The sequence below is a fragment of the Macaca fascicularis genome, chromosome 20, assembly GCF_037993035.2.
Source record: "Macaca fascicularis isolate 582-1 chromosome 20, T2T-MFA8v1.1".
In the NCBI taxonomy this organism is placed as follows: domain Eukaryota; kingdom Metazoa; phylum Chordata; class Mammalia; order Primates; family Cercopithecidae; genus Macaca; species Macaca fascicularis.
Genome location: NC_088394.1, coordinates 80,427,501 through 80,549,212, shown reverse-complemented (window position 1 = coordinate 80,549,212; position 121,712 = coordinate 80,427,501). Strand labels below are relative to the sequence as shown.

At 49.7% G+C, this 121,712-nt stretch overlaps 2 protein-coding genes and 1 long non-coding RNA gene across 6 annotated transcripts; 1 reads left to right on the top strand and 2 right to left on the bottom strand.

Moving 5' to 3' along the window:
* Nucleotides 1-8,087: 8,087 nt before the first annotated feature.
* On the bottom strand, nucleotides 8,088-27,868 carry KLHL36 (kelch like family member 36). 4 transcript variants are annotated; one of them, XR_012429190.1, is made up of 5 exons: nucleotides 27,338-27,467; nucleotides 25,016-25,094; nucleotides 17,690-18,732; nucleotides 15,687-15,844; nucleotides 8,088-14,028 (listed from the first exon to the last, which is right to left on the bottom strand). XR_012429190.1 is itself a non-coding variant. In XM_045382946.3 (5 exons), exons 2-5 carry the CDS (start codon nucleotides 25,076-25,078, stop codon nucleotides 13,473-13,475), a joined length of 1,851 nt encoding a protein of 616 aa, XP_045238881.1. In that variant the 5' UTR covers nucleotides 25,079-25,094; nucleotides 27,717-27,868; the 3' UTR covers nucleotides 8,088-13,472. The 4 variants fall into 4 exon arrangements, 3 of the variants coding, with proteins under 3 accessions (XP_045238881.1, XP_045238879.1, XP_045238880.1); XM_045382946.3 differs by lacking the exon at nucleotides 27,338-27,467 and adding an exon at nucleotides 27,717-27,868 and having other exon boundaries at nucleotides 17,659-18,732; XM_045382944.3 differs by having other exon boundaries at nucleotides 17,659-18,732.
* A 25,359-nt stretch (nucleotides 27,869-53,227) lies between these two features.
* On the bottom strand, nucleotides 53,228-58,526 carry LOC135968845 (uncharacterized). The gene is made up of 3 exons (XR_010583832.2): nucleotides 57,147-58,526; nucleotides 54,234-54,351; nucleotides 53,228-53,903 (listed from the first exon to the last, which is right to left on the bottom strand). It is a non-coding gene; the product is annotated as an uncharacterized lncRNA (long non-coding RNA).
* On the top strand, nucleotides 57,946-110,666 carry COTL1 (coactosin like F-actin binding protein 1). Its single transcript, XM_005592679.4, has 4 exons — nucleotides 57,946-58,186; nucleotides 58,444-58,526; nucleotides 85,320-85,477; nucleotides 109,308-110,666. The coding sequence occupies exons 1-4, from the start codon at nucleotides 58,110-58,112 to the stop codon at nucleotides 109,416-109,418; spliced, it is 429 nt and encodes a 142-aa protein (XP_005592736.1). The 5' UTR covers nucleotides 57,946-58,109; the 3' UTR covers nucleotides 109,419-110,666.
* The last annotated feature ends 11,046 nt before the right edge of the window (nucleotides 110,667-121,712 follow it).

Below are 121,712 nucleotides of genomic sequence, written 5' to 3'. Positions count from 1 at the left end.
AATGGTGCCGTATGGGCAGCTCAGCATTGCTGTGTTGTGGGTGGGAGCAGTTAGGTGAGCTGTGGTGTGTGTGTGCTGCTGAGCCCGGGCATAGCCCCCATCCCTGCCACCTCGGCTATTCTGTTCATGTGCCCACTGTACCAGCGGCAGGGTGGTAATTTCAGAGGCTGGCTGACATCTGTGGGCAGTCATTCTGCTTGCTTAGCCGCTGAGTGCCTCCTGCGTGGTGACTGCTCTCTAGCGAACATTAACATGGATTGAAAGACCTTCACACTCCGGGCCGTGTGAGTGAGCCCATCCACGTGTCTCTTCCCCAGTCCTCCCTGTCCTGGACACCGTTTGTCTTCCAGTTTCTTACCAAGCAGACAAGCCACTGGCCCTGCCCAAGGATCTATGTACGTATATATGTGTATCTATATGCATATGTGTATGTGTGCATGGATTTATGTATATGTGCATGCATATGTGTATGTGTATGGATATGTGTGTAGATATGGATATGTGTATGTGTGCATGTATTTATATATGTGCATGCATATGTGTATGTATATGCATATATGCATGTATATATACATCTGTATGCATATGTATATATGTATATGTGTGTATGTATGTGTGTATGCATATGCATGTGCATATGTATATGTACATGTAAATGTATGTTCTAATCTCAACCCACTTGTCTCTCCATGTAACGTGGGTGAGCAGGTGCGTGAGGCAAAGCCCTGCCTCTTGGGAGGAGCTGCCCTCACTGCTGTCTTCTAGGGTTTGGTCCAGTTCCTGGGGGGCATTCCATGAGTCTGTTCTGTGGAAGTTTGTACTAGTCAGATTTCTCCAGAGAAACAGACCAGTAGAATGTGTGTGCATGTGTGTGTGCACGTGTGTGCATGTGTGCGCATGTGTGTGCATGTATGTGTGCATGTGTGCATGTGCGTGCATGTGTGGGTGTGTGTGCATGTGTGTGTGCGTGTGTGTGCATGTGTGTATGTGTGCATGTATGTGTGCATGCGTGTTTGTGTGTGCATGCGTGTGCATGTGGACAGTTAACTCTTGAACGATGCAGGGGTTGGGCGTTGACCCCCCACACCGTCAAAAATTTTAGTATAACTTTTGGCTCCCCCAAAACTTAACTACTGATAGCCTACTGTTGACCGGAAGTCTTACCAATAACATCAACAGTTGATTAACACATGTTTTGTATGTAACATGTATTATATACTGTATTCTTACAATAATGTGACCCAAAGAAAAGAAATGTTATTAAGAAAATCATAACGCATGATGGTGGCTCATGCCTGTAATCCCAATGCTTTGGAAGGCCAGGGTGGGAGGATCGCTTGAGTCCAGGAGTCTGAGACCAGTCTGGGCAACATAGTGAGACCCCATCTCTACAAAATTTTTTTAAAAATTATCCAGGTGTGATGTTGTGTGCCTGTAGTCCCAGGTACTTGGGAGGCTGAGGTAGGAGGATCACTTAAGCCTAGGAGTTTGCAGCTACAGTGAGCTGTGATTACACCACTGCACTCCAGCCTGACTCTATCTCTTAAAAAAAAAGAAAGAGAAAATATATTTATTATTCATTAAGTAGAAATGGATCATCATAAAGGTCTTCGTCTTGGTTGCCTTCATGTTGCATAGACTGAGGAGAAGAATGAAGAGGAGAGGTTGGTTTTGCTGTCTCAGGGGCGACAGAAACAAAAGAAAATTCATGTAAAAGTGGACCACGCAGTTCATACCCATATTGTTCAAGGATCAATTGTGTGTGTGTTTATATACAGATAGATAGATAGTTGAGAGATGGAAACTTGCTCTGTTGTACAAGCTGGAGTGCAGTGACTCAATCAAAGCTCACTATAGACTTTAACTCCTGGGCTCAAGCGAACCTTCCACCTCAGCCTCCGGAGTAGCTAGGATTATAGGCATTGACCATCATGGCCAGATGCACACACACACACACACACACACACAGTGAGAGGGAGAGATAGAGAGACTGACTTTAAGTCAGCTGGCAGGCTAGAGACCCAGGGAAGAGCTGATGCTGCAGTTGATGTCTGAAGGCTGTCTGCTGCTCCCTCTTGCTCAGGAAGCTCAGACTTTTTTCTCTTACTGCCTACAACCGATTGGAAAAGGCCCACCCACATACTGGAGGGCAATCTCAAAATCCATCTATTTAAATGTTAATCACATCCAAAAACACTTTCACAGAAACATCTACAATAACGTCCAAACACAGAGCTGTGTGCCATGGCCCAGCCAAGTTACACGCAACTTAATCACTACAGATGCATGAACCAAATCGAGACTTTAGATCTGCAAAATCAAAAGCCAGGCCTTGGGCTAGGCGCTGTGGTTCATGCCTGTAATCTCAGCACTTTGGGAGCTGAGGTGGGAAGATCACCTGAGGTCAGAAGTTCGAGACCAGCCTGGCCAACATAGTGTTGGCTGTCTCCACTAAAAATACAAAATTTAGCTGGGTGTGGTGGCACGTGCCTGGAATCCCAGCCACTCGGGAGACTGAGGCAGGAGAATCGCTTGAACCCGGGAGGTGTAGGTTGCAGTGAGCAGAGATCACGCCACTGAACTCCAGCCTGGGCAGCAAAGCAAGACTCTGTCTCAAAAGAAAAAAAAAAAGTCAGGCCTTGAAACATAGCAAGCATATCATGCCACTGTCCTCCAGGGGGAATGGACACCGAAAAGTCAGCTGGCCATGCTCTTTGATACGTTCATGGCATCTTTCAGTGGCGGGACAATCACTGAATCTTTGGTGGTCAGTGTTGGTGGGACACAGAAACCTTTTAGCTTCTGATTTCCCAGAGGTTTTTTTTTTCTTTCTTTTTTCTTGAGACAGAGTCTTGCTCTGTCGCCCAGGCTGGAGTGCAGTGGCACGATCTTGGCTCACTGCAACCTCTGCCTCCGGTTCAAGTGACTGTCCTGCCCCAGCCTCCAGAGTAGCTGGGACTATAGGTGCGCACCACCATGCCTGGCTAATTTTTTTGTACCTTTAGTAGAGACGGGGTTTCGCCACGTTGGCCAGGCTGTTCTCAAACTCCTAACCTCAGGTAATCTGCCCACCTTGGCCTCCCAAAGTGCTGGGATTACAGGCGTGAGCCACCGCGCCTGGCTGATTTCCTAGAGTTTTATGTACATAGATACACAATCTCTGTATTCATTGACAGAGGAAAACATGGGCAGGGAGCCAGGGCCAAACAAGCTTGAGAAATCCTGGTTTAAGAAAAGTGAAATAGGTGTCTTTGATGGGGCATTTAGAGGCTGTGAAATACAAATGTGTTGGTCGGGGCGCGATGGCTCACACCTGTAATCCCAGCACTTTGGGAGGCCGAGGAGGGCTGATCACTTGAGGTCAGGAATTTGAGACCAGCCTGGCCAACATGGTGAAATCTCGTCTTTACTAAAAATACAAAAATAAGCCTGGCATGGTGGCAGGCACCTATAGTCCCAGCTACTTGGGAGGCTGAGGCAGGAGAATCACTTGAACCCAGGAGGCGGAGGTTGCAGTGCACTCTAGCCTGAGTGACAGAGCAGGACTCCATCTCAAAACAAAACAAAACAAAACAAAACAAAAAAACAAAAAAGAAATACGAATGTGTTCTCTAATGTGAGTCTCCCAGAGGGGGAAAGTATCTCCAGAGCTCCCCAAATGTTGCCTTACCACAAACTCCTTCAGGCAGCTGCTTGGTGGACCAGGGCTCTGCAGATCACACCCAGAGGAGCACTAATCTCCAACCATCTTATCCCGTAGTGTGAGGAACTGAAATTGAACGAGATGAAGCCCTGGCCCAGGTGCATGTGACAGAGCCAAGGCTACAACTCACACTCCCTGACTCACAGCCCTGTGCTCGGTCCACATCACAGAGACTTGATTTAGGCCTCATCTAAATACAGGAGATGCTGAGTGAGGCCTTGCTGGAGGCCCATTAATCATGGGCCTTATATTGGAATCCAGGCCTCTTGAATTTCAGCTTGGAGGATAAAAAGGCCCACAACACTGGTACAGTCAGAAATACAGAACCACATTTAGGAGTTACATATTTTTAGCACCTTTGGATGCCTGCAAGAGTGGGGCCGGGGCCCCTGGGGCATGAATCACACTATTGCAGCATGCCTGGTAAAAGGATCCCATCTGAATAGAGCATGAGGCCATGCTCAGAGCATGCTCTGAGCACACAGCCAGCGGATGCTAGAGACTAGTTAAAGAGTTGGGCCACACCCCAGGCTTCCTGCTGCCATCAACAGCAAGGGCACAGAGGAGGTGACTTTCTCAGGGAGCCAACAGGTGCATGCCCCTGCAGAGGCTGACTCCAAGGCCTTTCCCAGGCTTCCCAAGGCAGAAGATTCAGACCAGGCTGTGCTTAATCTGAAAGCAGCCCCATGGTTCAGGTTTCAGCCAGAGCAAGCCAGGCACAGCTGTTGGCTATGGGCAGGGACTCCTAGCTTAGGAAGGTCTGTGGGTAGAGAATGGAGACAGATACCTTTGGAGAACAGTGGTTCTCAGACTTGAGCAGCCATCAGAATCACCAGGAGACGACCAAGCAAGGTGGTTCACACCTGTAATCCCAGCACTTTGGGAGGCAAAGGTGGGTGGATCACTTGAGGTCAGGAGTTCAAGACCAGCCTGGCCAACTTGGTGAAATCCCCTGTCTCTACTAAAAATATAAAAATTGGCTGGGCGCGGTGGCGCACACCTGTAATCCCAGCTATTTGGAAGGCTGAAGCAGGAGAATCACTTGAACCTGGGAGGTGGAGGTTGCAGGGAGCAGAAGTCATGCCACTGCACTCCAGCCTGGGCAACAGGGCAAGACTCCATCTCAAAAAGAAAAAGAAAGAAAAAATCACCGGGAGGGCTTGTAAACACACACATTGCCAGGCCCCCACCCCAGGAGTGGCTGATTCGGCTGGTGTGGGGTGGACCTGACAGTTTGCATTGCTAAGTTCCCACCGGTACTTAGCTGCTGTTCTAGGGACCACATTTTCAGGACTGCTGCTCTAGGGCGCCCCCTAGAGGATGCCCTGAGCTCTGCTCTCACGCAGACCTGAGATGAAAGTTGCCTTCTAGTCTCATCTCACTGTTTTAATCCCAGTTTTAGAATCTAAGCAGGGAAGTTGAATTCCGCCTCTCACCCTGTAGCTATCTAGGAGACCAATACACAGAATTCCGAGAATGGAGGGAAATATTGCTTTTTAAACAACTTTATTGAGATATCATTCTCATACTATACATTTCACCCACAGTGTACGATTCAATTTTTTGTACAGTCACAGATGTGTGCAACCATCACCTAGTTTTAGAACATTTTCATCATCACAGAGATAAATACCGTGCCCTTGAGCTGTTGCTCCCCATCCATCCTCGTCCCCACGCCAGCCCTAAGCAACCACGAATCTACTTTGTCTCTGAATTTGCCTGTTCTGACAAATTCTGGACAGTTCACAGCAATGGAATCATACATCATGTGGCCTTTTGTGTCTGGCTTCTTTCACTCAGCATCACGTTTCCAAGGTTCATCTATGTTGTAGCGTGGATCAGAATTTAATTCTGTATTATGGACTGAATAATAGTCCGTTGCATGGACAGACCACATTGTGTTTATCCATGCATCCATTAATGGGCTTTGATTTCTGTGAATAATTGGTTATTTGTCAAAATTCATAGACGTGAACACACACACACGCACACCCAGCAGCTGCCAAAGCTCTCCTTTGAAAACGAATCAGATCACCTCCTTCCTGAGCTCACACACTTCTGTGATATGCCAGCTCCCATTTCTCACCACGTTCTCAGCACTTTGCTCCTCTAACTTGCTGCACATTCTTCCCCTGCAGAGCTTTTTTAAAAAGGTTGTATTTTGAGATATTTCACAAATGAATGTACTAAAACCCACTGACTTGTATACACTGAAAGTATACAACGTAGGTTGGGCACTGAGGCTCACACCTGTAATCCCAGCACTTTGGGAGGCTGAGGGGGGTGGATCACTTGAGGTCAGGAGTTTGACACCATCCTGGCCAACATGGTGAAACCCCGTTTCTACTAAAAATACAAAAATTAGCCAGGTGTGGTGTCGGCGCCTGTAATCCCAGCAACTCAGGAAGCTGAGGCACGAGAATCACCTGGGAGGTGGAGCTTGCAGTGAGCCAAGATCGCGCCACTGCACTCCAGCCTGGGCGACAGAGCTAGACTCCGTTTCAAAAAAAAAAAAAGGGCCAGGCGCGGTGGCTCATGCCTGTAATCTTAACACTTTGGGAGGCTGATATGGGCAGATCACCTGAGGTCAGGAGTTCAAGACCAGCCTGGCCAACATGGCGAAAACCCATCTCTACTAAGAAAATACAAAAATTAGCTGGGTGTGGTGGCACGTGCCTGTAATCTCAGCTGCTCAGGAGGCTGAGACAGGAGAATCGCTTGAACCCAGGAGGTGGAGGTTGTAGTGAACTGAGATCCTGCCACTGTATTCCAGCCTGGGTGACACAGCAAGACTGTCTCAAAAAATATATATATATATTTTTAATAGAGTCAGAGGTCTCCCTGTGTTACCCAGGCTGGTCTCAAACTCCTGGGCCCAAGTGATCCACCTACCTAGATCTCCACAAGTGCTGGAATTACAGGTGCGAGCCATTGCACCCAGCTCCTCCCGTGGTTTGCAGACAGGGTTCCAGGGTCAGGGAGGAGACACAGCTGACACCTCTCGCAGGGCCAGCAACCTGAACCTGGGGGAGTCTTTCTGATGGCCTCAAGGGGTGAAATGCAGCAAACCTGAGTCTCTGACTTCCCAGGAGATGCTGGAAGAAGCCACGTGGCCTCTGCTCATTACACCTGTCACGTTTGCTCTGGGAGCCTTTGGCTGCCATGTAAGAAATCTAGATGAGGTCAAGTGAAGAGACCAGAGAGAGCAAGACCAAAGTGAACAAGGAGAAAAAGAGAGAGAAAGAGATTGGGGGGCGGGGAAGAGAAGGGGAAGTGAGAAGGCAGGGAGAGAGGGAGAGAGAAGAAAGGGAGAGGGAGATGCTGGAGGAGCTGTGTGTTCTCACTCACGCCTTCAAGAGCCACTACCTGTCCATGACCATGTGACCGTGCAGGAGCCTCAGTGGAGAGCCTCTGAGTCAAGCCCAGTCAACCCGCAGAGTCATCCGCAGTGATAAATATCGTTGGGAGCTGTGGCTTGGGGTTTGTTACTTCGCAATAAAGCACCTTCTCGTGGGCCTTCTCTCCTTTCCCGTGGCATTCTGGCTTCCAGGGGACCACCTCTCCACCCTACCTGTGTCCAAGTCCTTGTCTAAGGTTCTGCATTGAAGAGAACCCAAACCAAGGCAACGACTGACTGGCTGCGGGGGGTGTTGGGGAAGACAATTCAGTTGGGGTAAGGTAATTAACCTGAGCTCAGGATTCTTCACCTGGAAAATCGGGAGACTATCAACCTAACCTGAGATGCTTCTGAAGCGGATGCGAAAGAATCCAGGTGAGGAAGTCAGCACCTGGCAGTGGGTCCTGTTTGGGGCTCACTGGCTCAGAGGCAAATTCTAACCGTTACCTTACCAGGCGTTATGGCTGCGTAGGTACCCCTCCTGCACCCTCCTGATGCTGACCTGCCAAAGGGACAAGGAAAGGGTGCACAGCCGTGCCTGGGCTTGTCTGCTGGTGGCCCTGCAAAACCCCAGCAAGACAGGGAAGCGCCCGAAGGAAAACAGAGCTGGTTCTTATAGTATAGTGATTGCATTTTTTTCTGATAAAGATAGCACACCTTTTGTCATAAGCTGTTTCCCTTGGTTTCTGTGTTTCTTTTCTAATCAAATTACCCCAGTTGACACACATTTAAGCAAATAGTTTCATTTCAGGTCACGGGGACTTAGCGCTGCAATCAAGGATCTGAATGAAATTCCTGGCAAAATACAGTAATTAGAAACACAATGAAAGCAGAATTGAAATGTCCCAGCCTCCCCACAACACTAAAAGGAAGTCTGGTTAATTTCCAAATTATATTTAGGATCAACATGCAAGGGGTTCTTTTTCATACGGGCAGAGAAATTAGGACCAGAGATCATTACAATAACCACACAAGACTAGGAATGTAATTATAAAATAAACCATACCCTAGCAAGCAAATTATTTTAATGTGTTTCAAGAATTGAATACTCTGTATGGAATTAAAAACAGAGAAAAAAGCAACGTGCAGAAAATTAATTAAAAAGAGTTAAGACACAGAAACTTCGAATGTCATAAAATTACAAATACAAAAGCAACAAATTAAAAAACATACACGATTGCAGATTTCAGTAACGTCAGTAGCCAGAACATACCCAATGAATCACTTAATCATCAAATGTCTCGCTGATTTTGAAAGGGGGCTAGTGGTTGATGACTTAACCTCCATCAATCCAAAGGACAGGACTCTTTCCTCACATTACAAGCAATCTGTAAAGATGGCTTTAAGTAACTGAGAAAAGGTGGAGCGTGTTTTCTCAAAGGAAACAGACAAGGAAGGGGTTATCCGCTCTGCCCTCCCCCCCAACTACCGAAATATGTACATTCATTCAACTCTGGTAACTAAGGCAACCAAAGGACAATTTCTTTTCTTTTCTTTTTTTGAGACAGAGTCTTACTCTGTCACCCAGGCTGGAGTGCAGTGGTGCAATCTGGGCTCACTGCAACCTCTGCCTCCTGGATTCAAGTGATTCTCCTGCCTCAGCCTCCTGAAGAGCTGAGATTACAGGCGACCACGACTGTCTAATTTTTGTATTTTAGGACAGACGGGGTTTCACGATGTTGGTCAGGATGGTCTCGAACTCTTGGCCTCAGGTGATCCGCCCCCCTCGGCCTCCCAAAGTGCTGGGATTACAGGTGTGAGCCACCGCGCCCAGCCCCAAAGGACAATTTCTTGAGACCCCCACACACCTTCAGAACCACACATTCTATTCATGTTAAAAACAACAAAAATTAACAACCTCTAAAGCTAAGGACAATGATTCTGTAAAGTGCAAGAATGGTTCATTGTTTCTGCTTTTGTGGATTTCATGTTAAGAATACTTTAAAAGAAAGGGTGGACGGGAGTAAACCAGGACCCCAGTCATATATTTGATCAAGAAATGACCCGTATGGCAAAGGTGAGACGTGGACCGGCCCTCAGGTGTCTCTCCAACTCTGTGCACACCACTGAGGTAGGAGCTCTGGAAGAAGCAGACCCTCTCAAGGGAATTAAGGTTTCCTCTTGGCAAATCAGCTGGGGGCCTGAGACAGTCATACCCATGGGCTGCGTGCAACTTTGCATGCAGCTTCACGAAATTCTAGAGCTGCATCGCATCAGTGACGGAGAAGGGCAAGATCCAAGACAAAGCCACACGAGGCGAGGTCCTGGTGCTGACCACTGGCCATCTGTTGTCCAGCACAAATCAAGGGGCCGGAGGAAGGGGATGAGGTGGAAAACCCCCGTCAGGCATTCTATAAAACAGTTATTAGCAAATTGTATCAAAAAGTATCAAAACATTTCAAAAAACTCTAAAAATTGCCAGGCTTGGCAGATGCGCAGGACAGGGTCTCCAAGTGCCCGTGGCGCCGCCGTATATTCCAGGCATTTATCCTGGAGGCCAGGATGCCACCTTCCCCCCTCCCCTCCCCTCCCGGGCACTCAGAATCCACAGAGACACCAGGGGATCCAAACCTTATCTGCAGCTGCCCCTCCAGGTTTGGGACAAGTGGACAGGGTTCCAACCACGAGCTCTGAGAGCCGCAAGGCCCATGAGATGCTGCTGCACCATGGAGGACCAGGGTGAGGGATGAAGGTCGGTGCTCTACAGCGGATGTTGGGGGGTATGGCAGGGGTCCCCTCACTTCCCACATTGCTGCAAGTCACTGAACGATCACTTGGCTTAGGGGTCGAGGTACACTGAACCACAGGTGAACACACCTGAGCTCACGAAGTAGGACCCTGGACCTCAGAGGATGGACCCCACTTCCCCTCAGCATTTGGGTGCCCATCTCAAAGCTGAATATCCCGTAGGTATAAATACACATGTGGTTCTGCTCAGAGCAAGGTCTGAAGTCCCACTTGATAGCCTCAATAAAATGGTAGAACAATGAAAATACCAATTGCGTGCTAAGTACAGTCAGTTGATAAAATAATCTCTGTGCATTTTAAACAGCAGGAAGTTTGCTATAAGCAACAAGGGTTCATCAGCTTTCTACTCCCTCCCTTCTATTATTATAATACAGTTATGTCTTAAGCAAACAGCTTTCCAACTTGGGTGACGACCAAACTCCAAACTTACAACTAACACGAAGTTACAACTCTAATTCTTTAGAAATGAGAAAAGTTCAAACCTCAATAGAAGCCTGCCATGCTTATTTTGAAATATTGAAAAAAAAAAAGATCCAGGTGTCTTCAAAATTCAAGCAGAACAGCTTGAAACACTTGTCAGTTTAACATGATGACACATATGGCCGTTTCCATCTCAACATGGCAGCCTGCAAGCACCTGTGCCTTTGTCACTAGTTTAAAACCCCACTGTTGTGAGGTTCAAATGGCCACCGCATAGGTACAGCCTAAACTCTGCCCATTTGAGTTAAAAACCATTTTTTTCTTTTGAGACAGGGTCTCACTCTGTCACCCAGGTTAGAGTGCAGTGGTGTGACCATAGCTCACTGCAGCCTCAACCTCCCAGGCTCAGGTGATTCTCCCACCTCAGCCTCCCAAGTAGCTGGGACCACTGCATGCCCCACCATCCCTGGCTAATCTTTTGTAGTTTTTTTGTAGAGATGGGTTTTTGCCATGTTGCCCAGGCGTGGTCTCTTTCATTTTCAGTTAGACTGCACAGAAGGGTGAATTTTCAACTTAAAAAGACAAGTAACAAAAACCTGGCCCAGGTACCGCCACTGGGCACTCTTGTGCCCATCCATTGACCCCAAACAAGCTCAAAACCTTTCTTGTCACAGTGTAGCCACCATCAAATATTAGAAATTGGCTCACAAGATGAAACTTGTTTATCCTCCCTTCAAAGGAGTGCTCCCAACCTTAGTAACATTAGATTTTAAGCCACGCAAATTACAAAACCACCTTAATAGTATCGGGAGACACATCACAAAATATTAGGCGCAGGATGTCGTATGTAACTCACGAGGCACAAGAAAATCAGAACTGAGGCCAGAAGCTCACACATTTCCAGGGACAAGTCCCAGAAGCAAAACGTAAAAGAGCCGGCTTACGCTAAAAACCAATGGCTCTCCTCTCCCCAAGGTCAAAGCTCTCCCACTCCCCAAATCACAGAGTCTATGTGCTCTCCCCAACCTGCCCCAAGATTCAGGCCAAACTGCCCGTTTGTTCATGACCCAGGCTGAGCTGGGGAAAACAGCCCACATACACCACACGCTAGCTTCTGAGGGGTCTGCAAGCAATAAAACCTTTCCCAGAATAGGAAGGGGGTAAGCTATCCCAAAGTTGGCAGAAGTTCTGCAAAACATGTTTTGTGGGGGTCTGGGACCAGGTATGAGAGAAAAGAGTTTTAGGCTCAAAGAAGTTTGGAAATGCTGGGTTGAGACTTCTCAGAGCCTTTCACACACCGGAATGCTGCAGAGCTCCAAGAACTTTCCAGCCTGTTGGTCTGTTTGTTTGCATGCCTTGCAGAACCTCTCAACAGTCTGTAAACCTCTGGGGACTTCACATGCAAATAACTAGCTAGCTAAATATGCAGACTACCCTCCTCACCAACCACGAGGGCAGGAACCAGTTCCTTGGCAGGAACTTGAAGCTTTCAGTCCCCAAAATGCTCTCCTCTCTCCTGGAAGGCTACAGAAACAGACCAGTGAGAACCACAGTAAACCCTGAAGGGAAGAGAAAGGAGGTGCAGCAAAGCAGCAGCAGAAATGAAAATAAAAGTTAACTAAGGTTTGTTTTCCTAGTCTAATATCAATCTTCACACACTGATCCTCACCCACTCGAGCAGCCGAGAGCCCTCTTAAAGGGCAAGCGACGTCGAGACCTGCTCTCGGAACTGTCTGCAGGAAGACTGGCGTTAGACTAGGGTTTGAGATGAAGCACATCGTGAAGTTTACTGATCTCTGCCGTCAGATCTTGGGTGAGGTACAGCTCATTCATGCCTTCCTTGGCTCATGCTTAAAGCCCATCACACTCCTATCCTCCCATAGTTCTGCGCATTTCTCATCCGCTCAAGCAGCTAGGAGCCCTCTTAAAGGGCAAGCGACCCTGATACCTGCTCTAGGAACTGTTTGCAGGAGTCAGTGCAGGCCAGCTCCGCATCCTGAAGGGGATGCCATCCAGGTATGAACAGCTCAGAGGCTGAATGGCCCTATCACCCGGGAGGAGCCTGGAGGGTATTCCATCTAACCCTGTGGCTAAAGCCGGGGGGAGGGGGGATGAGGGAACACATGGATTTGTTCGAGAATTTTCCCAGCAGCACAAAACTCCTTAGAAGCAGAAAACTGGGGCAGGACCTGGCGTGGGAGTCAGGGAGACCTCCACTGCCTTCTCAGGGATCCACACGTTGTCCTCTGAGCAGGAGCTTTCAACAGCTCCTCAAGATAGAGTCATAGAGAACAACGGCAAATTCCATAGCACTCGCTTTTTCTTTCCTGATAAATAAACAGATTTGGGAGCTCAGTACATCAGTAATATAAAAGACAGTGGGTTCAGAAAAGGAAAAAAAATGCACAAATTACAGAAAAATATTCATAATGAGCTTCACACCTTTTTTCGTTTTTGGTTACCTGTAACGTTTTACAATTCAAGGTGTCCAATGAGGAAAGATGGAATTATTCAGAAACAACGTTCACCGGATACGGAGATCAGCTCCCCAGTAGGAAGTCACCACGTCTCACCTGACAGTCCAGCGAGCTGCGTGGCCCCTGGTCACTGACTCATTCACCCTGGTGGGGGTCTCTGTGCAGTCATTTATAAAACAAACACATTCGACCTTGCCAGTCATTCCCAGATGTGGCTGAAGCCCAGAATTCCAAGAACCAGTTAAAATACAGTTTCTGGGCACCGCCTCATCCCCGTTCCTGGTGGTTTTGGATTCCATAATTCTGAGCAGGGCTCAGGAATCTGTATTCTTAAAAGCTCAGCCAGGTTTGGGGAGGCTTGGACTAGGTGATCTAAGAGATCCCTTTGAGGCCCCAAGCTTCACTACAGAAATTTCTGTGTAACCCCCATGCCAGCTACTCTCAGGGAGACGGTTAGCAAGGACCCATGAGGAATTGTAACATGGGGCAAAGACCTGCAAAGATACAAGGGGTTGCTCACTGCCTGGGTTAGTTATTCGAGCAAGATATGTAAAGTTACAGAGAGTATTTAATTGGTTACTGTGATATCATAGAAATACCAAGAATCATAAAAGTAAAAAAAGCTGCTAAGTTGTACATAATGTTTCCGGAATACTAAGAAGTTGCTGCTGGTCTACAGAGCCCTGGGATATGATGGTGAGGATGGTCCCAGGAGGCGCAGCTGGGGTCACTGGCCCCGGTCCTGGTGCCTCTTGCCTTTGCCTTTCTTCTTTTTGTCCTCTGGCCTCGGCTCCAGGGCGCAGACACAGGCGGACCCGCCAGCGATGGCCTTGGGCAGGTCGACGCCCCTGCTCCACTTGTCGGCCTCTCGGTCGTACACCTGCACGGTCTTGGAGAAGGCGGTGTTCTCCCAGCTGTAGCCGCCCAGGATGTAGATGCGGCCCTCCCACACCGCCACGCCCGACTCGCTGTTGGCGTGCAGCAGCGGCGCCACGCGGGTCCACTGGTTGCACTGAGGGCTGTAGGCCTCCACGCCCAGCACGTCGAAGCGCTCCATGGACTCAATGTTGTCGTCGCTGCCCCCGATGGAGTAGATGCTGTCGCCCAGGCTGCACATGCTGTGCCAGCCGCGCGCCGTGGTCATGGGCCGCCGCTCCTCCCACACATCTGTCCGGTGGTCGTAGCACAGCAGGTTCTTGCGGTAGGGGCCGATTTGGTAGTCGTGGCCCCCAGAGATGTACACGAAGTCTTTGTAGATGGTGCCCGCGTGGCCGTAGGTGAACCTGCAGGGTCGACGGGCGGAGACAGAGAGCGAGCTCAGGGCTGTGCCAGGCTTACCCTCCCCGAGCCAGGGAACAGCCTGCCGTCTTAGGGAGCCATGAGGATTTAAGAACACAGGCAGTGGGCACCCCACGAACACTCTATAGACAGCAGACGTCATTAGCAAAGAAATGGCGGGCAGGGCGGGGAAGCGGACAGCTTTGCAGTCAGGCCGCCTGGGCCAGAACCCAGCTCCACTCTCTCTGAATCTCCCTTGCCCCATCTGGGAAATGGAATAATCACAGGACCATCACCCCTTTCACAATGGCTGGAAATGACTAGAGCAATGAGCCAGCAGGCACACACGCACCCAATGAATCGCACATCAAAGAGGAATAACGACATACAGTCCAATTCTAACTGCGCTGGCACTCAGGAAAAGTTTTGCTTAAAACCATAGAGACAGCAAAATCAGTGGCTGCCAGGGGCTGTGGGGAGAGGGGAGGGACGGATGGACAGGGCGCGCACAGAGGGGGTTTAGGGCAGTGAAATGATTCTGCGTGAGGCTGTAATGGTGGATTCATGTTGCTTTGTGTTCCTCAAAATCCACAGAACTGTGCCAGGAAGTGGGAACCCTGATATAAACCAGGGCCTTTAGTGAATAAGAAAGGATCAATATGGCCAGGTGCAGTGGCTCACGCCTGCAATCCCAGCGCTTTGTGAGGCCTAGGCAGGTGGATCACTTGAGGCCAGGAGTTCGAGACCAGCCTGGCGAACATGGCGAAACCCTGTCTCTGCTAAAAATACAAAAATTAGCTCAGCGTGGTGGCGGGCGCCTGCAGTCCTAGCTACTCAGGAGGCTGAGGCAGGAGAATTGCTTGAGCTCAGGAGGCGGAGATTGCAGTGAGTCGAGACTGTGCCACTGCACTCCAGTCTGGGCGACAGAGAGAGACTCCGTCTTAGAAAAACAAAAACGCGAGCGCTTACCCCGCACACTTCTAACTCTTGGGGACACCTGGATGTATTCCACAGCAAAGACTGGTTCAGAAAGTGCACTGCTGGGGGTGGCAACAGGGAGCTGGTGGAAAAAATGGTGTGCACCTTCTGCTAATCCCCTGGAGATAATAAATGCTCGATACATGCACACCGGAAGGCAGGTGAGACTGAGGAGGGTGAGGCGGCCACCCTGGGGCACTCCCTGCATGCGGGTGCAGGTTTTCCGAGCAGCACCGCATCGGCTCTGCAAACAGTGCTGTGAGGTGGGTACGATTATCGTCTCCCTCTACAGATGAGGAACTAAAGGCTGAGCGGGGTGAAGACCCGTGCTTGCGGCTTAGATCTAGCAGATACCCCCATCTCTTCGAGCTCCTCTTGCCCAAGCTCAGGGAGATCCTCAGGTCAGGCCCTCACCCTCTGAAGCTCAGCGACTGCACAGACTCAGCCACGGAGGGATGTCCGTCGTGGCGGCAGAGCTGACCCTTGCCCTAAGTCTGGAACCGGAGCTCGGACTGTGTTCCACCACACCCTCTGCCCCTCACAGTGTACCCACTCTTCCTGACAAGCCAGAAGATTTCGCTCCTGGAATTGGAGGCCGACATGCCCAGAAAGTGAGGCACGTGGACTGAACTATGTCCCATAAAAACATCCCATTTGGAGAGCCTTCCACCAAGCCCCAGATCACCTTGGCAAGCCCGCCACATAGGACCAGGAGTCGGTCTTCGGACTGTACGTCTCTACCGAAGAGAGCGCTCCGTTCTCATTCCGGCCGCCGACGGCCACCAGCATGTCTTCGATGGAAGCAAGGTAGAAATCCACACGGCGCTGGTTCATGGAGGCCACCTGTGGAGGTGAGATACCTGTACCTTCCCTTCCCCCAACCCGGGACAGCATCAACATCTGGCGCTGCGTTTCCCAAATGTGTCTGCGGAACACACAGTCCCGGAGAATGTTTGGGAAAGGGAACTGCACTTGAACAAAGGGGGCTTCTTCAGGTGGGAGCTCTGAGCCCCTGAGGTTTCCCCAAGATGCTCTGAATCCCCAAAAGTGGGATGGAGACGCTCTGAACCCCCACACTTGTCTGGTCATATGGTCAGCCTCGTGGACGGGAACTCTGTGGGTCACGGGTCAGAATTGCTGATCTAGTGGCTTTCTGAAATAAAAATTCATCTTTCCCCTCCCGGCATCAGATCTGTAAAGTTAGTGCTGCTCTGCCACTCTGTGTTAACAGAGCAGGATGTGGCATTCCACAGGAAATTAAACAGAAGAGGCCAGGTGCAGTGGCTCACACCTGTAATTCCGGCACTTTGGGAGGCCGAGGTGGATGGATCACCTGAGGTCACAGAGTTCGAGACCAGCCTGGCCAACAGGGTGAAACCCTGTCTCTACTAAAAATATAAAAATTAGGCAGGCGTGGTGGTAGGTTGTAATTCCAGCTACTAGGTAGGTTGAAGCACCAGAATTGTTTGAACCTGGGAGGCGGAGGTTGCAATGAGCCGACTGTGCCACTGCACTCCAGCCTGGGCAACGGAACAACTCTGTCTCAAAAATAAATAAATAAATAAAAGTAGAAACTTTTTTTTTTTAAACGAATCCAAGCCAAACACACAGGGAGCAAGAACAAGTTCCCGCGGGAGGCGAGGTTCAGGCCGCCGCTGCTGCCAGGCCTCAGGGAGGAGGGTCCAAAGCCAGGGACCCTGTCCAGTGGTGAGACTTCGACCTTGGAGGGCGGTCTCAGATTTCTGAGAGTAAAATCAAAAGGTCAGCTGGAGTCCATTCTGACTGTGTTTTGAGCTAAGAACAGCACTGAGTTGGGCGCGACGCTGAGGTGTGAGAATAAAGGCTGACACGACTGTCCCGGGGGGAGCGGGTGGCTGGAGAGTGCTCCCAGCAGAAAGGAGACACCTTCCCTATGCCAGGGGCTTGCCAATCAACATGAGCTACTGCACTCCCTGTCCCCCATGTATTCCCAGAAGGGGAATCCAAAATGTGGAGAGGACAAGAATCTAAAATATCCTAGCTATGACTTAGCCAGGCTGGGATGAGACCTCAGGTCTGACGTCAAGGCCCACGCTCTTCCCAGAATCAGGCCACAATGCATGCCCAAGGGCCAGGTGTGAGCCCTGGTGGCCTCCTTAAACTATCTCCCAAAATGCTTCCAGAGGAGCCCCCCAGAGACTCCAGGACCCGGGGACCTTGAACCACGGATCAAACATCTAGACCCATGCTACTGTCCAACAGAGTAGCCACGCCTCGTGTGGCCACACACACTTGCACACCAATCAGGTAAAGTGAAATGAAATTGAAAATTGGCTTCTTCAGTCGCACTGGCCACATTTCAAGCGCTCAGTCGCCACATGTGGCTGTGGCTACCATATGGGGAAGTACAGACACAGACCCTTCCATCTGCACAGAAAGCCCCACCAGGCAGCGCAGCTCTGAACCACGACGGACCCCTCGAAGGGGGTGGGTCAGCTCTCCCTCTCCCTGTCCAGGGTGTAGGCCCACGGTATGCTGCTCGCCACTTTATAGTCACACCTCATTCAGAAGCAGGATAGTGACTGTCAAGGCCCCAGAGAGGTAAGGAAAGTCAAGGCTAGGTTAAGGAAACCGAGAGAGTCCTCAAGAGAAAAGAAATAATCCGGCTTTAATCTCACCTTGATCCACTGTTTACAGCGGGGGTCATACCTATAAAGAAGATTGGAGGCCGCGTCCCCTCCGTTGTCCCGTGAGAAGCTGCCGCCGGCGATGAAGATGAAGCCCCCCAGCACCGCCACACAGTGGTGGCTCCGCCGGGCGGGCAGCGGCGTCTCTTTGACCCACTGCTCGCTCTTGGCGTCCAGGTAGCAGGTGTCGTCACTGAGCTCCAGACACCGCTCGGAGACCTCGCCGCCCACGAACAGCAGGCGCTCCTGGTTGGTGCGCAGCGCCGTGCGCTTGGTCTGCATGACGGGCTGGGCCGCCAGGTTGTTGTGGTAGCGCACGGCCTCCTCGATGAAGCCCTCGCAGTTGGCCTCCTTGGGCAGCAGCGAGCACACGGCTGGCTTGACGCGGTGCAGCAGGTCGTTCTTGGGGATGAGCGGGAAGTGGATGTTCTCCAGCACCTGGCGGGCGTGGGCCTCGCGCTCGGGCTGCTGCGTCAGCCACTGCAGGGCGGCCTGCAGGAGGTCGTGCTCACACTCCCGCTGCACCTCGCTGCTGCTCAGGTAGACACACAGCTTCTGCATGGAGACGTTCTGCAGGAAGTCGGGCGTGAAGGACAGCGTGCCGAAGTGGTTCAGGATGAAGCCATCGATGAAGGCGTCAAGCCGCTTGAGGCTGTAGATGGAGGCCAGCTCCTGCAGGTACAGGTAGTTGTCCTCGCTCACCTCCTGCTCCAGGTACTCACAGCAGAAGTCTACCACCGTCCAGATCTGCAGAAGGTGGGCCGTCTCCAGGACGTAGTCAATGTTGCCGCCATCCAGCACCAGCTCCCCGCCGTACAGGAAGTCCACCACGGCCTTGAGCCCGATGTAGGAGGCGCCGATCAGCTCCACCTCCTTCTGGAAAGCTTCCCGCATGCCAATGGTGAACATGGAGTTGAAGTAGTCGCTGCACACGGCCAGCAGGTTGCGGTGGGCTGGCACACGCTGCTCATCGGCCACCAGGACAATGTCGCAGAAGAGGCCGCGGAGTCGCTGCTCGTTCAGCCGCTGCAGCACCGTGCTTGAGTGGTCGGCCCAGCGGTATACCTGGCCAGAGAAGACACATGAGAAACGGCACAGCAGCCTGCTCAGCCCTGGTCCAACCCAGTGGGTCCTGACCAGTATTTTCAACAAAATGAAATTGAAGAAAACAGGAAATAAAATGCTGCATCAGAGGGCACTGCAGGAAGTACAGGTGTTTCTTTCTTTCTTTTTCTTTCTTTTTTTTTTTTTTGAGACGGAGTCTCGCTCTGTCACCCAGGCTGCAGTGCAGTAGTGCAATTTCGGTTCACTGCAAGCTCACTCCGCCTCCTGGGTTCACGCCATTCTCCTGCCTCAGCCTCTTGAGTAGCTGGGACTACAGTCGCCCGCCACCACGCCCCGCTAATTTTTTTGTATTTTTAGTAGAGACGGGGTTTCACTGTGTTAGCCAGGATGGTCTCAATCTCCTGACCTCGTGATCCGCCCGCCTTGACCTCCCAAAGTGCTGGGATTACAGGCGTGAGCCACCGTGCCCGGCTCGGGGTTTGAGACCAGCCTGGCCAACATGGTGAAACCTCGTCCTACTAAAAATACAAAATTTAGCCAGGCATGGTGGCGTGTGCCTGTAATCCCGGCTACTCAGGAAGCTGAGGCAGGAGAATTGCTTGAACCCAGGAGGTGGAGGTTGCAGTGAGCAGAGATCACACCACTACACTCCAGCCTGGGAGACAGAGCAAGAACTCCATCTCAAAAACGAAAAACCAAAAACCAAAACAAACAAACAACAAACAAACCAAAAAACAAACAAACAAACAAACAAAAACCCAAAACCAAACAAGACAACAATTCAAGCCAGGCATGGTGGCTCCTGCCTGTGATCTCAACACTTTGTGAGGTTGAGATGGGAGAATCGCTTGAGGCCAGGAAGTTCAAGACCCACCTGGGCAACATAGCGAGATTCCTGTCTTTACAAAATATTTTAAAATGAGCCGGGCATGGTGGCATTTGTCTGTAGACCCAGCTACTCAGGAGGCTGAGGCAGAAGGATCGCTCAAGCCCAGGAGCTTGAGGCTGCAGTGAGTCATGATTGCACCACTGTACTCCAGCCTGGGCAACAAAAACAAATCCTGTCTCTAAATTAATTAATTAATTAATTAATTAATTCAACATAGGGAGAAACAGATAACTGAAAACTATCACATAGATAGATAGCCAGTCTATTCCAGGGTGACTGAGGTAAAGAACTGGCTGGGCACTAAGCCTGAAGACGGGAAATGTGGTGGGAGGAGGAAAATTGACCGAGGGCTATTAGGTATTAGTAACTATGTGGTTCAACTTATTTATTTATTTATTTATTTGAGATGGGGTCTCACTCTGTTGCCCAGGCTGGAGTGCAGTGGCACGATCACAGCTCACTGCACCCTGGACCCCCTGGGCTCAGGTGATTCCCCCACCTCAGCCTCCTGAATAGCTGGGACTACAGGTGTGTGCCACCACGCCTGGCTAATCAAAAAAATTTTTTGTAGAGACGAGGTCTCACTATGTTGCCCTTGACCTCCTGGGCTCAAGTGATTCTTCTGCCTTAGCCTCCTGAGTAACTAGGACTACAGGCACACACTACCACGCCCATCTGATTTTTATAATTTGGAGGTACAGGGTCTCCCTAAGCTGCCCAGGCTCTGAATTCTTAAAAGTTACTTCTTAGCATGTGTCCTACAGCAGTGGGTTTTATTTTTTTCTTCCCTTTTGAATCTTCTTTTTGTTGCCATGCATGCATTTGTCATTGAGACACTTTATTTCCCTGTGGTTATTTCCACGTCCAGTCAATTCAAACAGCAACGTCCCCGTCCATGTTACAGGAGCAGGCCACGTTCTCACAACCTGTGGAGGATGCCACACAGATACGACCTGGCATTTCCTTCCGAGTTCAGAGGGCCAGGCTGACCCGCTCTTCCACTCCAGGCTGGCTTTTTGGTTTATAGGTCACATGCATGGAGATCTCTATTTATCGTGGATACTCGCAGAGAGAGCCAGGCTGGCCTATACTGGGCTTTCAAAGTCTTTCTCATTTTTAGAAACAGGGTCTTGCTCTGTTGCCCAGGCTGGCATGCAACAGTAGATCAGAGATCACTGCATCCTAGGCTTGGCCGGGCATGGTGGTCATGCCTGGAATCCCAGCACTTTGGGAGGCTGGGATGGGCGGGTCACCTGAGGTTAGGAGTTCGAGACTAGCCTGACCAACATGGTGAAACCCCGTCTCTACCAAAAATACAAAATTAGCTGAGTGTGGTGGTGGGTGCCTGTCATTCCAGTTACTCGGGAGGCTGAGGCAGAAGAATCGCTTGAATTCCAGAGGCGGAGGTTGCAATGAGCCATTGCACTCCAGCCTGGGCAACAAGAGCAAAACGCTATCTCAAAAACAAAACAAAACAAAACAAAACAAAACAAAAAAACTCCTAGTCTCAAGCAATCCCTCCGCTTCAGCCTCCTTGGCAGCTGGGACTACAGGTGTGTGCCGCCACGTCCAGCTATTTTTTACTTTTATTTTTTGTAGAAATGGGATCTTACTACATTGCCCAGGCTGGTCTTGAGCTCCTGAGTTCAAACAATCCTCCTGCCTCAGGCTCCCAATGTGCTGGGATTCCAGGTATAAGCCAGCATGCCAGGTCTCAGCTTCTAATTATGCAGGAATGGTCTGTGCTTCTACAGACACTGACGGAGGCCCCTGTTGGGTACGAGCTGAAGGAAGGAAATTAAAAAGTACTACAGTGGCTGGTGATGAAGTCACAGTACAGGCTTAGTGGCCTGAGAGACGCAAGTGAGGGCATGAGGCGGCTATCTGCCACCCGGGACCCCTGGCTGTCTCCACGCTGGTGAGAGTGCTGACCTACCACGCTTAGATGGAGATACGCACAACCCCAGACTGCAGTGTAAAAAGGGAAAGAGCCCAGAGGGTAGGACTGGCGACAGCCCCAGTTAATGGCTGCGGCGGGGAGCCACCAGCTCCAGTTAGCTGGGGCAGGGGGCAAGAGCAGTGTTATTTCCAAAACTGGGTTTCTGTTCTAAGTGGGCTGGAATGATGCTGCACCCGGGTACAATCAGCTGCAATCTGCTTCTGGTGTTTTAGCACAGCTGCATAGATGACAACTTTCCAAAAACAAAGGCACATGATTTCCTTTATTTTTTTATTTTTATTTTTTTTGGGGGGGGGATACAGAGACTCCCTCTGTTTCCCAGGCTGGAGTGTAGTGGCTCGATCTCAGCTCACTGCAACCTCCACCTCCCGAGTTCAAACGATTCTCCTGCCTCAGCCTCTCAAGTAGCTAGTATTACAAGCACGTGACACACCCGGCTAATTTAAAATTTTTTTTTAGACAGAGTTTCACTCTTGTTGCCCAGGCTGGAGTGCAATGGTGTGATCTCGGCTCACTGCAACCTCCGCCTCCCAGGTTCAGGCGATTCTCCTGCCTCAGCCTCCTGAGTAGCTAGGACTACCGGCATATACCACCATGCCTGGCTAATTTTGTATTTTTAGCAGAGACAGGGTTTTGCCATTTTGGCCAGGCTGGTCTTTAACTCCTGACCTCAGGTGATCTGCCTGCCTCGGCCTCCCAAGGTGCTGGGATTACGGGCATGAGCCACTGCTCCCAGCATACATATATTTCTTTATTTCAGTAGAGACGGGGTTTCACCATGTTGGCCAGGTTGGTCTCGAACTCCTGACCTCAAGTGATCCACCCACCTCAGCCTCTCAAAGTTCTAGGATTCCAGGCATGAGCCACTGCGCCTGGCCAATGTATCAATTTTAAAGGGACATTGGTAACAAAGTTTCCCCATTTCAGGTAACTTAGAAGCTCCAACCTACAGCATTCTCTGATGATATGAGTCCTGTTCATTTCTCTATTTCCTATTTTAGTGCCTTAATCAAATGCAAGGCCGAGCAGAGGGAGAAACTCAGGTTGTCAGGGGCTTATACCTGGGAGGAGGCAGCAGGTATAGGGTATTAGATGTGGAAAAAGAATTTAGCATTAACATGGAACAACACTTTTTTTTTTTGAGACAGGGTCTTGCTCTGTCACTTAGGTTGGAGTACAGTGGTGCGATCATAGCTCACTGCAACCTCTACCTCCTGGGCTCAAGTGAGCCTCCCACCTCAGCCTCCTGAAGAGCTGGGACTACAGGTGTATGCCACCAGGCCCGACTAATTTTTGTATCTTTTGTAGAGATGGGGTTTAGCCATGTTGTCCAAGCTGGTCTCAAACTCCTGAGCTTATGAGATCCTCCTGCCTCGGCCTCCCAAGGTGCTGGGATTCCAGGCGTGAGCCACTATGCCTGGCTGAGCAACACGTCTTAGGGCAGACAGGTGAACAGTGTGGTCACACAGTGGGAAGACGCCAACATGCTGGAATACACAATCTACCACTATAAACTAAAGCAGCAACACGGGTGAGGCTCACAGGCACAATGTCGTGCAAAAGAAACCACACAGGAGTGTACCCAACCTCGGATCCCATTTAGATAAAGTTCTAAAGCAGACAGCGGTGGGGTTGCGACAGTGACTATCTTGAGTGTAACAACTGGGAGGGTTTGGTAGTATTGTTTCTTGCCCAACTGGGTGCTGGTGACATAGGTGTGTTTAATGTCTAGAAATTCATGGGTACACTTTTTAAAAATAAAAAGTTAGAAACAGGCCAGTCATGGTGGCTCACGCCTGTAATCCCAGCACTGCGGGAGGCCGAGGCGGGCAGGTCACGAGGTCAAGAGATCAAGATCATCCTGGCCAACATGGTGAAACCCCGTCTCTATTAAAAATACAAAAATTAGCTGGGCGTGGCGGCACGCACCTGTAGTCCCAGCTACTCGGGAAGCTGAGGCAGCAGAATCGCTTGAACCTGGGAGGCAGAGGTTGTAGCGAGCCAAGATCACACCACTGCACTCCAGCCTGGGCAACAGAGCAAGACTCTGTCTCAAAAAAAAAAAAAAGAAAAAGAAAAAGAAAAAAAAGAGTTAGAAACATAATCCAGTGATACAGAACCCTAGTCCTAAGAGATTCAGTTCAGAGAAAAACAAACTCAGGGTCCTGGCGTTAGGGGACAAAGATTTCCAGTGCTGTCAAACTTAGAAAGCAGCACTGTCTCCCAGGCCAAGCTCCAAAACAAAGCCCTTTTGAGCAAGCGGCGAGACCGCTCCGGGTTTTCACATTCGATAAAGCTGGGCTTGGCAGGAACCTTCTTGGGGAACTCACGTGAGAATAGGAGGTCATTTCTCAGGAGAACCAACCTCTATTGAAAATGACAGCCAGTTTTTCTTTTAGAATCTGTAGAATTTCTTTTCCCCCTTTGTCTCAACTCTGTAGGCTGCTCCCAGCTCCCTGCATCTAAAGAAGCGTTTCTGTGCCTTTTTCATTATTGCCCCCCAAGAAGGCTTTTAAGATTTTTTTCACTCATAGCCTCCCCAGCAAAATTTTAACATCACAGATGCACTGTATGTCTGCTCATGTACTGTATGTATAATTGTGTCTTACGCACAAAAGGAGTAAAATTCCTCCCACCCTCCCAAGAACCAATTTTCTGCCACTTCAGGGCAATATCATACTCAAGAGAATCCATGATCTGAGGTAACCATAAGATTCAACCTCCAAAAGGGACACCTCTAAAGAACTGAGGGCATTACGAATATCTATAACGAGGAGACAGGTTACCAGGAACCTCGAACCAATGGCTCCCCCCATCTTTATCAACAGCAGCTGTGGGGACAGGAGTTTGTGGAAAGTATAGCAGCAGGGTCTGGCTCTTGGATTTTAATGTGGCAGATGGGAACAGGCTACGTATTTCTAATTAGAACTCCCCCAGCAGCCTGGCTCTGGGGAACTCACCCTCACTTGCTCTTGGGTTCCAGGGAATCATGACCAGGGAAGGGGACTCCAGGCCCTTGGGGTACGGGTATACAATGTGTTGCCCTCACCCTAAGATAGAAGGCTGAGTTCTCAATGCACCTATCCTTGGAGTTTTTGAGCCCCAAAGCGGGCATGGGAACCCCAGTTTTCTTCCTGTCCCATCCACCTCCTTGGGTTGATGAATGGGTCAAGTTGTCACAAAGAGAAAGCTCTGGGATGTCACACTGAAAAACGAAGACGTCTGGCCATAGTGTCTCTAACATCCCTCACACTTCCCACTCTCTGATTTTATGACAATTTCCGCTCCTTGCCCATTTCCACCTTTACTTGTCATTAAGGAGATTGACAACACCAATGACAAAAAAATCAGTCTGTGATTAGAAATGAGTGAATCAGAAAAAGGATCACACTTCTTAGGCAATTTGCACAGGTGGTGAGTGAACATTCACAGACCTTGGATGATTCGCTGATCTTGTATGGCCGAGACACTCGCGTCTGCCTGCTTCCCTCCATCATTACAGAGATCTCAGCCCTAGGAGAAGAACAGGATTTCTGAGCATGCAGTCATAACTCTAGCTCATTCATTAATTTCAGGCTCTGCTAGCAGATACCAAGGACGACAGTGAAAACAGTCACACGGAGGAAGGAGGGAGGGAGGACTGTGCACTACAAAGAACTCTTTTACACTGAGTTGAGAGCTCATCGGGTTGTTAGAATTGGACAGAACATTTAACTTGCATTCCTTTATCATCTAAAATCTGACATCATGTCATTTAGTTCACTTCCTACAAATAATTACCTTTTGGCTACACCGAGGTTATAATGATAAGTTATAATTTCGGAGCCCAGACTACAGTCCTAGAACCAAACTAAGGGACTTACATGTGCCATCTCATTTAACCCCCACAAAGATTACACTTGGCCAGGCTGATATCGCTTATCCCATTTCACACATGAGGATACTGATCTCATGGTCACAAAGCTAGTAAGTGGCTGAGAATCACACCTGGGTCTGTCCAGCTTCAAAACCTGGATCCATCACCATGACACGATGCTGAATGAGGCCCGGGGTTCGAGAGCATCACACTTTGAAAATATGATACAGGTGAGGATGTGGTACAGTGATGACTACCATGTACACAGTACATTCTAGACACACTGTCCCCAAGTGCTTCTCTGTGGCTTCACTCACTTAGTCCCCATTGCAACCCCATGAGGCCAGCACTGTGACTGGAGGATGCTGACAGCAGTGAGGTGAAATAACCTGCCCCGTGTCACACAGCTGGGAACTGGCAGAATTGGGATTCCAGGTCAGGGAAAAGTCCATGCTCTTAACTCTTAGGCTGCACTGCCTGGTTCTTGGAGGGGGGATCACTACAGGCAGAGTTAGGCTTTGGTGTGGCGGGAGCGGGGGTGGGGGAGGGTGTGGGGGGGCGGTCAAGTGCTTCAAGGATGGAGGGGAACACAGAGAAGGGACTTGGCCAACTAATATTAGTACAAGTCACACACTGAGACTAAGGTTTTAAAGAGGATTTTCCCCCCTGCTATTTGAGTTCAGGAGAAGAGTTTGTTACCTATTGAACACACTGTCTTTACTAATAAAGAACAATGTGACAAGAAGTCAGCACTGTTCTTAGATAATTGGGGACACAGGGAGGCCACTCCAGTGTTCCCATGGAAGGAATGAATTCGGGCACAGTCCGTCCTGTGCAACTCCCCTAGGGAGAGAAGGGACAACGAGATTCCTCTTGACAAACTAGAAACTTTGTGACAACGACAAGCTGTTCCCATTCCCGGCCCTCCTGACTACCCCTAGGATGCTGGAGAGCACAGAGAGGGAAGAGAAGAAACCCAGCTTTCGGGCAGTGCCCACCGCGGACCCAACTTCATTCCACCTTCACCCTTTGAGACAGGTGCCACCGTCGTTCCCACAGTGAGACCCGGCGCTCGGGTGCCTCGGGGGGGGGGTTGCCCAAGGTCACAGAGCAGCAAGCAGCAGGTGCCTCTCTCTCCACCGCCCCAGGCAGCCTGCCCGGGCTCAGCCAGGCCCTCTAACGCTCAACGCTTTCTTTTCTAGGCCAAGATACCTAGAGAGTTCCCGGGGCCGGAGGCTCCCTGCTGTCTCCTGCAAGTGCGTGGGGGTGCGGGCTGACTTCCACGCGTGTTGGATGTCAGCGGCCTCCGACGCTTTTTGGAAGCAGGTGAAGGGTCAAGGCCACCCACACACACAGTGACAATCCCAAGTCACTGGAAAAGGTCTTCCAGTAAACATGGGAACGCAGGCCCCGTCCGGACGGGGGGGCTCCCAGGGAGCCTCCTTCCCAAGCTCCCTCCCGACCTCAGCGTTGGAGAAAGGGACGCTGCTGACACCGGCTCGCCCGCGGGGTCTCCGGGGACGCCGCTGTCGTTCACTCGGACCCCGCAGCCCAGGCGGAACTCAGCGCAACGGCCGCCCAGGCAGGCTCCAGCCGGAGGCGAGGAGGCGGAGGCGGAGTCGGGACCGCCCGGGGCGGGGGCCACTCACCTGCCACGCGCGGGGCGGAACGCACAGGCCGCACCTGTGTCACCTGCGGGGGCGGCGGCCCCTCCCCTGGCCTCTTCCCCCAGTCGCGGCGCCCCACTCGCCCACCCGCCCGCCCCGGGCACCAAGGGGCGCAGGGGGCTCGCGGCTCGCTGGGGCCGGGGACCCTTCCGATCTCCGCCCGCCCCCCGCCCCTGGCGGGCGCGGCTTCCCGGCGGTCCCGGGCTGAAGGGTGGGCGCGCGCGTAGGCCCACCTGGCAGGACGCGCTACGATCGCGGCGGGGACAGCCCCGGCGGCGGGGCCGGGCGGTCGGGGCTGCGGGGCCCGGGTTCAGGAGCCCCCAGGCCGGCCCGCTGCGCAGCCATGGCTCCGCCAGGAAGTGCGAGGCCGAGGGCGGAGGCGGCGCGCGTGGCCAATGGCGGCGGCCGCGGGGAGGCGGGGCCGGGCGGCGCGGGGCGGGGCCTGCGGCCGAGGGCGGGGCGCGGGGTCCGTGGGGTGAGCTCGCGGGGTGGACGCCCTCCTCGTCCGCGCTCCGGGGATCCCCGGTGTCTACCCCACCACGACGCCCGATTCCGTCCCTTCAAGGGCAGGCCGCAGCCCCGCCGCGCGAAATGCGCCCTGGTGCCACCCACCGTTACGGACGCAGGGCCACGGCGGGGACGGGACACGCAGGGTCCCGGGCCTCGAGGCACTGACGCGTGCGCTGGGACCTCCTTGCTGGTCCGGAGTCGCCGGGACGGGCACCGCGCCTCTCGCCTCCTTCCGGGCTGAGCTGGAGCGTCCCTGTGGCCACCCTGCGGGGAGGCCTTTGCTGACCACTCTGCTTAAAGTCACATCCCCCCTTTCTCTCCACCCCAACTTCCAACCCCACGCTTCACTTGAGCTCTTATCAGCGTCTAATATTCCAAAGAATGTACTGGTTTATTTGGTTTATTGTCTCTCCTTCCTACCAGAAACCCTCCAGGGCAGGGTTTACTGTCAGTTCTATTCCTGACTGGACCCCCCAGACTGGCACACAGTAGGTGCTCGGTAAATACGTGTGGAATGAATGAACGTAACCTTCATCGATCAATCTATCGTCACACTTCGCTCATGCTACAGCGAGATAACCCTTGAGGATGTAATACTTAGAGAAAGAAGCCCCGCACGAAAGACCACACATTGCATGATTCCGTGCATGTGAAATATCCAGAAGAAGCCAATCCATAGAGACAGAAAGTAGATGAGTGGTTGCCAGGGGCGGGGAGTTGCTGGAGTGGGAAATGGCTGCTGAAGGATCAGCAATTTCTTTTGTGTAGTACTCACTATAGCCTCCACCTCCCAGGCTCAAGTGATCCTCCTGCCTCAGTCTCTCATGCAGCTGGGATCACAGGTGCCGGCTGCCACAATCGGCTATTTTTTTTTCTTTGATTTTTATAGAGACAGGGTTTCAGTTTGTTGTCCGAGCTGGTCTTGAACCCCTAGGCGCAAGTGATCCTCCTCCCTCAGTCTCCCAAAGTGCTGGGATGACATGTGTGAGCCAGCACACCCAGCCCACTTACAGGATCTTTGTTTTTTAGTTATTGATTTTATTTATTTATTTTTTGAGACAGAGTCTCTCTATCACCCAGGCTGGAGTGCAATGGCTCAATCTCAGCTCACTGCAATCTCCACTTCCTGGGTTCAAGTGATTCTCCTGCCTCAGCCTCCTGAGTAGCTGGGGTTACAGGCACCCACCACACGCCTGGCTAATTTTTGTAGTTTTAGTAGAGATGGGGTTCATCATGTTGGCCAGGATGGTCTCAAACTCCTGACCTCAGGTGATCTGCCTGCCTCAGACTCCCAAAGTGCTGGGATTACAGGTGTGAGCCAAGGACCTTTAAATGATGTTCTCACTGGATTGCTGTCCCCCATCTCTCTCTCCCCCCTTTTCTTTAGGGACTGTACACATTCACCCTTCCAAGCCTTACTTGCCCATCTTTGACCCTTCCTGGACCTGTCCCCACCACAGACAAAGCTAATCCTCACGTTGTTCTATCTCTGTTCCCTGACATGTAGATCTCTGTTCTGACATGAATTCATGCACCTCCTCTCATTCATCCAACAGACTTCTCGGGAACACATGCTGTATGGCCGGCACTGTGGTAGGTGCAAGGGATACAAAGAAGAAACTTTCAGGGCTTTTAGGAAGAGAGGGAAACAAGTCAATCAGCGATGGTCCTATCGTGGTGAGTCCTGTGTTGGGGCGATACATGGAGCACCATGAGTTGTACACATTCGTTTTTACAGCTAGAGTTAAAGATTCTCTTGATAGATAGATACAGGTAGATAAACAGATACATGCCCCTGTATATATGGGTATCTATCATATCTCTTTATCTATCTAACAAGAGATTTAGCTGTATTTTAAGAGCCTGTAACTCTTACATAGATAAATAGATACATGCACCTCTATATATGGGTATCTATGTTATCTATCTAACAAGAGATTTCGCTGTAGATATTTTAAGAGCGTATAACTCAGCATTGACATCGGCCTTCCGGGTGTTGTGTGTATTATGAATGAGAAGACGTGCAACCTGGTGTATGGGGGCCACAGTAAGCGCCCAAGACAAGCTCATCCACACATGACCTTGACATGAAAAGGGTGTGGACTCGGCTAACTTGGCTTCACCCTGCGTTCCCCAACGGTACTTTGTGAATCACCCTCTCACTCTTTTTCTTTCAGTAACGTTTTTGTCCTCCCAAATTATAAAAGTAATGCATACTTTACTTAACTACTCTCAATACAGAGAAGTTCAAACAGCCGAGTGTAGTGGCTCATGCCGGTAATTCCAGTACTTTGGGAGGAAGAAGGATCACTTGAGTTCAGGAGTTCGAGACCATCCTGGGCAACATAGCAAGACCCTCGTCTGTACAAAAAAATTAAAAATTAGCCAGTTATGGCTGCATGCGTCTTTAGTCCCAGCTACTTGGGAGGCTAAGGTGGGAGGATTGCTTGAGCCCACGAGGTCAAGGCTGCAGTGAGCTGTGGTTGTGCCGCTGTACTCCAGCCTGGGTGACGGAGCAAGACCTTGTCTCAAAAACAAAACAAAACAAACACTCATTTCTACATCATTCAAAAAATTGGTTCATATTTTTCTCTTGATATTTTCCTCTTACATCATTTCTTTGCCATAATGAACTAGACAGTGCTCTAAGCCCTCTGCATGTATTAACTCATTTGATACTATCTCTGTACCCTGGGATGTGGATCTCCGTCCTTACATGCATTCATACATTCCCTCCTTCATTCATTCAGCAGACTTTTCAGGAACACCCGCTGTGTGCTCGGCACTGTGGTAGGTGCCAGGGATATTAAGAAGATACTTTTCAGGGTTTTTAGGAAGAGAGTCAAACAAGTCAATCAGCGATGACCTTATCGTGGTGAGTTAATACCTTGACCTTTAAGGAAGGTATCACTACCTTCCCTGTTTGCAGATGGGGAAGCTGAGTCCCGGAGAAGTTAAATCCCTTGCTCAAGGTCCCAGAACTCGTAAGGAGCAGAGCTAGGCTTTGAACCCAGGGAGTCTGCCTCCAGTGTCTGCAGCCCTAGCCTTGGCCACTGCCCCACAGTACCTCAGTGCACTGATGACAGTAATGTGTGCTCAGTGCAGACAGCTGGAAAACAGGCCCAGAAGAGGAAAGTATCACCCACCTGAGGAGAACAGCTGTTGGCATTTAAGGATAAACCAGCTCAATATTTTTCTCCTGCATGTATTCCCTGCATGTCTATGCAAATGAGATCCTGTGGTGCACACTCCTTTTTAGCTGACTTTTTCCCCATTTTGCAAATGTCATGAGTTTTTCACATGTCAGTAAGTCCTCATCTATGATACGATGTTTAATGGCTGTGCCTGATCCTTCAGCATGGATTGTGCCCTTGACCTCCCCGCATTGTTGGGCATCCATCTGGCGTCTCTATTATGAATCATGCCATGGTGAACATCCTTGCACACACATCCATGTGCACATCTCTGACAGTGAAGGGGAATTGCTGGCTCTGAAGGACTGCATATTTGTAAGACCCCAAACTATGCCTCTCCCCTGAAAGCCTGTCCTAACTGGTGCCCCCAACAGTGGCTCAACACTGTCACTTCTGAGATTCAGGCACCATCCAATGGAGCCAGCCAGCTATATGTTTTGCATGGCCCAGGGCAGAATGAAAATGTGGGCCACCTCTTGTCCCAAAAGCAGGAGAAAAGCTTGTTCGTTTCTTCTGCAGACTGTCTCCCCAACATGGTGCGTTTCTTTCTGTTCCCTCCCTCCTTGTCTCTCTCTCTCTCTCTCTTTCTTTCTTTCCTGGGCGGAACAATTGCCACTGTCACCAAAGACGATGACTGCAGGCTCAGGTTATCTTCATTCTCAATACCTCTGTCCAGAAACAAATGCCACAGAAGAGTACCCAGTGAAAGAGGCACGCCATCTGGAAGCCCAGAATGTCAAAAACACGGGGCAGGGCCTGGGCAAGTTAGGCCTAGTTTGATCGTAATTCACGTTCAGGCCCTGTGCTAACTGCTCTGCTCCCTCCCCTGTCTAATCCTCACAGTAACCTATGGTCAGTGCTATTGTTCTCCCCACTTTACAGATGAGGAAACTGAGGTTCTGAATGATTAGGTGACTCACCCAATATCACACAGCTGGTAAGCACGTGAACCAGGATGAGAAACTCAGGCTGTCTATGCCAGTGCCCAGTTAACCAGTTCACTAGCACACCGGAAGCCGCCCCCAGGGCGGCAAGCTGACCACGCCTGGGACACAGGAGGTTGCAGTGTTTACTAACAGGCGGGGCGAGGAGCATCTCTGTCTCCCTCTGAAGACCATTTGGAAGGAGGTGTGAGAGCTGTCTCCAGGCTTCCCCAGAGAACAGCTGGGCCTGGAAGGGGCAGTCCAGGTCCCATAATAACTGCTACCTGCTGCTGCAGCAATTTTCCCTGCGGGGGTTTCCATGTCCGAGTCTCCTGGGGAAGGAGGCTGGGAGGACGAGGAGGAGGAGGGCTGATTCTCTAAACGCCCCGTGCTTCTTACCAAAGGTCTGTCCTTGGCCCAGCTTCCCTTCCAAAGGTTGAGTAATCTCAAAAAATTGCAGCCTGGCATGAAAGAGCAGGCCTGCAGGCCAAGCCGGATCATGTCCACACGCGGGATGCTTGGCCCACACGCTCCTGTATGCTTCTGACTGTTAGACCAGAGGACAAGAAGCAACAGATGTCCTCAGATCATCAGACCAGCAAATGCACAGAGCCACGGCGGGCATCTGGGCCCAGTGCTTGGGTGGCCCCTAACATCAGATTAAGGAAAAAAGACCTCCCCTCAGTTGGAACATCCCACTTCCTCCTCCCTCCTCCTCACCAGTATTTTTCTCTTCTCTCTCCCTGGATTGGAGTCCTGACCTGCCTACTCCCCAGCCATGTGAACTGGGCCAGCAACTTAGCTCCTTTGTGCCTCAGTTTCTCCATCTCAAAATGAAGCACTATTCCTCTCTCATGGAGCTGCTGTGAGAATTACATGAATGAATACACGCTGACTACTTTGATCAGTGCCTGGTACGTAAAGCCCTGCACATTGTAGCTTGTGCTGATGGTGGTGGACACGCTGCTATTTAGAGAGGTGTTCTTTGTCTTGAGCCTTTGATTCCTGTTAAAATAGAAATCATTCAGAAATGAATAGCTTTTCCTAGTCACTTATACCATAGCGTCCATCAGGTTCAGGCACTTTTTAGAGATTGTGTTTTGATTGGAATGAAAGGAAGATAGTAGCCCCCTAGACAGAGTGCTGGAGAAGGAGGGAGGGAAACAGGTAGGAGGCTCCCTGTGCATCAGTTTCACCTGAGCTGACTCGTCGTGGGGTCTGTTGGGTCAGACAGAATGGCCACTGAGGTGTCCAGCCAGCTGGCATTGCCCACAGCCTGTTCCTCCGAGGCACGCTGGACCTGACTGCGTGTCTCTCTTTCTGTCAACTGTGGAAATGAAGTGGGCTCAGGGACTTCAAATTTCAAGGTTGCAAAGCTGGCTGGACTCCAGGCTCAGCAGGTAACCCTGTGTGAGCCACGTTTCCTTTGCACCCATCAGATCTCTCATATATAAAACAAGGCAACTCGGATCAAAGCCCTCCCAGCATTGTTGCAGCAGGAAGGGCACACACGCAGCTGCTTTCAGATTCATTCTGGTTACTTGCTGCCACTGTCAGCTACACACACGTCTCTGTATCCTGGAGACTTTTCTGTTTTGCTCTGAGATAGTAAGTTACTTACCACTCTGGGCCTCAGTTTCCTCATCTGCAAAATGAGAGTTAATCTACTTGCCAGCAAATACTGCCTGAGTGTCTGCCATGTGCTAGGAACTATTTTAGGTGCTGACACAGCATTCATCAGTGCAGATTAGAAAATTATGGCCCTGATGGTGCTGACCTTCTAAAGGAGGAATAACAATAGCATTTCTCTCCTAGGGTTAGTTTAAGGATTAAATGAGATAGAGCAGGAAAAGCATTTAACATGGTGCCTAGCATATTCTAAGTGCTTAATAAGCTGCTGATTGCTAGTAATTTGCCCAGCTCCCTTCTCCCACGGCTCTGCTACTCAGGACGGGGGACAGTTAACATGCATGCCTTCACTGTCCATCCCATGCCCATGGAAGCCATTGCTAGTTGATCACAGCAGCCCCCAAGCTCAGAGATCCCCAGGGGATTCTAGGAGCAGAGCAGCAGGCAGCACTAACAGACACATCCTCTCAGAACTCACAGTCACCCTCTTCACCGTCACCTCCTGTATCACCTTCCCTGACAAGCTGCCTGTCCCACACAACTCTGGAGGCTGGGACCCCTTAGGTCCTGTCTGCAGAGTTCAAGCTGGAAGTCCAGGCCAGGCCTACCTCTTCTTAGGGAAATAGCAAGGGCATGGTCAGTTCCTCATCAGCTGAGCAGATGCCCTCACGTTGACCTGGTGCCAGGAAGTGGCTTCTTGCTCGGCTGCCTCTGGAGTGGATCTGGCTGTGTTCTCACCAGAGCTCCTAAAATCTTGAATCCTGTTCTCTCCTTTATTTAAGAAAAATGGGGGCCAGGCACGGTGGCTCATGCCCATAATCCCAACACTTTGGGAGGCCGAGGTGGGCAGATCACAAGGCCAGGAGTTCAAGACCAGCCTGACTAACATGGTGAAACCCCATCTCTACTAAAAAAAAAAAAAAAAAAAAAATTAGCTGGGCATGGTGGTGCATGCCTGTAATCCCAGCTGCTCGGGAGGTGGAGGTTGCAGTGAGCCGAGATCATGCCACTGCACTCCAGCCTGGGCAACAGAGTGAGACTCTGTCTCAAAAAAAAAAAAAAAAAAAAAAAAGACACAAAAGAGAAATGGGGCCCAGCATGGTGTCTCATGCCTGTAATCCCACACTTTGGGAGGCCGCAGCAGGTGGATTGCCTGAGGTCAGGAGTTCGAGACCAGCCTGGCCAACATGGTGAAACTCCGTTTCTACTAAAAATACAAAAATTAGCTGGGCATGGTGGCAGGTGCCCATAATCCCAACTACTTGGGAGACTGAGGCAGTAGAATCGCTTGAGCCTGGGAGGTGGTCGTTGCAGTCAGCCGAGATCACACCATTGCTTTCCAGCCTGGATGACAAGAGCGAGACTCCATCAGAAAGAAGAAAGAGAGAAAGAGAGGAAGAGAGGAAGGAGGGAGGGAGGAAGAAAGAAAGATGGATTGTTTCTAGGCGCGGCACAGTCCCGGCTGAAAGGGTTAAGTGGAATCCTGGCCCTGTGTCTGAGGTGGGCGAGGCAGGCGCATGAACATGCAATTGCAGTATCGTGAGATACAGGAGGGCAGAGGCTGGCCCTTGGCCATGGGAACCCAAGGGAGGAAGAACTGCAGGGCCCTGGGAACCTGCTTCACACAGGGGGTGCCCACCCTGGACTGCCATCTCCATCTGCAGCCACACCCTTTAACTGCCCATCTGGGACCTTCTCTCCTGCTGCAGGAACTGGCTCAGTAGGGCTCTCTTCTCTCTAGATCTTGCATCATTTTGGCGTTTCTGGTTGCATTCATTCAGTCATTTGTTCAGTACAGCATGCTGGAATGACACACGGTGTAAAGACGGTCTGAGATCGACCCTTGCTTCTGCTGCTTGCCAGCTGTGTGACCTTGGGCAAGTTACAAAGCCTCTCTGTGTCTCCCTTTCCTCCTCTGTGAGGTGAGGGTTACAACAGAGCCCACCTTGAGGGTTGCAGGGAGGATTTAGCAAGTTATGACATAGACAGGTCTCAGCACGGTGACTGAGGTGCCATAAACAAGTGACGGATACAGGTTTGCTGCTGCTGTCAGTCACGCACACATCTCTGCCTCCTGGAGACTTTTCTGTTTTGCTCTGGGGATGGTAAATTCCACTCACTTAAAAAGAAACACTACACTTTCCTGGCATCCCTGGGATACGGTGAATTTGCTCATGATGTATAAATGTTGAGGAGAGACGTTTGAATGGTATTTGAAAGTGTAAGTGGGGGATCACCCTGCAGATGAAGGAGAGAAGGGATCCAGGTGAAGGGAAGAGCATGCGCAAAGGCCTGGAAGAACGAAGCAATATTCTGAGCCCACGAAGAGCCCAGACTGGCTGGACCACGATGTGCTTGCAGGGAACGGCGGGAAATGGGGTGGAAGCAGTAGACCTTGGATTCCATTAGAGCAGAAACCACTCAGCACTGAGTTGGGTGTCTGGATGGGCTGATTAAAGCAGCTATACTTTATTGTATTTTTGTACTAGTCTGCTTTCATGCTGCTGATAAAGACATACCTGAGACTGGGTAATTTATAAAGAAAATGAGGTTTCATAGACTCACAGTTCTCCGTGGCTGGGGAGGCCTCATGATCACAGTGGAAGGCAAGGAGGAGCAAAGGCACATCTTACATGGTGGCAGGTAAAGAGAGAATGACAGTCAAGCAAAAGGGATTTCCCCTTATAAAAACCATCAGATCTTGCGAGACTTATTCACTACCGTGAGAACAGTATGGGGGAAACTGCCCCCATGATTCAATTATCTCGCGCCCGCTCCCTCCCACAACATGTGGGAATTATGCGAGCTATGATTCAAGATTAGATTTGGGTGGGGACATGGCCAAACCATATTAATTTTTACTTTTCTTGAGACAGAGTTGCACTCCGTCCCCCAGGCTGGAGTGCAATGGTATGATCACAGCTCACTACAGTCTCGACCTCCCTGGCTCAAGCGATCCTCCCACCTCAGCCTCCCGAGTAGCTGGGACTACAGGTACAGACCACCACACCTGGCTAATTTTTAATTTTAATTTTATTTTTTAAATTTTTATTTTAGGTTTGGGGGTACATGTGAAGGTTTGTTACACAGGCAAACACATGCCACAGGGGTTTATTATACATGTTTCATCACCCAGGTATTAAGCCCAGTACCCAATAGTTATCTTTTCTGCTCTCTCCCTCCTCCCAACCTCCCCTAATTTTTAAATTTCTTTCAGAGAGAGGTCTCGCCATGTTGCCTAGGTTGGTCTCAAACTCCTGGGCTCAAGTGATCCTCCTGCCTTAGCCTCCCAGAGTGCTGGGATTACAGGTATGAGCCACTACACCCAGCCAGTAGCTGTATTTTAAATTGCACATGTAGATTGTAAACTTTGTAAAGATGAAACTCACATATTCTAACTCTTTGTCACATTCAATACACATTTGTTGTCTGCTTCAAAAGTCTCAGCAGCTGAGAGGCTCCTTTTTCTTATCACTTGCAATCCCCAAGCAGAGGATGCTGTCCAGGCCTCACCCACATCCCTAGTTCTGGGCCCCTGCACCCATCCCCTTCCTGCTAGGACTTTCAGTCCCTTGGGTAGGAGAATACTGAAAGTGCCTGAAAGATTCCAGCCTTGTTCCCTGGTTGCTGAGGGCAGCATGCAGCCGTGACTGGCCATCAAGAGGGTATAAAGGTCTGGCTCCTTTGCCTCAAGGTAGAGAGGTCAAGCGTGTGGCCCTAGCCACGCTCCAGAGCTCCCTGGGGATCAGGCCGAGGCCAGGCTCCTGCGGAGATGCCTCTGTGCCAGGCTTTCTCCCTGCCCTGTCATGTCCTGTTTCCCTCTTCTCCCTGTAGGCGTCTCCTGAGAGCCCCTCCTCAATAAACCACTGCACAAGAATCCATATCTCACATCCCGCTTCTTAGAAACCTGGCCTGGCTGGACATGGTGGCTCACGCTTGTAAGCCCAGCACTTTGGGAAGCCCTGGCAAGTGGATCACTTTGGCCTAGGAGTTGGAGAGCAGCCTGGGCAACATGGTGAAACCCCATCTCTACAAAAAATACAAAAATTAGCCTGGTGAGGTGGCATGTGCCTGTAGTCCCAGCTACTCAGGAGGCTGAGGTAGGAGGATCACTTGAGGTCAAGGCTGCAGTGAGCAGTGATTGCGTCACCGCACTATAGCTTGAGCCACAAAGTGAGAATCTGTCTCATAAAAGAAGAAAAGAGGAGAGGAGTGGGGAGGGGAGGAGGAGAGGAGAGGGGAGGAGAGGAGAGGAGAGGAGACGAGAGGAGAGGAGAGGAGAGGAGAGGAGAGGAGAGAAAAAGGAAAGGAAAAGGAAAGGGAAAAGAAAAAGGAAAGGAAAAGAAAGCTGACTTAGGATGCTACAAATGAGTGCGTGAATGAGTAGGCGGGGCCGGGGCTGACAGTGACTGGTTCTGTCCTCCTTCCCGCAGAGCAAAGGCCGCTGCTCCCACCAACCCAGTTTTCCTTAGTCTGGGCTCCCGCTAAAGCTACCCCTGAAGTTGGGCCTCAAGTTCGAGTAGTTAATTTGGAAAGTGCCGGAAGCATTGATTGGGAGGGGAAGTGAGTCAGGGAAGGGAAGGGATCCTATAGGCATGATAAAGCCTGTCATTGCTGAGGGTAACAGGGGCCTCACACCACAGAGAAGAGCCATCCTGCCCAGGGGTGGGGTGTCGGGGTCCTCACACATCCATCCTGGCAGTATTGGCTGACAGCTGCTCACAGGTGTTAATCAGCCCCCACGTCCAGCCTGCTGGGTAACTGGGAGAGCCATCTTCCCTGAATTTGGGGAAAAGCCCTCAGGCCCAGAGTCGCAGATACTGGCAGCCAAAGATTAAAGTCTAAGGGATATGGATCAACAGTTGCCCCTCCCTTTAGGGAGCTCTTTCTCCTCAATGCCTTTCCAGAAATTTCTGTTGCAGCTGCTAATCTCTGTTGAAGTTGTCCATCTGAGAACCCCTCATAACACACCCCCATGGGCACATGGCCAGGTCCAGCCAATCACAGGAGCCTATTCCTTGGCTACAGTGATTGGTCCAAAGAATGGACATGTTGTCCCAGCAGGGCCAATCAGAATCCTTCCCTAGGATTTTTATATAGTTGCTGGGAGACAGACCTCTTCTTCCCATCTGTCACTTACTGGGGGTGATGTAAGCTCAAAGTTCTGCATGGAAGAAAACTGTAGCTCATCTGTAGTAGAAGTGAATGTGAGCTCTGGTGCAGTCACTCATGCCTGTCATCCCAGGACTTTTGGGAGGCTGAGGGAGGTGGATCACCTGAGGTCAGGAGCTCAAGACCAGCCTGGCCAACATGGTGAAACCCCATCTATACTAAAAATACAAAAATTAGCCAGGCATGGTGGTGCATGCCTGTAATCCCAGTTACAAGGGAGGCTGAGGCAGGAGAATGGCTTGCACCTGGGAGGCGGAGTTTGCAGTGAGCCAAGATTGTGCCACTGCACTCCAGCCTGGGCAACAGAGTGAGACTCGGATTCAAAAAAAAAAAAAAGAAAAATGTGACCAACACAGAGAAATAGGACTGAGAGATGAACAAGACAGAGGGAGAGAGAGGGTGAAGATGATGATGCTCAAGTCCCCAGGTCTCTCTGTACCTCCCCTTTCTATGGGGTGTTTACATGTGCCAGTAAATCCCCCATCTTCCCCCGGCTCTCCAAAACTGTTGGCTTAAGCTGATGTAGCTTCTGTTTCTCTTAACTGTGACAAGAACGTCCTGACAAATGCAGGATCTAATGATACTTTAATCCCCCAAACTCAGAAGTGGCAGTATTTCAGGGATGAAGACATATTTGTCTGCTGAGAGCCCTGGGTTATGAATCTGTGTACTTGAGGCCAGGCCAGGCCATTCCCATGCTGTTGATTCCCGGAAGGCAACTGGCATGCTTCATATTTTTCTTTTCCAAGTTACATAACACGTGTAACTTGGAATGTGGGATGGGGGTGTGGAACAGGGTACTGGGGAAGCCAGTCTGGATGCACTGTCACACCATCCGGTGTTCGGGTGACAGAGTGGTCAATCCTGTGGGAGCTCCTGGTGAGTGAAATGCATCTCAGAACTGCCCACCCAGGAGTTGAACGGGGGACACATTCATGTTTTTTGTTCATTTGTTTTGTTTTGTTTTTGAGATGCAGTTTCACTCTGTCACCCAGGCTGGAGTGCAGTGGCACGATCTCTGCTCACTGCAACCTCCATCTCCCAGGTTCAAGCAATTCTCCAGCCTCAGCCTCCTGAGTAGCTGGGACTACAGGCACCTGCCACCACACCTGACCAATTTTTGTATTTTTAGTAGAGACAGGATTTCACCATATTGGCTAGGCTGGTCTGAACTGCTGACCTCAAGTGATCTGCCCACCTTGGCCTCCCAAAGAAAGGGGGACACATTTGATTAACAGCTTTCACACTCCCATTGGTTGAGGGTGGCCATGGGTGTTGAGTGCCCCCCAAGCCCTGTCATCCTCTGCTTGTGCATGTATGAGCCCCTAGAGGGCTCTTCACAGTTGCACCCCATGGGGTCTGGGAAGTCCTGGGACAGAAAACATGAGGTAGGTGTTCTTGGCTGGTGGTCCCTGCCACTTTGCTCTTGCACAAAATATCGAGGCCTGTGCAAGCAGCTAGCTGTGCGGCAACAGGAGGAAGATGTGGAGGATGTGCGTTTCACCAGGACACTGTGTCTCATCTAACAGACTGGCGATCACAGTCCCATGCTTACTGGGACTGCCCTGAAGCAGGTTGGGAACTGTAGGGTCATCTCTGCCATCCCCTCGTGTGCCTTCTTGACCTTCAATCCCTTTTCTGGTCTAGGTGTCACCATTAAGAACATTCCTGGTTTTGTGACTTAGTTCCCTGATGCTGCCCACTGCCACTGGCTGGCTAAGAGGACTGGCACCAATACTGGTACTGCCCTGGCTGGCATGTCCTCCTCCTGCCCCCACCATGTCTCTTGAGTCAGTCTCAGAAAATTCTTCACATTTAAAAAAAAAAAAAAAAAAAGGCTGGGAACGGTGGCTCACGCCTGAATCCTAGGACTCTGGGAGGCTGAGGCAGGCAGATCACCTGAGGTCAGGAGTTCGAGACCAGCCTGGCCAAAATGGTGAAACTCTGTCTCTACTAAAAGTACAAAAAATGAGCGGGGCGTGGTGGTGGGCGCCTGCAATCCCAGCTGCTCAGGATGCTGAGGCAGGAGAATTGCTTGAACCCGGGAGGTGGAGGTTGCAGTGAGCCCAGATCGTGCCACTGCACTCCAGCTTGGTCGGGGAAAAAAAAAAAAAAAAAAAGAAGAAGAAAGAAAGAAAGGAAGAAAGAAACCTGACTCTATTAATTAAGCAGCTTACACCACTCTTTGGCAAGCAGTGTGGGCTAGTTATTCCCTGTTCACTTCCCATTTTCCACTTTCTCTGACCTTGTCTGACCTTGAGGGATGGCATCACCTGGGCTCCTTCCCCTATGACTTCTGGTTGGGTTCAGCCACTGGGAGGCACCGGAAGGAGACTGGAGGCTGGGAGGAGAGAGGTTGGGGCATTTCTCCCCAGCACAGTCCCTGCTTCGGACTGAGGTCAGCCCGTGGCCACATCCTTCCATGACCACTGCTTCTGCTGGGCGATCTTGTAACAGAGAAATTATTCTGACGCTTTATTAAAAACTATTGCAATAGGGGAGAGAGGCTGAGCTCAACTACAAATGTAGCAAAGACAGCGGAGATTGGTAGCTGGTGAGCAGATGAGAAGTCACTAAGGGAAGACACCAGGGCGGAGGGAGTCCTGCTAAACTGACTTCACAGGATTCTTGCTACAGACAGACCAAGAACTTACATAGCAAGGCTGGGGAGGATGGGGAATGTGGTCAGATATCAAGGGTGGGGGTATTGTCCCTGAACTGACTTAGCAGGATTCTTTACTAAAACTGGACTCAGCAGACCAAAGACTGGATGGGTCCAAGGTCAAGGCTGAGTGGAGAGGCAGGCTCCGAGGAACCCGACTTTGGTCCAGGCAATCCCTCCCGCTCAACTCCGGCTCCCCGGGCTCCGGGCACAGGCTTTCCTCCTGCGCTCTCCTGCCGAGCGTGGGAACAGTGCCCGTTCTCGTTCCCCTGGGTGTCTTAATGGGTCTTGTTGGCTCTTCTAACTCAGTTCTCTAAACAGTCCCTTGTTTACAGTCCCTTCAGAATTCCACCTGATGTGCCTTCTGCTTGGTTTCAGCACCCTGACTCTCTACACTGGGACACTTTGACTTTCCATCCATTTATCTGTCATTCTCTGGAATGGCTCCTAGGATGGCCTGTTTTCTAGTGTCAACTTGGAGAACCTGAACTTCTGTTCTAATGGGAAGGTCAATCTGAACCCACAGCATTCCATAGAGAGCACATCAGGGTCTATAATCACAAGTCCTGGCTTCAGGGGATGGCACTTTTACTTAGTTTTTTTTTTTTTTTTGAGACAGAGTCTTGCTCTGTCACCCAGGTTGGAATGCAATGGCACGATCTCAACTCACTCCAACCTCTGTCTCCCCAGTTCAAGCGATTCTCCTGCTTCAGCCTCCCAAGTAGCTGGGATCACAGGCATGCACCACCACGTCTGGCTAATTTTTGTATTTTTAATATAGACAGGGTCTCACCAATGTTGGCTGGGCTGGTCTTGAACTCCTGACCTCAGGTGATCTGCCTGCCTCAGCCTCCCAAACTGCTGGGATTACAGGCGTGAGCCACCATGCCTGGCCTACTTTTACTTACCATATATGACAAAGAACAAATGGCCGAGCCTTAGTCTTACCACCAATAAAATGGACACAGCAACACTGACCCTGCCAGTCAGCCTGCAGCAAGCACTGTGTCTAGTGTTGTGAGGTTCCCAAGGGGATATCTGTTGAATGGAAAAAAATGAATGGATGGGACATGCACGGTGGTTCAGGCCCGTAATCTCAGCACTTTGGGAGGCTGAGGCAGGAGGATCACTTGAACCCAGGAATTTGAGACCAGTCTGGGCAATACAAGGTGATCCTGTCTCTACAAAAATACAAAAATTAGCTGGGCATGGTGGCATGCACCTGTTGTCCCAGAGACTTAGGAGGCTGAGGTGGGAGGATCACTTGAGCCTGGGAAGTTGAGGCTGCTGTGAGCCGTGATTGCACCACTGCACTCCAGCCTGGGTGACAGTGAGACTGTGTCTCAAAAACAAAAACAAGCATAAAGAATGAATAGATGATTGAATGAAATTAGCCAATGCATGAAAGACACCTCTAACTTCTAATGTCTAATCAAATTTTAATTATTAAGCCTTTATTTAATATGCTTTCTTAACCAACTTCTTCTGAATCGACTCACTAGATTAACAGACTTGTCCCATTTCTCCTGTGAAACATGCCGGCAGCCGGGCACAGGGTGCTGACGCCTCCTCCCTTACCACCCGGGCTCTGTGCTTATCTAGAACTGGCTGCATTTGCTCCCAAAACTGTTCATGGCAGTTGTGTTGATTATCGTCATTAATTGATTTAATTAAATGTTAGGTAAGTCGTGGGAACATGAGGGTAAACAGAAGGAATATCATCACTATAAAACTCAGATGAAACTTTGGATGATTTGAAGATGTAACTAAGACAATTTACACTGAATTAGTGGCAAAAACTGGGGAAGGTTGGGTGGAGGGAATTGTGAACCCTGGAATGATTCTACACATACATGATTTTGAAAGTGTCTTTGTGTAAAGAATAGGAAATGGGAAATTGTAGCAGATTATGGATGTGGTTTATGGGAGAAGAGAGACACAACGCCTATTTCAGCCAGCCCCGTCTGAAAGAAAGGATGCACTCATAAACACCAGGGCAAGTAAAAGATGTACGATACGAATGAATTTAAGAGGACTCCCTGAGTTAACTGACTTCTTAGATTCACCATTAGCTGACTGACCAAAGTCCTGATTTCACAGGACAAGAAGGCTTCCACATCTTTCTGTTTTGTTTTGTTTGGTTTTGTTTTGTTTTGAGACAGGGTCTCGCTTTGTCACCCAGACTGGTGTGCAGTGGTGCAATCTCAGCTTGCTGCAATCTCCACCTCTGGGGTTCAAGAGATCCTCCCACCTCAGACCCCTAAGTAGCTGGGACTACAGGCGGACACCACCACACCTGGCTAATTTTTGTATTTTTTGTAGAGATGGGATTTCGCCATGTTGACCAGCACGGTCTCAAGCTCCTGAGTTCAAGCAGTCTGCCTTTCTCGGCCTCCCATAGGGCTGGGATTACAGGTGGGAGCCACTGTGCCTGGCCCCACATCGTTCTGAAGGTCTGTCTTCTCTTTGCTCCTGTTCTTTCCATTTCTTTCTCTCTTTTCTCTGCTGTTTTCTTTACCTATTATGTGCCCAAATACGGAACTGAAGATCAGTAATTTATTATATTTACTGAATTAAATGGGGTATTCTGTGTTAACTAACTTAAACAGTATTTCTTTACCTACTGCACGCTGCTGTTATAGGCTGAAAGTCAAGGGCAGGCTTACTTTAGAGCCAAAGGCAGGCTCACTTTAGCAAATGCTGCAGATAATTGTGGCCTTTTATTTGCATGTTGTTCACATTAATTTCTTCCTCTCTGTGGGCCTCCCCAGTGTAATACTTTCTCCTTTCCAGCATGCAATAAATGTTTCAGAAATAAACATGTATGAACCTACAATTATATTTTTATTGTTCTAGGAAAAATTACTGTTTAAAGGATTTCCGTGGTACATTTGTGTGGTTTTGGTAAAACCAAAACCTCAGATTTTCTTTTTCTTTTTTCTTTTTTTTTTTTGCCGAAAGTCACACAGATAAACAAATCTGTCTGCTGGAAACTTATAGCCTGGTAGTGGGAAATAGAACAGATAGTTTTTACAAAGCAAGTGTAAAAACTCAACGAATGATACAAGATCCTCTGTGTCACCATAACTTCTCTGATGCAGTGAAAGGAGAGACCAGTTCAGAATGGCCACAGTCAGTAGGTCAAGAATTGACTCCTGGCTGGGTGCCATGGCTCACACCTGCAATCCCAGCATTCCCGGAGGCCAAGGTGGGTGGATTGCTTGAGCCCGGGAGTTTGAGACCAGCCTGGGCAATATGGTGAAACCTCATCTGTACAAAGAATACAAAAAATTAGCTGGGTGTGGTGGTGCACGCCTGTAGTTCTCCCAGCTACTTGGAAGGCTGAGGTGGCAGAATCACCTGAGCCTGGGAGTTGGAAGCTGCAGTGAGCCATGATGACACCACTGCACTCCAGCCTGGTCAACAGAGTGAGACCCTGTTTAAAAATATTCTCTCTAAAGTACTATTAGAGGCTGAGCGTGGTGGCTCACGCCTGTAATCCCAGCACTTTAGGAGGCCCAGGTGGGCAGATCACTTGAGGTAAGGAGTTTCAGACCAGCCCGGCCAACATGGCGACATGCTGAAACCCTGTCTCTACTGAAAATACAAAAATTAGCCGGGCGTGGTGGCACACGCCTGTAGTCCCAGCTACTTGGGAGACTGAGGTAGGGGAATCCCTTGAACCTGGGAGGTGGAGGTTGCAGTGAGCCCAGATCTCACCATTGCACTCCAGCCTGGGCAACAGAGTGAGACTCAGTCTCAAAAAAAAAAAAAAAAAAAAAGACAGAAAAGAAAAAAAAAAAAAAGCAAAGTACTATTAGAAGTAATAATAAATACATAAAATTCTGAGAGCCCTTTGCTGTCACGGGGAACTCGCTACCTCACAGAAAACAGTGTTTGGTCTCAAATGGAAAGAGCTTCTTTTTTTTTTTTTTTTTTTTTTTTTTTTTTTTTTTTTTGAGACGGAGTCTCGCTCTGTGGCCCAGGCTGGAGTGCAGTGGCCGGATCTCAGCTCACTGCAAGCTCCGCCTCCCGGTATGTCGACCCCAACACTGTCTCTCTGTAACTGGTTTTGTTCTGCTCTCCAGAGGTTCATGTAGGAAGATGACCGTCTGTGGCAAGAGAGCCCTCAGGAATGGGGAGACGGTTCTCAGGTCTCATGGACCACACTTTGGGAATTGTGTTCTGATGTGCTTAAGCAGGGACTTAGCTGACACAGAGCGGGCTTAGGAGGGGAGGAGAAGCTATGGGTGTGGGTTTATCGTGCAGAGGAGAGGCTTCCTGAGGCCCTAAGACCTGAGAACTGTCTCCCGTTCCTGAGGAGCTCTCTTGCTGCAAAGCAAAGTGTGGTCCAGTAGTTTATGGTAGAGCACCCTTGTTTGGGGTGTGAGCCCTGCTCTAGGACTTGTTAGACCTGCTCCTCCCCTTTGCCCGGCCTACTCTGCTGGGAATTTTGGGATGCTGGAGTCCAGTGGTAGGGAGGTGGAGGGGTGGGGAGGCGTCGCCCTTTCAGGCTGTGTTCACAAGTCCCTGGTCAGTGGCTCCCGGCTGGAGGGCAGGAGGAAAGAAAAGGCGGGGGTATTTCAACCTCTCTCTGGAGCAAATCTCCAGCAGCCGTAGCTCTGCACTCCAGCAATCCCTGGGTGATGCTAGGCCCTGGTCTCCAGGGTCCCCCTTCCTTCCCCTGTCCTTCTGGCTCAGGGTCATTAGCTAATCTCTATGCTGTGGCCAGTCTTGGGGGGCTTCACCAACCTGCTCAGCTTTCCAGCTTGCCCGTCCCTGATGTAGCCAACGTTAATACCTTGCATTCATTTTTTCCTAGTTTTTTTTTTTTTTTTTTTTTTTTTGAGACAGAGTCTTGTTCTGTTGCCTAGGCTGGAGTGCAGTGGTGCAATCTAGGCTCACTGCAACCTCTGCCTCCCAGGTTCAAATGATTCTCCTGCATCAGCCTCCCTAGTAGCTGGAATTACAGGTGACTGCCATCATGCCTGGCTAATTTTTGTATTTTTAGTAGAGATGGGGTTTCACCATGTTGACCAGGCTGGTCTTGAACTCCTGACCCCAAGAGATCTGCCTGCCTTGGCCTCCCAAAGTGTTGGGATTACAGGCGTGAGCCACCACGCCCGGCCTCCTACTTTCATATACTTGATAGTTTCTGTTTTCCAGGGTGAAGTCTAGCACTGCGTGCTACTTTTGGTAACGTAGTTAAAAATTGTATACAGATATACAGGTTTGGGAAGCTAGCACTTAAAATACTTGCTATCATTTCATATGTTTACATGAATTTTTCTTTTTTTTTTTTGAGACGGAGTCTCGCTCTGTCGCCCAGGCTGGAGTGCAGTGGCCTGATCTCAGCTCACTGCAAGCTCCGCCTCCCGGGTTCACGCCATTCTCCTGCCTCAGCCTCCTGAGTAGCTGGGACTACAGGCGCCCGCCACCTTGCCCGGCTAGTTTTTTGTATTTTTTTAGTAGAGAAGGGGTTTCACCGGGTTAGCCAGGATGGTCTCGATCTCCTGACCTCGTGATCCGCCCGTCTCGGCCTCCCAAAGTGCGGGGATTACAGGCTTGAGCCACCGCGCCCAGCCCCTTACATGAATTTTTCTACTGTGATCCGCAAAAAATAAAAACCCTCCATGAGAGATACTCCATTCACAGAAAAGAAAACTGGAGCTCAGGGGTGTGGCAGAGCCAGGGTTTGGGTGAGCAGCTGCCCAAGCTCCTAATCACTGGAGCACACTTCCTGGCTAAACGACCTGGGCTCCCTCTGCCACCTCTGCCCTTACTCACCGGAGGCTGAAGCCCCAGGTCGCGGGGCCTGGGGAGGACCACTCAAGAGTGCGGTTTGACACTCCCTCAGTCAGGGGCTCCACGTCTGCAACTTCCAATGTTCCTGCAAGCCTCTTTTCAGAGATTTGACAATCAGTGAGATCAGCACAGATTCCATAAATATCATTTTCTATAAATAGCCATCTCGTGTAAGGCACCTGCTTCAGAATGACAACTACCTTGCTGAGAAAAGCAAGGTTCAGGGTTATGTTTTATTCCCAGTCTCCAATTACAGCTGAGGTGGTTTTTTTTTTAATTATTTTTATTTTATTTTTAATCTGTAGCTGGAAGGAAAAACCAGGACACTGACCTTAAAGAGTCTGTGAGGTTTTTGCAATGAAAGAAATAAAGTCCATGCAAAAACCAGGTTCTTAAAAAGCTGGCACAGATTTTTCAGTTGCTTCAGGGCACGTGTAGTGAGCTACCCCGGTTCTATGTCAAGGTCCACCAAACTCTACTTCTTGGTGTAGAGGCCAAGACCCTGGGTTCAAATAGCGTCTCCACAATGTTCAGACACGAGGAGGTATACTTTCCCGTCTTGAGGCTTGAGTTCCTTCATCTGTATTGGGGGAACAGTTGCAGCGTCTCCTCGGGTTGATGTGAGAATTCACTGAGAAAATAGCCATCAAGCACTTAGCATGCAGCCTGGCACATAGCGCACAATATATAGGAAGACGTTGCGTTTTTTTCTTTCTTTCTTTTTCTTTTTTTTTTTTTTTTTGAGACAGTCTTGCATTGCTGTCTGGGCTGGAGAGAAATGGTGTGATCTCAGCTCACTACAGCCTCCGCCTCCTAGGTTCACGCGATTCTCCTGCCTCAGCCTCCTGAGTAGCTGGGATTACAGGCGCACACCACCACATCTGGCTAATGTTTTGTAATTTTAGTAGAGATGGGGTTTCACTATGTTGGCCAGACTGGTCTCGAACTCCTGACCTTGTGATCTGCATTCCTTGGCCTCCCAAAGTGCTGGGATGACAGGTGTGAGCCGCTGTGCCCTGCCAGGAAGACATTTCTAGTATTAGTTTTACATAATGTGGTTACTATATAACATATATGATATAGAATATGATTACTATTACTAATATATGTTATAATAATAGAATTTTTTTTTAAGATGAAGTTTTGCTCTTGTTACCCAGGGTGGAGTGCAATGGCGTGATCTTGGCTCACTGCAACCTTTGCCTCCTGAGTTCAAGCGATTCTCCCACCTCAGCCTCCCAAGTAGCTGAGATTACAGGTGTGCACCACCACGCCTGGCTAATTTTTGTATTTTAAGTAAAGACAGGGTTTTCTGGTCAGCTGGTCTCAAACTCCTGACCTCAAGTGATCCACCTGCCTCAGCCTCCCAAAGTGCTGGGATTACTGGTGTGAGCCACCGCGCCTGGATGACAGAGCGAGAATCTGTTTCAAAAAAAAACCAGAGTGAGAATCTGTTTAAAAAAAAAAACAACAAAAAACTCTTCCTCTCTCTCTCTGGACAATCCCGTCTTCTTTGCAAATTCCTTTTCCCATAAATGCTGGTGTTCCATGAAGCTCTGCCCCTGACCTTCTTCTTCCACCTAAGCATCCTCCACAGGCCAACTCAGACACCCTCGTGGCCTAATCACTACCCAAAGACCTGTGGCTCCCAGATCCGTATCTCCAAGCCAGGCTCTGTCCTGAGTCTCAGACCTGTCCAGCTGCTGGACGCCTCCACTGCCATGTCCTACCAGTAGCTCAAATGCAGCGACCCCAAGCATGATGCAGCACTGCCACCTCATCAACCACGCACCTGGGTGCTCAGCCCAAAACCTGGCAGCTTTCTGTGATTCTCTTTTTTTAGTTCAAAAATGTAATTTTGGGGCTAGTATTTTGCTGAGCTTAAAAAATATACAAGACTTTGGCCAGGTGTGGTGGCTCACCCCCGTAATCCCCACATTTTGGGAGGCCAAGGCGGGTGGATCACTTGAGGTCAGGAGTTTGAGACTAGCCTGGCCAACATGGCGAAACCCCGTTTCTACTAAAAGCACAAAAATTGGCTGGGCGTGGTGGCTCACGTGTATAATCCCAGGACCTTGGCAGGCCAAGGCAGGTGGATCACCAGAGGTCGGGAGTTCCTGACCAGCATGGCCAAGATGGCGAAACCCCGTCTCTACTAAAAATACAAAAATTAGCCAGGTGTGGTGGTGCACACCTGTAATCCCAGCTACTTGGGAAGGTGAGGTGGGATAATCACTTGAACTAGGGAAGTGGAGGTTTCGGTGAGCTGAGATTGTGCCACTGCACTCCAGCCTGGGTGACAGAGTGAGACTGTGTCTCAATAAATAAATAAATAGTAAAACATAAATAATAAACATACAAAGATTAACTGGGTGTGGTGACGCACATTTGTAATCCCAGCTACTTGGAAGGCTGAGGCAGGAGAATTGCTTGAGCCCAGGAGCGGAGATTGCAGTGAGCTAAGATCGTGCCACTGCATTCCGTCTCAAAATATATATGTATGTATGTGTGTGTGTGTATATATATATGACATATATATTACTTTTAAGTGTACAATTCAGTGATTTTTTAGTGCAACCAAATTCACAAAGTTGTACAGCCACCATCACTATTGAATTTGAAAACATTTCATCAACCCCTGAAGGAAACCCCATACTCACTAGCAGTCACTCCCCATTCTTCCTCCCCCTGCCCCTGCAGCCACCAATCGGCATTCTGTTTCTATAGATTTGCTTATTCTAGACTTTTCATATAAATGGAATCATGCAATGTGTGGTCTTTTGTGACTGGCTTCTTTGACTTGGCATAATGTTTTTGAGGTTCGTACATGTTGTAGAATGAATCAATACTTAACTCCTTTGTATGGCTGAATAATATCCTATTGTACAGATAAACCACTTTTGTCTATCCATTCATCAGCTGACAGATATTTAGGTTTCCACTTTCTGGCTATTATGAATAATGCTGCCGTGAACACGCACATCCAAGTTTTCACGTGGACATATGTTTTCAATTCTCTTGTGTATATTCCTGGGAGTGGAATTCTTGGGTCACATAATAACTCTGTTTCACATTTTGAGAAACTAACAAATTGTTTTCCAAAGCAGTTGCACCATTTTCCACTTCCACCAGCACTGTATGAGAGTCCCAGTGTCTTCACATCCTCACCAATGCTTGTTATTGTCTGTCTATCTTCTGGTGTGAAGTGGTATCTCTTGTGCTTTTTTTTTTTGAGATAGAGTCTTGCTCTGCTGCCCAGGCTGGAGTGCAGTGGCTCACTGCAGCCTCCGCCTTCTGGGTTCCAGTGATTTTCCTGCCTCAGCCTCCCAAGTAGCTGGGATTACAGGCACCCACCACCACGCCTGCTATTTTTTATTTTATTTTATTTTTTTTTTTTTAATAGAGACAAGGTTTCTCTACGTTGGTCAGGCTGGTCTAGAGCTCCTGACCTCAAGTGATCCACCCGCCTTGGCCTCCCAAAGTGCTGGGATTACAGGTGTGAGCCCCCACTCTCAGCCTCCTTGTGCTTTTGATTTGCATTTCCCTAATGACCAATGACACTGAACATCTTTCCATGTGCTTAGTGGCCATTTGTAAAACTTCTTTGGAGAAATCTCTCTTCAAATTCTTTGCCTACTTTTAAATTGGGTTACTTACCTTTTTATTGTTGAGTTGTAAAAGGTTTTTGTTTTTAATATTCTGAATACTAGACCCTTATCAGATATGATTTTGCCCATACTTTCTTCTCTTCTGTGTATTATCTTTTCACCTTCTTAATGGTGCTCTTTGAATCACAAAAAATTTTAGTTTGGGCTGGGCACAGTGGCTCACGTCTGTTATCCCAGGACTTTGGGAGGCCAAGGTGGGTAGATCACCTGAGGTCAGGAGTTCAAGACCAGCCTGACCAACATGGTAAAACCCCGTCTCTACTAGAACTACGAAAATGTAGCTGGGTGGTGAGTGCCTGTAATCCTAGCTACTCGAGAGGCTGAGATGGGAGAATCTCTTGAACCTGGGAGGCAGAGGTTGCAGTGAGCTGAGATCGAGCCACTGCACTCTAGCCTGGGTGACAAGAGCAAAAAACTCCATCTCAAAAAAAAAATTAATTTTGATGAAGTCCAATTTATCCAATTTTTAAAATCACTCCTGCTTTTTGTGCCACAGCTAAGAAATCTTTGCTTAATACAGGATGACAAAGATTTATGCCTATCTTTTCATCTAAGAGTAACTCTTATGTTTACGTCTGTGATCCACTTTGAGTTAATTTTTGTATATGGTGTGAGGTAAAGGTCCAACTCCATTCTTTTGCATGTGCTATCGAGTTGTCCCATCACCATTTGTTGAAAGACTGTTCTTTTTCCATTGGACTGGCTTGGTACCCTCGTCAAAAATCAATTGACCAGGCCAGGCACGGTGGCTCACGCTTACAGTCCCAATACTTTGGCAGGCTGAGATGGGCAGATCACCTGAGGTCAGGAGTTTGAGACCAGCCTGGCCAACATGGCGAAACCCCATCTCTACTAAAAATAAAAAAATTAGCCGGGCATAGTGGCGGCTACTCAGGAGGCTGAGGCACGAGAACTGCTTGAACCCAAGGGGAGGAGCTTGCAAAGCCGAGATTGAACTGCTTCACTCAAGCCTGGGAGAAAGAGCGAGACTCTTTCTCAAAAAAAAAAAAAAAAAAAAAAAAAGGGGGGGCCATAAATGTAAGAGTGTATTTCTGGACTCTCATTTCTATTTCATTGATTTCTATGTTTGTGCTTTTGTCCATACCACCTTCCTTGACTCTCCACTCCCTGTCGCCCTGCATCCTTCCATTCAACAACAAGTTGTGTGTCTGTCTGGGACTGGTGCTATGCCCAGAGCTGGCATTCAGTGGTGAGCAAGATAAACATTGTTCCTGCTCTCATAGACCTGATGTTCTAGGAGTTCATAGACAATATTCAAGTAAAGGGATAAATGAAAAAGGTAATTTCAGATAGTGATTAGTGAGTACTATGGAAAACAAAAAATGGTTATGTGATAGTGGCTGGTGGAGGGTTACAGAGGAGGACTTCTAAACTGGGATGCTGGGGAAAGCCCCTCTGAGGGAGGGGTAACATTTGAGGTCAGAATGAGAAGTTAGCCATTCAGATTTTGGGATGAGATGGGATGTGCCAGGCAGAGGGGTAGAATTTGCTTGAAGATGAAACTGATATACAAAGGAGGGCAAAGTAGAGACATGCAGAGCTACAGAGCCAGGATTAAGCCATGCCTGAATTCCACCTTCATCTGGACTCTTGTCAGCAGGTCTTTACTTTTTTTTCCCATTGTTCAAGCCCATTTGAATTGAGTTTTCTCTTGCTGACAACCAACAGTGTCCACACTGAAGTAAATGCTTGTCACCCATAATAGACTTTAAGCCCTGAGAGATATTTAGGAGATACTTGTCTAGTTCACATTTGTACACAAGTAGCTCCTGTATGTCACATTTTTATCACCAAAACGTAAAAATAAGAGATTTCACAGAGACATCCAGATTTTTTGCTTTGCTGAAACAACTGGAAGCTTGGCATGTGCAGAGCAACTATGGCGAAGCTGAGAACCAGTGACCCTCTTTGGATGAGGAAGCTGCTCTGAACATGAAACTTTCACCCGGAGGAAGACAGAACAGAGAGGATCACCCTTTCCAGAACAAATTTTCTTACATGAGCTGTGCTTGGTTCATTTACATTCCATGCCTGCCCCCTACAGGCAAGTAAGTTTGTGACCCCCTTGGACATGAAATAGGCTCAGTGCCAGGAAAGAATGAATGAATGGATGGATGAATTTATAGCACTTCCCAATTCCTTTTTTTTTTTTTTTTTGAGACAGGGTCTTGCTCTGTCACCCAGGATGGAGTGCAGTGGCCTGATCATAGCTCACTGAAGCCGTGATCTTTTTTGGTTCAAGCAATTTTCCCACCTCAGCCTCTCACGATCTGGGATTACAGGCACTTTCCATCATACCCTACTAGCTTTTATTTTTATTTTTATTTAGAGACAGAGTTTTGCCATGTTGATCAGCCTGGTCTCAAACTCTCAGGCTGAAGAAACCCTCCTGCTTTGGCTTCCCAAATTGTTGGGATTACTGTGCCTGTCCTACTTCCACAGTTCTTTTTTTTTTTTTTTTTTAATATAGCTTTATTTTATTTTATTTTTATTTTTATTTTATTTTATTTTGAGACAGAGTCTTGCTCTGTCGCCCAAGCTGGAGTACAGTGGCATGATCTCTGCTCACTGCAACCTCCGCTCCCAGGTTCAAGTGATTCTCCTGCATCAGCCTCCTGAGTAGCTGGGATTACAGGTGCCCACCACCACGTCCGGGTATTTTTTGTATTTTTTTTTTTTTTAATAGAGACAGGGTTTCACCATGTTGGTCAGGCTGGTCTCGAACCCCTGACCTCATGATCTGCCCGCCTCGGCTTCCCAAAGTGCTGGGATTACAGGCGTGAGCCACCGCGGCTGACTTCTGCAGTTCTTAACACAGTGCATAGCACATAGGTAAGTGTCAAATAGTTTGATTTCTCTTAAAGAAACATAAATTGAATTAGATTGTTTTCTATCACATGGTTTGCAATTTAAACAAATATTTACACAGAATGTTTATTTCTGATATGAGGTTTATTTTTCTCCTTTAGCTGGGCAAATGGACAGCAAGGAGCTCAAAATCAGGGTTCTCTTTCAAACCAATCCCTTACACTTTTAGTCCAGTAGAGGGCGATCGCAACAATGACTAGAAAGAGAACAGCAATGAAAGGCGGAATGAAGTGGGGCTTCCCAATTCCCAGCACATTCGTGGGATTCCTCCAGGAACACGCTGAACCAGGGAGACTGAGGATCGAATTCAGCATGGCAGCCACGTTTTTGGGTGGTAGTTTAGCATCCTGAACAGAAAATACATTCACATGGTTGAGAACTAAACTAAGAAAGAATATAGTAAAAGCCCCCTACCCCAATCCTTTTTGCCTGACTTTCTGCTTCATGTCCACCACAGGTACTGTTACTTTTCTCTTGTGTACTCTTACCAGAAGTTTTAATGCCAATATAAACAAATGCAGGCCGGGTGCGGTGGCTCAAGCCTGTAATCCCAGCACTTTGGGAGGCCGAGGTGGGTGGATCACTTGAAGTGAGGAGTTCGAGACCAGCCTGACCAACATGGTGAAAGCCCATCTCTACTAAAAATACAAAAATTAGCTGGGCATGGTGACGCGCACCTGTAGTCCCAGTTACTCAGGAGGCTGAAGCAGGAGAATCACTTGAACCTGGGAGGGAGAGGTTGCAGTGAGCCGAGATTGCGCCACTGCACTCCAGCCTGGGTGACAGAGTGAGACTCTGTGTGAAACAAAACAAAACAAAACAAATACAATATTAACACTCCACCCCATTTTACCCAAAAGGTAGTATTGTTCCAAACACTATTCAGTAGCTAGCTTTGCTTATTCATGATCTATCTTGTAGACTGTTCCATATCAGCATCTAGAGAGAGTCCTCATCCTGTTTTTCTTTTACAGCTTCATAGCCCTGCATAGTTCACCAGTATTATTACCTATTCGTCTAGCCCTTCATTAATGGGGACTCAGGTTAGCTCTCACCTTCTGCCTTAAAAATAAATCTCAATGAATAACCTGGATATATTTTGCACACATACAAGTGTATCTAGCAGTGACTTTCAGCCCCAGCTGAACATAAGCATCACCCAGGGGGCTTTACAAAAATCCCCATACGGGTGGCGCACACCTCTAATCCCAGCACTTTGGAAGGCTGAGGCGGGCGGATCACTTGAGCTCAGGAGTTCCAGACCAGCCTGGGCAACATGGCAAAAACCTGTCTCTACAAAAAAAATACAAAAATTAGCCAGGTGTGGTGGCACACGTGCCTGTAGTCTCAGCTACTTGAGTGGCTGAGGTGGGAGGATCGCTTGAGCCTGGGAGGTCAGGGCTGCAGTGGGCTGAGACTGCGCCACTGCACTCCAGCCTGGGTGACAGTTTTTTGAGGCAGGCAAGAACCAAAAAAAAAAAAAAAAAAAAAAAAGGCCGGGTGTGGTGGCTCACACCTGTAATCCCAGCACTTTGGGAGGCCGAGGTGGGCAGATCACGAGGTCAGGAGTTCAAGACCAGCCTAACCAACATGGTGAAACCCTGTTTCTACTAAAAATACAAACATTAGTCAGGCATGGTGGTATGCACCTGTAACCCCAGCTACTCAGGAGGCAGAGGTTGCAGTGAGCCGAGATCACGCCATTGCACTCCAGCCTGGGCAACAGAGTGAGACTCCGTCTCAAAAAAAAAAAAAAAAAAATCTCCATACCCAGGGCATATATCCCACCAATTATATCAGAATGTCTGGGTGTGGGATCAGAGGACCTTGGTGATTCCCATGTCCAGCCAGGGCCGGGCACCACTGACCCTATAGGGTAAATGGGTTGATCAAGGGCACACAGACTTGTAAATTTGCTAGACATTGCCCACTGACCTCCATGCTGCTCCATGGGGGTTTTGTCAATTCACACTCCCACCAGCAATGTACAAGACGGCCTGGGTCTTCACAGCCTCCCCAGCAAAGTAGGCTGGTCAGAGGTTTTTATTTTTGCCAACCTGCTTGTTTATTGATTTATTTTTAAAGGTATCTGTTTTGCTTGAATTTGCATTTCTCTTACTAGGAGTTGAGGTTGGGCATCTTTTCGCATGTTTAAGATCATCTAATCTGTCTGGTCATGTTCTGTGACCATTTTTCTTTTCATTTTCTTTTTTTTTTTAAGATTGACTTATCTATATTTTAGCAAGACTAATTCTTTACTTGAGTTGCAAATACTTTTTACTGCTGTGTCTTTTAATTTTTACTCTTTGCATCAGGTGGTATGGTATGGGTTTTTTTTTTTTTTCTTGGATCACTTTTTATGTTTGAATATATTCATCTTTTCAATGGCTTTTGGATTTGGATTTGGGTAACATGGTTTGTGGTTAGAAGGAAGCTCCCCATATTTTCTTCTGGCACTTTTGTGATTTCCTTTTTTTGAGACAGAGTCTCGCTTTATTGCTCAGGCTTGAGTGCAATGGTGCGATCTCAGATCACTGCAACCTCTGCCCCCCTGGGTTCAAGCGATTCTCTTGCCTCAGCCTCCCAAGTAGCTGGGATTACAGTCGTCCACCACCATGCCTGGCTAATTTTTGTATTTTTAGTAGTGATGGGCTTTTGCCATGTTATCCAGGCTGGTCTCGAACTCCTGAGTTTATGAGATCTTCCCACCTCAGCCTCCCAAAGCGCTGGGATTACAGGTGTGATCCACTGCAACTGGTCTGATTTCCTTTATTTGTGTTTACATTTTTGATCCTTTTGGAATTTTCCCTGATCAATGGATCCATCTTTGTTCTTCTTTCCAATGGCCAATTGTCCCATTACCCTTATCAAAGAGTTAAGTAAGAACCGCTTTGTGAGGAATGAAATGAGAATTTCTTTTTGTCTTATAACAGCATCTAGCCTCTACTCTTCTGAAACTGTGTTCCTGTCCATCCACCCATTCAACTACCCATTGATTGACTGGTTGATTCGTTCATTCAATTTCTTGTTTTTGTTTTTTTGCTTGTTGAGAATTCTAATATTAATTGGACATTGTCCCTGACCTTTTGGGTTTCTATTTAGGATTTGTTTTTATCACTTAATAACCAAAAATGATGACATTTTATCGGATGTCTAGTATATTTGTTCCATGTGTCATTTCAATTAAACTTAAAACAAAGCAGTGATATCAGTTACACTATTTTTCTCATTTGAGGAGTCATTTAAGAGAGGTTTTGAGGCTTTCCAATGGCCCTTTAGTTGGAAAGTGGCAGTACTGGATGCAATTTAAGAGCCCAGTCTTCAGGATCCTGCCTTTTTACCTGCCTGGACGCTGTAACTGGTCTTTGTGGAATGGCTGGATGAGGGAATGAATGAATGAGTCAGTGAAGGAATGAGGAAGACAGAATGAGTCAGCTCTTGCTTTCAGAGGAGCCCAAAGCAAGAGGTTAAGATAGGAATGCAAATGACCAGAATCTAGAGTAAACAGAGAGCCCACCAGCGTTTTGGAAGCAGTCCACTTTCTACTTCTTCCTGTTAAAAATGCTTCATTCTTTCCAATTCTTCCCCACCTAGAATCCACGGAACCAAACGCTGGGGTAGGTAGTGGCCAGCCTGTCTCCTTGGGTTTGATGCATTACGTCATCCACGTGGAGGTCCCCTGTGGAGCTCTGCAGCCCTGCAGCCTCGGGGCAGGGGCATGGGGAGAATGAGGAAAGGGGAGAGGGGGAATGGGAGGAGGGAGTAGGGGACAGGGAGGGCGGAGATGCCGGGAGGATAAGTGGAGAAGAGGGAGGGGAAGCCAGGGGGAAGCAGGGGAGGGGGTCAAGGAGGAGGAAGGAAGAGAGCTTGGGGAGAAAGAAATAGGGAGGACGAAGAAGTTTCGGGATGGGATAGGCAAGAAGAGGGAGGAGGAGAGAGGAAGAAGAATAAGGGGGAAGGGAGAAAGAGGGGGAGGGAAGGTAGGGAGAAGAGGTCAGGGAAGTGGGGGAAGCAAGGAGTGGGAGGAAGAAAAGGAAGGAGGAGGGAGAGGAGGAAGGTGGGGTGGGAAAGGGGGTTAGGATAGTGGGAATTTCCAGGGAGAGGTCGGGAGGGGAGGAGGGGAAGTGAGAATGAGGAGAGAGAAGAGGGATGTTGGGGGAGAAGAGAGCGGGAGGGAGGAGGGAGAGGGAGGAGGCAAAGCCCCTACTCCGGCCCCCATCCCCGAGTTGCGCAAGCCTTCTGGGCTGGGATTGGCCGCCGGAGAATCAAGACGCTCCGCCCCCGCAGCCCGGCGGCCAATGACCAGGCGGGCCGCGGCCTGGGCGGCCAATGGGCGCGGGGGGGCGGGGTGGGCCACGGCCTGGGGGTCCCCGCGCGCTCTCCGTCCGCAGTGGAAGCCGCCGCCGTGCTCGGAGCTCGCAGGCGCCGCGTCGCTGTAGCCACCGCCACCAGCCCGTGCGCCCTCGGCGCGTACCCGCCGCGCTCCCATTCCCGCCGCCGGCCAGGGGCGCGCTCGGCCGCCCCGGACAGTGTCCCGCTGAGGCCCCGCGGCGATGGCCACCAAGATCGACAAAGAGGCTTGCCGGGCGGCGTACAACCTGGTGCGCGACGACGGCTCAGCCGTCATCTGGTAGGAACTTTTCATTCCTCTCCACGCCCCGCTCCCCGGGCTCGCGCGGGGCCTCGTGCACCGAGCCGGCCTCCAGGCGGGACGGATTCGGGGCCTCCCGCGCTGTCTTCCTCGCCTTATTCCGGGACGGCGTGCCAGGCCCCCGCGGGCTTCTCCGTGGCCAGCGCGTCTGTTAGATTGTCCTCTGCAAGCGCCGCGCCGCGCAGCCACCAGCGCTGATGTGTGTGTGTGTGTTTTTTTCTTCTCCCAACCCAAAGGGTGACTTTTAAATATGACGGCTCCACCATCGTCCCCGGCGAGCAGGGAGCGGAGTACCAGCACTTCATCCAGCAGTGCACAGGTAGGGAGGCGCGCCTGCCGGGCGGATGCGCGGTCGTTGGGAGGTTGTCTGCACCCGGGGAGCCCCGGCCAGAGCCAACCTGGGAGGAACCGGTGGCCACATGGGGTGCTCCTAGCGCATGGCGTGGGAGGAACCCGATGTGAGCGTTTTAAGGCCTCATAAAACCTTCTCCCCTCTGGACAACCGAAGCAACAGAATTGACCCACCTGCCTCCGCCATCCCACAATGCCTTCTCCAGGCGGGGCATCCCTTTTGCCCCCTGCGGTTCACTGGTTTTCCAAGGTCAACTGCTGTGTTTCCAAACTCCAGTGTCCAGCTCTTCCCACTGTCCCTTTTGATCAGTCACTGAGCCCAAATACGAACAGGCTAGGGGGCTGCTTGGAAGGGAAAGAAACTCAGCCGCGCCCTCCTTTCTCCCACTATCATTGTCTAACCGTGTGCTAATTTTATGTGATTTTTAATTTGACGAGTAGAATCAGATGCAAAAGAGTACACACCATATGATTCCATTTATAAATCCTAGACAAGGCGAAACTAATCTATGGTGTGAATGTCAGAATCAGGTTAGCTTTTGGGGTAGATAGCCTCTGATTGGGAGGGGCACACCACCCGGACTGCTGGGAGCTGGAAATGTCTCTGTAGACATTTGTTGATCTGGGAGGGGGTTATGCAGGTGTGTACCCACGTAAAAAATCATCAGACTGTATACTTAAGATTTGTGTGCCTTAGGCACTTCCTGGTTGTGTATGAACCATGAAAAGAAAGACCACGTGGCAGGCATCGCCATAAACCCCTCAGTAGTGGCAGAGGCTCTGTGATGTTGGTAATGGGACCTTTTAAAGAGATTGGAGAATGCGACTCCCTCCCATCTCTGGTCTTTAGTTGGAAGCAAACTTTTGGACAAAGGCAGCACAGCCCGGAGGTTAGGGCGTGGACCCTGAGCCAGACGGTGTGGGTTTGTTATTTATTTATTTATTTATTTTGTCTTTTTGAGACAGAGTCTTGCTCTGTTGCCCAGGCTGGAGTACAGTGGCCAATCTCAGCTAACTGCAACCTCCCTTTCCTGGGTTCAAGAGAGTCTCCTGCTTCCTGAGTAGCTGGGATTACAGGCGCCCACCGCCACGCCCAGCTAATTTTTTGTAATTTTAGTGGAGATGGGGGTTTCACCATGTTGGCCAGGCTGGTCTCTAACTTCTGACCTTAGGTGATCTGCCCGCCTTGGCCTCTCAAAGTGCTGGGATTACAGGCGTGAGCCACCGAGCCCAGCCGACGGTGTGGGTTTGAATCCCTCAATGGCTGCGTCCTGGCTGTGTGGCTTGGAGCAAGTTCCTTCATCTCTGGGGGTCTTGGTTTCCTCACCTGCACTCTCACAGTGCCGTTGTGAGGGTAAGTGAGTCAGTATGTGTAAAATGCTCAGAACAGTGCCTGTACAAGCTACATGATTATTTGCGAAATAAATAAAAAGTACAAAATTGTGCCAGGGATCATGTGGGTGTTTCTTTCCTTAACTGCTTCCATAATCAAATTCTATTTTACATTTAGTTCAATTCAAAGGATATTTGTGGAGGGACTACTAGAGGCTGAGCGATACTAAGAATGTGCACACACACACACACAACTAAAATTACTCCTTGCGCGCTGCCTGTAGACATTCATTCATTGCTTTTGTAAACAGTTGGCCTAAAATAGCAGCATAAAGCACTGCAATGATGTGAAGAGTTGGCAGGGCAGGATTTGAACCCAGGCCTCCGTCCCTCTGCCTCTGTGGTTGAATGTTTTTGCAAGCGGAATAAGTGCAAAATCTTAACTTTCTCCCCTCCGGTTAGTGAACAGCCAGAAGATTGAGCAGTATTTCTGCTTTGCCAGCTCTGAGGCTCTGCTTTACAGGCCAGCTTCCCTCGCTAAATTCACTTCTTTCCTCCCGCTGGTCGCCAATCACTCCCTTCCCCCGTCAAACCATGTTCTGCCCCTGAAGCTACTGTTCTCTCCAGCAAGTAGAAGGTGATGAGGAAAGGAGCAATCCCTCCCATCAGGGGACTCCTGGCAGATACTCCCAGGCCTCAGCCCACTCTGGCGTAGTGGGAAAACACTTCCTCCCGAAGGCTTGTGGTTTTCTGCTCATATGCACCCCCTGCCCCGCAGGGACGGGAGTGGGGAGTGGCGCACGTCTGGCGAGGAAGCTAAAAATGCTCCCCTGCTGTGTGTGGATCCTCATGAATGGGCTATGGGAGCTTCAGCTGCAGGCTGCATTCTTTCCCCAGCCATCTGTTGGACAAATGCATAGGAGAATTATGGTTGCCATGTCTGCTCTTGTTCCTCTCGGAAAAGCTTGTTCCTTCCTGCCGTCGTGTCCTCATAACCCAGGGACAATGGACTCAACACTGGCGCCGGCTGGATACTAGTCACGTTCGACATGCCTTATCTTGGTCATGCCTCAGAACAGCCTGGTGTGGCACGTACTGAGGTTGTTCCCATTCTACAGATGAGGAAACTGAGGCCCAGAGAGGTTAATGGGCTTCCTGTGTTCACCCAGCTAGAAAGTGGCAGAGTCAGGACTTGAACCCAGGCAGGCTGGCTCGGGGGACGTACTCTTGGCTTCTGAGGAGGTCGTTTAGATTCTCACCTCTGGGTGGGATTGCTTGCAGGTTGCAAATGACATGTTTTTGCCCACTTGTGATGCAGAGAGGGCTCTTTTGTGGCCCCACTTCCCTGCCAGGTATCCCGATAGGCCTGAGAAGAAAGGTTCCACTCGGGCTCGCGCTTCCTGCTTCCAAACATCTCGCAAGGTGGCCAGCCGACTTGGAAGGCCAGAAACAGCACCCAGTTTCTTCCTTATAAACTCAGGGTGTGGGCCATCCTGGGGTCCTGCTCTCCTCCCATCACTCCCTGCTCTGGCACTCAGGCATTCTCTCTAAAATACCCGCTTCCGTGGCCCTCCCACCTCAGGCTACTGTCCTTTCTCCCCTTCCTCCCCCAGGGCGTTCCAGAATGGGATCTCTCCACCCAGCCTCCCCTCCTCTTCTCTCCCCAGCCTCCTGGACTGGCCTTTCCTCCCTCGGAGCTGTTTTCCAGAGGGCCACTGGGTGTCTGCGCTGCCAGACCAGTTCCCTCCCACCCCCGCACTCATCCTCCCAATCTTTCTGCCTGCTCTGTGTCTGTACTGCTTCTTCCCGGGCTCGCCTGGCTACCGGCCTTCCTCGCTGCCTGCCCCACCACTACCTCTGCTCTTGCTTCTTGCTCCATAGCTCAGTTCACCTGGGATGGTCAGAGACCTTGCAAGGGCCGTGAGAGATGCCCGGTGCAGATTAATGTAAGCAGAAAATCCACTGTGGCCTCTAGGTTGGAAACTCCAGGGGAAGTTCTAGCAGCAGCAAAGGCTGCCCAAACTCCAAACAGCCTGTCTTCCTCCTCCTAGCTCTGTCTTCATCCTTCACCTCCATTCTTGCGGGGAACGGGAAGGTTTAGTCCCTGGGCAGAGCCATCTTGGTGGAGAGAGAGCAGGCCTCTTTGCCAGTGATTTTGGGGGTCCCTGGACTGTCTGTGGCTCCCCTGAGGTCGTGTGCCCATCCCTAGACCAACCACTGAGACTCTGGGTGGCCAGGCCTGGATCACATGCGCACCTCTGGAGTGGGGGGAGGGGGCAGCCCCACCCAAACCAGGAGACTGACTTGGGGAGGTGGCCTTCTAGGGAAGAATGGCATGCCACTTTCAGAAAAGTGTCCATTTGCCCCTTAACATCTCTGCCTTCCTCTTTATAGCAACAGTCTGTTTGCCCTCGATCTTCCTTGTCTGGTATCTACTCTGTCCTCCCTTGCTGGGGTAATTCTTTCTATAGTATATTTCTAATCAAGTCACTCCTCTGCTCATTAACCTTCTGTGGCTCCCTTCTGCCCATTGGATTACACTCAGGCTGTCTGCTTGGTTTTCTAGTTGGTTTGTCCCCACCCACATCTCCTCTCTAGTATCTCCACACAGCCTCCCTCACGCACCTGCAGCCCAACACTGTAACATCCCCGCCTTGGTGCTTTTGATTTTGGAGGTTTCTACCATGAGGAACTCCTCTTCCCCATCTCAACTCATGTGGGACTCAGCCGCCTACCTAGGTTACGGTGATTCCTTCTTTATTTCAACTCTGAGTACACTTTGGAATCAAAAACGCTCTAGTCCGGGCGCCATGGCTCATGCCTGTAATCCCAGCACTTTGGGAGGCCAAGGCAGGCGGATCACTTGAGGTCAGGAGTTTGAGACCAGCCTGGCCAACATAGTGAAACCCTGTCTCTACTAAAAATACAAAACTTAGCTGGGCATGGCGGCCAGTGCCTGTAATCCCAGCTACTTGGAGACTGAGGCAGGAGAATCGCTTGAACCCAGGAGGCAGAGGTTGCAGTGAGCTGAGATCGTGCCATTGTACTCTAGCCTGGGCAACAGAGTGAGACTCTGTCTCAAAAAAAAAAAAAGAAAAAGAAAAAAGAAACATTTTAGATTGACATCTCAGCTCTGCTTCTCACTCACTGTGTGGCCTTGGGCAAGTGCATCCCTCCCTCTGTGCCTCAGTTTTTAGGTCTGTAAAATGGGGATCCTGACATGCTTACCTTTGAAGGTGACTGGGAAGGTTCCCTGAAGTAATGGACCTAAAATGAGAGCACAGGCCATGGTGTGTGTTGGCTGCCCTTACCACTGCTTTTCTTTTTTTTTTGAGACAGAGTTTTTTTTCTGTCGTCCAGGCTGGAGTGCAGCCTCTGCCTCCTGCGGTCAAGCGATTCTCCTGCCTCAGCCTCCCAAGTAGCTGGGACTACAGGCACGTGCCACCACACCTGGCAAATTTTTGTATTTTTAGTAGAGATGGGGTTTCACCATGTTGGCCAGGCTGATCTCAAACTCCTGACTTCAAGTGATCCACTTGCCTCAGCCTCCCAAAATGCTGGGATTACAGGTGTGAGCCACTGTGCCCGGCCTCAAATAACTGTTTTTACTCTGATAGCACTCATGGAGGCATTATGCTTTCCATTCGGAAGCTTTCAGTACACGTCCCCACTCAGCACACAGTAGCACCTGGCCCAGGCTGGTATGCAATAGGCATTTGGCCCCATGTGGACACGCATTAGACCTTTGGCACAGGTCTGCGTGCAGGAGCATGGTGAGAGGTGCTTAGCTCAGTGGTTCAAGGTTTGGGTTTTGTCTGATTGCCTGGGTTCAAATACTTGCCAGTCATGTGCTCTGGAGCAGGTGAGTTACCCGTCTGGTAACCTGCTACAGTGTGGTCATTAGAAGGATTAAAGAAGCAAGTCCTTATGCTGCTTGGGACATAGTGAGCACTCCATCAATGTCAGTCACTGTGATTGCCATTTTTGTCTGTGGAATTTAAGTGATGTGGAAGAAGCGTTCAAGAGCACCAAGAAGACAGAAGGGGGAGAGATGATGGGAAGGAAATGGGTGCTGAGCTGGGCTGGAGGGTCACAGGTTCACCTAACAGAGCCACTGGGAGCCAGGAGCAATCAGGGCTCAGCTGGCAGAGGTGGAGGGAAAGAAGCCATTTACCAGACCGGTCATATGATCTGTCTGACCACAGCAGAAAGGGCTTACAGATCATGTATGTATGGCGAGGCAGTGGCTGGGGCTGTCTATGAAATCACATTTTGTTTCTGTACCACTCAAATAATACATATTCTTTGTAGCATACTCATAAACCAAGATTAAACCAAAAGAAGAGAATACCAAGTAATACAGTTCAGATACAGTTTTGCAAACACTCAGGAACTTGTTCCCTCATTCATTCATTTATTCCTTCATTCTCCTGTTCATTTCTTCATTTAATTTATTGAACATATGAGAGTGCTACTCTGTGGGGGCACGATTCTAGGCACTGAGGTTAAGTATAGAAGCAGGAAAGGCCCCTGTCCTTATGGAGCTGACATTTTATTGTCATCTCCCAGGACAGACTACCGGTCTCATTTTTATCTATATTCTTGAGATATTTTTCTATTTGTAATTCTACTACAAAAGGGGATCATAGATATTTTAGAGCCACCTCCCCACCATTCCAAAGTCCTCCCTATCTTCCTCTCTTATTCTGCAGTACCAGTTTGAAAATGGCTACATAGTTTCTCTCATACAAATGTAACATTGTTAAACCAATCCTCTATCCATGGACCTCAAATTATGTGTTGCAAGCAGTTTTATTTTAGAAGGAATCCAGGCATCTGGGAATGAGTCCAGTTTTCTGTTGGTGCAGATTTTAGAGCTGATTGGTTAAGAGCATCAGTGGTGGGGCTGGGGCATCTTGCTTTGAACGATAGCCTTGTGCTGTGTGACCTTGGGCAGATCTCCCAGAGTTTCTGTTTTCTCGTCTGTAAAGATGGGGATAATGATTGCACGTAGGTTGTTGTAAGGATAAACCGGCATGTTCCATATAAAGCTTGTAGAGTACTGCCTGACACAGAATAAAATGCTCAATAAATGTGGTTGTTGTTAAAGTAGCACCTTCTGAAAGGTGTTACATATCAATGGATAGGTTGAAAGAAATTTGAGATGTGGGGTGGTTACCAGAAAAGGCACCTTCATGAAGGGCAGCATCGACTTGCTTGGAGGCAGGTGCCTTGTAACATTTGTTGGATGATGGTCTGGGTGGAGACGATATTCCCATGAGGCTCTGGTCAACCAGTAGTGTTTAATCCAAAACGTCACACAGAGAGATGTAGGGATTGATGGGTTTTTTTTGTTTGTTTTGTTTTTGTTTTTCTGTCCAGCATTCCATCCTTTGGGGGAAACTCTTCCTTCCATTTCATAATAATCCTGGGCAGCCAATGTAGTGCCTGTGAGAGGGCACATGACCCAGACTGTCCAATCAGAGTAAGCCACCCCTCTGCCAACTGGTTCAAGGGCCCTTGTGACTCACATCTAGCCAATCAGATTCATCCCTGAGACTCTGGACAGAGTTGTTGGTAAATGTCTTTTTATCTTTCTCTGGGATTAAAACAAATAAGAATGATGAGGACTTGGAGCTCACAGGGCGTGTCTACCATTTATAGAGAGAACCTGTCTGAGAACTCAGGAACAGAGCCTGGTGGTGGGGGTGGAGACAGGTGACGCGGCTTAAAACTCTGGGATCCAGCCATGCTTGAAGCTTTCTCCTTAGACGGTTCACTTTCATGAGCCAAGTAATATTTTTTCTTAGGCCAGCATGAGTGGGTTCTGGATTTAGTTTCCATCTAAAAGAGTCCTGGCCATAGTCTCCAGGTTAGGCAGGTGGACACAGTCTCAGAGGAGAGGAGAATCCAGGCTGGACAAGGAATTTAAAGCCTCTCATGTGAGAACTGACTGAGGAAATTGGGCATATTTAACCTTGTGAGATCAAGAGGAGAGATCTTTGGGGGCACATGAGTGTTGTCTTCAGATGTTTGAGGGGCTGTCATGTGGAAAGTGTGGACTTCTTGTGTTCCTACCCCCACACCAACCCTATGTGGTAAATGGGACTATGCAGTAGGAATTCAGGGATAGTGTATGAGTCTGTTCTCACGCTGCTATGAAGAAATACCCGCAACTGGGTAATTTATAAAGAAAAGAGGTTTAATTGACTAACAGTTTTGCATGGCTGGGGAGGCCTCTGGAAACTTACAGTCACGGCAAAAGGGGAAGCAAACACATCCTTCTTTACATGGCAGCAGGAGAGAGACTGAGAGCCAAGCAAAGGGGGATAGCCCCTTGTAAAACCATGAACTCTGTGAGAACTCACTGTCACCAGAACAGTGTGGGGAAAACTGCCCTCGTGATTCAGTTATCTCCACCCCGTCCTGCCCTTGACACATGGGGATTATCACAATTCAAGGTGAGATTTGGGTGGGGACACAGTCAAACCATATCAGATAGATTTTGGGTGGACCTGGAGAGGAAGAACAGCCCTCAAGGTAGAACGGGCTACCAGAGGAGAAAGCGAGGCCCCCGTCATGGGAGGTATGTGAGGAGAGTCCGATTAACCGCTTGGCGTAGATGTTGAAGAAAGGATTGAAGGAGGTGCTCCTTCCCTCTGCGCTCTGCTGTCTCACAGCCCCGTTTTCTGGCCTGCTGTGCCTCCAGGAAGACTGACCAAATGTGTCTTAGTACAGGCCTGGTCTATGCCTCTCGGAGGCGGGAACAGCCCTACCTGGACGACAGAGACTGAGAGTGCTGGAGGGGTGGTTCCTACGGAAAACTGGAGTATAGTTACCAAAAGAAGGGAGCTGGAATGCTAAGGAGTCAAATTCACTTGCTGTCCGTGACCTCCTCATATATAGCAATACAACGCACAGAGAGTTGGCAGTCTATGTATCATGCTGTTTTGCACCTGCATATTTTTTCCCTAGCTGCACATACACATACGGGTTTCAGAAATTTGGGTGAGAAGGGAAGGAGAGAAATTCCCTTCTTTCCTAAGGTCTAAGGGACTGAAGCTCTCAATCTGTGACAGGGCTTTGGGCAGTTATAAAGTGCTGAACAGTCGGTCCGTTATGCATGTGACAAACATTTTATTGAGTCCCTACTTTGCTCCAGAAACAATGTTGGGTTTTTAATTTAATTTAATTTTTGAGACAAGATCTTGCCCTGTCACCCAGGCTGGAGTGCAGTGGCATGATCTTGGCTCACTGCAACCTCTGTCTCCCAGGCTCAGGCAATTCTCCTACCTCAGCATCTCCTAGTAGCTGGGACTACAGGCACCTGCTTTGGCTCATTTTTGTATCTTTTGTAAAGATAGGGTTTCATTGTGTTGTCCAGGCTGGTCTTGAACTCCTGGGCTCAAGCGATCCACTTGCCTTGGCCTCTCAAAGTGTTGGAATTACAGGCGTGAGCCACCCCGCCCAGCTGGGGTTTTGTTTTTAAGTGGTACCCTGAAGGGCTGCTGAGACATTACCTTTGTAATTGTGTGCACTATCCAGTCTCCCATTGCCTTCTTTGCCACATATCTGAAGCTGGGAGGCCCCGAGCCATGCTGCGTAGCTTTTTTGTGTGTCCAAAGGCGCGTGGGCTTTGTGGTGGCTCTTTCAGTCTACTGCATGGTGATGTTTGTGCTTTCTTTTCTGTTTGTGGCCTTGTCACCCATGATGAGGGATGGTAGATGTGTATCTTCCTGGTAAGTACAGTGTCTCATGTTTAAAAAAGGCCTTCCCCAAACACTAATTAAATTGTGTTTTTGCCACTTGAAAATCTTCAGAAGTTAATGCAAACTTTTTGAAAGCATTGCTTACAGGTTTTAGGGATGTTATAATACCTCCTTGTCTTCCATCCTTTCTTTACCCTATTTCATTCTGGCGCCCACCCACACCTGGAGCATGGAGCTCTATGCCTAGGTCTTTGATAATATTCCAGTTGCCAGATTTAGTGGTCATTTCTTTGTCTCTGATTCACTTTACCTCCCTCCAGCATTTGCCAGTGGCCAGCACCTCCTGAAAAGATAGTCCCCCTCGCTTGTGCTTCTGCTTCTGCACAGCTAGACTTGCCTAGTTCTCCTTTTATGTCTCTCTCCTCTCATTCTCACTTCCTTCTGCTGCTTCTTCTTCTGCTTCCTGCCTGATAAGTCTAGGCGTTTCTTAGGGCTCCACCCTTGATCATGACCTTGTCTTCTCCAGGACGTTTCTTGAGCATCTACTGTGCGCCAAGCCCTTTGCCAAGTACTGAGTTGAGTCCCTTCCCTGACCCCAGTGAGCTTGCAGTTCAGGCCAGGGGTGGCTTTCTAACCTTCAGGTTGGGCTGCTCCCCCGCCTCCCACTCCCAACACCTTTTCCCCAAAAGGTCCAAATGCTCAGACATGACATGGAGTGCCCTTTATGACAGGGGCTGGCCAGCCAACTCCTCTAGTGCATGTCCCCAACACACACGATGCTGACCTCAGGGATGCCCAAGTCCCAGGCCCTACGTAGGGGCTCTGCGTGTGTTAGCTCATCTCATTTATCTTCTCTCTGAGGGTGTAATGAGCAGAGTGACACCCACAAGTAGGAATTATCCGCACTTCACTGAGGAGGAACCTGACATTTTCCTTGGAGAGCCAGAGTTGCTTGCTGGAAACGCTGCAGCTGGGAAGAACTGCATTTTGAATCCAGATCTGTATCCGAGGCTCCCAGCCCTTCCCTGTGCCATGCTGCCCTGCCTTCCCGCTTCCTTAGGCCTGTGGATGCTCTTCCCTCTGCCTGCACTGTCTTCATCTGTTTCGCTTTCCTGGAGGACTCCTACACACCTGTCAAGGCCCGGTGTGAATGTTCCCTCTGCTCGGATGCCCTCCTTGTCTTCATGGTGCCAGTGTCCTGTGTGGTGGTGGTGTGCATGTCTGTTTCTTCATCTCCTTGGCGAAGTCCTGGAGAGAGGGACTTTGTCCGGTTGGTGGTGGAATCCCCAAGCTTCATGGTTAGCTGGCTCCCAGTCTCTTTTCCCCACGGGTGTGTTGCTTCCTTGAGTGGGCCCAAGTCATGGGCTTTTCCCAGCAAATGCTGGCTGTCCACCCCTTTGTCTCTTGCTTATAGAAGAGAACCCATAATGCCTGGGTTCAAATTTCAGCTCTACTTCTTATGAGCTGTAGGCACCTGGGACAGAATCCTACAGTTACTGCTGTGGGCATCTGGGACAAAATCCCACAGGAACCCTTAGAGGAACGTGGAGAGTACAGCCCTGGGAGGCGGGGGCACGTAGCCACCGACTCTCATCCACCATTGGTTGAGGGGTCCTTTAGGGGCTCTAGGGTTTCTGCACTCCAGGCTGTGCCTCTGTGGGGTTGAGCAGCTAGCACATGGCAGGATGTCATGGTGTACCCAAATGGCTATGCCCACCACCGCTGAAACCAGACGTGGCCTTCGAGAAGGTGACAAGGAGTCAAAAAGCATATCCTTGCAGCATTTAGCAGTGCCTAAGATCATAGCCACATGTGCAGTTATGCACCTGTTTATTGTGTGACTTTCCTGGGAGCATCCAAGCCCTGTGGGGCAGAAACCTGGTCAGCTTTGCTTTCTGCAGTATTGGCAGCGCTGGGAACAGCACCTGGCAGCCTGCACAGATGTCGTTGAGTAGGCATATGAGTGACAGTCTATGTAGATGTCTGAGAGCTAAGCTCACACAGGAGGGCCCGCCGTCCCCTCCTCCAAAGTAACAGTCCAGTGGCCCACAAGGCTCCCCGGCTGCTACCACTGGCCACGTGACTGCTCTGGCCCCAGGCTTCTTACTCCAGAGCCCAGACATCGCCACCTTCCTCTCCCACTTAAACAAGTGCCAGAGACTTTTCTGATTTAGCTCAGTGGCCTCAGCAGTGGCAGGTCCCCAGAGGCTGGTTTCTGAAGACAGGCATGGCACCTCAGCATTTAATATTTTATTTCATGCGTGCATTTTGAAATTAACCCGTCATAGATCTTGTTTTTAGTTCTGTACTTAGTTTATGGTCACCACGTTTTTCTTCATGCACTTATTTTGTCTTCTATGTAGTTAGGTAAGCTTCCTTGCCAGTAATAAGTAACTAAATTGATAACAGCAATAGTTAACAGTGGACCTTTATTAGGCCAGGCATTAGCCAAGGTCATTGTGTTAATTTCCTATGGCCGCTGTTACAAATGACCACAAACTTGGTGAATTAAAACAACATAAATGCATCATCTTACAATTCTGGAACTCAGAAGTCTGACATGAGCCTCCCAGGACTAAAATCCAGGTGTGGACAGGGCAGTTTCTCCTGGAGGCTCCAGGGGAGAATCCATTTCCTTGCCTTCTCTGGCTTCCAGAGGCTGCCTGCATTCCTTGGCTTGTGGCCTCTTCCTCTGTCTTCAAAGCCAGTCGTGGCAGGTCGAGTCCTCATGATGTCATCTCTCTGGTTCTGGCCCTCCTCCCCACCCTTCCCCATTTAAGGACTGCAGTGATCACACAGGTCTCACACAGATAACCCAGGAGAATCTCCCATCTCAGGATCCTTACCTTAATCGCATCCTCAAAGTCCCTTTTGCCATGTGAGGGACATATTCACAGTTTTGGGGTTTAGGACGTAGATGTCTTGGGGGCCATTGTTTTGCCTGCCACAGTCACTTTCTTGTGATTTAATTTAATATGCACGGTGACCCAGCATCGCAGGCCCTGTTGCTATCCTGTTTCACAGCTGGGGCGGCATGCGGCCGGGCTGCAATTCTTACCTGGTGCATGTGCTTCTCGCCCCCACTCCTGACACCCCCTGCACTCCAGCTTGCAATGTAAAATCTTCGTGAAACAAGGAGGTAAGACCACGGGAGGCTCTTCTGTGGAACACCAAGGGGCAGACCTAAGGCCCAGGCCCAGGCCGTGGGGGAGCCGTGGCACTGTTTAGAAGCCACTGTTGTTTAGAGGTCATTTCTTCCATTGTTGTTGACACAGAAAACCTGTGAGTGTGTCTGGGGAGCAATGCTCCTTAATTCCTGAACCCAAATGTTCCCTCCTGCCCTGGAGAGGCTTTCCCAGGAAATCCCGATTTCCCTACTTTTGCCTGAAGGGCTGGCCTTTGGAGGTCTGATCTGACCCGGAAGTGGAAGCGCTTTTCTCCCCCTTTCTGGCTAGAGCTTTTCTCCCCCTTTCTGGCTAGAATTCTACCCTGCTTATAAAATGGAGTGTATTGTTCATGGCTTGCAAATACAAGCTGCTGCCGCCTCAGGCGGGCCAGGGGTCAGCTGGAGCTGGGGGAAGGGTGAAAAGAACCTGGCTTGAGATGCAAAGAGCCAGGCTCATGGCGCCCCCTGTGTGACCCCTGCAGCCACAGCCCCCTCTGGGCCTCTGCCTCACAGAGGGACAGAGAGGGCCGTGTCCACCCTGGAGCTCTCTGGATTTGGCCAAACCTGGCTGCTGTGTGGCCCGTTCTTGGGAACACCATACTCTCTTCCTGGGTGACTTTGATCACTCATCCCCGCAGCAAATATAAACTGAGCACTCACGGTCTGCTGGGCACTCGTGCTGGGAGAGCTCAGTGTGGTGCATCACCGTGCACAACCTTGTGAATGGACTGAAAACCAGTGAATTGTACAGTTTAACAGGGTGCTGTTCATGCTGTGTAAATAATATCTTAGGTTTAAGAAGCGTAAAGAAAAAAGGAGGAAGAGGCTCCTGGGTGGGCAGGAGGGCAGGAACCTAGCGGGGCCATGGGGTGTGGGCCATGGGAGGGGAGCGTGGGTGGGGAGTGGGGGTGGAGAGCAGGGGGTGAGGACTGTGGAGGGTGAGTGTGGGGTGGGGAGTAGGGGATGGGGGCTGTGGGATGAGGGCTATGGCTGGTGAATGTGAATGGGGAGCGCAGGGATTGGGGAGTGGGGGGTAGTGTAGGTGGGGGCCATGGGGTGAGGGCTGTGGAGGGGGGAGTGGGGGGGGAGTGGGAGGGGAGCATGGGTGGGAAGGCGGTTGGGGAGCATGGGGTCCAGCTGTGGTGGGGCAGCGGGAGGGAGAGGGGAGTGGGGGTGTCGTAGGAAGTGGGGAACATGGGGTGGAGGCCATCAGGGAGGATGTGTGGGTGGGGAGTGGGGGGTGGAAAGCGGGACGGTGGGGAGCTAGCAGGGCCCAGGGTGCAGTGGCCCCGGGAGCCATGTAAGGCCTCCGGGTTTTCCTGGAGCAGCACGCATTTTATTCTGACTACTTTGGTTTCATGTCCTCCTAGAACTTTGCCTTGGCCGTTTTTGTGGCTCATTCCCAGCTGGGCAGTTTTATTCTGCCACTTCTTCCTGTGGGTCCCCAGGGATGATGCGCCCACCCCACAGGCCCTGAGCGGCCTCTTTCTCTGAGCGCAGCCCTGCCTTTCCCCACTGAACTCCCGGCTCCCCCACTGCCTCCATTTGCTTCATAGTCTGTTGCCATTGTCCCCGTTGGTCCCAAGGCCGCCTTGTCCTTATCCTCACCTAGCGCTTCTCAACACTTTGTATGCCTGGCCCAATTCCCAGGGCGTCACCCCCTCAGCTGACTCTGATGAGGATCAACGTGCTGTGTCACTGATGAGGAGACCTCCAGGGGGAGGCTTGCTGGTCCCTGGGCTCTCAGTGGGGTCCTCCTGTGTTTAGGGCCGAGCCACGACGCCGTGTGGTACCCGCGTTTCCAATGTGGTCACTCAGAGTCTGGCGCAGAGCCCTGGCTGAGTGACGCTTCGTTGCCTCGGTCCTTTGGGAAGAGGGGAGGTTCTGCCTCGGACGTTGCATGGGGTAACGAATAAGTGAATCTGTAGAAGAGTAAAGTGAGTCAGCCCTCCCCGTGGGGGCTGCTGTGTGCAGGCTTGCGGGCTGGAGTGTTGTTAAAGTCCACTGGGAAGGAAAACCGGCTGCGAGGCTGCCCCCGCCAACCAGGGGCTCCTACGCAGAGGTGGAGAGGCCTCCGGGGAACTGGGGGACAGAGAGGGGAAGTCGCTGGGCCATTGTCACATGGGAGGAAAGGGGCAGAGCCAGGACCTAAACCCTACTCTCCAGGCTCTCCTGCGGCTGACGTTTCCAGCCAGCTGCGTCCCTCTGGGCCACCGTCCGTGGGGTGTGTGAAAGGTGGAGAATCAGCTCCCTCATTATGCAGGCATCGCTGACTCTAGCAACACTACCTTATCGGCCTGCCCTTTCCATGCACGATTTTTTTTTTTTTTCCTTTTGTGATGGAGTCTCACTCTATCTCCAGGCTGGAGTGCAGTGGCGTGATCTCAGCTTACTGCAACCTCTGCCCCCCGGACTCAAGCGATTCTCCTACTTCAGCCTCCTGAATAGCTGGGATTACAGGTGTACACCACCATGGGTGGCTAATTTTCATATTTTTAGTAGAGACGGGATTTTGCCAGGTTGGCCAGGCTGGTCTCCAACTCCTGGGCTCAAGTGATCTGCTCGCCTTGGCCTCCCAAAGTGCTGGGATTACAGACATGAGCCACCGCATCCAGCCCTATGCACTTTTACTAAACCACAGATTTGTCAAAACAAATCACTTGTTATGTCTGTCCATATCCATTCATTCCTGCCTGTCTATTCATTCCTGCTCTCTGGGGGTGGAAGTTACACTTCAAAACTCCTGAGAAGGAATTGGTTTTATTCTTTTTTTTTTTTTAATTAAAAGAAAAATATTTTTTGAAACAGAGTCTCACTGTGGCCCAGGCTGGAGTGCAGTGGTGTGATCATAGCTCACTGCAGCCTCAACCTCCTGGGCTCAAGCGATCGTCCTGCCTCAGCCTCCCAAAGTATTGGGATTACAGGCCCGAGCCACTGTGCCCATCTTCTTTGTTTTACCTTATAAAATTGCACCCCCAGCTGCAAATTGGGAACTGAAAAGCCTCTGAGAGGTCAAAGATGCCATGCAGATGCCCTTCATTTGTTCAGGATGTATGTATTTAACACACGTGGGGCATCGTCTGGGTGCTTTGGATGTGCTGGGGAACAAGATTCCTTCGCTCCTGGAGTAGGGCTGAGCAAGCTGAAGGAGCCCTGTAGCTCATTCTGAGCCTTTAAGTTGTTATTTTGCACACAGTTATAATCAACTGCATCCTATGCCCTTCTGGCTTGTGGTGAGTCAGAAACAGAGAGACGGCTGGTAGAGGAAGGCGTTTTGAACTTGCCAGCAGAGGCTGTTACTTTGTTTGGAGTTCTGTCACAATCTCTCTCTCAAATTGTTAACAAGAACCCTCTTTGTCCTTTCCCTGTTCTCTGGAGGAACTCTAAGTCATCCTTCAAGACCCTGATCAGGACGGCTGCGGTCGCTCATGCCTGTAGTCCCAGCACTTTGGGAGTCCAGGATTGGGGGATCACAAGGTCAAGAGTTCGAGACCAGCCTGGCCAACATGGTGAAAACCTGTCTATACTAAAAATACAAAAATTAGCCAGGTGGGGTGAAGCGTGCCAGTAATCCCAGCTACTCAGGAGGCTGAGGCAGGAGAATTGCTTGAACCCGGGAGGCGGAGGTTGCAGTGAGCCGAGATCGTGCCACTGCACTCCAGCCTGGGCGACAGAGTGAGACTCCATCTCGGGGAGTAAAAAGAAAAAGACCCTAATCAAACATCACCTCCTCTGCGAAGCCTGTCGTGATCACAACCGTCCAGGCAGAGTGGATTTCCTTCTTTCCTTGATGCTCCTATCACTGCCAGCCACAACTCTTTACCATAGCAGTAATGTCATGGTATTCACACACTACATTTTTGTTTGCCATGGTAGACTGTATATTTTTTGAGGGTAGGGATTGCATGTTTTTCAGCAAAATCCCTGTATCACAGATTGTCAGTAAGTGTTTGTCAAATAACCATCCCACAGCGATGGAAGACGCAGCACAACAGTAAAAAGCAGATACAAGAGTATAAAGCAGTGTGTGCCAGGGCTGTTCAGTGATTGGGAGCCAGACACTGAATCCCGCAGTGGCCGAGTGTCTCCTTGTAGATGCCATAGATGCTGTAATAAGGTCCTCAGAGCCTCCAGGGACTGGTTACAGCCACCCTTCTCTAAGTCAGAGGGTGGAGTCAGGTCTAACACACTAACTCCCATTTAAGGAAGTAGAGAATTATCATTGAAAGAAAGTGCTAGTGCTTTGTCATAGGGGGAAAACCTTTAGCTCTCGGTTTAATTTGGGTATCCAGATCAGCTTATACCCTGGAGGTTCTGCCGAAGTAATCATCTTTCTTTTCCTCTGGCCATCCTGCACTCCATTTTCTTATGTTCTCTGTCAAGCTAGGAAAGCTGGGTCATTCACACCTAATGAAAATGCAATGAGTCAGGGATCATTTGAGGAGCCTTCTGCATTGGATATCAAACCGCATTTACAGTGTGAGCTCCAATGCAGAAACGATGTGCCTACACGCAGATACCCACACAATGCAGATCACATAAAGAAACAGAGCCTTGACCGGGCGCAGTGGCTCATGCCTGTAATCCCAGCTCTTTGGGAGGCTGAGGCGGGAGGATCGCCTGAGGTCAGGGGTTCGAGATCAGCCTGGCCAACATGGTGAAAGCCCGTCTGTACTAAAACTACAAAAATTAGCCGCGCATGGTGGCAGGCAACTGTAATCCCTGCTACTCGGGAGGCTGAGGCTGGAGAATCGCTTGAACCTGGGAGGCGGAGGTTGCAGTGACTGAGATTGTGCCACGGTACTGCAGGCTGGGCAACAGAGCGAGACTTCATCTCAAAAAAAAAAAAAAAAAAAGGCCGGGCGTGGTGGCTCATGCCTGTAATCCCAGCACTTTGGGAGGCCAAGACAGGCGGATCACGAGGTCAGGAGATCGAGGCCATCCTGGCTAACACGGTGAAACCCCATCTCTACTAAAAATACAAAAAGATTAGCCAGGCGTAGTGGTGGGCGCCTGTAGTCGCAGCTACTTGGGAGGCTGAGGCAGGAGAATGGCGTGAACTTGGAGCTTATAGTGAGCCGAGATCCCGCCACTGCACTCCAGCCTGGGTGACAGAGCAAGACTCCGTCTCAAAAAAAAAAAAAAAAAAAAAGGAGCCTTTAGTCATTCCCTATAAGGAATAAACCAAAAGGAGTTTATTTCTAGAGTAATGGGTTTTAGTTTTTACATTTTTTAATATTTTTGCAAAGTTTTTTGAGCAGGACAGGAGGGTGCGTTTGGTTTGGTTTGGTTTTTGTCAGTCAGGGGAAGTTACGAAAGTCACTCTGAAAAAAGACAGCAAGTGCTACAGTGATACGCGGCCTCTTAGTAGTGAGAGCTCTCCCTTCAACTTCAGCCACGAACCTGGAGCCTTCCAGCCCCAGCCTCAGGCCCCTCCCTCTTACACACACGGGCGCCCACCGAGCCCTCCTTCCTCTTTGGTGGCGAGAAGACAGTTCTCCTTCCTCAGCCTTGCCCCCCTCCCCTTAGCCGCCTGCTGGAAGCCAGCCGCTGCCATGGCGACTGCCCAGCTGTCCGCTTGCTCTGGGCAGCAGGATGTAAGAGTTCTTTCCCGTTTCCTTTCCTCCTCGCTCCAGGGAGCTCCCTCGGTGGAAGCTGACAGCTCAGCTTTTTAGTGTGTGGGTTGTTTTTTCCCTTCCTGAGCCGTGTTTGCATAACCTCTCCGGAGTCTCTGTAAAGTTAGGGCAGCGTTAGAGTGAGCTGCAATCTTGCCGCCCTCTGGGGCAACTTCCTCCCGCCCTCCCCTTCCCCCTTTCTTTTGCCTTGCTCTAAGGTTGAGTGTGGGGTTGAAATTCTGAAATGATTCTCTCGTTTTTCTTTCCGTTGGCCCACAGATAACGTAGAGGGTGCCTGTGACATGCCTGGCGTGGGGATCAGTGCTGGGGCCATAACAAGACCCAGACAGATATGAAAGTAGCTGAAAAGATCAAAAGGACTTACACTAAGAAGTTTCTAGGGTGGTGGGGGACCCTTAATTTCTTCATTTGGCTTTTTTGTGTTTCTCATTATTCTACACCTAGTATGTGTTTTTGTAATGAAAAAAAAAAGTTGTTCAGAACATTTGCAAACGTGTTGAGAGAGTTGTGCGGTGCTTGGCCCAGCCAGATCCTCCTTCCTCCGGGGGTTGGTTCTCCAGCCAGGACTGGCTTTGGGGAAACGCAGAGGAGACTAGAATCTCTTTGGGGAGAAGGCCCCTAGTCAATGTGGATCCTGTGTCGGGGCTGCCCTGGTGAGAACACTGGGTGGGCTTGGTCAGAATCTCTTCCTCAGAGCTGACCTGAGCCTGAGATTTCCAGTTTGAGTGGGAGGGGGAAGGGGGGAGGGGCAGGCCTTCTGAGCTTAGTGGGTACCATATGCCGTTTGTAACTTTTGGGGAATTATTAGAGCAGCTCATCCTGGTGGCTTTGGTGATTACAGAGAATTCTTGCCTTTGCCCCCCTTCCTAGCTAGCCACTTTGGGGTCATCCTCCGTTTCCGATGTCATTGGGTTTTTTTTTTCCCACATCCCCATCACTTTGACTGCTCAGCAGCTCCGGCTTCTTCTCCCCCACCCCGCTTTAATCCACCCACCCCCCTGCCCGCCTTGGTCCCTGCCCCCACTTGGTTCTCCCGCTGGGTCTCCCTGTGTGGTCCCTCCCACCCCCCACTGTCTGTCCTTTACCCCCTCCGGCCTTTCCCTGCCCCATCCCTCTCTCCTCCTGCGAGGTCGGGAGGAGGGAAGAAGGGGAGGAGGAGGCACCGAGGAGGAGGAGGAGGCGAAAAGGCACTTCCAGGACCCAGGGGAAAGGTCAGAGGAGAGCCAGGAGAGGGAGAGGCCAGAGAGAAGAGCCTGTAACAGCCACCAGGGCTGAGCTCCGCTCTGCGCCAGGCAGTGTCCTGAGAACATTAGGATGCTGATGTGTTGACACAGATGAACTTACTTAGTAAATGAAGGCGGGGAACCTTGAAGAGATGACCTGGGCATTGGACTAAGGCTCCCTTTACCTACCTGCAGGGCCCTGCCTGGGGCTTCTAGGTCTCCAGGGGTCCTTTCCAGGAGCCAGAGCTCCATCGTTGGCCTCTGATGAGGCTTCGTAGATCAGCGGAAGGAAGGGTCAGGCTCTTTTGAGAGTGGAGTTTTATTAATGTTAAACATGACAGCTGCCTTTTCATAAACAAAACTCGCCCTGGGTGGGAAGGGGAGGGCATCCATAGTCTCCAAATCGGGAACTTCCAGTGTGTAATCAGCCTGAGCTCTGAGTGCATGACACCGACCAGAAGGAAACCACGGTCCTCAGGATGGGGCTCCTGACCTTGCTGTATCCTCGGTGAGACAGGGCTCGGTGTGATGCTGTGATGCACATCTGAATCCTCGTGGCTTATAGGCAAGCAGAGGAGCTAGAGGCAGCACAGGCAGAAAGGCCTCCCGGTACCCAGGGCTGATGCTCAGTAGCTCTCTTGCTAATGATGGCTGTTCCCTCTCTTGAGGTTGGGGTTTTAGGGAGGGAACACTGGAGGGACTGTCCTGGTGGTCTTTGATAGACGAGCTCAGGAACCATGGAGTCTGCAGGAAGCTGCTTCCTGCCGTCACTTGTTTAAAATAAAAGGCAGACAGGCAGCAAGGAAGACGTGGGGAACTGAGCTCTGAGCACTTCAGCTTTTCTGCCCTTGAGACCTTTGTCTCGTCCCCTCTCCCAACAGCAAGTTGTCACCATTTCCTCTTCTCCACCTCTTCCTCTAAGCCAGTGGGTCTCAAGGTTCAACAGCCTCAGAATCACCCTGGGGCTCATCCGAGCCCAGTTTCAGAGCTCCACTCCCAGTGTCTGGATCAGTAGGTTGAGTGGAGCCTGAGCACTCACATTTCTAGTAAGTTCCTGGGTGTTGTGGTGCTGCTGGTCCAAGGACCACGCTTTGAGAGCTGCTGCTTTAGACTTCAGCAGCTCTGCAGCGGGCAGGGAGGATTGTGTGGCTCATGATCACTTCACCTCTCCAAGCCTCGGTTTCTTCATCTGTGAAATGGGTCTGTGATCTCTGCTGCCCTCACAGAGAAGAAGAATCTGCGATGTGCAGATTCTTGGAGTGGGGCCTAACCCCGCATAAGTGCTTGGTAGACTTGGGGCTCAGTTCCCTCCCAGACCTTCACTGTCTTCCGTCTGTCCTCAAGAGAGACTCACAGGAGTGACTCTGTGACTGTGCCTCGGAATGCCCCACTCTGAAACCCAGAGCTGGATGCAGAAAGTTGTCCCCATTCTACAGCTGGAGCAGCTGAGGCTCAGAGCATGAAGCACCCTCATCTGATGTTCCATAGCTAGAAGGAAGCCAGCTGGGATGTAGCCCCTGCTGGGATGCAGCCCCGGCTGGGATGCGGCCCCGGCTGGGATGTGGCCTTGGCTGGGATGTGGCTCTGGCTGGGATGCGGCCCCGGCTGGCTGATCTCTGGAGTTTGTGCTCTTCTCAGTGCGCCAGGTTGCCTTAGCAAACAGTTGTGTGTAAGGGGTACGAGGTGCCAGGAGATGGCGAGAAATGGAGGGCAGACTATGCGCATCTTGTTAAGGACAGAGCAGTGGACAGTTGTGAGGACAGGGGCAGGTGCGCCAGTGTTCTGTGGTGGTAGCTGAGATCTCCCAGGGAGAGAGTGTCAGGGGAAAGGAGAAGACGAGGTGGAACCCTGGGGAGTGCCTGTGTGGAGACAGAGGGGGTGGAAGAGCCAGGGAGAAAGTAGAAGGCAGGATCAGCGCTATGAGAACCAAGATGGCGCCATGCGCTGGGTGCCATGCGAAGGGAGAAGTTCAAGGAGGGCAGAATTGACAATGGTGTGAAATGCCACCAGTGGGCATGGAGAAGATGCTGTTGGCTTTGGCAATTAGGAGGCCCCTGTGGACCCCTGAGGGTAGTTTCACTGGAGAAGTGTGGGGGCTCAAAAACCAGCAAGGAGTCCCATCCGCCAAGCCCTTCAGATCTCGTTTCTTTTTCATGTAATCCTCCCAACCACTTTATGAGGTAAGTATTTGATCCATTTTGTGGATGAGGAAACTGAGGTTTAGAGCCATTCAGGACTCTGGTTTGGGTCACAAGGCTAGTACATGTGGGGGTAAGTTTTTAAAAGATTCTGAAATTTGAACTTGCCATCTGGACGTTGCAGAGAAGGTTAAGGGTATAGACTGTTCCACTGTGCCGAGGCCTCCAGCAGAAGCGGCTCATGGCATCTGTCTGTGGTGCCTGTGTTTGGGTGAAGTCCTGGGTCCCCTGTCCCCCACTGGGGTCGCCCAGTCTCCCTGTCTCCTCTGTCTAGACCTGGACTCTCAACCTCAGTCTGAAGAGATGGACCATTGGCCCTGTTGGGGACCAAGTGGCACAGTGGGGGTGATGGAGAGCCCAGGTACCAACCTTCTTCTGGTGCATACAACCTTCATCTTAATGCATACACACACAGACACACACATATATATAACACACATACACATACACAAATACTTGAATATATATACACATATATATGTACACCTGTACTCACAAATATATGTATATACACACATATACAAACACACCTATACACATATATATACCTATTATACACACAAATATATGTATATATACACATACACAAATACACACACCACACATCACATTAATATATACATGATGGCGTTTCTCTGTGCCTTTTAGTAGATATGCCGGTTTTCCTGAGTATAGGAGTGACAATAGCCCAAGGTAGACAAGGGAGCCTAGGGCTCTCCACTGCTGTGACTGCCACTGGGGTTGGTGGACCTGATTTGTTCAGAAGAAGGAAAGTAGCTGAACCAGGGATGAAGAACTAGCACTTCCCCTTCCACTGCCCAGCATGAGGTCAAAAGGGGCTGAGAACCTCCTTCAGGGTGAGCGGAGTGGGGGAGAGGCCTCCAGTCTGCCGGGCAGCTGCAAAAACGGTGTGCAGACCAACAGGTTTTCCGTCTCAGACTCAGCTGACCTGTCACTGTCGTGCTAGATCTCTAGCAGCAAACATTTGTAAGCACAACGTGACTCGGATTTTCAGAAACAGGCCTGTCAGCAATCTTGTTGACCAAACCATTGTCAGATAAGCACCCAGCAGTCACCTAGCAAACCATGTCCCTCTTTACCCCGCTCCCCCACGATCATTTAAATGACATCAGGCTGCGGTTCTGGAAGGGTCCCAGTGTCCTTGGGGTTGGGGCTGTGACTTACTTATTGTACATCTATCTTGTGCCAGGCCCTGGGCTAGTACTTGGGACACAGGGACGATGCTTGTGGTTCTTCAACAAGAACCTGTGAGCCTACAGGGGTAAGGGGTGTTGCCCAAGGTAGACCTGGGGAGGTCTGAAAGAGGGGAAGGGTGGATGTGGAGGGTTGGAGGTATGCAGAGCACGCCGGCGTGTGGAGGCACTTGGCAGCCAGCAGAGAGGGCAGACGCTGGAAAAGCCGTGACGCTCCACAGAGGAGCCGGCCAGAGCCGTGGGAGGGGGGCCCATCGAGAAGAGAGAGGCTGGGAGAGCTAGCTCAGCCCGAAGGCTTGGCACTAGGCTGAACACATGGTCGGGGTCCCCAGAAACTGCGTTGGCCCAAAGCAGGGCTAGTAACTTTCCTCCATGGAGGCTTGGGCCAGGGATGGGCAGTTTGGATCCAAGTCTGGGCTGACCACTGTGGAAATGGGAACCTGAGAGTGGTTACATTGGAAACAGACACTGCGTTCTTTTGCTTGTGAAATGCAGTCGGAGGCGAATGTGCAGCCCCTCCTCCCCCTCAGGTCAAGGCTGCCATTTAATTAAGCACTTTGGTGTTGATGCTCTGACAACACTACTCTAAACAGAGCCCTGGCTTCCCAGACACCGTGGGGACTGCTGAGAAATGCTCTTGAGTTGAAGGGCTGCTCCCCCACACTCCGAGTCTGCACCTGCCGCCTGTGGCTGTGCACTTTGCACCTTAGAAGGGAGGAACTGCCCTCTCTTGCCCCAGTCTCGTTTCCTGTGTGCAGTGGCCACCTGGCAGCCCCGCCCTGTGTCAGGAGCTTGAGGTTGGAGGTTCCACCCTGACTGCTAGGTGGGTTCTGTAGCTTTCACATTTAATCACCATGGTCACCTGATACGGGAGGCGTGAAATCACCCCCTTTTGGAAGGATCCCAAATGTCTATCAACTGATGGACTGATAAGCAGAATGTGGTCTCTCCATACAATGGAGTACTGTCCAGCCACAAAAAAGAGTGAAGTGGTGACCTACACACGCGGCAGCGGGGATGAACCTTGGAGATGTGGCGCTGAGTGAAAGAAGCCAGACCCCAGAGGCCACAGAGCGTATGAGTCCATTTCAATGAAATGTCCAGCACAGGCCAATCCATAGAGACAGAAAGTGGACGAGTGGTGGCCAGGGCCTGTCCTCACTTCGCACATCCAGTTGGTCACCAGGCCCTGTTGATTCACCTGCGCAGTGTCCCTGAGATCATCCTTCCTTCTATCCCTGCTGCCTTGTCACCTACTGACCCCCAGATGGCCATGGCCTGGTGGGGCAGTTCCCTGGAGAAAGGGAACTGAGCACACGCACCTAAGGTGTCCAGGCCCTTGGCTCTGGCCTCACTGTGTTGTGACTTTGGCCACATCACATGGCCCCTGAGCCTCCAGCCCTTATCTATGAAGGTGATTTGGATGTCGATGATGAAAGTGATCATGGCATCTCTACCTCATCTACCTCCCAGCATTGTTACAAAGACCAAATGAGATGAAACAGAAGCATGTTTTATAAACTGAAAAGTGCTGTGCCAGTGTGAGTGTTTCCTTTAAGAAACACGTGTGAGATGATCAGTTTCCTTTAAGAAGTAAGTGTAGTGGAGTCCCTGAACCTGGACCCCAGTGAGGATCACGTATTCATGGTCTGCTGCGAGCTGTGTGTTCCTTAGCTCCCGGGGACAGATGGATGATCCATTAGACAGCGCGGCTTCTTATCGAAGGCGAACTTGCTGGTTGCTCTTCCGGTTTTGAGATAATCACCAGGAAGTGAACTTGTCAGCTCCAGGCCCATGTCTCCTTTAGACAGGTGGTTTGTGGCCTTGGGTCTTGGTACTAACTTACGTACTTTGTGTGGGACTCTGCAGGAAGGTACTTAGATTCTAGGAAGAAATGCAGATTGATTTTTTTTTTTTTTTTAACTCAAAGTGTGATCCTTTGACCAGTAGCATCAGCATCACTGGGGAGCTTCTTAGAAGCGTAAACCCCAGGCCTGTTTAATCAGAAGCTCCATTTAGGAAGATTCCCCCAGTGATGCAAATCCACGCAATGTTTGAGAAGCAAACATATCACTCTACGATGTCACTGGGTGCCTGAGAAACCCTCACACCAGCAACTAAATGCCCTGAGAGAGCATCAGTTCATGCAAGTGGCTAACACAAGGTGAATGACTCCAAACCAGTGGCATCCCTATGTGCCAGCAACCACCAGTTAGGAATCGTAATGAGATCTTGGTGATATTGGCAATTAAAATATGAACTAGTTGTGAAGTAAGCTGAATAAGGATATGTGGTCCCCTCAAGAGGCACAGAACTTTGTTGGAAAACACAAAAGGGGTCCTGATTAAATGGGGACACCAACGGTTTAGAGCAGAGGTTCTCAACTGGGGGTGTTCTGCCCCCTTTGGGGGACATCTGCAATGTATGGAGGCATTTTTGTTTGTCATAACTGGTGGGTCCAGGTGAGGGGTGCTGCTCAGCACCCTGCAATTTACAGGACGGTCCCTACCAGAGAGAATGGTCTGGCCCCAGATGCCAATTGAGCTGATGTTGAACAATTTTGGTTTATCCTAGTGGAGTACACATGCACTCACATGTCACACGCACGCACATGCAATGCACACAACACACATGCACACGCACATTATTTATTTTATTTTATTTTATTTTATTTTATTTTATTTTATTTTATTTTATTTTATTTGAGACAGGGTCTCACTTGGCCACCCAGGCTGGAGTACAGTGGCGTGGTCTCTACTCAACTGCAGTCTCAACCTCCTGGGCTCAAGTGATCCTCCCACCTCAGCCTCCCTAGTAGCTGGGACTACAGGTGCCCGCCACCGTGCCCAGCTAATTTTTTGGGGTTTTTTTTTTTTTTTTTTAGAGAGAGGGTTTCGCCATGTTGCCCAGGCTGGTCTCAAGCTCTTAGGCTAAAGAGGCTAAAGTGATCCTCCCACCTTGGCCTCCCAAAGTGCTGGGATTACAGGGGTGAGCCACCACATCCAGCCAATACACACATCACTTTAAAAATTCAAGGGTATCAGGCCGGGCGCAGTGGCTCACACCTGTAATCCCAGAACTTTGGGAGGCCGAGGTGGGTGGATCACGAGGTCAGGAGATCGAGATCATCCTGGCTAACACAGTGAAATCCTGTCTCTACTAAAAATGCAAAAAATTATCCGGGTGTGGTGGCAGGCCCCTGTAGTTCCAGCTACTCAGGAGGCTGAGGCAGGAGAATGGCGTGAACCCCAGAGGCAGAGCTTGCAGTGAGCCGAGATTGCGCCACCGCACTCCAGCCTGGGCGGCAGAGGGAGATTCTGTCTCAAAAAAAAAAAAAAAATTTAAGACTGTCAGATGATATTTTGATAACAGAGCAGTGGAGGATGGGAGAACTCAGCATAGTGGATTGTGAAACAGATTTTAAAGTCATGATAATAAAAACAGTGTGGCATTGAAATAAAACTTAATGTGGCTCAATGGAATAAAATAGCCCTCAAAGCCATTTTAATAAAAAGGGAAAAAAATGACTACATAAGATAGAACAAGCATAACACAGCCAATGGAAAAGGGTTCAGAATTCATTGTTGACCTAATTGCCTAGTCATAAGTGAAATATCCCTGGAGCCATATCCCAGGCCAAATTTAGAGCCCCTTTCTTTATTTCCTCTTCATACCCACCCCCCTTGCCCCAGGGTGGTTCCTGTCTCTCTACAGTGTAGAGTCTGATTCCAAGTAGGACTGCAAAGATTGAGGCAAAAAGAGTTGATGAATTTCTGGTCTACAAAGAGGATGAATTTCTGGTCCCTATAAATAAGATCCACAGTTTGAGCCTTTTTAAATTTTCATTAAAAAATTTTTTTTGACTGGGCCCTGGCACTGCTGGCGGTGCCCGCATCTGTGCAATGGGCCCACCCAGAATTTGAGCCTTGATTGTAGGAAGGCTGTAGGCGTTGCAACCAGAGAGGCCTGGGTTTAAATCCCAGCATGACCTCTTGAATTCCCTCACAACCTTTAAAGTGTCATGTGACTTCTCTGAACCTCCATTTCCCATCTGTGAAATGGGCATGAAGCCTGCAGCGCTGTTGTCAGGATTCAGGAGAGAGTGCTGAGGGCAGGGGATGAGTGCTTCCCTCCTGCCCTCTGCACATGGCGCTCCCAGGGAACGGCACCGGGCTCCTGCTGTGCTGCTCTAGGCGCACTCACGGCTCATGGCCTCTCCTCGGGGACATGACGTGGGGGTGTTTTAATGGAGCACCATGTTCTCTTTTCGCTCTCGGCCACAGATGACGTCCGGTTGTTTGCCTTCGTGCGCTTCACCACCGGGGATGCCATGAGCAAGAGGTCCAAGTTCGCCCTCATCACATGGATCGGCGAGAACGTCAGCGGGCTGCAGCGCGCCAAAACCGGGACGGACAAGACCCTGGTGAAGGAGGTCGTACAGGTACTGAGTTCCTCCAGGGTCTGGAGGTCACAGCTCACCAAGGGTTACCATCCTGCAAGGAGAGAGAGGGCTGGGTTGGACTCCTGGGTCTGTAGCTTAGCTGTGACTTGGGACAAGCCATGCTGTGTCTCTGCACCTGTAAAGCCATTGGTGAAATGTCACCAGAATTGTTTCAGGATGCGGGCTAGGAGGAGGTGACTGTGTTTGTGGTTCCACCTATCCCGTAACAGAAGCATGGCGGCTGGGTGCCTGCCTCCGTGGGTAGCGCAGGTTGCTTGCTTCTAGAGAAGGGGACCGGTGGGGGGACCAGCATAGCGGCCACTACCCTGTGGCGTCCTGGCTGGCTGTCGGCGGTGGTCACAAGGATCCCGTGGGAGAATCCACGTGTGCCCTCTCTGAACAGTGCCTACTGTAAGTCTTTTCCATTCTGGCCATTAAAGAAAATGGACATTCCCAGCACTTTGGGAGGCCGAGACGGGTGGATCACGAGGTCAGGAGATCGAGACCATCCTGGCTAACACGGTGAAACCCCGTCTCTACTAAGAAATACAAAAAACTAGCCGGGCGAGGTGGCGGGCGCCTGTAGTCCCAGCTACTCTGGAGGCTGAGGCCGGAGAATGGCGTGAACCCGGGAGGCGGAGCTTGCAGTGAGCTGAGATCCGGCCACTGCACTCCAGCCTGGGCTACAGAGCGAGACTCCGTCTCAAAAAAAAAAAAAAAGAAAATGGACATTTTCAATGTCGGAAGCTTCCAACGTTGTTCACTTGGGATACGGGTAACGGTCATGTTGAGAAAAGAACATCTGAACTCCACAAAGGTAACCCTGGGGTAGGGTAGAGGAGGGAGAGAGGCCTTTCCCTACTAAAGGGATTTCCATTTTGCAAAAGGATTTCTCACAACCCATGAACTAGGGAATCTCTCCCTCTTACCACCCCTTTAAACTGTTGTTCAGGTGAGCAGAAATAGTGTGTTACACGTCCCTTCAGCAGCTTGTCTGTTACAGAGGGCGGGGGGTACCGCTGCCCGTCCTCCACCATGCACATTGTTTTAAAGATTCAAAGCAGTGTAATTGGTCCATGATAAAACAAACGTTTAAAAAGAATAGACTCAGCTGGGTGCGGTGGCTCACGCCTGTAAATCACAGCACTTTGGAAGGCTGAGGCGGGAGGATTTATTGGCTAAGCAATCTGAGACCAACCTGGGCAACATAGTGAGACCCCATCTCTACAAAACATAAGAAAATAAAATGAGCCAGGCATGGTGGCACATGCTCATAGTCCCAGCTTCTTGGGAGGCTGAGGCGGGAGGTTTGCTGGAACCCAGGAGGTCAAGGCTGCAGTGAGCCACGATCGCACTACTGCACTCCAGCCTGGGCAACAGAGCGAGATCCTGTCTCAAAATAAATAAATAAAAATAAAAATAATAGTCTAATGATGGAAGTGGATGATAGCTAAAGACACAGGGTTTCTTTTTGAGGTGATGAAAATGCTCTAAAATTGACTATCATGGTGGTCGCACATATCTGTGAATATACCAAAAATCACCAATTATCAAAAACAAAAACAGGCTGGGCGCAGTGGCTCACACCTGCCATCTCAGCACTTTGGGAGGCTGAGGTGGGAGGATTGCCTGTGTCCAAGAGTTCAAGACCAGCCTGGGCAACATAGTATTAATATTACTCCATCTCTACAAAAGAATAAAAAATTAGCCAGGTATGGTGGTGCATACTGGTAGTCCCAGCTACTTGGGAGGCTGAGGTGGGAGGATCACTTGAGCCTAGGAGGTCGAGGCTGCAATGAGCCGAGATCTTGCCGATGCACTCAGCCTGAGTGTGGTGAAATTGAGACCCTGTTGTAAAAAGAAAAACAACAACAAAATAGGCTATCTGCAATGCACTATCTTGAATTGGACCTTAGAACAGAATCAAGTCAGGAGTTTAATTAATTATAATGTACCAATGTTGACTTTTTCACTGTGACAGATGTACCGTCGTAATGTAAGATGTTAACAATGGGGAAATATGTATGTGTGTGTGTTAAGGAAGATAATATGGAAACTCGGTACTACCTCTTGCAACTTTTCTGTAAATCCAAAGCTCTTCTAAATAAAATTTTTTTTTTTAAGAGAGACGGGTCTCACTATATTGCCAGGCTGGCCTCAAACTCCTGGGCTCAAGAGTTCCTACACCTCGGCCTCCAAAAGTGCTTGGATTATAGGCCACCATGCCCAGCCCAAAATAAAACTTTTATTTAAAAAATAACAATATGGCCAGGTGGCATGGCTCATGCCTGTAATCTCAGCACTTTGGGAGGCCAAGGCGGGTGGATCACCTAAGGTCAGGAGTTCGAGACCATCCTGGCCAACATGGCAAAACCCTGTCTCTACTAAAAATACAGAAATTAGCCGGGCGTGGTGGTGGGTACCTGTAATCCCATCTACTCAGGAGGCTAAGGCAGGAGAATCTCTTGAAACCAGGAGGCAGAAGTTACAGTGAGCCGAGATCTAGCCACTGCACTCCAGCCTGGGGGACAGAGCGAGTCTCCAAAAATAAATAAATAAAAATAAAAAATAATGATAGGACATAATAGAGTCATGTGGTCCCCCGTCAGCTCCTGCTTTTGGACGTCCCTCCTGGCCACTCTCTGGACGGGCTCGCCTCCTGCCTTTCGGCTTTGCTGTGGTCCCAGCCTACAGGTCACACTCTTGTCTGCAGCTGTTTTTTTTAAGGTTAATGTAATTTCATAAATGATATGGCTGCACCGCCTCTGTAATTCATGGTTTTCTGGTAGCAGAGTGTCCTGGTTCACAAGCGTACTGTCATGTACTAAATGTTCCCCTGTTCTTGGTCTCTTAAGTTGCTTCCAATTTTTATTTTTATAAACAATGTTCCAACCAACATTTTAATACATGCGGCTCCTTTCTTCTGTTGAATTATTCTTTTAGAATACAATCTCGGTAGGTGGGGTTCTGGAGTTAAGAGGCGAGATCATCATTTTTAAAAGGTATGGGCGTCAGATTGGCTTTGAGCAGTGCTAGCACTGTGCCTGGGACCGAGGAAATGCTGACAAAGGCCATTTGTTTCACATGCTAGTCAGCGTTCCTGGTTGACACTGCTGTCTGCACCCTGTCTGGCCCTGGAGCCCTTGTTTTGGAAAACCACTTATTCAACCCTACAGGCTGTTTTTCTCCAGGCCAGTTGGGTTTTAATGGTTAACCAGCTTCCAGGGGTCTTCCGAGGGGCAGCAAGATGGAAAATGAAAAAGAAGACCTGTTCTGTGGCCAAAGGTCTCCTGCTGAATTCTGCCCGCCGTGCTTGGCCCGCTCTTGGACGTGGCCAGGAGGAAAGGGAGCAGAGGGAGGGGGCGTTCTCCAGGATGTGTGCACAGGGCACGACATTGCAGATCTTTGCGATCCCTTTTGTCTTCCCATTTAAAAAATTGTGGTAAAATACAGGCCAGGTGTGGTGGCTCATGCCTGTAATCCCAGCACCTTGGGAGACCAAGACGGGTGGATCGCCTGAGGTCAGGAGTTCGAGACCAGCCTGGCCAACATGCCAACACAATGAAACCCCATCTGTACTAAAAATACCAAAAAATTAGCCCGGCGTGGTGGCGTGTGGCCTGTAGTCCCAGCTACTCGGGAGGCTGAGGCAGGAGAATTGCTCGAACCCGGGAGATCACGTCAGGAGATTGAGCCGAGATCACAGCAAGACTCTAAAATAAATAAACAAATAATAATAAATTGTAAAGTACAATAACATGAAGTTTACCATGTTAGCCATTTTAAATTACAATTCGGCGGCATTAAACAGAGTCACAATGTTGTCTAGTTCCACACCGCTGTCTAGTTCCAGAACTTTCTCATCACCCCCAAAGGAAACCTCATATCCACTAAGACAGTCTGCAGAGTTTCTTTCCGCTCTGGAACTCTTTCCAGTTTGGGTAGATGCGCCGGTGACTGAGGGGGATTGGAGGAAATTAATTCCCTGGTGGGAACCTTTAGGCGGGAGTAGTGGCGATAATTTATATGTTTGCAAGCTCGAGTAAGTTGAAGCACAAAGAGGAATTGCTTGGCTCTTGGTAGTGGGAAGTACAGGGGTTTTGGCTTTAGGTGTGGCTAGATTGAGGGCTCATGCAGTATTTTCATCTCATCTCTCAGTTCTGTTTTTCTCTGCGTTGGCGTTAGGCAGCCTCTGCACAGCCAAAGAAATGGTCCATGCTCTGGTGGTCCCTCTGGGTCAGGATCCCAGAAGAGAGGCCTCTTTCCTCAGTGTCAATCAGTCTCTTCAGAGGACCCTGATTGGCCCAGCTTGGGTCACATGCACACTATTGGGCAGGGAGGCGGGGTTTCGTGATGGGCAGCTCCAACGTGATCCCAGTTGTTAAAGAAAGGCATGCTGGTGAATGAAGAAGCGCAGATGTGCGCTGCAGTGGGGGAGCTGGAATACTGTCCTGAACTACAGGTGCAGGCTCATATTTTGACCATTATCATTTGCATTTTCCACCTCTCCACTTAAAAATGTCAATTACCTGAAGCTGCTACAAGACCTTATTTTTATGCTGCAGTTGCAAATATAGCCATTTAGGGTCCATTCTGCTGGTATCATGCTATCTTTCCACAGCCGCTAAAGCCATGCAGAGACTGGCATGCCCATCAGCTTCCCCTCTGCTTCATGGGGGTTCAGAGCAGACGTTCTCTAAGGAACCTTCCAGATGGGCCCATTCTGGATGCCATGTCTTGGGGACCAGGTCACTTCCCCAGCTGCCTTTTTGCCATCATTTCTATGTGAAGAAGAAGTAGATTGGCTTTTAAAGATTACTGTATTAATAAACTCTTGACTTTGATTGTAATAAAGTAATGCACATACATTCCTGTGCTTTGTGTGAAACGTGGAGGGTGTAAATTAATTGCATGGTCATTGATGTGGAGGAACTGGAATCCGGGGGGCGTTTTTTTTGGTTTTTTTTTTTTTTTGGAAACAGAATCTCAGTCACCCAGTCTGGAGTGCAGTGGCACAATCTCAGCTCACTGCAGCCTCTGCCTCCCATGCTTAAGCAATTCTCATGCTTCAGCCTCTCGAGAAGCTGGGGATTACAGGTGTGTGCCACCACGCCCAGCTAATTTAGAGGAGGGATCTGCATGTCACTAACCACCAGCCTGACCATGGGCAAGTCTCTCCCTCCCTGGGCCTCAGTGTCCTCATTTGTAAAATGAAGAATTGGATGAGTTGACTTGCTGTGTCATATTCTATTTTAGGGTATTCTGGAAATTTTTCTCTTCTTTTGTTTTAATGGAGTAATTTGTTTATGAAGGCATTTTACCTTTAAATGAACCTTATTTTACTTTGCCAAGGGGGAAGGTGTAGTACAGTGGACTTTGGAGCCAGGTGGCGTGGGTTCAAATTTCAGCTCCATCACTTACTGTGTGGCCTTGGGCACATGGCTTACCCCCTCTGGACTCAGTCACCTGATGTGTAAAATAAGGGTAATATAGTGCCTGCCTTGTAGGGTTGTGGTGGGGATTAAATGAGCAAATATAGGGAAAGTGCTTAGAACAATGTCTTAATTTCTGGGACCCGGAAGTAATAGCTGTTATTTCCAGTTTTCCGTTTAGACAACCCCATGATGCACAGTTTGGGCAGGAATGTTTCTACACTGTAGATTATTTCCTTCGGAGATGCTAGATACAGATGCTGAGCTCCAGGGCATGAATCTTGTTGTTTGCCAATATTGCCAGTTGTCTTACAAATGGCTTGGGCCAAAGTCACAGCCATCAGCCACACAGGAAGGGTCTGGCCTCACCCACACTTGCCAGCGCTAACCTCAAAAAGTTCATACTTCACCTATGGCCAGCACACAGGTGCATCAGCATATGGGGAAACTGAGGCCCACAGCGGTGATAGGACCTGCTCTAAACCCACAGCTAATGAGTGACAGAGCTGGGGCTAGAGCCTGGGAGAATTAGGAGTGAAGTTTGACTCTGATCCTCTTTAGTCTGTATTCAGAGCCTGAGAAACTGAGAGGCGTCTGTGGCTGAGGGAAAACAAGACAAAACAAGACAAATGCCAGCAAGGCCACGGGGCAGCAGGGGCTGCCAGGCAAGCTGGGCGGGGCGATTGCGACGCCCAGACTCGAGTCCGGGGAATGCGCTGAACGCACAGCACGCACGGCTGGCTGGCCACAGCTGTTGTCTGCCACACAGAAGTACCCGGCTGGTGCCCAGGACAGAACCTCGGTCCCATTGTTCTCGTGTCTCTGCAGGATTGTGGGGACAATGCAGTGACCGCTGGTAGTGACCTGCGATGTGCCAGGGCCAGGCTCTCTTGATTTAGAGCCATGCTTGGTCAATGCTGCATCATGCTTGTCTTGCAGAATGGACTCATTCACTTGATCCTTTTATTTATTCTTTAACATAATATGAACATTCACAGAGCCAGGAATCCAGAGGGCGTGCAGCTCAACTTTCGGGGTCAGGAACAGAGGACATCAGAGGGTGCTGCCTCTAAGCAGAAGTGGAAGTGGGAAGGACGACGTGCCAGGGATGGTGTGAACTAGCCAATTGGAGTCTATTCTGATGGCTTCGCAGCCCCAGGAGTAACCAGGCTTAGTGGCTCACACCTGTAATCCCAACACTTTGGGAGACCAAGGCAGGAGGATTGCTTGAGCCCAGGAGTTGGAGACCAGCCTGGTCAACATAGTGAGACCTTGTCTCTACTAAAAATAAAAAAAAAACTAGCTGGCACGTGGTGTTGCATGCCTGTAGTCCCAGCTACTCAGGAGTCTGAGGAGGGAGGATCACTTGAGCCCAGGAGTTGGAGGCTGCATTGAGCTGTGTTTGTGCCATTGTACTCCAGCCTGGGTGATAGAGGAAAGCCCTGTCTCAAAAATAAGTAAATAAATTAATAAAAATAAACCCTAGGGGCAGGATCGGCTTAATTTCTGAGACTAGATTTACCCACCCCTCCCCTCTGAGGGCCTCTTTTGGGTACCAATGTGGCAATAATATGAATAACAGTAGTTTTATTGTGGCCCTACTATGTGCCTGACACTCTTTGAAGGACTTTCCGTGTATTAAGTCATTTGTCCTTCATGAGGCCAGGTCTGCCACTTTCCCTGTTTTATAGATGAGGAGCTTGGGATCCGAGGAAACTGAGTAACTTGTTCAAGGTCCGGGTGCTTGGACATGGCAAAGCTATGCCTGGAACCCAGGCTGTGGGCTCAGAGCCCCGACACGGCCACTTCACCACACTGCACATTTCCCAAACCATCTGGCACCAGGGAAGAGGTTCTAAGGCCATAAGCAGGGCTGGACACTCCTTTTGTAGACTCGTGTTGCCCATGCAATTCGTTTTCAAATTTTCTGATTCTCAGTTTTCCTTGATGGTGGAACCTTTAAACTGGAAAGTGAACTTTGTTGCTCTGTGCCTGCTTTAAAAAAACGCGGCTGTGTAAAATGGAGAAAGTTATGGCATGTAGGGGAGTGAGGCTCAAGCTGATATTCTGGCTCCATCAGCTCACAGGTGTGGGACTTTGGGCAGGTGTTTATCACTGGAATTTCTGTGTTTTCACTTAGGAAAAGGAGAATGTAAAATGTCACAGCGTGGTTGGAAGGATTAAAGAAAAGCAGTGGGTATGAAAGGGGCTTCTCCATTTTGATGCCCGGTGAACTGTTCATCCATCAAAACCCTGATTTCTTACCCCATTCTCCTACCAGCCTCAATCAGAATTAATTGTGCCTGCATCTGTATCTACTATGGTCTAGATAGTATTATAATTAAGGAATTATAATTAAGTAACTAACAAGGAGATAATCTCCTAGAAGGCAGAAGTCATGGCTGCTTTGTGAATCGTACTCCTAGTGCTGGAAGGTTACTGTGTGCTTGCACATAACAAAGGCTAAGAAATGAAGAAATGAGGCCGGGCGCCATGGCTTATGCCTGTAATCCCAGTACTTTCTGAGGCTGGAGCAGGTGGATTGCTTGAGCTCAGGAGCTTGAAACCAGCCTGGGCAACATAGTGAGACTGCATCTCTATTTTAAAATAATTTTTAAAAATTAAGAAATGGGCTGGGCACAGTGGCTCATGCCTGTAATCCCAGCACTTCGGGAAGCCGAGGTAGGTGGATCACTTGAGGTGAGGAGTTCGTGACTAACCTGGCCAACACAGTAAAACCCCGTCTCTACTAAAAATACAAAAATTAGCTGGGCATGGTGGCATGTGCCTGTAATCCCAACTACCAGCTACTCGGGAGGCTGAGGCATGAGAATCGCTTGAACCTGGGAGGCAGAGGTTGCAATGAGCCGAGATTGCACCACTGCACTCCAGCCTGGGCAACAGAGCAAAACCCTGTCTCAAAAAAATAAAAAGAAATGAATCTGCTCATGTAGGCTCTTTGGGTATTACCAGGACAGAAACTTACAAATGCTCAGTAACTGTTCTCTGCCTTAAATTAAATTGTGGAAGCTAATTACACTCAGGGGACTTGGGGCTAGGTTGAAATTTTCAAATCTCTGCTTCTGTTTCAATAGAAACCAGGAGGCTGAGCGCAGTGGTCCACGCCTGTAATCCCAGTACTTTGGAAGGCCAAGGAGGGCAGATCACCTGAGGTCAGGAGATCGAGACCAGCCAGGCCAACATGGTGAAACCTCGTCTCTATTAAAAATACAAAAATTAGGCTGGGCATAGTGGCACACACCTGTAATCCCAGCTACTCAGGAGGCTGAGGCAGGAGAATCGCTTGAACCCAGAAGGAAGAGGTTGGAGTGAGCCGAGATTGTGCCACCAGCACTGCAGTCTGGGAGACAGAGCGAGACTCCATCTCAACAACAGCAACAAAAATGAGAGAAAGCAGGAGTGAGAGCTGACCGGGGCAGCCGGGAGAACCTACACCCCTCCATGGGATGAGATTTATGAGGCTGCTGCTCCCATCTGCAAAGCATGAGTTACCACTTGGCACTCTGTGGACCATCCATAGACTGCCCGTTGCCTTCAAAGGGTTTCCGCTGTTTATTTCTATATGGAGTGTTCACGCTTGGACTCTGTATTTGCATAACCAGAAGGGCCTTTTTGGCCTGACGCATTTCACCTGGGCCTGGGCTCAGGCTGGGGGAGCTTCTTGTTGCTCATGTCATACATATATATATATAAAAATAAATAAATACATGTTTATATAAATATATAAAAATATATTTATATTTATATAAAAATATATTTATCTCGGCTCATGGCAACCTCTGCCTCCTGGTTCAAGTGATTCTCCTGCCTCAGCCTCCCAAGTAGCTGGGATTACAGGTGTATGCCAATGCACCCAGCTAATTTTGTAAATATATAAAAATATATTTATATAAACATGTATATTATATATATTTATATAAACATATATAATATATAAATATTTATATATACATATATAAATATATATAATATATGTAATATATATTACATATATTTTATATATATATATATTTATTTTTAGATGGAATCTCACTCTGTTGCCCAGGCTGGAGTGCATTGGCAACATCTTGGCTCACTGCAGCCTCTGCCTCCCGAGTTCAAGCGATTCTCCTGCCACAGCCTCTCAAGTAGCTGGGATTACTGGCACCTGCCACCACGCCCAGCCTAATTTTTGTATTTTTAGTAGAGATGGGGTTTCACCACATTGGCCAGGCTGGTCTCAAACTGACCTCAGATGATCTGCCCGCCTCAGCCTCTCAAAGTGCTGGCATTATAGGCATGAGCCACTGCGCCCGGCCTCATGTCATATATGTTTAAAACACAAATTGCACAATTGAAAACTCAGAAGCTCCCATGCAGCCTGAGAATGGTGGGATCAGGTACTGCATAGGGAGGGCCAGGCTTATTCATCCATGAGCCGGGGGCTGTACTGACCCCAATGTAGAGATGAGGAAACTGAGGCTTAGAGAGGACTAGTTCTTGAGCCAAGGTGAGTGTTCAGGCAGAAGTCAGATGGTGGGGGACCGGAGGCCACTTTCAATGTGGGACTTTTATAACGGGAGAGCAGTGAGGAGCCCTGGGAAGATCTGAAACTGAAGAGCGATGGGTCTGCTTTGTGGATCTTTTACTTAAGAGGTTAAAAGCCCTTAGGGGAGCTGAAATGGGAAGATTGCTTGAGCCCAGGAGTTCCAGACCAGCCTGGGCAATATAACGAGACCCTGCCTGTACAAAAAAATATAAAAATATTAGCCAAGCGTGGTGGCATGTACCTATAGTCCAAGCTACTCGGGAGGCTGAGCCCAGGAGGTCAAGGATGCAGTGAGCTATGATCACACCACTGTGAGGATGCAGTGGCACTCCAGTGTGGATGACAGAGCAAGACCCTGTCTCAAAAAAAAAGTCTTAGAGAAAAAAAAATCTCTTAGGAGAAAGAAGGAGATCCCTGCACCCTAGGTTTGGGCCTGGGATGTATATGAAGCCACCTTAATAAGCAAAGAATTCTGCCCAGCAGGCTGTGACCTGGCTGCCCTCCACCAAACTCCAGACCAGTGCCAGCCTGCCCTAGCCTGGTACCTGCCCCAGGCACCTGCCAGCAGCTGGCCTCCGGACGCTCTGGTGCGGTGATTCCCGACACAGTTGCTAGCACGGTATCCAGTCGCTGTGCCGTGAGGATGCAGCATTCGAACATGTACAGGTCTTAACCTGAAGAAATGAATCTGGAGAGGTCTTTGTGTGTGAAGGGCATGTTTCCCAGCCTTTCTGAAAGGCCAAAGGCTCATTGCACTCTCAATCTTTCCCCTGTGTACAAGTATCTTTCCTCCCCGTCTTTTCTTCCCCTTGCCTGCACGCTTTTGTCCACCTCTTGCCATTCTTTGTTCCTGGACATCTTGCTTCTTGAGATTCCCTTATGAAATAGGCACACATGCTTAGTCTTCGCCCCATGGTGGTTTTATTCTAAGTCGCTGTGGTTTGCCCAAAGGGTTCCGACAAAATGCAGGAGCTAAGTGATCAGCCACTACCCCCGACCTCACACAGAGGGGTCTGCCCCTTCCCATGGAGCCCTTGCCACAGCCTTTAGCGGAGCAGAGATACAGCCTGTGTCCTTTCTCTTGACATTTCATAAATGCTTTTTGTTTTTATAATTTTTCTTTTGAGATGGCATTTTGCTCTTGTCACCCAGGCTGGAGTGCAGTGGCACAATCTCGGCTCATGGCAACCTCTGCCTCCTGGTTCAAGTGATTCTCCTGCCTCAGCCTCCCAAGTAGCTGGGATTACAGGTGTATGCCAATGCACCCAGCTAATTTTGTATTTTTAGTAGAGATGCCATGTTGGCCAGACTGGTCGTGAACCCCTGGCCTCAGGTGATCTGCCTACCTGCGCCTCCCAAAGTGCTGGGATTACAGGCAAAAACCACCGTGCCCAGCCTGTTTTTATTATTGTAATGGCCAAATATTATTTTGTAAGTGGATGTAGTACAACATATGTAAGTCTGTGACACCCATTTTGTGTGTGTGTACACCTGTGTATGGTGTGTGTGTGCTGCATGCCTGGGTGTGGGAGTGGATGTGTGTGTGCCTGTGTGTATATATGTGTATGTGTGTGCACTCCTGTGTATGAGTGTGGATGTGTGTGCACGTGTGTGTACATGCGTGTATGCATGCTTGGATGTGCATGTGTGTGCATACCTGTGTGTGCACTGCATGCATCTGTGTGTATGCACACATGTGTCTATGTGTGTGCATGCATGTGTATATGCATGCCTGAATGTGCATATGTGTGTGCATACCTGTGTTTCTATGCACCTGTGTGTGTATACGTTTGTGTGGACACATTCCTGCGTGTCTGTCTGTGTGTGCATGCCTGTATGTGCATGTGCATGTATGTGTGTGGGAGGGTGTGTGCATGCCTGTGTGTGTGTGCACCTGTGTGGGTACATGCCTGTGTGTGTGTGTGCACTTGTGTGGGTGCATGCCTGTGTGTGTGTGCATGCCTGCATATGTGTGTGTGTGGGGTGTGCATATCTGTGTGTGTGTGTGTGCATGCCTGTGTGTGTGTGTGTTGGTGTGTGCATATCTGTGTTTGTGTGTGTGTGCATGCCTGCGTGTGTGTATGGGGGTGTGTGTGTGCATATCTGTGTTTGTGTGCATGCCTGCGTGTGTGGGGGTGTGTGTGTATATCTGTGTTTGTGTGTGTGCATGCCTGCGTGTGTGTGTGGGGGGGTGTGTGTGCATATCTGTGTTTGTGTGTGTGCATGCCTGCGTGTGTGTGTGTGTGTGCATATCTGTGTGTGCATGCATGCCTGTGTGTGTTCCTCCACCTGGTGAGTTCCCTGGCGTGGAGTGAATCCTGTGATCTGCTGGCTACTTCACTTCCCTTGTCTTCAATTTTCTCATCTGAAAAATGTGTACAATAATATCTCACTCATGGAATTGTGAAAATTCAGTAAGATACCACGTATAGGTGCCTGGCGTATATGAAGTGTTACATAGATACTATTTACTTACTTTTCCAACTTTTGCTGAAAAAATGGAAACAGCCTGGTATTTACCGGCAATGAACATCTCTGAGTATGTATGTTGTCATTAAAAAAAAAAATTATGTTACTTCTTTGGGAAAAATCCCCAAACATGGATGTGGCTGAGGAATAAGAAATGCTGGGCACAATTTCGATGGGGCAGAAGTTGAAGATCTGAACCTGGATTTAATCTCTAGCTTGTCAACTGATCAATAAGCCTGGGCTATTTGGAGCTCTGGGTTAAGGGGGATTCTGAGGTTAAGCCTGGACTCGGTGGGGAAAGTGCCATGATTAATTTGTGATGTCTGCTGTGGACACTGGAGAGAGAAGAATGTTTCCCGCATGCTTTCCATGCCTGGTCTAGATGAAGCTGTAGTTAGAAATTAGGCAAGGTGCATGTGGGGCTTCTGTAAATCTCTGTGGTCAGGAAAGCTGAGCCTTAGACCCCAGGCAGTTGCCCAAATGCTGAAGAGGTCGGGGGCTCTGTCGGGGTCATGGATCCAGGCATAATAACAGCTGCCCCTATTTGGTTTTGGCAAAAACACTCACAGCGTGCTTCTAGGACGCCACAGCGTGCTTCTAGGATGCCACAGCGTGCTTCTGGGACACATGCCTTCCATCTTCATTAGATGGTTACCCTGTGTCCACCTGAAATACAGCCGTGTGCCTCTGTCTTGGCTTTTGTTCTCTCACAGTACAGCAGGGTCGCGTCACTCCTGAACTGTGAGGGTTTGACCTGGGTGCCTTTGTTCCTGAATCTGTCAAACCCTAGCCAGTGCCATTTTGATCTGTTAGTTTTTCCCTTTATCTATGATGACTCATGCCTATTATAAGAACCTGTTCCGGCCAGGTGCGGTGGCTCACACCTGTAATCTCAGCACTTTGGGAGACCTAGGCAGGCAGATCCCTTAAGGTCAGGAGTTCAAGACCAGCCTGGTCAACATGGTGAAACCCTGTCTCTACTAAAAATACAAAAATTAACCAGGCATGGTGGTGCACACCTGTAGTCCCAGCTACTTGGGAGGCTGTGGCAGGACAATCGCTTGAACCTAGTTGCAGTGAGCCAAGATGGTACCACTGTACTCCAGACTGGGCAACAGAGCAAGACTCTGTCTCAAAAAACAAACAAACAAACAAACAAAAAAGAACCCATTCCTTTTGAGTGAATGATGCCTTGCTGGTAGATTTTAAAACCTCAGTCTTTTAAGCACTTTGACTAGTTGTGGGAGGGAGGTGTAGGGGCCTCGGTGGGGTTGGCAGCGGGCACCCAGTGAGTGCCCAGTGGGCTTCATGGCTGTGTGTTTTCAATTGGCTACCGTTCCTTGGAGATTGCCTTGTCGCCTAGCAAGATGCAGGGTGCTGGGGACTGTGGCTGCTTTTCTTCAGCAGTCCACGGTCTTTGGTTTATAAGTCATCATCACCCACTTGTAGAAAGGACACATTCATGTGGCCAGCACGTGTCTTGTCTATCCCCAGCGCCATCTCGTGCCTGTGGGAGGGGAGATTCTAGCCCCCACACCTTGTTGCGAGGGTTTGGGATGGACCTGAAGCCAGCCTGCAGCCTTCGTTGTGAGAGCCGTGCTCTGATCCCAAAGCTGACTTTTGCATGCCAGGTTCCCCCATTGCCTTAGGATCTGGTGTCCCTGGTGGAACTTCGTCCCATGTCCATGTGCTCTGGAGGTTTATGCATAGGATCCCTGGATGACCGGTGGGGAAAGGTTGGGGGACCGGTTGTCTAGCCGCCTTCTTTCACAGAGGTGGAAACCAGGGCCCAGAGCCATTGAATACTGCCTTCTGGGCATTTTAGAGCCCGCTGCTTCTATTTTTCTATTCTCAGTCTGTCAGAGAGACCAGTAAGTACCAGAATTTGGCTTCAAGTGTTTACTAACATGTGTTCGTGGGAAGAACAAATTGTGTTGCTTTCATTGTCTTTCAATACAGTGAAGATCAGCTCCTCTCCTGGGCCCCACTTCATAGAAATACGCATTCCTGACTTCACAAATGGAACTGCCCAAGAACCCCCACTCATGTTTTCTCCCCGGAGCTTCCCCTGCACCCACATTCTCTGCATTGGTTTGGAATATCCTCATGGCCCAAACACTCCTGAGTAGCAGACCCTACACTTGTACCCTGACAGGCCTCCCGGTTCCCCCGAAGCTAACCCTGGGCTTGGCTTTGGAGTTTGCAGCCGATTTGTCATCTTCTCTCTGCCAGTTTCACTGACTTGGTTATTCCAAGGAATTCCTGGGACTTCCCTTCGTTACAAAGTAAACGTTAGGAATGAGAAGAGGAATCAGCTACTGCCTGTGTCTTCACTCTGAGTGACTGAGGGAACTTCATTATATCTCAAATTCCCCTAACGATCCTGAGAATGAAGGTGAGCCCACAGTCCTGTAGAACATTCTCTCTGACTGTAGAGCACTCCACTTTGTACCAGGCATTCTCATCAAGTGTGCAAGCCCCTTTTATGCTCATATGACCCTCACAGCAACCCTAGGATGTGAAGCTGCTGTTGTCCCCATTTGCAGATGAGGAGACTCAGGCTTAGGGAGGTTGAGTCCCCAGTGAGGCTCAGGCCACTGGAGATGCCTGTGGACAACGGTGCCTGTTTGTATTTGGCCCGAACCTACTCCCAGCATGCTGGGGTTTAAGCCCGGGCAGTTGGGAGCCATTTAAAAATGAAAAGGGGTGGGGTGTGATCCCACGCCTGTGATCCCAGCACTTTGGGAGGCCGAGGTGGGTGAATCACTTGAGGCCAGGAGTTCGAGACCAGTCTGGCCAACATGGTGAAACCCTCTCTCTACTAAAAATACAAAAATGAGCTGGCCGTGGTAGCTCATGCCTGTAATCCCAGCTACTTCAGAGGCTGAGGCAGAAGAATTGCTTGAACCCAGAAGTAGAGGTTGTGGTGCGCTGAGATTGCACCACTGCACTCCAGTCTGGGCGACAGAGCGAGACATTGCCTCAAAAAATAAAAATAAATAAAAATAAAAATGAAAAGGATGGGCTGGGCATGGTGGCTCACACCTGTAATCCCAGCACTTTGGGAGGCTGAGGTGAGTGGATCACCTGAGGTCAGGAGTTCGAGGCCAGCCTGGCCAACATGGTGAAACCCCCGTCTCTATTAAAAATACAAAAAATTAGCAGGGCGTGGTGGGGTGTGCCTGTAATTCCAGCTACTCGGGAGGCTGAGGCAGGAGAATCGCTTGAACCTAGGAGGTAGAGGTTGCAGTGAGCTGAGATTGTGCCACTGCACTTCAGCCTAGGTGACAAGAGCAAAAACTTCGTCTCTAAATAAATAAATAAGAAAAGGATGATTTAAAACCAAGATAGGAGAACATGCACTTTAAAATCCAGCCTTGCAAATAGACGGCTAGACTCTGTACGGAGTCCCCGTACCTAACCCGTGCCCTCTGCTGTATTACCCTCCTCAGAAAGGTGGAGACAAGTTTTGCTGCATGTTTGTTTTGCATCTTTGAGGCATGAATGTATAAGCACTTGAGAAAGGTCACAGGGACAAAACTTGTCTTCATTCATGACCAGCCTGGCCAACATGGTAAAACCCCGTCTTTACCAAAAATACAAAAATTAGCCAGGCGTGGTGGTGGTTGCCTGTAATCCCAGCTACTCAGGAGGTGGAGGCAGGAGAATCACTTGAACCGGGGAGGTAGAGGTTGCAGTGAACCGAGATGGCACCATTGCACTCCAGCCTGGGCGACAGAGTGAGAGTCCGTCTCAAAAAACAAAAACAAAAAAAACTTGTCTTCCACTTGCTGGTTGCATAATTCCAAACCATTCAAGCAGCTTCAGCCATTTGGAGTCAGACTTAGGTGGATGAGGCCTTTGGGAAAAAATCCTGCTTTGGCAAGAAAAGAGAAGTTCCCTGTCTGGCAGCGATGAGAGAGCAGCACCGAGCTCCTCGACAAAACAAAGAGCTTTCTTCAGCCACAGGTGCCAGTGCCCCCAGACTGACACATGTTGCCGTGCAGTCTCTGGCAGGTTGTGGCAGCCACCTCGAGGGCTTGGCAGTCTAGAGCAGCCTCTGGAGGCGGGATGTGGGGAGAAAGTGGGGCCGGCACCAGGAACGCATCCCAGGGCCCTGCCGGGAAGTTGCTGTGTCCCCTGGGATGAATTGTGTCCCCTCTCTGGGTTGCTGCTGGTCCTCTACGTAATGAAGAGGCAATGGCAGGTCTGAAGGGTGAGGTGCAGTGCTGTGATCATGGCTCACGGTAGCCTCGACCTCCCAGGCTCAAGTGATCTTCCTGCCTCAGCCTCCCAAGTAGCTGGGACCACAGGTGCACACCACCACTCTTGGCTATATATTATTATTAATATTATTATTATTATTTGTAGAGACAGGGTCCCACTATGTTCCCCAGGCTAGTTTTGAACTCCGGGGCTCAAGCAATCCTCCCTCCTCGCCTTCCCAGAGTGCTTGGGATTACCAGCATGAGCCACCACGCCCCACCACCTCCCTTCACTATTTTGTTTAACTGAAACAAATTACACAGAGTAAAACGCACAGATCTTAGGAATACTGCTTGATGAATTTGTGTGTGTGTGTGTGTCTGTGTGTGTATTTTTTTTTTGAGACAGAGTTTCGCCCTTGTCACCCAGGCTGGAGTGCAATGGCGCGATCTCAGCTCACTGCAACTTCCACCACCCTGGTTCAAGCGATTCTCCTGCCTCTCACGCCCAGCTAATTTTTTGTATTTTCAGTGGAGATGGGGTTTCACCATGTTGGTCAGGCTGGTCTTGAACTCCTGACCTCAGGTGATCCACTTACCTCGGCCTCCCAAGGTGCTGGGATTCCAGGCGTGCGCCACTGCATCTGGCCCAAGTTTTTGTGTATTTTGAATGTTTGTGGTGCCTACCTTTGAAGCCACCACCCAGATCTGGACATGGCGCAGATGTCCACCCCCCTCAGATGGGCTCTAAGCTCTGTAATTCATGATTCTCTTTGCCTGATCACATTATTCTTTCAGACTCTTTAATGTTCTGTCTAGACCTGCACTGTTGCCGGCCACTTCAAGTGCACCGGGCCATATCACTGTGTGCGTAGACCTGGAGGGAACACAGCGTTTCTAAGGCTGGGTTCAAAAGAAATGAATGTAAAGGACCTCGTCAGTAACTTTTAGCATTGATGACATTGTGGAAATGACAATATTTTGCATATATTGGATTAGATAAAATACTATTACAATTAATGGCACTGGTTTCTTTTTTACATTTTTCACTGTGGCTAGTAGAAAATTGAAAATTGCAGGCCAGGCACAGTGGCTCTCACCTGTAATTCTAGCACTTTGGGAGGCCAAGGCAAGTGGATCACTAGAGCTCAGGAGTTTGAAACCAGCCTGGGTAACATGGTAAAACCCTGTTATCTACAAAGAAAGAAAAAATAACCAGGCATGGTGGTGTGCACCTGTAGTCCCAGCTGCTTCCGGGGCTGAGGCGGTAGGATTGCTTGAGCACGGGAGATGGAGGTTGCAGTGAGCTGAGATTGCACTAATGCACTCCAGCCTGGCAGCATGGGTGACAGAGTGAGACCTGTCTCAAAACAACAACAAAAAAAAAAGGGAAGAAAGAAAATTCAAAATTCTGGCCTTTGGGAGGCCAAGACGGGTGGATCGCCTGAGCCCAGGAGTTGGAGACCAGCCTGGGCAACATGACAAAACCCACATCTCTACAGAAAAATACAAAAATCAGCTGGACATGGTGGCTTGTGCCTGTAGTTCTAGCTACTAGGAAGGCGGAGGTGGGAGGATCGCTTGAACCTAGGAGTTTGAGGCTGCAGTGAGCTGAGATCGCACCACTGCACGCCAGCCTGGGTGACAGAGTGAGACTGAGTTTCAAAAAAAGAAAATTTAAAATTCTGTTTGTATCCGCATTGCTCTATGCCCTGGAAGTCTCCTGCTGATGAAGGACTTACCTCCTGAATCTTGCCACCTGCCCCTGGCCCCGTGGGTGTTGGTGGCATGTGGGTGCTGGCGAGTGCTGTGTTGTGAGGAGGTGTGTGTGGCATAGGGGTGGCCACACTCTGCATACATATGTTCCCCGTGGTTTCCAGCCTCAGGTGCGAGGCAGACTTCAGCTGCTCCACGCAGGCTCCCTCCAGTCTCAGGCATTGCTCCCAAGTCAGACTCCATCTGCCCAGTGCCATTTTTGCTCAGCTTCTGCCTCATTTTGAAGACTTCCAATGAAACCTACTCCCCAGTGGTGCCTGCGACTCCCTTATCTTGCGGGAGCTGCTGGAAGGCGTGGAGGTGGAGGGGTGCTGAGGTTGTTTTGAATTGGTTTGTGGGCTGAGGCTCAGGTCAGACATTTTGGGGACATTCTGTGGAGTCCACGCACTGAATGGGAGGTGCTGGCTCACCTCTGTAAGCCTCTGGGGGCTTGGGGCACCCCGTGTAGGATGGAGGCCTGCTAGTACCCCCTCCATGCAGCCTGACCACCTGGGCCCCTGCAGAGTTGGTGCTGGCCCTGTAGAAGGTGGGAGCGGCTTGGTGTCCACTCTGGAGCAGGCTGGGGTCCAGCTCTGGCTCCAAGGGAACTGACCACTGTTGGTCACAGGCCTGTCTCACCCATGTGTCCACGGGATGTCTAGGCAGCGGGCCTGTGCATGACCAGTCTGCCAGTGAGGTGACAGTGGGGAGCCAGTCCCAGGGGGATAATTGGATTGAGATGCAGACACTTTATTTGGAAGGTGCTAGGAGTCACTACCAGGCTCAAAGAATGAGGAAGGGGTGGACACGACACAGGAGCAGCACGAGGAGGAGACACGAAGAGGGTTGGGAAGCCGATGGGCACAGGGGAGAGGCGAGCGGACCCAGGTGCAAGGGTGGAGAGCAGTGGGCTGGGGGATGACCACCACTTAACCAGCCTCATGGTGTCACTCACCGAGCCTTAATTTCCCCTTCTGAATTGAGGGGCAAGAGATGACCTCTAAGGACCACCAGCCCTGCTGTCTATGAGGCCATGGCAATGGTAAGGCCCAGAGGAAGCCCAGCCCTCCAGTGTCCTCCATCCATCCCTTCTCTCTGCTCAGCTTCGCACCAGCGTGGGCTGCAGTGAGTCCCAGGCTGTACACCTTGGCAGCCATGCGGCGGGGGCTCTTGTGTGAGGAGAGGAGCAGTGCCAAATGCGCCAGCTGTCAGCCAGACTGAAGGTGAAGGGAGCCAATAGGCTCATGTCTGAATACAAGGTCTTCAGCCCACCCCTGGAGGCAGTATGTCAGGATTCTTCCGAACAGACAATCTGGGGTCTGTTCTAAAGGGGCCTACAGCATGGCCACGGTCACTGTAGCTTCAGAAGTGTTTAAAGTTTTGTCTTTCTTGGTCATTGAAAGAGGCAAAAAGAAAAGAAAAGAAAAGAAAAGCAGTAAGGAATGAGGGAGGACTCAATTTTGCACAATCTAACTCTCTGTGTTCCCCTGAGGATAAATTGGAAATGAAATATGAATACAGGACTTTTAGGTGTGAGTCAGTTCAGTGTGTTAAGACACTTGCTTTCTAACCCTTCTTTGCTTTTTGGCAGTAATCGGATTGCTGGACAACTTGGTTTTTAAGGCCTCTCTAAGTACTGATAATAAAAACAGCCCTTCTACAGGGAAAATAACCTTCCATTCTCTTTTGTACCGAGCAGAGAGGAAAGAACATTGGCTGAGCCAGGAGGGTTAGCAAGTTGCAGGATGACCCTGTTTATCTTGTGAGATTCAGTTGGCTTTAAACGTTTTCAGAGATCATATGGTTGCTTTTGTATATATTTTGTTTGTATAACTTGGAATCATTTTTCTGCTAATCTTTTGATTTTAAACATGTCTCTGGTACGTAGTACAAGGTTTGAGGGTTTTTTTTGTAGTTTGAAACATAGCATTTTTAAAGGTAATTTTGTTCATTTACATTTATTGTTATGTTTTACTAGATCTGCTGTCTGTTTTGCTGCTTTTTGTTTCATTATAATTTGATTATCTAAGTACTTGTGGTTTTAGGTTGGCCTGTGCCTAGCACCATGTATCTTTCATTTTAGATTTCTTAGACCTTATCAAACTTATTTTTCTTTTTTTGAGATGGAGTCTTGCTCTGTTGCCAGGCTGGAATGCAGTGGTGCCATCTCGGCTCACTGCCATCTCTGCCTCCCAGGTTCAAGCCATTCTCCTGCCTCAGCCTCCCGAGTAGCCGGGATCACAGGCACACACCACCACACCCAGCTAATTTTTGTATTTTTAGCAGAGACAGGGTTTCATCATGTTGGCCAGGCTGGTCTCGATCTCTTGACCTCGTGATCTGCCCACCTCAGCCTCTCAAAGTGCTGGGATTACAAGCGTAAGCCACCATCCCTGGCCCCCAAATTTATTTTTCTTAATCTAAATCTTCTAATAGCTAACCGACTCAAACTTCAAGTGTTCTTATTTCTGTAGATTGCCACATATAGCTATCACAAAGCAGAGGAACTTTGGACTTTCTTCTATAAGCATCTTAAGCTGTTGGCTTCCTCCTTCTGAACACTCTCCGCCCCGCCCTCATGCTGTGGGGCTCAGGGTTGAGAAATGCATTAATTCTCGATTCTCCTTTCTGGCTCTTACATCCAACTTGTGTTCTTTCATTGCACTGATCACATACACGTAGTAACATACTATAGTGGGGTGGGAACAGAAAGGATCTAAAGGGTGTTTTTGTCATTCTGGGCAAGTCTCTCCAAGCCCAGCCTATGAGTCTTATCTTCAAAAAGTGAAATAAAATAAAGCTAATATACTGAGGACTGAAAGAGAACATGAGTGAGGCTGTTCCTGGCACACATGAGCTGCTTGATAAAAATTAACCTCCTCTTCTCCACCTTGTTAGTGTTCTCAGTGGCTTTGCACACCAAATGTTTTGTCTTTTTATTGTAAAGCTTGACCTTGAGGATGTTCCTGGGCTCATCATTCTTGGTGGTATGGTGACTTTTTTGCTTTTTATTTATTAATTGTGGTGGACAATTAACAAATAACATAAAATGAACCTTTTTATTTGTATGTTTATTTATTTATTTTGAGATGAATCTCGCCCTGTCGCCCAGGCTGGAGTGCAGTGGTGTGATCTTGGCTCACTGCAACCTCCGCCTCCCAGGTTCAAGCAATTTTCCTGCCTCAGCCTCCCGAGTAGCTGGGATTACAGGCATGTACCACCATGCCCGGCTAATTTTTGTATTTTTAGTAGAGATGGGGTTTCGCCATGTTGGCCAGGCTGGTCTCGAACTCCTGACCTCAGGTGATCTGCCTGCCTGGGCCTCCAAAGTGCTGGGATGATGGGCGTGAGCCACCACACCTGGCCCAAACCATTTTAAAGTATACAATTCAGTGACTTTCAGAACATTCACAGTGTTGTACAAGCCTTACCTCTGTCTGATTCCAAAACTTTTTCATCATCCCAAAGGAGATGGTGGCTCTTTCAAGATGCCAGCTTTGGCGTCAACTGGACCTTCTGGCTGTCTGACTTTGGACAAGCATTGTAATCTCCAGCCTTTGTTTTCTCACCTTTAAAATGGAAATAATGCTGATCACCTTACGGGCCTTTTTAAAAAGAACTTGATTGAGGTATAATGTGTGTACCACAAACGCAAGTCATCCTAAGTGTACTTTTTCAGTACTTTTTTGTGAATTTGCAGAGTTGTGCACCCATCACCACAATCCCAATTTTAGAATGTCTCTATCATTTCCTGTTCCTATCTCCAGCTCCTTGTAACCACAAGTCTGCTTTCCGTCTGTATGGGTTTGCCTTTTTTAGACATTTTATACCAATGGCAGCTGACAATATATGGTCTTCATGCCTAGCTTCTTTCACTCAGTGTCCGGTTTTCAAGGTTCATCCATATAGTTGCATGTGGCAGTGCTTCATTCCTTTCTGTGGCTGAGGAATATTCCATTGTGTGGACGGACCGTGTTTTGATAATCCACTCCTCTGTTGATGGACATAGGGGTTCCTTCCACCTTCCATGATTCATATTTACTACTGTGTGTCATTCTCAGTACCGTGGCACTGTGCTGGTACACAGAAATGCTTAATAATTGTGGTTGGCCGGGTGTGGTGGCTCACGCCTGTAATCCCAGCACCGTGGGAGGCCAAGCTGGGTGGATCACTTGAGGCCAGGAGTTTGAGACCAGCCTGGCCAACATGGCGAAACCCTGCTTCTACTAAAAATACAAAAATTAGTCGGGCGTGGTGGCAGGCGCCTGTAGTTCCAGCTACTCGGGAGGCTGAGACATGAGAATGGCTTGAAGCCTGGGGGCAGAGGTTGCAGTGAGCCAAGATTACGCCACTGCCCCCCAGCCTGGGCAATAGGCTTTTCTCTCAAGAAGAAAAAAAAATGATGGTCATTGTTTATGTTATTTCCTTATGGGCTTTTTTTTAAATGCGGATGATTTTCTTACCTTTAGACTTGTTATTTGTGGTTTTGATAGCTTTTTTTCCGTCAAGCTGTCCATCATCATCCTGAAATTTCGTTTGTTAAAGTCTTACGATCCACATATGGCAGTAACTGTGTATCATCATGGCTTAGGGCTGTCTGATAAGCCAGGTCACCTGTTTCCCTCATTCATGCCACAAGTGTTTACTGAGTGCACCATGGGTGCCTGCAAGTTCTGTGGGTGAAACCTGTGTACTCCAGGAGGAGAGAGTGACTGTATCCATTTTGCTCAGCCCTGTAGCCCCACAGCCTGGATGGTATTTGTTGAATGAAGGCAGAGCCTCTACCCTTGTGTAACTCAGTGCGGGTGGAGAGCCCATGGCAGACCCAGGACTGGAGGCTCCTGCATCATTAGGAACATCGGTGGCTGAAGCTTGCTTGTCCCAGCTGGCAAGAGCCAGTTACGCCTGTCTCCTTCCACCTCCATGTATGGTGACGTCACTTTGATAGCTTGACATCAGCCACTGTGGGACTATTTACACCATGGAAATGGGCAAAAGACACCAATCTGAGCTTTTGTCCTTTTATTATTATTGTTATTATTTTTTGGAGCGCCTGGTGTTAAACATTTACCAGAACACCCATCTGCCTTTCCAACCTCATGACCTATTCTTCTCCTGACAAGATGTTTTTTACAGATGAGGAAGTTGAGGCACAGAGAATTGAAGGGACTTGGCCAAGGTAACACAGCCAAAATTCCAGCCCCGGCTTCCTCGGGCTGTCCCCACGGACATGGGAAGACACAGCATCAGATCTGCCTCACTCCCTCCTCCCCAGTCAGGTTTTTTCTGCTGCTGAATTTCCATTTCCATCCCTCGCCAGGGTTTTCAGTGCTTTGCTTCCCAGTGTGTTGCCTGAGCCACCCTCACATCCTGTCCCTTCCTTCTTAATAGGAACACTGTGTTTTCCTTTGTTCTTACAGAATTTCGCTAAGGAGTTTGTGATCAGTGATCGGAAGGAGCTGGAGGAAGATTTCATCAAGAACGAGCTGAAGAAGGCGGGGGGAGCCAATTACGACGCCCAGACAGAGTAACCCCAGCCCCCCCCGCACCGCCCCTTGCCAAAGTCATCTGCCTGCTCCCCGGGGGAGAGGACCGCCGGCCTCAGCTACCAGCCCACCAGCCCACCAGGGAGAAAAGAAGCCATGAGAGGCAGCGCCCGCCACCCTGTGTCCGCAGCCCCCACCTTCCTGCTTCCCTTAGAACCCTGCTGTGTCCTATCTCATGACGCTCATGGAACCTCTTTCTTTGATCTTCTTTTTCTTTTCTCCCCCTCTTTTTTGTTCTAAAGAAAAATCATTTTGATGCAAGGTCCTGCCTGCCATCAGATCCGAGGTGCCTCCTGCAGTGACCCCTTTTCCTGGCATTTCTCTTCCATGAGATGAGGTCTGCCTAGTGAGATCTGTACGACCTCACGTTGCTTTCCAGAGCCCGGGCCTGTTTTGCCATCTCAGTTTTCTTGGGCCCTGCTTCCTGTGTACCACTGAGGGGCAGCTGGGCCAGGAGCTGCACCCGGTGCCTGCAGCCTTCATAAGCACACACGTCCATTCCCTCGTCAGGCCCAGACCTCCTGGAATCTGCCCTGGGCTCCCTCATCCCACCTCCATCCAGAGTTGCCTAAGCTGCATGTCCAGCAGAGGCAGGATTGCTCGGTGGTGAGAAGGTTAGGTCTGGCTCAGACTGAATAAGAAGAGATAAAATTTGCCTTAAAACTTGCCTGGCAGTGGCTTTGCTGCACGGTCTGAAACCACCTGTTCCCAACCTCCTGACCGAAATTTCCTTGTGACACAGAGAAGGGCAAAGGTCTGAGCCCAGAGCTGACAGAGGGAGTATTTCAGGGTTCACTTCAGAGGCTCCCATAAGCGACAAGAACGTTAGGGAGAGAGGCCCAGGGTGGGGACTGGGAATTTAAGGAGAGCTGGGAACAGATTCCTTAGGTTCAGGAAGCTTCTGTGCAAGCTGCGAGGATGACTCGGCGAAAGGGTTGCTCCGCCCGCCGTGCTAGCTGTGAGCTGAGCAAAGCCAGGGGCTCACAGCACCCCAGAAGCCTGTGGCTTCAATCCTAGGCCTGCACCACGCATTCAAAAGGATCGTTTTGTTTGGTTTTTGAAGAAAGATGAGATTGGCTTGGTTCTTCATGAGCACATTTGATATAGCTCTTTTTCTGTTTTTCCTTGCTCATTTCATTTTGGGGAAGAAATCTGTACTGTATTGGGATTGTAAAGAACATCTCTGCGCTCAGACAGTTTACAGAAATAAATGGTTTTTTGTTTTTCAAAAAACAGTTTGGTTTCTGATTTGTCCTACAAAGTTCTCTCCTTTGTTGTAAAAACAAAGGCAGTCACCATCACCTTCAGGTTTAATGGGCGTGTGCGGAGCTGCCGGGGCCAGGCACGTTCGTGCTCACTAGCTTATTTCATTCTTAGCACCCATAAGAAACAGGGGCTGCTTTTGTCCCCATTTCCTCAACACTGAGGCTCAGAGGGACTCATTCACCTGAGGTCACCCAGATAGAAAGTGGCGGTGCTGGGATTTTTTTTTTTTTTTTTTTTTTGAGACAGAGTCTCACTCTGTCGCCCAGGCTGGAGTGCAGTGGGGAGATCTCACTGCAAGCTCCACCTCCCAGGTTCAAGAGATGATCCTGCTTCAGCTTCCATAGTAGCTGAAATTACAGGTACCTGCCACCATGCCTGGCTAATTATTATATATTTAGTAGAGATGGAGTTTCGCCATGTTGACCAGGCTGGTCTCGAACTCCTGACCTCAGGTGATCTGCCCATCTCGGCCTCCCAAAGTGTTGGGATTACAGGCGTGAGCCACCACACCCAGCCAGAGCTGGGATTTGAACTGAGATCTCTCCACGCCCCTGGTGCTGTGGCTTGTGAAGGGAGCGGGGAGGCCACACATGTGGGACAGTGATGGGACCACAGGTAGTGATTCTTTTTGAGTGGCCAGAACTCCCCTGTCTGCCTTTTTAGGAAAAGCCAGAGAAAGCATCTTTCTCGTTGGCCGTGACATCCTTTCCGAGGTTATCCTACAGCTGAGAAACTGGACTTCCAGCACACCAGACCCTGTGGGAGCCCAGAATCAGGGCAGAGGAATTTCAGACACAGACAGCGGGGTTTAGAGGAGCTGAGCGTGGGGCAGGGAGGGTGCGGGGAGAGGGCAGAAGCCGAAATCAGGGCAGGAAGGAATCCTACAAGGTATGGACAAGACCCTCATCATGCTGCCCAGGTGGCAGGGGGCCATAGGTCGCCACCACCCCCAGCCCCAGCCCGCTCCAGCCACGTCTGGGTTCTAATTTCTGCTCATCTGTTCACAGCTAGCTGTGTGGCTTTAGGCAATTTAGTTAACCTCTCAGCCTCGGTTTCCTTATCTGCAAAATGCACAACATTGCCTACGTGTAGAAAGGCTTAAGACGCAGTGAAGATTGTGCAGGCAAAGGGTGCCTGTCAGGGCGCAGTGTTCTTATCTCACACCTGCCCCTGGTCTTGTTAGCTCCGTGGGCTTCCATCTTTTCCTGTACCTAGAGTCGAGGGAGCTAAACTAGGTCCGTTCCCAGTGCACGGGTTTTAGCTCTGTTCCGAACTTGGGCTCCGTTCAGAATATGGGCATGACTTCATGTCACCATGCACTCCGCCCCGCAAGCCTTCCATCCTCTCCTGGAATCTCCTGGTCAGCCAAGCCCTCCTCCAGGCTCACTGCCCACCCCACTCCCTGCCCCAAAGTGGACTAGAAAGAATGAGCAGCTCTCAGCTCTGCCCCTGGGCCTGTGGCCTCATCCCTGGCTGTGAATTAGGATCACTGGGAGCTTTGAAAATACAGATGAGGCCTCTATTCCAGACTAGTGAAATCGGAGTGCCGGACTCAACAAACGCCGGCTTTTCCTTTCCAGACAGCTGCAGAAGTGGCCCCGATCCTGGGCAGGAGGGGCTGGAAGGGAGGTCTGCATCTCCTCCGTGGGTTCCTCTTGTGAGTGGAATCTTTTTTGTTTGTTTTTGTTTTGTTGGTTTAGAGACAGGGTCTCACTCTGCCACCCAGGCTGGCGGGCAGTGGCACGATCACAGATCGCTGCAGTCTCCATCTCCTGGGCTTAATCGATCCTTCTGCCTCAGCCTCCCGAGTAGCTAGGACTGCAGGTGTGCACCACCACGCCTAGCTAATTTTTGTATTTTTTGTAGATAGGAGGTCTCCCTGTGCTGCCCAGGCTGGTCTCAAACTCCTGGACTCGAGCAATCCTCCCACCTCAGCCTCTCAGAATGCTGGGTTTACAGGCGTGAGCCACTGCACCCAGCCATGAGTGGAATCTTGAAGGGCAAGTGCAGACAGGTTTATTGAGCCCCTACTATGTGCCAGGCACTGGCCTAGGTATGGGGATTTGATGATGAACAAACTCAGACAGCCCCCACCCTCAAGGAGGCTGAGTCTAGTAGGGATGACGGATATTAGTCAACTTGTCCCACCAGAGGGTGCGTGTTTCCAGATGAGGATAAGTCCCCTTCAGAGGAAAAAGCCCAGGTTCTGTGAGAGCTCATGAGGGCCCTGGATCTGGTTGGGGTATGCGGCAGGGCTTCCCTAAGGAGGTGGTACCTGAGCTGAGAACGTAGGGAAAGGAGGGGAGGAAGAGGAAAGTGTGGACACAGCCTCCATGGAATGTTTGCCCACGGGTGAACCAGGGTCTGAAGCAGCTTGTTTGTGTGTCAAAGAGCTTGGCTTTAACTCGAAAACTGCAGCTTGGGCCTTTGCTGGGGAATCCCAAGGGATCATGAGACCATTGAAGGCAGAGAAATCTTGCCTTTTTTTTTTTGAGACAGAGTCTTGCTCTGTCACCCAGGCTGGAGTGCAGTGGCGCTATCTCAGCTCACTGCAACCTCTGCCTCCTGGGTTCCAGCGACTCTCCTGCTTCAGCCTCCCCAGTAGCTGGGATTAGAGGCACCCACCACCACGCCCTGGTAATTTTTGTGTTTTTAGTAGAGGCAGGGTTTCACTATGTTGGCCAGGCTAGTCTCGAACACCTGACCTTGTGATCCACCCACCTCTGCCTCCCAAAGTGCTGGGATTACAGGCGTGAGCCACCACACTCGGCCCTATTTCTCAACTGTGCCGGGTGTTTATACCCCACAGGTTATCTGGTGAGGGGGTCCAGGCCCTGGGTGCCGCCCTGGCTGGGGTAAAGTTCCCTGTAGCTCCTGCCCTGAGGATGGGCTGCCCTCGTTGAAATCTTTCTGTTCCCCATTTCTTAGTGAACCGTAAAAGAGAAAAACAAGAACCAGAAAATCTGCACAGTCCAAGTGATGTAGAAAGAATTTTTTAAAAGAACCAGAAAAGGCCGGTCACCAGATGACTCAGTAAGAGACAGTGGGCAGCACAGCCGTGGCTCAGAGCTCAGCCTTAGGCTCAGGTTTGAGTCCGAGGTCCGTGGCTCACCCGCCAGATGACCTTGGCCAGCAGTGTCACCTCTCTGAGCCTCAGTTTCCCCCTCTATAACACAGGGCCATGATCACAGCACTTCCCTCATGCATTTATTGTAAGAACTAAGTGAGCTGAGCCTTGCCAGGTGCTTAGCGTGATGTGATCTGTTAGATTCCTATAGTGACTCTGCACAGTCCTGGGGGACCGTCCTTGTTTGGGGCAAGGGCTGTGGCCATGAGCAGCTCAGGCCTAACCCCGAGGCAGTGATGGAGCCATCTGATCCTTCTACCCCTGCCTGTCAATGTCACCGCCCGTGGGCTGCCATTATGAATCTAGGGCTTGGCTGGCATCACTTTGAGTACACAAATGTCTCCACCTGGGCGGGACTTAGGAGCGAGCAAAAGGCATGGCTCTTCTATCCCTGTTGGGAAGGTGGGGCTGGGACTGGGAGCCAGCACGGTGTGAGGGGAATGGTTGGAACCTGAGCTCCCCACCTAGGGGCCGCGTGACCTTAGGCAGGATGCTTGTCCCCTCTGAGGAGTTCCCAAGGTGAGTCACACAGCTACAGGAGGTTCAGCGGGGCAGGGATGCACCCGTCTCTTGCAACGGGGGTCACCAAGTGTTTGTGAAGAGAAATACAGCCTACCACACACTCCTAGGAAACAGCTGAGCCAGGATTTGAACCCAGGCAGTGCCGGGTTCAAACATCTTTTATGAGATTATGCTGTAGGATCTCACAGAAATGAATGAATGAATGAGTGAACCCTAACATTCTGTGCAACAGAAGGAGACTGGTTAGTCTGCCGGGGTCCTCAGCTGCCTCACAGACCAGGACACCACCACTCCCCAGCACTCCCTCGGCAGGTGCTCCCTGCATGCTGCAGGAAGGATGGAGCAGGAACTCCAGTAATCCAGGCTGCTATCCAAAGAGGAGGAAGGGCCAGGAAGTCAAACTTCACCATGGCCATGGTGTCCCAACAGCATGAAAACAAAAGCTAGCCAGGCGCAGTGCGCACACCTGTAGTCCTAGGTGCTTGGGAGGCTCAGGCAGGAGGTACCTCGGGCCCAGGAGTTCTGGTCTGTGGTGCACTGTGCTGACCAGGTGTCCACACCGAGTTTGGCATCAATGCAGTGAGACTTTCTGGGAGCGAGAGAAGCTTGGCCTTGCGCTGGGGTTGCTTTCAGCTCTGAGATTCCTCCCAGTCTGATAGATGAGGCACTTGCAATATTACATTTTTGTTTGAATGTAAATAAATTCCTTTTCTTTCTTTCTTTCTTTCTTTCTTTCTTTCTTTCTTTCTTTCTTTCTTTCTTTCTTTCTTTCTTTCTTTCTTTCTTTCCTTCTTTCTTTCTTTCTTTCTTTCTCTGTCTCTTTCTTTCTTTCTTTTCTTTCTTTCTTTCTTTTTTTTTTTTTTGAAACAGAGTCTCCCTCTGTCGCCCAGGCAGGAATGCAGTGGCACAATCTTTGCCTCCCAGGTTCAAGCGATTCTCCTGCCTCAGCCTCCCGAGTAGCTGGGATTATAAGCGCCCGCCACCATGCTCAGTTGATTTGTGTGTGTGTGTGTTTTGTTTTGTTTTTTGAGATGGAGTCTCACTCTGTTGCCCAGGCTGGAGTGCAGTGGCGCGAACTCGCCTCACTGCAACCTCTGCCTCCCAGGTTCAAGCAATTCTCCTGCCTCAGCCTCCTGAGTAGCTGGGATTACAGGCACGTGCCACCGCACCTGGCTAATTTTTGTGTTTTTGGTCGAGACGGGGTTTCACCGTGTTAGCCAGGTTGATCTCAAACTCCTGACCTCATGTGATCTGCCCACCTCGGCCTCCCAAAGTGCTGGGATTACAGGTGTGAGCCACCACACCTGGCCAAATAAATTCTTAAGTCATAAAACTAAGGGAAAAATATGTTTTAGAGCTTTTTTTCTTCAGGATTATGCCTTAATTTTGAGCCTTTCTTTGCCCATCAAAACAGTTCATCCTAAATTGAGAAGAGAATTTCACCTTTTTCCAACAGCAACTCCATGTTAGCTTTTTGCTACCCCTCACCCACTCAGCAACCTGTGGTCAAGGGCAAACTTCCAGAAGGGCCGGAGGGGCTCTGCGTGTCCCTCTAGCCAGGACCTTGTCCACCTTCCTCCTCGCATGCCCGCATCCGGGCCCTGACATTCTTCCTCTACTTTTCTGAAGGCTCCTCTCTTTCCCTCTAGAGGGAGACTGGTCTCTGCTGGTCTGCCTCTTCTAGAAGGTTCCCTGTGCCCTGTGAAGTGGGCTGAATGATGACCCCCAAAAGAGTTGTCTGTGCCCCAGAACCTGTAAATGTGACCTTATGTAGAGAAAGGGTCTTTATAGATATAATTAAAGATCATCCTGGATTTAGGGTAGCCCCTAAATCCCGTAACAGGCATCACGGGGAGATTTGAGACAGAGACAAGAGAGATGAGAGACAAGAGACAAGAGAGACGAGAGATGTGAGATGAGAGACGAGAGAGATGGCCACGTGAAGGCAGAGGCCGAGATTGGAGTGAGGCCTCTGCACGCCTGGAGCCACCAGGAGCTGGAAGAGGCAGGAAGAGCTTCCAGAGAGAGCATGGCCCTGTCCACACTTTGATCTTTGACTTCTGACCTCCAGAATCGTGAGAGAACATCTTTGTTAAGCCCCTGGTTTGGTGATTGACTGTGGCAGCCGTGGGGGATGAGTCCGCCCTCTTCCCTCCCTCCTCCAGTTGCTTCTCCCCTCCCCCACTAACTGTGCGCCTCTCTGGGGCAGGTGCCCCATCCCAGTGCCCGGCGTGAGGCCTTGCACACAGTAGGTGCTCACTAAGTGGTCACTGGGTCGGCTTCAGTGGAGTTCCCCAGTCTGAAAGGGGAGGAGGTGGGGCCCTGCCCAGCTCTTCAAGCCACACACAGAATCCATACTTGCTCAGGGCTCGGACCTAGTCTGTGCTGAACTGGGCAATGAGACCGGAGGTCTTTCTGGTTTTCTCTGCCTGGGTGCTGGCTCCCGCCTCTGGTTCTGCCCCAGGGCTGGCCCTGAAGGACAGCTATGCTGTGTGCCTGTCCACCTGTCTGGTTCCTCCACCCCAGCGGCTTGACCCCATTACCCTGAGTCCTCCTCCCTTTTAATCGTCTCTGAGGGAGTCTGAAAACACCACTGCCGGGAGGGGCCGTGGAGGCTGTCGTGTGCTGCAGGCTGGGGGTTCTGCCAAGTGCCCCCCAGGTGCCAGGTGTGGGACTTTGGCTCCCTCTGGGTGGGGCAGGAGAGGCAGGTGTTGCCCTAAGGCTAAAGGCACACCAGGGAGTCTGGGGCAGGGGCTGTTCTGTCTGCCTGTGCTGGGAACTGGTTGAGGGAGCTGCCCCTGCAACTGGGGGATCAGTGAGTAAAGAGGCCCCTTTGGGCCTGGAGCGTTGGCTCACGCCTGCCATCCCAGCACTTTGGGAGGCCGAGGCAGGAGGATCGTTTGAACCCTGGAATTTGAGACTAGCCTAGGGAACAATGCAAGACTTTATCTCAGGAAAAAAAAAAAAATAGAGATGGGATCTTGCTCTGTTGCCCAGGCTGGTCTCAAACTTCTGGGCTCAAGTGATCTTCCAGCTTCAGCCTCCCAAAGTGCTGGGATTATAGGCGTGAGCCACTGTGCCCGGCTGGAAACCCCTTCTCTACGAAAAATAAAAATGAAATTAGCTGGTCCTGGTGGTATATGTCTGGTCCCAGCTAATCAAGAGGTTGAGGTGGGGGAACTGCTTGAGTCCAGGAGGTCAAGTTTGCAGTGAACCATGATCGTGCCACTGCACCCCAGTGTGAGCAGCAGAGGAAGACCCTGTTTCAAAAAAAAAAAAAGAAAAAAGAAAAAGAAAAAGAAAGAAAAGAAAAAAGAAAAAGCCCCTTTAAACTGAAGGCTACACTGCATGGGTTATTTCTGGTAAACCTGAGAGAATGAGACCAGGCACGGAATTCTTTGCTCCTTGGTTCATCCCCAGCAGTTCCCATGTCTGGTGTCAGTGCTAAAGACAGGCCACACCACTGTGTGTATGCACAGGCAAGACAAACTGTGATGACTCTGATAAACCCCAGAACATAAAGGCAAGGGTAAAGGGCAGCTTGCAAAGTGATGGGGCACAGTGATAACACTTGTGCTAAATTTCCAAACAAAATCCTAAGACCTTGGTTACGAGTGGGTCCACCTGAGCAGAGATGCATCTGGCACAATGAAAACGAGAGGTGAGCCCTGGGAGGAGGGTGGGAGGAGGGAGGGAGGGGGAAAGACAGTGCTGGAGTGGAGCTTTGGTGTGTCTTTCTGGGCTCATGTATTTTTAAAAGAGCTGAAGGAAATAAATAAGATGTAAGCATCTGGGTAACACACCTTACAGATGCATGTAGTAAGATGTTAGCATCTGTGTAATGGGTACGTGGAAATTAGATAATTTTCCCTATTTTTCTGTCTGTTTGGAGTATTAAAGTTAAGAAATACTTTTTTTTTTTTTTTTTTTGAGACAGAGTCTCGCTCTGTCGCCCAGGCTGGAGGGCAGTGGCGCGATCTCGGCTCACTGCAAGCTCTGCCTCCCGGGTTCACGCCATTCTCCTGCCTCAGCCTCCCGAGAAGCTGGGACTACAGGCGCCCGCCGCCACGCCTGGCTAATTTTTTTTTGGTATTTTTAGTAGAGACGGGGTTTCACCGTGTTCGCCAAGATGGTCTCGATCTCTTGACCTCGTGATCTGCTCGCCTCGGCCTCCCAAAGTGCTGGGATTACAGGCTTGAGCCACTGCGCCCGGCCAAGAAATACTTTTTAACCAAAGAAGGGAATTCATGTAGTACCTGCTAATCAGAGGGAGGAATGTCAAACTGCTCACCCGGAACAGGCGATTTGGTTTAGTACACCTGTTGGAAGAATCAGCAGGAAGCTAAGAAGAAAGTAATGAGGGTTCTTACAGAGGGTCAATTAAGAACAGAGAGGACAGATGGCTGCGCCATGAACGAGTTCTGAGTATAAAGATTCAGACGCTACCAGAATGAGGCTGGTTGCTGCTGAGAACCAAATTCTTTGTCTGAAAGGTCAAGAGACTGAATGGCCCCAAAAGCTCCCAGTGCCCTCCTGTAGACTGCCTCCCTTAGCCCGAGGGCACTCACTGCCCAGGCCCTCATTTCCTGTACCCCTGTCCCCATCCCCCAGCCTCCTCAGATGCCTTCCACCTGGGTGCTGGCTGCATTTGGCTCCCCGCAATCCCTATCATCCCTAGTAGAGCCCAGGGCTGCACCAGGGGCATGTCTTATACATCTGTCCAGCTCCTCCAGCTCCTGGCCCAGTGCCTGGCAAACAGTGGGAGCCCAGTAGCTGCTCACTTAATGTATGGATGCCACCTAAATGAGCTCACACCACAGAGACCAGTAATCCCTCAATCCCATCTCCAGGTTGGCTTTTAGAGCCGTGCTTCTCAAAGGCTGTCCCCAGAAACCACCTACAGCAAAACCACCCTGTGTGTTTGTGAAAATGCAGATTCCTGGGCCCCACTCCAGACCCAGTGAGTTTCAGTCTTTGGGGATGGTCCCAGAACTACATTTTAGGCGAGTTTACCAGGTGAGTCTTAGATATTCTTATGAGAATATCTTTACAGCGTACAGAGCCTAATAAGGCCTTTTTTCCCAGTGTTTGAAATGCATGGTCTGGGGACCAAAGCACCAGCGTCACCTGGATACTTGCTTAAACAGCAAATTCCACAAGACCTATTCCAGGCACAGCCAGGACAGGTAGTAATCTGTGTTTGAGCCAACTGTCCAGGGCCATGCTGAAATACGTTGGAGTTTGAAAACCATTGCTTTTGGCCACATCCCTACTCTCTTCCTTTTTGCTGGAAAACAAATTTTGATTCCATTTTAGAAGAATTATTGTTACTATCTTTTGAGACAGGATCTCACTCTGTTGCCCAGACTAGAGTGCAGCGGCTCAATCATGGCTCACTGCAGCCTCGACTGCCCAGACTCAAGCGATCCTCCCACTTCAGCCTCCCAAGTGCCTGGGACTACAGGCACAGGCCACCATGCCTGGCTTTTTTTTTTTTTGTAGAGACGGGGTTTTGCTATGTTTCTCAGGCTGGTCTCGAACTCCTGGGCTCAAGCGACCTTCCCATCTTGGCCAAAGTGCTGGCGCTACAGGTGTGAGACACTGCGTCCAGTCATTAGAAGACCTTTTGGAATGAACTTAATTTTTTAAATTTTATAAGTATTTACATGCCATCACAATTGAGAAAACGCAGAGATAAAGAGGATGAAAATAAAAATGACCTTATACCTCTCTGAGGTCACTGTTTTCACATTTGGGGGTGCAGCCTTGCAGACTATTCTGAAAAATTTTAAGTTCCGGGGTACATGTACAGGATGTGCAGGTTTGTTACACAGGTAAACGTGTGCCATGGTAGTTTGCTGCACCCGTCAACCCCATCACCTAGGTACTAAGCCTAGCATGCATTGGCTCTTTTTCCTAATGCTCTCCCTCCTCTCTCCTTGCGGACTTTTTAATACAATGTGTACATCTTTATTTTCAAAAATTAAGATTATGCACTTTATATTTTTGTACTGTGCTTTTTTCACATGTCAATATATGGTGAACACCTTTTCACATCCATGAGTACTATTCACTATTTTTGGTGGCTTACATTGGTTAGTTGAACAATAATTTCTCTAGCCAGACCTCTACGGCTGGATACTTAGAATTGGAATTGGCACACTGGTGACAAGCCAAATTTGGCCCCCTGACATTACAGGACTACACACATCTGGCTTCGCAGTGTGCAGTTTACGGCAGGGAGCACCCCACACTCGGACAAACACAAAACTGATGTCCTTGGAGTTGTGCAGGGCATGACTTGCACGACAATGCCTGGAAGCCCCAGTGCAAAGTTTGGATTGGGTGCTAACATTTATAGATGAAAAGATTTCACCTAAAAATCTAGCTTTCAGCTTTTCTTGACAAACATGAAGATCGACTAACCCTGGGTTTACATTCCTGCAGAGTAACAAGGGGCTATGACTGAGCTACAGTTGCCTGCATGGATGGGGGCAGGGGGAGGTGCACTATCCAGGGCCCTCCAGCCCCCAACTACCCACTGAACCTCCCTGCCGTCCTTTCATTAGCTCCTTTACGTTGTCTGTTCGCTTCCTGTGAGCATTTGCGTTTGCCACCCCTGGGTGACACTGTTGAATGTCTGCTGAAGGAGTCATTCTTCAAAGTCACAATGGTCTGGAGACAGAAGATGCTTCCTTTATTTCATGTAAATAGCCCAGATGGGGAGTTGCTATGGCAACTCTGGGACCATATTGTAGATTGCTTCAGGGAGGATCACAGAGCATCCTCCAAGAAGCAGGCCCCCTCCCCCGAGCCCGCCTCCCACCCTGGCTCCACGGGTAGTAACTTCCAGCATGGATGCAGTCCCAGTTGCTATTGAACAGGGAATAAAGAGGCATGCTTGTAGAACAGAACGTTGGCTCTGAAAGGGCACAGGGATCATTGAGTACCACAGGCTCCGGTTCCTTCCCTACAAAGCATTCCTTTTACTATTCACCTCCCCCTGCATTTTATATTTTGGAACAATTGTCTTCCAAAGAAACTTGATTTAGGAAGCACAGATTTGTTTTCTTATTTCAAAATAAAATCAAAATGAATAATGGCAGCCAATGTCATCATGTGGTTCAGCAAATAGGTTCTAATCCTGGTTCTGTCATTTACTTGCTGTGTGACCTTGGGCAAGTTATAAAACCTCTGTGAGCCTCAGTTTCATCACCTTTTAAATGATAATAGTAACAACAGTCCTAATTATATACAGTTGCTGCAAAATACCTGATGCACAGTAATGCACGAAGCTCTCAGCGCAGTGCTTGGCAAGCCACTCAGTGCAGAGCAGCCGCTAAGATTGTGATAATCAATAATGA

Coding starts and splice junctions, on each gene's coding strand:
- COTL1 (XM_005592679.4), top strand. CDS start 58,110: ATGGCCACCAAGATCGACAAAGAGGCTTGCCGGGCGGCGTACAACCTG. Junction 58,187..58,443: donor GACGGCTCAGCCGTCATCTG/GTAGGAACTTTT, acceptor CCCAACCCAAAG/GGTGACTTTTAAATATGACG. Junction 85,478..109,307: donor TGGTGAAGGAGGTCGTACAG/GTACTGAGTTCC, acceptor TTGTTCTTACAG/AATTTCGCTAAGGAGTTTGT.
- KLHL36 (XM_045382946.3), bottom strand. CDS start 25,078: ATGATGGAGGGAAGCAGGCAGACGCGAGTGTCTCGGCCATACAAGATC. Junction 18,733..25,015: donor AGATCAGCGAATCATCCAAG/GTCTGTGAATGT, acceptor TTCTCTGGCCAG/GTATACCGCTGGGCCGACCA. Junction 14,029..15,686: donor TATGTGGCGGGCTTGCCAAG/GTGATCTGGGGC, acceptor TCGACCCTGCAG/GTTCACCTACGGCCACGCGG.